Source organism: Acomys russatus, chromosome 19 (assembly GCF_903995435.1).
Source record: "Acomys russatus chromosome 19, mAcoRus1.1, whole genome shotgun sequence".
NCBI lineage: Eukaryota > Metazoa > Chordata > Mammalia > Rodentia > Muridae > Acomys > Acomys russatus.
Genome location: NC_067155.1, coordinates 4,497,957 through 4,608,204, shown reverse-complemented (window position 1 = coordinate 4,608,204; position 110,248 = coordinate 4,497,957). Strand labels below are relative to the sequence as shown.

The 110,248-nt window shown below is 46.7% G+C and overlaps 1 protein-coding gene across 7 annotated transcripts; it reads right to left on the bottom strand.

Annotated features, from left to right (window-relative positions):
• Nucleotides 1-8,922: 8,922 nt before the first annotated feature.
• On the bottom strand, nucleotides 8,923-86,452 carry Garre1 (granule associated Rac and RHOG effector 1). Of its 7 annotated transcripts, none has more exons than XM_051162207.1 (14): nucleotides 86,372-86,452; nucleotides 61,622-62,875; nucleotides 40,487-40,687; nucleotides 33,851-33,991; nucleotides 32,819-32,914; nucleotides 32,531-32,692; nucleotides 31,389-31,547; nucleotides 28,790-28,887; nucleotides 20,312-20,437; nucleotides 16,909-17,921; nucleotides 12,495-12,660; nucleotides 11,137-11,274; nucleotides 10,031-10,109; nucleotides 8,923-9,544 (listed from the first exon to the last, which is right to left on the bottom strand). In XM_051162207.1, the coding sequence occupies exons 2-14, from the start codon at nucleotides 62,114-62,116 to the stop codon at nucleotides 9,236-9,238; spliced, it is 3,183 nt and encodes a 1,060-aa protein (XP_051018164.1). In that variant the 5' UTR covers nucleotides 62,117-62,875; nucleotides 86,372-86,452; the 3' UTR covers nucleotides 8,923-9,235. The 7 variants fall into 7 exon arrangements, with proteins under 7 accessions (XP_051018164.1, XP_051018165.1, XP_051018163.1 ...); XM_051162208.1 differs by having other exon boundaries at nucleotides 86,367-86,433; XM_051162206.1 differs by lacking the exon at nucleotides 86,372-86,452 and adding an exon at nucleotides 79,885-80,444.
• Between the last annotated feature and the right edge of the window lie 23,796 nt (nucleotides 86,453-110,248).

Here is a 110,248-nt window from a genome sequence, read left to right as displayed (position 1 = left end):
TGGTCTACAAAGTGAGTCCAGGATGGCCAAGGCTACACAGAGAAACCCTGTCTTGAAAAACTAATAATAATAATAATAATAATAATAATAATAATAATAATAATAATAATAATAATAAAAAACTGGCCAGGCATGGTGGTGCACGCCTTTAATCCCAGCACTTGGGAGGCAGACGTAATGAGGATCGCTATGAGTTTGAGGCCAGCCTGGTCTACAAAGCGAGTCCGGGACAGCCAAGATAACATAGAGAGACCCTGTCTCAAAAAACCATTATATATATATATATATACATACATATATATATATATATATAACCAAAATCTGAGACAAGCTTACCCACAGATGTTCCAGAAACAGAAGGCATATGCGCCTGGAGTGGTTTAGAGAAGAGAAACCATTGAAGGCTCTAAACAGAGCAGGAACCTTATCTAACACAGTGTATTAAAGCACTAGCGTGACACAGGGTGTCAACGAAATGAAACAGGTCCAGAGGGTGGCAGCTTCAGTCAAGGCAGGAGGACTGATGGAATGAATGAAGAATCCACAATTTCCCGATGAGAAAGGTCAGGATACCCAGTTTGGGATACAACTTCGGGGGGGGGGGGGCAGGGGAAGGAGGGGCATGGAATTCTCATGCACAGTTCTGGGGAGGAACAAGAAAAACTTCTAATGAAGACTTGCAAGCACGTGTAGGGGGACTCCTGCGTCATTCCTCAAACTTGGCTAAGTTTTCAAAACAGAGCCGGATGTCTAGCGCTGGGGTGGTAGCATAACCCCAGCACGTGGGAAAGGAAAGCAGGAAGAGCAAGAGTTCAAGGCCACTATCAGCAACACAACATTCTGAAGCCATCATGTCTGAAAAACAAGCAAACAAACAAAACCAAAAACCAGGAGCTGAGTTTACTAGAGCAGTTGCCACAGAGGCATGAAGGCATGTGCACAGCAGCTCAGGGTGGCCTCTTGCAATCTCAGTTCCAGGGGAGACACAAACTGAAGCATTGTAGGGTTCAGTGGCCAGATTGGCCTCAATGGTGAGACCTGGGGCTCACCAACAGACCCTGCATCAAAAAAGAAGCTGAAAAGATTAATTAAATATATTATTAAAAAGGGAGTCGCTAGGCAGGCGTGGTGGCGCAACGCCTTTAATCCCAGCACTAGGGAGGCAGAGGCAGGTGGATTGCTGTGAGTTTGAGGCCAGCCTAGTCTACAAAGTGAGTCCAGGACAGCCAGGGCTACACAGAGAGACCCTGTCTTGAAAAACTAGAAAAAAAGGGGGGTGTGTGTGTAGCTAAACCAAGTGGTGGTAGCAGTGGCATGTGCTTTTAATCCTAGTGCTCAGGAGGCAAAGGAAGGTGGATCTCTGAGTTCCAGGCTGGTCTACACAGAGTGAGTTCCAGGACAGCCTGGTCTATACAGAGTGAGTTCCAGGACAGCCTGGCCTACATAGAATAAGTTCCAGGACAGCCTGGTCTACACAGAGTGAGTTCCAGAACAGCCTGGTCTACACAGTGAGTTCCAGGACAGCCAAGGCTACAAAAAGAAAGCCTGTCTAGTTACAGAGAATTTTGGGTGACTGTTCAGGCAGCAAACAGTCTGTCATTTTTTCAATTTGGAAGCCGCTAACCTGCACTTCCTGGCTACTCAGGTAATTACTTTCACTCCTTCTCAAGTCTCTGATGGGGATGAAGACAAAATTGGTTCATTTCACAATTAAGCTTAGTTGTTTAGGGGTTAAGATGTTTTTAGGTCTAGATAGATGTTTTAAGCTGATAGAGATGAGATAGGATAGATATTGATTTACATTCAGAATTTTAGACTCACCAAGATAGGAAAATGTTTTCTTCAAGGTTGCCAAATACAAATAGCCAAAACACTATGAATGTAACATTAATATAATTCCTGATTGTTTCGTGGTTCTTTTTGCTATAGTTTATTTTATATATGTATAATAATACAAATGTATAAGTAAAAAAATATTAATAAATAAAAAAACAAAAAACAAAACAAAGAAACCCTCTCTAGGAAAAAAAAAAGAGGGTGACTTGGGGTAGGGAGTAGCCAAAAATAAAATAAAAGCAAGGCAGTAGTGGTGCACAGCTTTAATCCCAGCACTCTGGGAGGCAGAAGCAGGCAGAGTTCCAGGCCAGCCTGGTCTACATAGTTCCAGGACATCCAGAGGTACATAGTGTAACCCTGCTTCCAAAAAAAAAAGGTGTGAAGGAAGATGGGGTGACAAGATAGCTTGCTGCCGAAGCTGATAATTTGTGTTTGACGCCTGGAATCCACATAACAGAAGGAAAGAATCGACTCCCATAAATTGTCCTTTGACCATAGGCATGCACGTTGTGGCACACCCGCCTCAAGTAAGTGTAATTAAATATGAAACGGTGGACAGCAGTCCTCAGGAATAGTACTCAAGCTTGTCCTCTGACCTCCATGTGAATCACACATGTATCTCTCTCTCTCTCTCTCTCTCACACACACACACACACACACACACACACACACACACACACACACACACACACACGAACAACAGAAATCACCCCTACCCTGAACCTCAACTAACTCTTGTTACGCCAGTCTCATAACGGGGTCCTCAGACTCTGGCCCAGCAGTGTCCACATACTCCTTGGTTGTTTGTGTTGTTGTTTTTCGTAGGAGGTGCTTTTGGTGGCAGTCACTAAGACTAACCTTCCACCCTTTCTTTCCCTGTGCCCAGGAATAATCAGATGAATGTTATCAGGACCGATCGACTTCCCTGCATCAGAGATAGGGACTCCCTTGGTTTTTTATGTTGTTTTCTCTTTTCTCATTTACAACCTTTGTTTAGTTGTTGTTGTTTTCTTTTTAAGATGTAGCCCAGCCGGGAGGTGGTGGTGCACACCTTTAATCCTAGTAGGGGCAGGTGGATTCCTGTGAGTTCGAGGCCAGCCTGGTATACAACGCGAGTCCAGGACAGTCAAGGCTACACAGAAAACCGGAAATCAGCCAAGGAGTGATAGCACACGCCTTTATTCCCAGCAGTTGGGAGGTGGTTCTCTAAATTCGATGCCAGCCTGGTTTACGAACCGAGTTCCAGTACAGCCAGGGCTACACGGAGAAATTCCATCTCAAAAAACAAAGCAGAAAGACGTAGCCTCAACTTCCAAAGCGCTGGAGTTTGCACTGCCACATGTGAGTACAACCACAAGTCTTTCCAAAACACCTTTCTGGGTGTTTCAACTACCTACCCATCTCCACTAAATCTTCTTAAAAGATTTAGTAGGAAGTGCACATGGCACCCTGAATTCAAGGGTAGTTTACATACATACATACATAGATACATACATACACAAGCACGCACGCACGCACACGCGCGAGCATATTCCCATCACAACAGCCAAGGCATTTTATGCAAAGCACTGCAGTTGGCGGGATTAAAGACTTCAGTCGGGAGCAACAGGTCCCTGGTCCAGGAAACCTTCTTGGGAGCATGCCCACAGCCCAGGAACTAAACACAATCTGTATTGAACCTGGCCCAGAATGCGCCTAAGCACCTGCTCAGGCCAGTTTCAAGTGCCTTCAGCAAGACGACCTAGCCCGCACACCGGATCTTAGGAGGATTAGACAGTGGATATAAAGTCCAGTCAAGGTCAACGTTCTCTACGACGCAGCCGCCGCCGTGAAGGCCCTGAGTTTTGTGAAGCTTGCACTTCCCAGCCTTTGGCGGATCCGTATCGAAGAAGAACAGCGTCCTCAAAAAGATGGGGAAGCTGAGGCAAGGGTACTTAGCCGGATCAGGCCTTGATCAGAGCTTGCTCGAAAAGGGTGACGGTGGAAAGTGCAGATTGCGGCAGGGGGCTGAGCGAAACGCGCCGGCGGGAAGCGGGGGGAGGGGGGCCCCCGGTGCGCACGCCCACAGGTTGCAGAAGGTTCCCCAGGTGGCTGCGCCCCGGAGATGCTGAGTCACTGGGCTCCGAAAGGCTGGGGAGCGCGCCTTGCTGTGCTGGGCGGAGCTCCAGGCGCGCGCGCGCGCACTCTGCGGGAGGCGGGCGCCAGGGCGCGCGCATGGAGGCCGCGAGCACGCGCGGCACCTAGGCGAGCTGCGTGTAGGCCGGCACGTTCTGGGAGGGGGCAGGGCGAGCACATGGGCGCATGTGCGGGCGTAGGGTCGGCGCTGGGTGAGAGATTTAGAGAACGCCTGCCTTTGCACGTCAGGGATGGTTGGAAATAGACTTGCAATGCGCATGCCCGGGGTGGAAGGGAGGATGTGCACACGCGCTCTCCAGGAATAAAGCGTAAAACAGGAAAAACAAACAACAACAACAAAAAACCCGTGAGGCTGGAGGGCGTGCCGTCCTACTCCTGCGGTCTCAAAGTCCGAGACAGAGGCCAGGTGTTCGATGCCAGCCTGGGCTATTTAGTGAGCATCTAGTCCAGTTTAGTCCAGTGTGAACCCTCTCATTAAAAGAAATATAAAGCGGTATGTACTTCTGACGAGAAGCTTCCAATGATAACTTCTTTTCAGTTCTGATAGAACTCTGATGAACAACTTTTTTTTTGGTTTTCCAGACAGGGTTTCTCTGTGTAAGAGCCCTGGCTGTAGACCGGGCTGGCCTCGGACTCAGAGATCCGCCTTCCTCTGCTTCCAGAGTGCTGGGATTAAAAACGTGCACAACCATGCCCGGCAGGTGAACAACTCTTTAGTGCAGTGTGAAGAGCCTTATCTCTGGTCTGACTTTTCTTTTTCTCTTTTTTATTTTATTTTATTTTTCGAGATAGGGTTTCTCTGTAGCCTTTGCTGTCCTGGGCTCGCTTTGTAGACCAGGCTGGCCTCGAACTCACAGCGATCCACCTGCCTCTGCCTCCCGAGTACTGGGATTAAAGGCGTGCGCCACCACGGCCGGCTTTTCACTCTACATTGGCATTAGCAAACTCTGGCATCAGCAACACCTTTCATCGCCACAAGTTGCCTGACAACGGTCTAGGAGGGGTGACCCTAACAGGGCTCAGTCTCCACTCTCCCGGGGCCTTCTACTGGGAGAAACAAATGCAAACACAGGGTTCCTGGGCAGCGCTGACTGCTGCAAAGGCAGAGAGAATTTACTGAGACTTAAGCACCCTTCAGAGCAGTGGTTCTCAACCATCCTAACGCTGCTGCGACCCTTTATTACAGCTCCTCATGTGGTGGGGACCCCAACCATAAAATCATCTCAGCTGCTGTTGTGAATCTTTATGTAAATATGTTTTCCAATGGTCTTAAGTGACCCATGTGAAAGGGGCTGAGACCCAGTTTGTAAAGCACTGCTTTAGAGTCACAGGGCAAGGCAGTGCGGGCACGTGGGCAGGGGTGGGTGCACAGGAAAGCCTGATGCGACACAGGATAAGGGCCTAATAGCCTGACTTAAAGGGATATAATGTGCTTGAGAATACTCTTCAAGGTGGTGTACTTACTGAAGTTTCTAGAATGCTTGTCCGTGTGTGTGGTGTGTGTGTGTGTGTGTGTGTGTGAGAGAGAGAGAGAGAGAGAGAGAGAGGAGAGAGAGAGAGAGAGAGAGAGAGAGAGAGAGAGAGAGAGAGAGAGAGAGAGAGAGAGAGAGAGAGAGAGAGAATTTTCTCTGTGTAGCCCTGGTCCTGGACTCACTTTGTAGACCAGGCTGGCCTTCAACCCAAGAGATCTACCTGCCTCTCCCTCCCGGAGTGCAGGAATCAATGTGGTGCACCACCATGCCCGGCTATGGTGGTCCGTCTTCTTACCAAGGAGTCCTCTGACTTGTAGGATAAGAGCAAGAACTGCACAAGTCTTTGCGTGCAATCTGGCCTTCTAGCAAGGGCTCATTACCCCAGGGGAATTGAACAAGAGACTGTCCTTCCTGTCCCCTAGGTCTATATCCCTAACTCCGCGACCAACACAAGAGCACACACACTGCCCCGGGAGCTGTGGTTGAGTTGTTAAGGCCAGCTGCCCGAGTCAGAGAGGCCTGTTCCCTGGACTCCTCAGTCATCTGCCCACCCACATGGCCTCTTGAGGATGGCAGGGGTGGCCTACATGGCACCACAGAGCAGGCCGACCCCATCTCAGGCTGACGAGATGTGGAATTCCCATGGAGGGCAAGGAAGGTCCCAAGCCTCCAGCTCCTCCATTTCTCTAGCTGGCAAGGCCTCCTAGCACACAAACTCCCTCTCCCACCTCCCCGCCCTCCCCCCGCCCCCCAGGAGCTCATGGAATAACATCTGTGCTTCCATCCCAACCCATCCAGGACATGATAGGTGTGCCACTGATGTTAAGGGAAGCACTGGGCCCTTATGTCAAGCAGGGAACATAGTAAGCCCTCTGTCTTCCTGATGGTTGTTTACTTACTGGCCCTGGGGACTCCAGGCCTTGGGCTTGGTAATTGTTTTCCTGCTACTGAACTATAACCCAATCACCTTTATTTTTGTTTGATACTGAGTCTTAGCTGGCCCAGGCTGGCCTTGAACTGCTCCTCTTGTGTCTGCTTCCAAGATGCTGAGATTACAGGCAAGATGCTCATGCCTGGCTTCCTGCCTCATCATCCTGAATGCTGGGATTACAGATAAATTTACTGAGGGGAACAGGGCAAAAAACAAACAAACCAAAACACACCACCACCACCACCACCACCCCAATTCCTGGGTTTGTTCCTTAGAAAGGATGCAGGGGCAGGTCACAGCACTCTGACAGGGTGAGAGTGCTAGCAGGACCAATTCCACAAGAGCCCACGTCCTTCCAGGGGACAGCCTTCACCAGGCCATGCAGAGAGGCCTCAGCACCTTAGAGAGGCCACACTGACTTCCCTGCCTGTTCCATGCCATCCCTTGAGTGATCTTCCCTGTTGACAGGTCAGAGACTCAGAGGACAAGCTGACCTAGAAACCAGCACTTGCCCAACTCTGCTAAATGTGACTGCGTCTGACATGCCTGCTGCAGTTCATCTTAAATACAATACAGAGTATTATTAAATGTATATTTTAATAAAGCCAATAGTTATTTTACTTATAGGAGCTTTAAGAGTAAGATACAAAACGTAGAGTTCCAGTTTGGAAGGTCACAACTATTCACATGATGTCCTGCTGATGCCGAGCAAGGCAGCCATGCTTGGCCGTGCTGAGGACACACTCACACGCACAGACATGCGCTTTGGCGAGACACCCCTGCCAAGCGCAGCACCTGGAATTACCAGTGCTCAGGGCAAGGCGGTGCTGCGAACAGCACCTACGCGGAGGCTACACAATCTGTTTCACACAGTCTCACAGCCACGGAGACAATGTCCTCCTTATTAGAATCGGACCAGAGATGACAATTAGCAGTGTCACCTGTACCGGGGCACCGAGGAGCGACCTTGGCCCAGGGTGAGGTCTTCGGGGAGGCACTATGAAAATGAGAGTACTGCAGTAGACTAGAACTTGAAACACAGGGCACCGTGGACACATTACTGAAGGAAATAGAAAGTTTTTACAAGGAAAACAGCCACGAGAACTTTGGACAGATTTGTGTGCACATTGTGACAGCTAACACAGACAGCAGCCACGCAGGGCTGGTGCAAAGGACGTGCCTGGAAAACTCTATGTACAAACTAGGTCTCTGTAAACACGGTGAGGTGAGTATTTTGAAGCCATGGCGAAAGATCGTTACTACAGGCAGAAATGGCACCCCCACACCGCACAAATTGACAACAGCTGAGGCCTCAAGCAGCCTGGAGACACAGTACTAAAAACACAGGTGGCTGGGCTCAGACACCCTACAGGTCCTCTACAAGTTTCTTGTGTGTGAATTCGTGTGTGCATGTGTGTGGTGTGTTTACATAGATTCTTTTTGGTATTTTTAAATATAAATTTATCTGTAGAAAATGAGAACATAAATGAGTTATTACAATCTTTGTTGGAAAAGCTTACATGGAGTTAGAAAGAATAAACCATTTATTAGTAGTTAACATATATTAAAATGGTTTAATGATTTAAGAAAATATAAAAAAATTAATACTGTCAAACTTTCATACCAGAAAATATCATGGATTTTTTTCTCAATTAGACATTTTCAAAGATGAAATATGAAAAATTTTAAATAAGTTTTATATAAAGAACTTTCTGCAATCTCAATTAATATATAGTGGGAATTGCCTACTCTATATAGATATATTTATTATTATTTCTCAATTTAAGCACCATTCAATTCTTCTGGATCCATTCTGGCTGGAAAATATCCCCAAATCCACAGAGTGTTATCTGTTTAATGGCACATGTTAACTAAAAGTGAGGTGGTTTTTTGTTGTTGATAAACAAAACTTTGAATTCCTGTCTACATCATAATCCCTTTGTCTTTGAGCCAGCTTGAGATGTCACCGAGGTTCTGAGTGGGGGGTGGGGTGGAGTGGGGGGTGGGGTGGGGTGGGGGTGGGGTCTTGCTGCAACCTCTGCCCACAGTTCCCTCCTTAGAGGAGCGTGGTGCTTGCTCCCTTAGTCAGGTGGAAGGAGAAGGCAGCAGGTACAGCTTTACTCTGCACTCGGTGTGGGCCAGTTGCACCCCCTGTGCTGACAGGATCATGCCTCTGACAGCGGCTCCCCAATCTTGCTCTTCTAAGTTACACAGGCCTGCACCCCTGGGTGCTTCTGAGCAGAGGAGCTACCAACTATGGGAAGCCAGGCGGCTGCTTCTGATCACAAGCATCTTGTATAAGCTTAAACGAAGACAGTGCTGAGCTAGCCTCCAGCCAGTGTACCAGGGACCATAAGATAGCTGATACGTTTTAGGCAGGAGACATTTTTAACTGAAAACCTACAGGAAAAATATCTATAAATCAGTGATGGGTGTGGGTCCCACTCAGTGTGTTAAAGAGAAGGAGAGAGTTTCAAAGAATGGTCAGTTTTGTTCTCAGCCTGCAGGCCTCATGCCTTTCCCACATGCAGGACTGACAACCTTCAGACTGTGTTTTCCTAAGCGTGGCCGCTGGCCACCCGCACCAGGGTTACCTGAGGTGCTTCTTAATAAGCACGCAGATTGCCAGCATTCCCCTGAGCGTCAGAAATCTCCATCTTCAGTGGGCTCCCAGGGGTGGGCTACCTTCAAAGTTTGAGAAACCAGGTCGTAAAGACTTGGAGCTGCCAATCACCTCTAACCCAAGGAACATTTCTGTCCCCGGGGCAGGGTGCACTGGTCCTTCTGAGGGCTAGTATCTGCTAGTCAGCCCTGGGGACAGCTGCCCCTACAGCTCTGATGGGCAGCAGGCTAGCTGTGGTCAGTACTGGGGCAAATAGGCTGGCCTGCGCTCAGCCTTCCCAGGGAAGGCCTTGAAGCCCTTGGGTGCCGCCTTATGTGCTGGTGGAGGTGGGGGCTGTGGTGGTGTCTGCACGTAGGTGAAGGAGGTTGTGTTGCAGTCACTGGTTGCAGCCCACACAGAAGACTGCAGCATCTGCATGGTGTCATTCCACTGGCTTCCAGGACTGGTGACTGCATAGAGTGGTGCAGCTGGGCTGGGCAGCGTGCTGGGCAGCGGCGAAGGGTGCTGCCATGGTGCTTTGGGTGGCCACGTTTTGGTTTTGTTATCCTGAGAAACAGAAGAGAGTTTTTAGTGACATATCTGGTAAGTTGTCATTCTGTCCCACCCCACCCAACCTCCAGAACTCCCACCCTTCTTTCTATCCAGTGGACAGGTGAGAGCACCGGCCTCCTAGAGCCTGCCTGGTACAGGGAAGTTCTTACAGTGCCATCAGCGCTCAGTGCCTGCACAGTCCATACAGCATTCTCATAGCCCAACTGCGGGGCTGAACTCATGTGTCTGCACAGACACACTTAGACACACTTAGAGTTTCACAGTGCTGGGGGACATACAGGGGCCCCATCACTCACACACCCACAGCCCTTCCTTTAACTGATCTGAACAGTATGGGTGTGGCTCTCATATTAGACAGCACAGTTGCAGAGCTTCCTAAACAACATGGCTGCATCAGCTAAGGCGATCAGATCTCATCACTTAGACAACCCCTTACAACTGTGAGGCCCAAGGTCTCTACCATGAGCAAGCTCACCATACCTGGTTCACGTCCTCCACAGTGGTCAGGAGAGGTGGTGAGGGCAGTGTGCTGGTCTCCTGCTCTCCACTGCTGTGTTTCCTGAAAGAATCAAGAGCTCAGGGCAATGACTACCTGGTTTCACTGGGTGGGACAAAGACTAAGTGCTTGGCTCTGGTCTCTAGGTCCCCAGCCTAGTTGAGGAGGCCTGGGGCCCACCAAGGTCAGTGTGACACAGGAGCCAGCATGCCTGTAAAACTCGTACAAGAAGGGAGTTACAGACAGAATGGAGACAGCACTGGCTGTTTTTACAGCTCCCTAAGTTAACCCCCATTGGCTTTTCATTAATTTATTCCATAGTTACTGAAAGCGTTTTACACACACTGGCTATGTTTGGGACTTTAAGAAAATACTTTGTGGTGGATCAATATACATTATGTACATGTATGAAACTGTCAGAATAAAATATTATAAAAAGGGGCTAGAGATGGCTCAGCGGTTAAGGGCACTGTCTACTCTTCCAGAGGTCCTGAGTTCAATATCCAGCAACCACATGGTGGCTTACAACCATCTATACTGGCATCTGATGCCCTCTTCTGGCCTGCAGGTATATATGCAGATAGAACACTCACATACATAAGAAAATCTTAAAAAAAAAAAAAAAAAAAAAAAGATTTTCAAGGTAGGGTTTCTGTGTGTAGCCTTGACTGTCCTGGACTTGCTCTTTAGACAAAGCTGGCCTCTGCCTTTCAAGTACTGGGATTAAAGGCATGTGCCATTGCTGTCCAGATATAATATATATATAAAATACTTTTTTAAAAAGCATTCCAGCTTTATTATGGCTGAATTAAAAGGGCAAAATACAGCAGATCTGAGGCAGAGCTCCTGTATTCAGGTGCAGACCCCAGAGAGGTGCCCTCCATCTCCAATACAGCCTCCTGCCAGTGTCCACCAGCCCGCCACAGACACGCCACCCAGGCCAAGCTCCTCCTTGTGGAAGATGCCTCCAAAAGCCTTTGTCTTCCACCCGTCACAGGGCAATCAGCAGGGCTTCTGGTTTCCCCAGAGGCAGAGCCGTGGCTCAGGTGTACGTCTCGCTCACCACTCCTTGGTTTAGCAGTCTCCTTACCTTCTCTGTTTGACAGCAGCCACAAGGTCAGGCCCTGAAAACATGGAGAACAGGCTGTCCCCATTGGCTGAAGAGGTCTCATCACTGGAGCTGGCCGAGTCTCCCTGAGCACCTGACCAGCCGCTGTGCAGACTGTCCCTGAGAGTGGGGAGAAATCGGTCACGGTCCTCCCACAGCCTCACCACAGCCCGTGGACACAGATTCCACTCTGCTGTCACTCCCTGTCAACACTTAACATTGTCCTCCTTTCTCCTCAGAAGTTAAGAGTCCTCACTTCCCTTCATTTCTCAGATGCCCTTCAGCAGCCACACTTATTAACCACGAAGTAATCTGAGGCACAGATTAATAATTTTTTTTTGGTTATTTGAGACAGGGTCTCTTTGTGTAGCCTTGGCTGTCCTGGACTCGATCTGTAGATCAGGCTAGCCTTGAACTCACAGTGATCCAACTGCCTCTGCCTCCTGAGTGCTGGGATTAAAGGCGTGTGCCACCACGCCCAGCCATAATTCTCTTTCTTAAAGACTTATTTTTTATTTATACATATATGTGTGTGTGCAGGTGCCTTCAGAGGCCAGAAGAAGGCTCAACTCCTTGATGAACTGGAGGTTTTTATTGTTGTTGTTTGAGACAGGGTTTCTCTGTGTAGCCCTGGCTGTCCTGCACTCACTCTGTAGACCAAGCTGGCCTCGAACTCAGAGATCCCACTGCCTCTGCCTCTGTCTCTAGAATGCTGGGATTAAAGGCGTATGCCAGGGCTGCCTGGCCTGAGCTGGAGTTATAAATGGTTGTGAGCCACCATGTGGCTCCTGTGGGTGCTGAGAACCATTTGGATTCTCTGCAAAAGCAATAAGTGCTCTTAAATCATTGAGCCCTCTCTCCAGCCTGGGGTTTTTGTTTTGTTTGTTTCCCTACGTAACTCAGGCTGGCCTCCACCTTGCTATGTTGCCCATGCTAACTTGAACTCATGACAGTCTTCTGCACCTGCCTCCTGCATGCTGACAGTGTAGGTGTGGACCACCACGCCCTGCTCACAGTCCTTTCAATACACCAGAGTTGAAGCCTTAGCTTTGCAGTGCTGGAGACTGAGCTCAGGGTTATATATTTATATCCTTTTATATTTTTTACCCCTCCATATTTATAATTTTTAAGAGATAGAATATTTTAATTCTTGTACTATAAGAAGCTGTCTTATATCATACCCCTTCACATCCTACATTAGGATGCGACCCCACCAAGATTTAGCCACATTACACTTTGACCATCCAGTAAACATGAATGGAGTGAGCCTCCCCTCTAACCAAGGCCCTATGCGGTATCCAGTTCCTAAATTTGGCATTCTTGTTGTAGACAGAACTCACCCTTCTGTGAAGAACTCTGGCAGAGGCCAGGTCCGATGAGCATCATCCATGGGCGGCCAGTTGCCCCGGGGGTTGCCTGGCCGGCGGCCATGCTGGGCTTGCCTCTTCTGCTGCATTGCCTGGCTCACTCCTGCCACATAGCGTGCAAACTCTGGGTCTGAGCCCACTGTGTTGAGACAAAGGAAAAAACAAGATTTAAGGCTAAGTTGACCTCCTTCTTGCTTCCCCTCTGAGGATGAACTGGTCATACACACAGTAAAATGGTCTAACTGTGGAAGGTAACTGCCCCAGGGTTGGCTGCAGGCTGTGGCCACTTCCTGTGGTGAGATGGGGCATAGAGTACACAGGTCTGAGACTGGGCTTGGCACAGGGAGGGCTGTCAGCCAATTATACCTAGGCTAGCTGTAAAGGGAAGACAAAGAATGAAAGTCTGAACGATCCACAACTACTTTTATTTTTGCTTTCTGAGAAAGTCTTGCTTTATGCCCACAAACCAGCTATATAGCAGACTGTCCTGGACTTCTCAGTGAACCCTCTAACTCGGTCTTCCAAGGATAAAATTTTAATGCAAATAGGGGGTTCTTTCTGGAAGGTTGGTTCAGCAGTTAAGAGTACTTGCTGCTCTTCTTCAGGCCTGGGTTCAATTCTCAGCACCCACATGATGGCTGACAACCACCCAAAACTCCCAGGCATTCATGTGGTGCACACTCACATACATAAAAATCCCGGCCAACCATGGTGGCACACGCCCTTCATCCCAGCAATCAGGAGGCAGAGGCAGGTGGATCTCCATGAGTACAAGGCCAGCCTGGTACACAGTGAGTTCTAAACCAGCCAAGGCTATATGGTAAGAGTCTTTAAACAAAACAGAAGAAAAATAAACATAAAAAATTAAAAAAATAAATAAATAAATAAACATAAAAATTATTTCTCAAAAATTTGTGTGTGTATGGGGTGGGAGAGAGCGCTTGTGGTTAACAGCATTTGCTGCTTCTGTAGAGCACTGGGGTTTGCTTCAAAGCACCTACATGGTGGCGCACAGCCGTCCATAACTCCAGCTCCAGGGAATCTGAAGCCTGTTCTGACTTTTGAAGGCACCACACATGCATGTGGTGCATACACATATTGAACAGACAAAACATTCATACATAAAAACTTTAAAGGTGTGTACATGCGCATGCTCTCATGAGTGTGTGTCTGGAAGCTAGCCAACAGCACTGGATGCTCAGGAGCTAGAGTTACAATGGTACGTGGACTGGCAGACCTGAGTTTTGGAAACTAAACGCAGGTCTTTTGGAAGAGCAGCAGGTTCTATTAACAGCTCAGCCATCTCTACAAACTAAATTACACTTTTTAAACGTCCTGCTACTGTGAATTTGCAATATTTAACAACTTTGAGAATCACATAATGATTTTTGTTTGTTTTTTTCGAGACAGGGTTTCTCTTGTAGTCCTAGCTGTCCTGGACTCACTTTGTAAACCACATTGGCCTCAAATTCACAGATCTGCCTGCCTCTGCCCTCCAATTACTGGGATTAAAGGCTCATATGATGATTTTTTAAAAAAAGATTTGTTTGTTTGTTTGTTTATCATGTATACAGTGCTCTGCCTGCATGTACACCTGCAGGCCAAAAGAGGGCATCACATCACATTATAGATGGTTGTGAGCCACAATGTGGTTGCTAGAAATTGAACTCAGGACCTCTGGAAGAATAGTCAGTCCTCTTAACCACTGAGCCATCTCTCTAGCCCCTCACATGATGATCTTTAACCAATTATATCATGGAATTTAGCAAAGCCAGTTGGAGGTTACATATCTCTGCCACTCAAGCCAAACTTGGAGCCAGTTATTTCTTGAGTACTGGGCACAGATTTGCTTGTTCAAAATTAAGACAGGAACTGTGATGGAGACCACACTTGAGAATGCATTACAATGTGGCTAAATGTATTTTGCACAAGGCTGAATAATGATGTGCAGATAGTAAGTGGGAGAGACAAAAGCAAAGGACAAGCAGAACAGAGGCATTTGGAGAAATTTCACAAGAAGGTGACAGGCAGGGCCAGGGTAAGTGCAGCTGTAAGGGTCTGTCTGACAAGCCTGAGGACCGAGGTTGCCTCTCCAGAACAGAAGAAAGAACCCAGAAGATGGCACTACTATATGAAATGTGAAACTGCCCTCAGAGTAACCAGATTACAGAAACAAGGGCATAACACTATTTTTTTTTCTTTTCTTTCTTTTCTTTTTTAAGATTTATTTACTTTATGTATATAAATACACTGTCTTCATGCACACCAGAAGAGGGTACCAGATGTATTACAGATGTTGTGAGCCACCATGTGGTTGCTGGGAGTTGAACTCAGGAGCTCCAGAAGAAGAGTCAGTGCTCTTAACCACTGAGCCATCTCTCCAGCCCCTTTCTTCTTTTTTGGTTTTTTGAGACAGGATTTCTTTGTATAGCCTTGGCTGCCCTGAGCTCACTTTGTAGACCAGGCTGGCCTCAAACGCACAGACATCTATCTGCCTGCCTCTGTCTCCTGAGTGCTGGGATTACAGGCATTGGCACATGATACTATTTCTGAGCTGCCATAGATGCCCATTTGGGAGAAGGAGAGGACCAGTGTGGGGAAGGGGCCAAAAAAAAAAAAAAAAGGATACACCTCTGAAAATGGAGTAATGAGCCAAGTGGATGTGGCACATGTCTTTAATCCCAGCACTGGGCAGGCAGAAGCAGGCAGGCAGATCTATGAGTTCAAAGCCAGCCTGGTTTAAAGAACAAGTTCTGGGACCGCCACAGCTACAGAGAGAGACCCTGTCTTGAAAAAGAAAATAAAGTAAACATTTTAAAAACTCTTCTATTGATTTTTTTTTTTTTTTTTTTTTTTTTTTTGGTTTTTCGAGACAGGGTTTCTCTGTGTAGCCTTGGCCATCATGGACTCGCTTTGTAGACCAGGCTGGCCTCGATCTCACAGCGATCCGCCTGCCTCTGCCTCCCGAGTGCTGGGATTAAAGGCGTGCGCCACCACGCCCGGCTTCTTCTATTGATATTTTATACTGAGTGTTTGTTTTAGGAAATGCTACTGTCTTCTGTCAATTTCTTTTTCTTTTTGAGACAGGTCTCATTGTGTGGCCTGGGCTGGTCTCTGTCTCTTGTGTGCAGTCTCACACCTGTATTAATTTATCTCCGTCTCTGTGTGTCTGTCTGTCTGTCTCTCTCTTGTTTTTTTCAAGACAGATTTCTCTGTTTTAGCCCTGGCTGGCTTCAAACTCACAAGGATCCACCAACCTCTGCCTCCTAAGTGCTGGGATTAAAGCCACCAGTTTCAATTTATGATCCCAAAAGAAACCTATCGAAGAACGTTATCCAAGTAATTTTAAGTATGCAAGTAACTTCTAACTAGAAAGCTCCCTGAATGTTTGGGAAAGGCAAAAGCCAAGGCTAATGAAGCGTAACTGTGTCTCTCAAAGGCAGTTTGCTCTCATTTACCTGAACAATAGCTGGGTCCTGAGGCAAAGAGCACTGTGGTTTCGGTGGCTCACAAACAGGTTTTAATTTCTCTTTTTAAAAAAAATTTTGAGAGCTAGAGAGATGGCTCAGAGGTTAAGGGCACTGTCTATTCTTCCAAAGGTCCTGAGTTCAGTTCCCAGCAACCACATGGTGGCTCACAGCCATCTGTAATGAGATCTGGTGGCCTCTTCTGGTGTGCTGACACACAGGCGGGCAGAATACTTTAGAATAATAAATAAATAAATTTTTTGAAAAAACTGTTTTTGTTTGTTTGTTTGTTTGTTTTGACTGTTTTAGCTGCATGCAGGTCTATGCAGCACATGCATGCAGCACCCAGCAAGCCAGGAGAGTGAAGTCACCCTGGGTCTGCCGCAAAAGCAGCTGATATTTTAAAAACTATTAAGCCACTCTTCCAGCCTCAAATCCCAAATTTAAAGCCTACCATCACTACAGAATAAGTTTAAGGTTATTTTGGCAAATTAGCAAAACTGTTTCAAATTCTAAAACAAGGAAAAGACAGACAGGCTGGGTATATATGGCTCAGAGGTGGAATGCTTGTTTACCAGAGGTCCTGGGTTCAATACACAGTACCACAAAAAGTAAAAAAAAAAAAAATAATAATAATTAAAAATAGAATTAAATAAGTGGGGCACCCTAGATGGACTGAGGCGCTACCTGACCTTCTCAGACACTCCCCATCTGCCTCTCATTCTGGCTACAGCTCCCTGCACTTGCCTCCTGACAGTGAGGCAGTCCAGCTAAGGGGTGGGCAGGTCTTACTAGAAGATCACACTAGTACACCCGTGCACTGTACCTTCATGAGGCTGTGGCAGACAGGCCTCTAAGAACTCCCCAGTGACTGTGCTGTTATTTTTAAATGGGGTGAGCAGTGGGAAGGCCTGACCTACCTGCAGGATCAAAAGGCAAAATCTCTCCCAGCATTCCAAAGACTCCATCACTTTGGTCACGGTTTGGCCAGGTGTTATTCCTAGGTCCCTGTGGCTTCTGTCCCAAAACTTCTGACATCATATTGTCCATATAGCTGCTCACTAAGCCCAGGCTGTACAAGTCAGAGCTGAGGTCAGATATGCCAGGCCACTGACCAAGAGGAGAGAGACCAGCCGCCATGGGCTGTGCTGGCTGCTGAGACGAGCCATGTCCCCATTTACCAGGTGCCCGAGGCTGGGGTGGAGTCTGCTGGCATCCGATGGGTTGCAGCAGGTGTTGGTAGTACTGGACCTGGGACTGCTGTTGCTTTGGGGACTGCTGCTGAGGAGCCAGACTTTGCTGGGGTGCCAGAGGGGTGTGTGCTCCAGCCTGAGGTGGCCGTAGTGGAGGGGCCAATGGCAGTGATGGCTGCTGTGGCTGCATGGTTCCTGTCTTCTGTTCAGTCACCATGGCAGTGGCAGTAGAGTTACGCCTTGTCACCAGTGGGGACCCCTGATGTGACTGGCCCATATTAAAGCCTGAGAGAAAATCTATCACTTCCTGCATTTCCTGGTCGGTGGGTAGGTTCATGCCCTTCTCATCCTTGCCATCGTCCCCGTGCAGGAAGGTCTCACGTCTCTCCAGGAGAAAGCCATTGACCACTGCATTACTGGAACTGTGAGACGACTGTGAAGGGTCTGTAGTCCTAGGGAAGTTACCAATGTTCAAAATGCTCTGTAACCGTGTGTCAATATTATTGCCTGGCATTTTGGTCTTCTCCTCTGAGCACCCAGCTGCGAAGACATTTTTGGAATAGTGTGTGCTGCTGGAGCTGGTGCAAGACACTTTCTTGGTGAAGCGCGATGTCAGTTTGGAGAAGGTCTTCTGTAGCCCTGAGGACTTGCTTCCGTTCCCAGAGGGCAGGTCCGCCTGATTCCCGAAATCACAGATCTCCCTTTGCAGCTGGATCTGTATACAGGGTAAAGCTTGCTCCCTATTTGAACAGAAAAAAAAAGGAAAACAAGACATACACAGACTTTTTCATGTTGCTCACTAGCATGATGACCATTACCACACACTGACTTCTAGCATGATGACCATTACCACACACTGACTTCCAGCATGATGACCATTACCACACACTGACTTCTAGCATGATGACCATTACCACACACTGACTTCTAGCATGATGACGATTACCACACACTGACTTCTAGCATGATGACCATTACAACACGCTGGCTTCCATCATGATGATGCTTTAAGCCCAGCACTGCAGATAAGCAAGTGAGCTACAGGGGGAGATGGGGAGGAAGGAGTGGAGAAGGAGCAAGAACTTGCCTAACTTTGAGAAAAAGACGTCTCTGGTAGTATCCGCATTAGTTTTTGTTTTATTTGCCGACTTGACAGAAGCTAATTATCTGGGCACTGGAGCCTCCATTGGGAGGCAATTCTAAGATAATACTGTGGGCATTTTCTTGATCAACGACTGATGAAGGAGGGCCCAGCCCACAGTGAGCAGTGCCACCCCTGCACAAGCGGTTCTAGGTTGTATGGAGAGCTGTTGCCTCCAGGCTCTTGTCTTGTCTTTCCTAGATGATGGATTGTACAACCTGTGAGCCAAATAAGCCCTGTTCTCACCCAGTTGCTTTTGGTCTTTATCCCAGCAACAGAAGGTAAACTAGGACAGGCGAGCCCTGGGATCATCTGCTTCATACACAGACACATGAACACTCAGTGTCTGACACAAGACTGTGGAACAGTGGCACCCAGAGCTGGAGTGAAGCCTAACTGTGGCACAGGACAGCAAAGTCTGGCCAGGGTGGAGGAGCAACTGGCAGACTCAGCAGAGAAACAATGGGCAAATGCAAACAGTACAGGCTCCAGTGGGGAGGAGGCTTAGGCCCACTATGCACTGCTGCTGTGGAATGCACAGCTGTTACTTCCAAGGATTTTACGTATTCTCGTTCTCCTCACCCTCACCTCCCCTCTCTTTTCCTCTCCCTCTCCAGTTTTCTGGAACTCACCATGGAGACCAGGCTGACCTTGAACTCAGAGATCTGCCTGTGTGAGTGCTGGAATTAAAGGCATGCACACCACCACACTGGGCCCTGAATTCTCATTCTATTACAGGAGAATACTACAGATAAACATGACATTAAGTCGGGACGAGGCAGCCGATGGCTGCTGTGACCCTGACAAGACATTACACTGAATTTGTGTGTTAAGAGGAAGACCTGGGCCAGGCGGTGGTGGCACACGCCTTTAATCCTAGAACTTGGAAGGCAGAGCCAGGAGGATCACTGTGAGTTTGAGGCCAGCCTGGTCTACAAAGCGAGTCCAGGACAGTCAAGGCTACACAGACAGGCCCTGTCTTAAAAAACAAAAACAAAAGAGGAGGAACTGGGCGTGGTAACCTGTTATTCCCAGGAGTCGAGGCAAGATGATTTTCAAAAGTTGAAGGCCAATTTGGACTACATAGTAAGTTTGAGGCTAGCCTGTGGTGCAAACAACAGTCTGACAGGAGAGGAGAAGGCATGGATAGGTGCTTATGGTCTCTACCAGAACTAAAACGAACAATTCAGAGAGGATCTTGTAACTCTCAGCTATTTCTAAGTACAAATAAGCTTCATAGAGGATACAAGTGCATTTTCTAAACATTTCTCTGCTTAGTTTATGAGAATGAAAACTGGAGTAAAAGTTTTCCCCATGGCCCTACTCTCTGATTAAAACAATGAAGGCCAAGTGTTAAAAGATTAAGAAATCATGGGCTCAAGGCCAGCCTGGTCTACAAAGAGAGTTCCAGGATAGTCAGGGCTATTGCACAGAGAAACCCTGTCTCAAAAAACCAAAAATGAGCCGGGCGTGATGGCGCACGCCTTTAATCCCAGCACTCGGGAGGCAGAGGCAGGCGGATCGCTGTGAGTTCGAAGCCAGCCTGGTCTACAAAGTGAGTCCAGGATGTCCAAGGCTACACAGAGAAACCCTGTCTCGAAAAACCCAAAAAAAAAAAAAAAAAAACCCAAAAATGAGGGAGGTGGAGAGATGGCTCAGAGGTTAAGAGCACTGACTGCTATTCCAGAGGTCCTGAGTTCAAGTCCCAGCAACCACATGGTGGCTCATAACCATCTGTAATGGAATCTGACACCTTCTTCTGGCCTGCAGGTGTACATGCAGGCAGAGTACTGTGTACATAATGAATAATGAATAAATCTTAAAAAAAAAAATAAAAAATGAAGAAATCTTGGTAATGGAGAAAAAAAGCAAGCCTTTGCTCCATTCTTCTCTGCACGTTTGACCATTCTTGAAATAAAGTTACCAAAAAGTTCTCTTTCTCGCAAACCATTTGTACAGCTAGTCCAAGTGAGCAGAGGGGACACCAACCTCCCTGCCCTCCAGCGGTTTAGGTCCAGAACAGCTGTATAGAGCACATCCACCAAACCCAGGGTCTTCTCAGGATCCAGACTTCTCTGCAGCAGGGACATGGTTGCGGGATCTTCCTTCAGGCACCTAGACACAAACCAGGTCCCGTTAGCCTTGACCATACGTCTCTGTAAAGCTATCCAGAGAAAGCATTATGGGAGCAACTACGACTTAGGTACTTCAGCATCCAAAAACAACCCAGCGAGTGCCGGCTGTTGTAGTACGTGCCTTTAGGTCCATAGGAGTTCTAGGACAGCCAAGGCAACAGGGAGAAACATGTCCCCTGACCCCTCCCGCCCAAAGAAGCCAAGCTAGGGAGTACAACACCAAGTCTGACAGAAGAACTCCTGTGTGAAAGGAGAGGAGAGCCTGGCACCATGGACCTCAGTGGGAGCATGCTGTGAGGCAGCATACTTAGACAAGATACGACACACGCAGGAAGGCATGGCTGGAGAAGAACATATCTAAAGTCAGTTAACTTTCCACTGTAAGAGGAAAACTCTGTATGACAAAAACGCACATGCATGCGCTAGCCTGTGCATACGTGTGAATGCAGTGCCTGCTGGACAAGCGGGAGGACCTGAGGTGGAATGCCCAGAAACCATGAAAAAAGCTGGGCATGAATCTAACTGCAGCTTCAGTGGAGGGCTGCTGGGGATCCAGACAGCTCATTAGTAAGTAGGTCAGCCTAGCTGAAGGGATAACCTTCAGGTTCAGTGAGACCCTGTCTCAAAAAGTGAGGATGGCTCGGGAAGCAGAGGCAGGCAGATCTCTGTGCGTTTGAGGCCAGCCCGGTCTACACAGTGAGTTTTAGGTTTGATACCTAGGGCTATGTAGGGACCATCTCAACAAACAAAGTAAGGATGGAATACAATTTAAAAATAAAACACTTGGGGGAGCATGCCTTTAATCCAGCACTCAGGAGGCAGAGGCTGTGAATTTGAGGCCAGCCTAGTCTATAGCTAGTCCAGGACAGCCAAGGCTATGCAGAGAAACCCTGGCTCAAACAACCAAAACCAACAACAACAACAACAAAACCATACCAAAAACAAAACAAAACAAAACAAAACAAACAAAACACCAAAACAAAAACAAAAAAAAACCCACTTGATATGCATCTATAATGAGATCTGGGGCCCTCTTCTGGTGTGCTGGCACACATGCAGGCAGAACACTCATAACAAAGAAATAAATCTTAAAAAAAAAAAAAAAAAAAAAAAAAGGAAAGAAAGCAGACTGAGCAGGCCAGTAAGCAGCACCCTCCATGGCCTCTGAGTCAGCTCCTGCCTCCAGGATCCTGCCCTGACTTCCTTCAGTGATGAGCAGCAATGTGGAAGTGTAAACTGGATAACCCTTTCCTCCCCAACTTGCTCTGTGGTCATGCTGCTTCACTGCAGCAACAGAGGCCCTAAGACATACATGGCAGAAATCACTGAGACTGGAGAATGAATGGAGCACTTCAGGTGCTAGTGGGGGATGTGCTTGGTGGGGATGGGGGCTTCCTGCCTTTCCTACACAGCTCTCCATGTACCCTTCCATTTGGATGTCCATATGTCTCTATTGTAGTAGCCTTTATAGTCAGCCCGTACTTGTATGTTTCCAAGTTCTAGGAGCCATTACAGCAAATCATCAAACTTGCGGAAGAAATTCCGAGAACTCCAACTTAACAGCTGGACGGTGAGGAGCAGCAGCTTGCTGCACCTGGGTATGAAGTAGAAAGCGGATTTACAGAACATTAACCTACTGGGCTGTGTTAACTCTGTGGTTTGCAGAATGTCTGCAGAAACCCAGAGAACTGCTTGGTGTGGGAAGGCCGGCATTCGCTCCGTGCTCTGTGGATGTGGGCCTCTGGGCCTCCGTGGATTTCTCTGTCTAGTCTGTCTAACAGGAAGAGGCTACTGTGATGGTTAGTTTTTGTGGGTTTTTCTTTTTCAGACATGTATTTTATGTGTATGATTGTTTTGTCTACATTTCTGTATGTCATGTGCATGCCTGGTGCCCATGGAGGTCAAGAGGGTGTTAGAGGCCCTAGAACTAGATTTACAGATGGTTGTGAAAAGATGTGGGTGACAGGTACTGAACCCAGGTCCTCTGCAAGAGCAGTCAGTGCTTTTAACTGCTGAGCCATCTCTCCAGCCCCTCCCTGCCCCAACCTGCATTGTAAACCTTTGAGGTAAGAGTCTTGCTATCTAACATAGGTTGTCTTCAAACTCAGTCTTTTACCTCAGCCTTCTGAGTGCAATGATAGAGGTGTGGTCTACAGCACCTGGCTTAAAACAGTTTCTAACCAAACACAGACACAGCCCAAGCCAAGGTCTTTATCTCTCTGCAAATTACTCTCCCCTCTCACTATGGCCCTCTAAGGCCTCCATCACCTTGCCCCAAGGTCTTCTGTTCTGACAAGGGCTCTCTATCACATCCAAGGCCCTCTGTTCTTGCCTTTGCCTGGACAGCTCTCAGCACACCCATTTTCACTTCCACCATAGTCTTCCTGCAGTTCTTGGGCATTCTGCAACCACTGAAAGGAGGCAGCAGCACTCCCAACATGACTAGGAAATAAACCTAAGTAAGGGAGCCTGCTTGCCCCAGCAGACCATGGTTTAGACACCCAATTCCCTCAGCTACCAGGACACACTGGCTCCAGGTTCCTCAGCCATTTCTGGCTGAACTTGGGCTTGCCACTGTGGCTTTACCAAGAGATCATTTACTGCTCAGATAAAAAGGAATGCTTTTGTTCCTGGTAATTTACTTTTCTTTCTGAGAAATTAACACATTAAGCTTTAGTTTATGCGTCAGTCTTGAAAGCTGACCAATACAACACCGTGAGACTGCCTGGAGGCCATATGACAAACCCTTGAGGCTTGTTTAAACCTTCTCTGTATTAAATCAAAAGCCCAGCTTCCTTGAGGCCCAGGAAGTCTTGGCAGTCGCAGCTCCCCACCACCATCTCTAACCATGTCAGTTTGTTCCCCAGACCTTTACAATGGCTGTTCCCTCAGTCTGGCTTTCCCATAATGCTCCCAGCGTGGCCTCTCATGCTTCTTGACTGACCTCCCTATCTAAAACAGTGAGCCTTCCTTGTCTGTGATGCATACCAGCCCACTTGTCCTTCCCAAGTCACCTTCTGTATATGCCTCCTTCTTCCTCCTCCCTTACAAAGAAGGCCCCTGTCTTACAATCAACTTCAAGAGGAATGTTTGGTACATATTAAGTAATCAATAAGTTATGTTCAAAGACAGAACAGCTTAAATAGAGAAAAAGTGGCAGTTTAAAAATGGAAGTATAGCCAGGCAATGGTGGCACACGCCTTTAATCCCAGCACTCGGGTGGCAGAGGCAGGTGGATCTCTGTGAGTTCGAGGCCAGCCTGGTCTACAAAGTGAGTCCAGGACAGCCAAGGCTACACAGAGAGACACACTCTCTCAAAAAAAACAAAACAAAACAAAACAAAAAAAACAAAAAAACAATAAGTAAGATGGAAGTATGGAGGAGAGGGGCTGGAGAGATGGCTCAGTGGTTACGGGCACTGACTGCTCTTCCGAGGACCCACATGGCAGCTGGCAACTGTCTATTACTTCAAGATCTGACACTCTACAGGTGCACATACAGGCAAAACACTAACGCACATGAAATAAAGGTAAATAAATCCTCCTGCTTCAGCCTTCTTGGCGCTGGGATTGTAAGTGTGAACCAGGATGCTTGGCTACAAGTGGATATTCCTTTAAAAGAAAAAATTACATGGCAATCAGACACTTAAAAAAAAAAATATATATATATACACATATACATATACATACATATATATATGCGCATTATATATATATAATGACTGCCCCCCTTTGATAAGATGCATCTCTTTGTGTTTGGTGTGTATGAGTTCCTGCATAAATCAATGTATGTGCACCGTGTACTTGCCTGCTGCTCACAAGGACAGAAGGGTATAGGATATCTGGAACTGGACATGTGCACAGCTGCGAGCTGCCACGAGGGTGCTAGGAAATGACCCCACATCCTCTGCAAGAGCTGCAAATGCTCTTCACGGCTGAGCAACGTCTCCAGCTCCTGCTCTGCAGTCCAGGTTAGCATCAAACTCATGGCCCTGCTGTTCCTGCTTCCTGAGTACTAGGTTAGCAGAATGAGCCTGACTCCTGGCCTGTACAGAGCAACAGCCCCTCCCGCCCCACCCCAAGACAGGTTCTCTGTGTAGCCCTGGCTGTCCTGCAACTCTAGACCAGGCTGACCTCGAACTCAAGAGACGTGCCTGCCTCTATATCCTACCCCACCCCACCCCGTGCTGGGATTAAGGCTATGCTGCATCACGCCTGAGTTAGAATAGGCTTTACATTTACAACACTCACTGTGTGTACGTGAAGGTGTGCATGCCCAACACAGAGCTGAGACAGCAGCTTGCAGAGCTGACGCTTTCCTTCCACCAGTGGGTCCCAGGGTCTGAACTGAGGCTGCCGGGGTTACAGGCAAGTTCCTTTATCCAATGAGCTAGCTTGCTGGCTCTAAGTTTTTTGTTTGTTTTATACATTTAGTGTGTGTGTGTGTGTGTGTGTGTGTGTGTGTGTGTGTGTACACACACACACAAGTGTAAAGGGGCATGTGAGGACAACTTGTAGGAGCTGGTTCTCTCCTTCCACCACACGGGTTCCAGGAATTAAAACTCAAGTTATTAGGCTTGGTGGCAAGTGCCTAGTTAGCCATCTGAAGGGCCTTATTTTATTTGTTTTGTCAGAAGCTCATGTAGCCTAGGGTAGCCTTAAAGTTGCTATACAGATGTCTTCAATTCCTGGTCCTCCTGCCTCCCAAGTACTGGGATTAACTTTTTAAAATCAATGTTCATACAAAATAATTTATTTCTTTTATGATTCATTTTATGTATGATTTACCATTATTATTTGAGATAAGATTTCAAACACAGTCCTGGCTGGCGTGAACTTGCTGACCTCAAACTCACAAGGTCTTCCCATCCTGTCTTCTAAGGGCTAAGATTAAAGGCTATACCACTACAGCTGGCTTTACGGTTTTTAATTATGAGTATGTGTGGGCCCCTGTCTAAGGAAGCAGAGGCACTGGCTGCCCTGGAATAGTTCGCTCACTCTACTTGCTTCTTTACTTCCCATTCTCATCATCCTAACAGCCCTCCTCCTGCAGTTACGTCATATCCAGGCTCGCGTGGAGAACTAAACAAAGCATTTGTGTGCGAGAACGAGACAGACACGGGGGAAAGGTATCTTCTTAACGTAGCCCATGATGGCTTAAATTTGGGGACTGTTCTGTCAGCCTAAGTGACAGGAAGACAGACATGTAGCACTTTGGCTGGCTGAATCTTCCAGGCAACTTTGCTGACACTTATCTTCCCAAGCATGCAGTAACAAGGTCCCGCTTCAGCCTTTACAATGGCACACACTTGTACAGGCCCAACATCTCTCACCTAAAATATTCAAAATCCAAAACATTTCTAATGTGATGTGACAACACAAATGGAAAATTTCACAACTGATCTCAAGTGAAAAATCATGGTGAAAATTCAGGGGCATTACAAACACGGTTTTGTAAAACCAGTGTTGGCCCAGGGCATGGCAGCTGTCTGAGGCACAAATGATTCTGTATTTAGATTTCAGTTTCATTCTCACGGTGCCTCATCATATCCATGTGTAAACACTTTAAAAACAAAACCACACCAAACAACAACTGGACTCTGAAATACTTCTGGTCCCCAACATTTTCCTATAAAGACACTTGATCTTAGCTTCCAAGAGAAAAAACAAAACACAATCTTTTACCATTACAAAATCCGACAGCAGAGGGAGCCTTTGCAGGAACTCACACTATACACAGCCTTTTCAGAAGTACAGTAAATGACAAAGGAAAGGAACCACACAGGGAGTGTTCCGGCAGAAAACTAACTAGTTTAGTAGAAGCTGTTTACAGTTACTCAATTATATAAAAGTTAATCTGTCTTTCTCAAAATGAGAATCCTTATAAAGCTTACTATTTTCAATGAGGTAGGCATGGTAACATGTGGAGATAAAAGGATTAGGAGCTGAAGATCACTCTTAGTGCGTTCCGGGCCATCTTGTGTTGCCTAAGACCCTGTCTCAACAAACTAACTTTTTGGTTTTGGTTTTTCAAGACAGAGTTTCTCTGTTTAACAAACCTAGCTCTCCTGGACTTGCTTTGCAGACCGGGCTATCCTCAAACTCAGAGATTCACCTGCCTCTGGGATTAAAATGTTGGGATAAAATGTATTGGGATTAGCGGTGAGCCACCATGCCTGACCAAAATAAAACATTTTTTTGTTTGTTGTTTTTTGATACAGGGTTTCTCTGTGTGATCCTGGCTGACCTAGTAATCACTTTGTAGACCAGGCTGTCCCAGAACTCAGAGATTAGCCTGCTTCTACTTCCTAAAAGCTGGTATTAAAGCTGTAAGCCACCACTGGCTGGCCAAAATAAAACTTTTTTTTCCTATTTTTGGTTTTTCGAGAAAGGGTTTCTCTGTGTAGCCTTGGTTGTCTTGGACTCGCTTTGTAGACCAGGCTAGCCTCAAACTCACAGCAATCTGCCTGCTTCTGCCTCCCAAGTACTGGAATTAAAGGCGTGCGCCACCACGGCTGGAAAACTTTTAAAATGAGAATTTGAATTGGAAAATTTAATTGGAAATTCAGGAACTGCAAAATCTGACAGAAAGGTGAGCCTTTTAAGTTATTATTCCATATGGATGGTGGTATAAACAGGGCTGGAAGACAGCTCAGTGGCTTACAACACTTGCTGTAGAGGAGCCAGGATGAATTCACAGCATCCACCTAGTAGCTCTACCTATGATTCAGTCCCAGGGACAGCAACACCCTCTTCTGACTCCTGAAGGCACAAGGCATGCACGAGGTGCACATACATACATACAGGTTCTCACAGATACATATAAAAGTAAATCAATCTTTAAAAAAAAATCCCCTATCAATAATCTACCTACCTACCTTGATTACCACTGATTTTGGGACACTGTACTACTTCAATCATGCTAATGTCTTTAAACTTCTGGGCTGGAATTACAGAAAGTTGTGAGCTGCCTGTTACGGGTGCTAGGAAGTGAACTCTGGTCCTCTGGAAGAATACAAAGTGTTCTTAGCCACTGAGCCATCTCTTTAGTCCCCCACACTAATTTTTTTAAACACCTATGTGGAGGTCAGTGGACAACCTGACGGGGAGTCCACTCTCTCCTCCCACCTGATTAGGTTCTGGGGACTGAACTCTGGTCATTAGGTTTGGTGGCAAGTGTCTTTACTGGCTGAGCCATCTCTCTAATCTAGCCCTCTAAATCTCCATCCATCCACCCATCCATCCATCTATTTTGAGATGGTGTCTCATGTATTCCAGGCTGGTTTGATCTTGCTTTGCAGTAGAGGACAACCTTGTAGCTAAGGTAAAAATGGCCTTGAACTTGTGATCCTCTTGAGTGCTGGGATTACAGCACTACCAAGCTCAGTTTTAAGTGATGCTGTGGACCAAACCCATGGTCATGCATTCTGGGCCAGTACTCTACAACCGAGCTACATCCCTGCGCAGCAATGCCCATCCTTACGCACACTTCAAGGACAAATTCCTGGAGGTACAACTATGAAATGAACGCCAAGGTCATGTCCCTCAGCTTCAGATACTCTATGACATTGTCTCCAAAAAGCTTTGTGTGATTGTTTCTCAATCCAACAACCTCCTGGCCTGTTTCTATAGCCTAGCTCAAAGCAGTACTTCCCTGATATTTCTTATTGTTATTCTGAGTCAGCCTGGAATTTCTGGGCAAACCGCATGTGCTCTCGCGCTCGCGCGCCGGGTCACCGCGTGAGGCCGCACACGGACGTGCTTTAGCCCCTTGTGCATCGTGTCGTCTTCTCGTTTACAGGTCAAATCCTGGCCCTTACTTCCTTCTAGGAGCGTGTTTTTCCCAAAAAACATAAACTAAGAATAACCCGTTATCTTCTGAAGTATTATAAAATATAGCCAACTAAACACGGCTGTTTGTAGCCAGAATTTCAGTGAGCCTGGGTGTATAATGATATAGGCTCAAGGTTATCAGGGCTGTGACTAGAACAGATAAGACTTAAGAAAGAATTCTACAGTCTCTACTCGGCTTTAGAAAAATAATGGGTGGCTTAATGGGAACAAAACACACTAAACCCTGTGGCTTCAATAATAAGACAGCGCTGCTCATTATGGTCTGTTACTTTTACTCTAGTTGCCTTCTGGTCAACGGGGCTCTTTCTCAGGGGTCTTAGATTCTCCATCATAGACCAGTAACCAAGTCGAACAGAGCCCCACACACCACTGCTACCTGCAAGGTACATGCACAGCAAACACTACTGTGTCGTGCTGCACAGCAGTGAAAGATACGCAGCCTTCAGAATTTAGGCTTCTGTTAAAAAGAGGCAAGTTACCACGTGGACGGGACTTGAACCACAATTCTGGAGCCTTCTAGACTGATCTGGGGTGCATAGGCTTCTTTATTTTCAATCTGTGCTGTGTCAACAACCACCTAGGAAAGAAACAATGACATTTAGCAGGGTCAGACAGTGTTCAGTGAGCAGACCTCCAATACATAAGCGTGTCAGACGCTCCGTGACTGGCAGAACTGCAGCACATCTGTACCAAGACCAGTGAGGCTCCCAGAGACAACAGCAAGTAATGATGACTGAGCACACCAAAGCCAAATTCTAACTGTGGGACCCATTCAAGTTTACAGGCATTTCCCACACTGTAGCTGTTATAACTACAAATCACTCAAGAAGAGTGTGGTTGTATATGCCTGTCATACCAACACCTGTGAGGCTAAGGCAGATAGGTGCATTGTGAGTTTGAGGTCTGTGATACGCGGTCTTGTCTCAAAATGAAGAGAAAAATGAGACTGGAGAGCAGGCTCAGATGTTGAGAATACACCACGCTCTTCCAGAGAACTCGAGTCCTAGCACCCACACAGGGCACTCACTACCTCTACCTCTAACACCAGTTCCAGGAGATCCAATGCCCTCTTTTGGTCTTCAAAGGCACTGCAGGCACAGGTGCGTGCGTGCGTGCGACCCCCCCCCCCCCCCCCCCCCCCCCCCCCCCCCGTTTCGTTTTTCAAGGTAAGGTTTCTCTGTGTAGTCTCGGCTGTCCTGTCCATCTGTCTCTGCCTCCTGAGTGCTGGGACTAAAGGCTTGTGCTACCACACCCGGCCACACATTCTTAATTTAAAATTAAGGTCCTAAAATGAAATTGTAAATGGAAGAGATAAAGGAAAGGACTGGGTAAAGAAAGAGAAGAAAGTGAAAAAGAAGGGAACGCGAATTTTCTGTTTTAGGACTCTTTGTCGTTGTTGTTGTGTTTTGTTCTTTTTGAGGCGGTCCTGGAACTGACTTCGTAGATAAAACGCCAGAGGCTGAACCACGCTGGGCTTGGTGATGCAGACCCTTATGTAAGCTCCTTGCAAGGGTGAGGCAGAGAGACTGCAAATTCAAAGGCTGAGAATAAGGCTTGCAAGTAGAAAAACACATCTCCATTTCAGAAGAGGTCAAGCTACTCATGGGTGCTTCTCATGACTGCAAACCCAGCTTCTAGTGTGCTGTTTTCCACTGCTATAAACAGGGCTCTCACAGCTGGACCTTTGGACATTTCCTGTGCAAGAACAGCTTTTGTTGGAGCTGACAGGTGCTTCCTCTCTCCTCCTCCTGTGACTGTGGTCCTGAAGGTTCTTTGCCAACTACACAAAGGGCCCTCCCATCAGTGGGCAGGGAAGTAAAACTCCTGGGTTCTGAGTATGACAGACTGCCCCTTAGTTTACAGTGTTTTCTCAAAACAGCACTCTCCTGATGCACACTGTGCTCTGGAGAACATAGTGGCACTGAGCCCAGCCTCAGCTAACAGGTCTCTAGGAAGCTGGCTCAGTCTCTCTTCTGGGTTAGCAGGGTGACTCCTGTTTCCTGCTTTTCTTTCTATTCAGATCTTCAAGGACACGGAGCCCAGCTCTGTGAAGAGGTCCCCACCTGCAGCCCTTCCCTGAACTAGGCTGTCTGCAATCTAATCTTCAGGAAACAGAGACGAGAACCATCCCAATTTCTCCTTTTGAGAATGGAGCAGAAAGCAGACCATAAAGAGTAAACTTTTTTGTTGTTTTTTTGGGAAAGAGTCTCACTCTGTAACCCTGCTTAGCCTGGAACTATAGCTGTAGACCAGACTGGCCTCAAACCGAGATTCTTCCTGCCTCTGCCTCCAGAGTGCTGTGTGCACCATCACTTCTGGCAAATTCTTTCAATTTTGAGCTCTCAGATTAGCTTCCTCTAACCTCTGGTTCAAATGCTCAGTCTTTCAAAAGGAGCCACGGCTAAAAGGTGGAATCAAGTAATACAAGCTACATGGGCCAACATGTCAGACAAAAGCTAACAGTGATGAGAGATGCTGAGCTCTGGACCCACCCGAAGGCTTTTGTTTTTATTTTTATTTTTCCTGTTTTCCTTTCCCTTTCCGCAGACAGGTAAAAAGAGTAAACCACTGTCCTGAAGTTCATAGTGTCGTTTTCTTGCAGAAAGAGATTTCAGTTTAGAAATGATTGGGTACCCTGCCTCACAGGTGGACTCTTGGAGAAGGTGAAACTGGGGCTGGTGGAAAGGTGAGGGGAATGAGCCACATGAAGGGCAGAGCGAACGAGCTGAGGAAAGAGGCATGAGATAGGAGGTCAGCAGCCTGGCTCACCTGAGCAACAGAAAACACCATTGTTGATGCACAACACTCAGGCCAGTCAAGGCCCACTCAGGCAGTGCCAATGCACTGTTTCCTTAAGATGAGGAAAGCCTACACCACCACTTTGCATGTAGATTCCCAGCAAGTACAGGTTATCCGTGTATTAAAACAAACAATAGCAAAGCTTTCAGTTCTGAGGGGAAAGCAGTGGACTCCTATGTATCTCAGGCTGGCCTCAAATGCCTCCCTTCGTATCTGAGCTCAGCGATTTTGCATATGTGCCACCCCATCGGCTTCTCTAGTCCTCTCAGTTTTACTCACCAGCCCTGCCTGGCCAAACAGCAGCTGCACCGCAGTCTTGCAGGCGCCCCGCCACGTAGATGGGCACACCTGGTTCAGTACTTCCGTCACAGGAAGATCATCCCTAGGTGTGATTCCATTGTAGCAGCCCGCGTCCTTGATGAGCTGTAACATGGTATGCTACAGATTGACAGAGAGAGGATAGGTCACATCTCGGCACTCAAAAGCTGACAAGGCTCCAAAGCTTACAGGAATGCATTCATAAAGTCATCCTCAGAGCACCCTGGACATGCCCATGTCATGACATTTGAAAACAAAAAGTTTCTGGGGCAGAATCACACTGTGTGTCCTAGGCTGGCCTTAAACTCAGAGTGCTAGGACTAAAGGTGTGTGCAGCCACCCTTGGTCCAACCTCAACTTTTTAAAAGATGACAACACAGTCAGTGTAGAGGCTCTGCAACACACTGAATGGGCCCCAGTTCTAGCTCTCCTAATTTCTAATGTTACTTTGGGCCTCAGCGCCGATTGGAACGGTGAAGGCGGGGGAATACCCATGCCTCAAAGAGACACTTAATTAAATAAAACAATGTATGTGAAACACTTTTGCTGTATTTCCTGCGCCCATGATACTTCACACTAAGATTTCTGTTACTTAATTCTCAAAATTCCACCAGCAAACAGTAAGCATCAACAGTAGTTCACAGTGTACTCTAAAACCTTTACCAACATTTGAACAAAATTACTAATAAAACATTCTTAGCAAATGTCTTACTATGTTCCCCAGAATGAGGTGTGACTTAGTGTTTCCTTTGCACGTGCCCTGAGTTCAACGCTTAGCACCATACACAGAAAAGGAGGAGCCATCACTTGGCCATCACTATATTCAGAAAAGTTAGAGCCTCGATAGCTACTTTGTTTTGGAAACAAGGTCTCTCTGTGTAGCCTTGGCTGTCCTGGACTCACCTTGTAGACCAGGCTGGCCTTGAACTCACAGCAATCTGTCTGCCTCTGCTTCCTCGAGTGCTGGGATCACAGGAGCCACCATGCCCAGCTTTACTTTGTTTTTTAATCTACATTCTTCAAAAGCCCTTAAGTTCCTAATATAGCTCTATTTCCAAGTTCATACTCAATTGCTGAAACCCAAGGAATGCACAGAAAGCTACCGTCTTAAGCTTCAGATTGTCAGCAGCCGACTCATTAAAGGAGACCCCCTTCAGGAAGTGCGATCCTATCTGCACAGGGACCGTGGGAAGCTCACACTGCATGGGCTGTGGGGGTGTCTGCCTTCGCCCTGTCTGCTGAGCTTCCGCCTCACTGCAGCAGCCCTGGAAAAGGTTTGGAGAGGAGAGTGGAGGTGAGCCACAGCTCACGTAACACAGCACCTAGTTCCCACAGAACTGAGTAAACAACTGCCACGCACTCCCAGAGGCACTAGCGAGAAGTGAGTGTACCTGCAAACTTGCTTCAATGGCCTTCGGGTTTAGGTGGAAGCCAGCTTTCATGGCATATTCACAGTGGCCTAAGCTTTCCAAAGCTATTTTATATGCCTGCAAGAATCAAGATTATGAAGCAGATTAGAATATGGCAAAGTCCAACAAAAATAGAAACAAAATCTACAGTCGCCAGGTGCAGTGGCTATAACCCCAGCACTCAGGAGGCAGAGGCAGGTGGATCGCTGTGAGTTTGAGGCCAGCCTGGTCTACAGAGTGAATCCAGGACAACCAAGGCTACACAGAGAAACCCTGTCTCAAAAAATCAAAACAAAAAAATAAAAAACTACATTTGTGGGGAGTGGGTCTGGAAGAAGTTAGGGAAGGAGAATGGGGTGAATATGACCAAAATACACTGCATACATACATGAAATTCTCAAAAAATAAACATATTAAGCTGGGAGTGGTGGCCTGTACCTTTACTCCCAGTACTTGGGAGGGAGACAGAGGAAGGTGCATCTCTATGAGTTCAAGACCAGCTTGGTCTACAAACAGAGTCCAGAACCGCCAGGGCTGTGTTATACAGAGAAACTCTGTCTTGAAAAACCAACAACCAACCAACCAAACATATTATGTTAAAATTCTTGATTCTTGTATAGTTATTGAGACTTGAGGACACATTATTATTTTGTTACCTTTTTAAGTGGTCCAACATTGTGACTCTAATCTTCCCGCTTGGTGAAATCATTTCTTTATGTATCTATCAGTATTGAAACACTTACAAGTCAGGTATGGTGGGACACACCTGTAATTCCAGCACTCAGGGAGGCAGAGGCAGGTGGATCACTGTGAGTTCGAGGCTAGCTGTTCTACAGAGCAAGTCTAGGACAGCCAGGGCCACACAGGGAGACCCTGTCTGAAAATACAAAAAAAAGAAGGAAGAAAGAGAAAAATGAGGAGGAAGAAGGGAAGGGGGAAGAGGAAGAAGAAGAGAAGGAAGAGGAGGAGGAAGAGAAGGAAGAGAAGGAAGAGGAGGAGGAGAGAGAGACTTACCTGCAAAGCACTGTCAATTTTTATGTTTAGCTCCTTTAGCTGGTGCTCAGGAATCGCTGCACTTTGAGAACAAAAAAGTTGTTGGACTTCGATTCCTGCCAGGCGCCCATCACAGCCCCTCTCTCTTAATCTAGATGTCGCCTATAACAGAAATAGTAACTAGTAGGTAAAGTAGGCAATTCTAGTTACTAGTGAAACTGAAACAGTACCAGCAGCAACAAACCCCACACCTAGAATGAACTATGTAAGCTGGATGGATACTAGGAGTTTTGGACTGGTCACTACAAAGCCATTGTCTGACACGCTGCAGGCTTATGTGCTTGGGCTTTTTGGAAATGGCCTTACCATGTACCGGCCTGCCTCAGCCTCCCGTGTACTGGGATTACAGGTCTGTACCACCACACCTGGCCAAGTAACACTGCTAGGAGTTAGTCCCTTCTTCTGCGTCATGACAGGAATGTTGATATTTACAAAACTCAGGGAACCGCAGGAGAGAAAACTAGCAGCTTCAAAGCTGTCAAGTTCAAGGCTTTCACTTTCACATTGGCCTACCTGTCTAGCCAAGCCCTGACACTGTCTGACTCTTTCTAAGAATCTTCCAGTGGAACGTTGGGCCCTCAGGAAGGAGCTGTGCTGGCTGCTGCCAGACACCACCCCAACCTGGTCCCTGCCTTCCTGGAGATGAGGCCTCACTAGCCAAAAAGCTACACAAAGAAAACAGCTAAGCCTGCAGTAGGAGTACAGCAGGCACTGAAAGTGGCTTTGAGGGGCCATCTTCAGTGGTCCACATCTATAATCCCCATACTCTAAGGCTGAAGTAAGGATGATGAGCTCCAGGCCAAACTGGGCTACAGAACAGGAGCCTGTCTCATAAAAAGACGGTCATGTTGAGATCTGGAACTGCATGGGCTCAGGGTGAGGGCATGTCACGGCACCAACAAGTCCTAATGCACACCAGGGATCCACAGCAAAGAAACAAGACACTCCAAGGAACACCATGAAGTCCACAGATAAGCAGGGAAATGGCCAGTGGCAAGACAAGAATCTCAATGTCACAGTGAGGGGTCCACATCTGCCCTGAACAAAATGAGAAGCAATGATCTCTGACTTTGAAATCAGAATGGTGAGGCAGAAACAGGAGGGACGGGTGGGGTGGGGTGGGGTGGGGGAATGTGGGGCAGACCTGAGAGCATCTGGAGACCTGCAGAGCTTTCCTAAGGATGCAAACGGTACAGACAGGATGGGAGGACTGAAAGGTCAGTCTCAGGGTTTGAAGGCACAGCCTAGCAGCAATGGCACCGCTGACGAGAACGGAGGTGGTATGTGGAGAAACAGGTATGTGAGACACCCAAACTGAGGCACCTGGGAACCTAAGATAGGCAGCCACTTAACTCGGGGCCCTGGAGCCCACGGACACTGGGTTGGCCACAAACATCTGAAGCATTCCTCTGCACAGGAGTGGTCTAAGTCCCAACACTGGGCGGAGATCCCCTAGGGAGAAGGGAACCCAACACCAAGCCAGGAGAAACTAACCGCAGAAGCTGTTCTGAGGAGAGGCAAGCAAAAGCAGATGAAGAAAGGATAGTTTGGAACAAAGAAGGCAACGTTTTCCTTACATTTAACTCTAAATGCTTATATGTATTTACTTAGTTATTGAGTCTGGGACTGGGTACACGTGTGCCACATTGTGCATGTAGAGATTGGAGAGCAGCTTTTTGGGAATCAGTTCTTTCTTTCGACCCTATTCCACAACAAAACTCATGTCATCAGGTGTCTATGTAAAGCCCTTTAACTGCTGCACCATCTTGCTAATACATAACATATTTTATATGCTCGCAGTACTTCGTAAAAGGTCAAAGATTTATGTGATTGAGGAAAAAAACAAAGAATATATGGGTTTCAGGATGAATAAAAACGGTGAGAAAAAGAATACTCCCACAAGTTGGCTGTCAAAAGAGCAGAGAAACAGCAGCGCAGGTCGGTTTTGTGTTGGAAGCACATTAGTGTTGAGAGAGAAAAGGCTAGGTACCATGGCAGACGCCAGTTCCTTGAGAATGGAAATAAGACCTGCCAAGGAGAGCGCTGGACCTGAGAACAGGAAAGTTCCTCTGTAAAGGGGAGGGGCAAGAAGGACGGAGAGGGAAGAAGAAAAGCTGCATCAGGGATTCCACTTTCACGGGCAGTGTGGGGGAGGGCACCTGAAAGAAGCAGCGGGCAGAGCGGCACATGGGAGCAGGCAAGGAAGATGATCAGCAAGGTGGCACAGGCTTCAGAATATAAAGGGAGAATTCAGGAGGCGGGAGCCAGAAGCTGTAAGGACAGAGGGCTGCGGAGCCAGAAGACAGACAGAGGTCTGACCCACATGAGCAGTGGGGAGCGACAGGAGCAGATCCCACACCCACACAAGCTCCAATTGCCACTGAGGGTCTTCCTGAGGAAAGCCTTTTACATGAAAGAGAAAACCCAACAAAAAACAGCAGGAAAAAGGACTGAATATTAGAAAATCAAAAACAGGACAGTGCTGACACCGCAGCAATCCCATGGAAAGGGAGGAGAGAGAAGGCTACAATTTCATTTATTTTTGTTTTGTTTTGAGACAGGGTAGCATGTATTCCCAGATAGCCTAGAACTCACTATGTAGGCAAAGCTGACCTTGAGCTCCTGATCCTCCTGCCTCACCTCCCAGTGCTGCGATACAAATGTTTGCTACCGTGCCTGGTATAGGTCCTGTTAGATCCTCTAACAAAAGGCAATATAGTGCAACTTAACTGTGGGTGAGTCAAATTAGACATCATATAAGAAGCCGACACCCATTCCTTAACCATAGATGATTCCGTCCTCTTGGTTAAGCCTCAACTCAGAGGTTTTCTTTTTCTTCCTCTCACTGGGAAAGGGCTGTGATCATGTTGCAAGAGGACCGCCGACGTGTGACAGAAACGGAGCGCACGGCGTCAGGGCTGTCTACGCTCCGCTGCTGGCCTTCAGGCCTGTGTGGTGCTCCTGCCTGCCCAGTGCAGCTTGTTGTGGGTCAGACCAAAGCTCACAGGACTGCGCTGCCCCTACAGTAATCACGACATTAGTCAGCGTGGCTTCTGTGAGCTGCTATGAGCTGCAAAACAACTCCTGTCTTAGGACCACAGTTGCCATCTTCCTGTCTCTCCCACTTCTCAAAGGCTGTGGTCATGGCTAAAGACGTTTAGATAAGGCACTATCACTTTAATAAAAAGCAGATACAGACTTACTCTAAAAAAGAAATGAAAACACCAAATTGGGGGGGGGGGGGCGGGAAGAAAACACCAAATGGCCTCAAGCCTAGATGGGATGCAAGATAGTTTTAAGTGCATCAGGGCTACTAGCAACACAGATTTAAGGAGCGTCGCCAACATGGTCAAGGGCTGAGCCCGAGCCCTGCTGTGTCAACATCACTGTGAGCTGTGGGCCTGATTTCAAGGTCTGAACAAAGCCTGGGATCTGGCTTCTGCAGTAACTGCAGCAGCTCTGGGTACTGCTCTTGTTGAGGAGCTGGAAACGGCCTGCGCCTCCTGCCTCACGCACAGCACTGATGAGGCTACCAAGTAGTCCAGGCTCCTCAGCCTCTTCACCTGCAGCAACATCACTCTCAGGTTCTTCAGGGTAATGGAATTTTGTTGTTGTTGTTGTTTGTTTGTTTTTCCAGACAGGGTTTCTCTGTATAACAGCTCTGGCTGTCCTGGAACTCACTCTATAGACCAGGCTGGCCTCGAACTCAGGGAGACCCACCTGCCTCTGCCGCCCAAGTGCTGGGATTAAAGGCCCGGCTTTGTAATGGAAATTTTAAGATAAAATGTTCATACACATTGGCATGCATATTTAAAATGTTTATAAGATACATGCTGCCACTGCTGAAGACCCTAACTCAAAAAGCAAACCAAGGCTGGAGAGACAGCTCAGAAGTTTAAGAGCACCCAAGTTCACCTCTCAGCATCCTCATGGCAGCTCACAACCATTTGTAACTTCAGTTCTAGGGGAACTGATGCTTTCTTTTGGTTGCCCTTCTCACAGACTGCACACACAGTGCACTAACATATGTGAAGGCAAAACACCTATACACATTAATAATAAATAAGTAAGTGCGGCATGGCGATAGACGCCTGTAACCCCAACCCTCGGGAGGCTGAGGCAGAAGCACTGTGAGTGTGAGGCCTGCCTGGGCTGGACAGCAAGAGCCTAGCTCAAAAGAATGAGAGAGAGAAGGCGTTGGGAGAAGGGAGGGAAGAGACAGATTGACTTTATAAAGAGCAATTTCTTTCTTTTCTTCTAATTTGTTTTACACGTGTGTGTCCAAGTGCTTGTGTTTCTGTGTTGAGTGTGTGCACACACTCATGGATGTTAGGACAATCAGACTTGATGGCAAACACCTTCACCAACTGAGCCACCTTGCCAGCCAGAAAACTGCTTCTGATTTGTTTACATCCAAGTTTAAGTTCTGGGTGTAGAGTGGTTCTCAACCTTCCTATTGCTGCTCAATCCTTTAATATAGTTCCTCAGGTTGTGGTGAGCCCAATCACAAAATTACTTCATCGCTACTTCATAACTGTAATTTTGCTACTGTTATGAGTTGTAATGTAAATATCTGTGTTTTTGGATGGTCTTTTGGTGCCCTGTGACAGTGTCTTTCAACCGAACCACTGGACTAGGAAATGCCATGCTAGAGGCCAGAGAAGAAACTGTACTGAAGGTAGGATATCCCAGGAAAAAGACTTGGAGATGGCCTGCAGCCCACCCCACAGCAGGTCCTCAGCCCTGAGGTTGTGTGGGAACTGCAAGTCCCCAGAGGGAAATGCTCAGTGTATACTGGCATGTCCCCTCCCCACAGCTCACTGTGTACTGGCATGTCCCCTCCCCACCGCTCACTGTGTACTGCCATGTCCCCTCCCCACCGCTCACTGTGTACTGGCATGTCCCCTCCCACTGCTCACTGTGTACTGGCACGTCTCCTCCCCACCGCTCACTGTGTACTGGCACGTCTCCTCCCCACCGCTCACTGTGTACTGGCATGTCCCCTCCCCACAGCTCACTGTGTACTGTTATGTCCCCTCCCCACAGCTCACTGTGTACTGGCATGTCCCCTCCCCACAGCTCACTGGATACTGGCACATCCCCTCTTCACCGCTCACTGTGTACTGCCATGTCCCCTCCGCACAGCTCACTGTGTACTGGCATGTCCCCTCCCCATATCCGACCACCATGCCATTCTATAGCTCTCGTGCTTCTCTACCCACGGGTGAAGCTGTGCTGGGATTACAGTGTTGTTGTAGTTGGCTATGCTGACAAACTCCAGTGACCTACCTCTCTCCACCCCAGCCAGAACTAGGGATCCAAACTCCAGCCCTCATTGTTGCAGAGCAAGAAGTACAAAGACTCCAGACACTTCTAAGAAGATGGCGGCTACAGAAACAGCTCAAACTTGTAATCCCAGCCATTGGAGGGAGAAGGAAGACCTGCCAGGAGTCAGAGGCCAGTCTAGGCAGTGGAGTGAGAATTTATCTCAAAAATAACAATGGGCTGGAGAGATAGTTCAGAGATTAAAGGTGTGTAGTGCCATCACAGAGGATCTGAATTTAGTTCCTAGCATCCACAGCACGCAGCCCTCAACCATGTCTAAATACAACTTCAGGGGGTATGATGCTTCCTTCTGGCTCCACAGGCACTTGCACTACATGCACACATACGGCCCCACCCCTCACCGCGCATGAGACACACATGCACACACACACGTTAAAATCAATGTAAAAAAAAAAAAAAAAACAATAGCTGGATGATGGTGGCACACCCCTTTAATGCCAGCACTTGAGAAACAGCGGTCATGGGATCTACAAAGTGAGCTCCAGGAGATCCAGGGCTACACAGAGAAACGCTGTCTTGAAAAACAAATATAAATAGGGCAAGGTGGTACTTGTCTGTAATCCCTGAAATCAGGAGGCAGAGGCAGGTGGATCTCTGTGAGTTTGGGGCCAGCCTGGTCTACAAAGTGAGTCCAGGACAGCCAGGAATACACACAGAGAAACTCTGTCTAAACAAGCAAACAAATAAAAACAACCACAACAAAACACCCCCAAAGAGGGCTTAGGATGTAGCTCAGTTTGTGGAGTGCTTCTGTAGCATGCATGATATCCCAGTCCAACCTCAGGACCATATAAACCAGCCATGGCAGCATATTCCTGAAACCCTAGTATTTGTGAGGTCCATCTTGCCAAACAAACCCTCCTGTTACCCAGCCTACCTGGCTGCCTACTGAGCGCTGACTGTCCTATTCAGCTCCACTGTGTCACTCCTGACTTAGGTTTGATCCTTCTCGCATGGCCGCCTCTTTTTCGCACCACTCCCATTCAGAAGCAGGGCTCTTCCTCTAGGTCTGAACAGCTCCTGTGCCCTCTATACCCTGTTCTTCTAAGTCTTTCTCTGCAGGTATCATCTTAGTGCCTGGCAAACGCCTGACTCAAAGCAGGAATTTTAAAAGACATTTGCTGTCACAAGATTATGCAAGTGCTGAGTTTACAACTTAATGTCTAAAGCAAGTGGCTCTTCTGGGAGCAGACAGACAAAACCCGGCAGCCTCTTCTGTTGGAACACAGCCAGCTCTCCCAGGTCAGTTACCTCAGCAGCCCCCCGCCAGGATCGCACAGCTTCCTCCAGTTCGGGTGTGTGGCCCACGCCAGACAGACTGCCGCTGTTCTTTTTTTCTGGCACAACTACCTCGGCAAAGCAAGAGTGAGCCACCGGCTGGACTTTCTGCAAGGCGTGAGTCAAAAACTGGAAATGGACTTGCACCACTGTCAAGAAACATCGCCCCAACACCTGTGAAAACAAGAGAGCCAGGGACTTTAGGCTTGGGGGTTGCTCGTGGATTAGTAGGAGAAATTCTCAAATGTCAACAGATTTGTAATCATAAAAGCATGCAATGCTAAAAAGTCCCCCTGCTTTAAGAGTGCCTGCCTCCCGGGCCTTGGTACTAGACATTTAGAAGTCAGAACATTTCTAAGCAAGCGGCAAGCCTCAGGCATGAATGGGTCTTCCGACTTCCCGCCAGCTGCCCTCACTTCCCTCTCGTCTAGACTGTCTTTGAGCTCCTGCTGGGCCAGAGCCATTCATAATCTCAATTATGGCCACAGAGTGTTCAGAATGCAAAGGGAAAGTCATGGCATGTGACTAAAAATCTGAAAGGTTAGTCTGACCGAGAAGAAAACATTCCATTGGAAATTAAACCCAAAGATACTGGTTGTTTCAGGGCTGTGCTAATATTGTTATGAATAGAGATGTCTGTCTTGTTCCTACTTTTGCAAAACAAAGCTGACAGACCAGTCTTCAAGGAGGCAATACAACATGGGAGACAATTCTATCAGCAGGGCAGAACCCACTAACCCCCCCCCCCCCACATACAAGCTGTTACTTTCATGATTAATAATTCAAATAGGGTCTCACTACAGAGCTGACTGTCCTGGAACTTATTCTATAGCCCAGGCTGGCCTGGAACTCACAGAGATCTGCCTGCCTCTGCCTCCCCAGTGCTGGAATTAAAAGTGTATGCCATCATACCCAGCTGGAAATTCACTTCTTTTTCAAACAATGAATATGCCAGATGTAGTGATGCATTCAGGTAATTCTAGTACTTGAGAGGCTTTGAGTTCAAAACCAGCCTGGCCTACAAAGAGAGTTAGAAGCCAGTCGTGGCCACAGAGTAAGCCCCTGCTTCAAAGCAATAATAATAGAAGTCAAACCCCTTCTGCTAATAGACAAGTGTTTCAAATTGTTAGCCCTACGGACATTTTTTGTTTGGTTGGTTGGTTTGGTTTTTCGAGACAAGGTCTTTCTGTGTAGCCTTGGCTGTCCCAGACTTACTAAGTAGACCAGGCTGGCCTCGAACTCACAGTGATCTACTTGCCTCTGCCTCCCGAGTGCTGGGATTAAAGGCATGAGCCAACCCTCTCGCCCTTCCTTTTCTTTATGTTTTTAGTGGTGCTCAGAGAATCAATCCCAGGGCCTGGAACAGAACAAGGAAGAGCTAACATCCTCAGCTCTTTTTATCTTTGTATTTTAAGACAGGAGGGTCTCACTAAATAGCTCAGGCTGGCTTTGAACTTGCAATCTTCCTGCCTCGGCTTCCTGAGTTTCTTGGATTTCAGGAGTGCACAACTCCTAGTCTGTTTTTTTGTTTTGTTTTGTTTTGTTGGGGTTTTTGAGACAGGGTTTCTCTGTGTAGCCCTAAACCAGGCTGGCCTTGAACTCACAGAATCCGCCTGCCTCTGCCTCCCTGAGCGCTGGGATTACAGGTGTGCACCATCACGCCCTGCAGTCAGTCTGGCTTTTTAAGTTGGGCAACCATAGATATGATGTTTCTCTATTTAAAGCAGAAAGAGAAATTGCTAGCTGCAAAGATACTGAGGTTAGAGAGCTGAAAGTTCAAAGCCAGCCTGGGCATTTGGTGAGACCCTATCTCAAAAAAAAAAAAAAAAGCTCCAACTATCTGCAAAGTTTTCTACAAAGATCTAACATCCATGCTCTAACCCCATCTCATCAGGAAGACTCGGCCACATCAGTCAGATGCTGCCCTTTACTACAAACCCAATCCAGCCTCACACATCAGAGCTATTTAGTAAAGAAACTATGACTGGTCAGCTCCCAAGGCCATACCTACTCCCTCTGATTGACTTTTCTCCTGTGGAAATCATCAGAGCAAACAAGCCAATGAACAGTTTCACCCAAAACCCAAGCAAACAAACAAAAAGCTCACATCAAAGTGTCCACCCTCTGTAGTGAGCAGCTAAATCCCAGCCAAACTCCACGCAACCCTCCTGGGTTTCCACTGTCCCTTGCCTCAAGAGCTCCTGCCCACCAAGGCTATGGCTATGAAGGGCAGCGTGAGGGACACAGAGGGGGCACACCTAAGGATGTAGCTGGAGGCACCTGACATGAATAAACACCATCTTCTAGTACCGAATACACCACCAGTCCACGTTAACTGAGCATTCAGCATGTGCCTGGTCTACACTACAGGCTTCATATGGGTTGCCTCACAATCCCAGAACACCCCTAAGAAGTAATCTCCATTTTCCAGAGAGGAAGGATGGAGGCTGACAACTTATGAAACTGAGCACAAAAGTTATGTCACAAAATGGATGGGCAGGGAGTCTCTTCACTCAGCGTTCAGTTTCTAAGCTTTTGGCCAGGGTGCCCCACTGCCTTCAATGGGCAGAGGCTGGCAGCACTGAGACCGGGCACACAACAGAAATTCAGTCTTGACTGGCACTGGCTGAGGGCACCAGGAAGCTCCCCACAGTGCAGACACAGAGGAGGAGGGCTGGCTCCTCCAGGACACACCCTCTCTCCTCTTCCTTGGCCTCTTGGCAAACTATGGGAGAAGGAAAACAAGGAGAAGTGAAGATGCCACGCTGGTCACAGTCTCACAGCTTCTGACCAATGAAAATGACTTACTCCTTCTAGTAATACATATGTAACATGTGAATGCCCAGTATGCACAAAGCTCGAGAACCCTGAGGGTATATAGGAAGGAAAATGGGAAAGTCCCTGTGCTCATGAGGGTTACATACTAACGGGGCTAGGAGGGACAACAAAGCCATAAATAGACACCCAAGGTCAGATGCAGCTGGACAAGGAAGCTGCCTGGCAGGTGGTGAGGAAAAGGCTCTCTGAGGACAGAACCAAGGGAGAAAGCTTCAGCTCCCACTCTGAGTGGCAGGGAAGCCTGGTGTCTGCGTCACAGAAGCATGGGACTGGGCCGTGTCTCCCTGCAGCACTGCTAGGCCGCAGGAGGAGAGGTGCCAGGAGTTTCATAAAGGGCTATCAGTCAGCTGTCGCTGGTGTTCATCCTGTGCTTGACCTCAGATGAGTCATTTATCTACAGCTCTTCTCTGTAAGAATGCCCTCTTCTTTCCCACGATGTGTAAAGCATCAACCCAGGCTATGATCATGACCAAATACACGTCGTAAATGATTAATTAAAGGCCAACCCAAGCAGTGGTTACCCAGGGCCTTGCAAATTGGTTTCAGTGACCACTTATTCTAAAATGCCACCTTGAGGAACAGACACATAAGCATCACCCTCTGAGAGGACAGAGCTCCTGTCTCTGCCTACGCTTTATCTCAGCTCAGCCCTCAACCCCCACGACAGCCCTCACCCTCCTTGACTCAGGGATGGCCAGTTCTTGAGGACTGTCCTCACACAGGTTGGGAAGAGTGTGCCCCAGGATCACAGACAAAGAGAAAGTTTAGCCTCGGGGCACACGAGGGTGAGCTGAAGAACAGACTGGGTAAGCTGAGAATGGGTGAGTAAACAGTCAAGGACAGGTACTTAAATTTAAAATAGCACTGGAGCTCCACCAACAGCCACCACCTTAACCCACAGCAGGAGCACCACGCGTGGTAGAGTAACCCTGTAGAAAATGTGAGCCATTTCCCCATTTTACAGATGACAAAAACAGGCTTAAAAAGATAAACTTGCTTAATGTCAAGTAGGTTTAAGTGAGGATTTGAAACCAGCTCTGTCTCACACGAAAAGCCATTTCTGAGCAGCCGGCTGCCCTGCTGGCCAGTGATGAGATCCAGGATGTAACAACAATAGTGTGTAGGTTCTAAAGAGAAGACATTCTGGAAAGCAGATAATCATCAGAGATCTACTGAGACAGACTCATTTACCGGGAATTTCTGATGGCCAAGAAGGATGTATCCTAAGCCTGGTGCCATGGTACATGCCTGTAATCCTCGCACTCGGGTCACTGAGACAAGAGGTCCACAGGGGCCACAGAGTAATACAGCGCAGCAGAGCACATGAGCCTCCTCTTCTCTCGTACTGTAGCACAGGGTCTACCAAGCATGCTGTAGTCCTGGGGGCAACCAGAGCGCCCTTTATTCTTGGTGTATTTGGTTGTTGTTGTTGTTGTTGTTAATATTTCATCTTAATGTGTGTGTTTGCCTACATATTTATATATATACCATGTGTACACCCAGTACCTGAAAAGGCCACAAGAGGTATTGGATCCCTTAGAACTGGAATTGCAAACAGTTTGAACTAACATATAGGTTGCTGGGAACTGAAACTCAGTTTTTTTCCAAGAGCAGCCATTTGTTTCTTTCTTTCTTTTCTTTTCTTTCTTTTTCTATTTTGGTTTTTCAAGACAGGGTTTCTTTGTGTAATAGCCCTGGCTATCCTGGACTCGCTTTGTAGACCAAGCTGGCCTCTCACAGCGATCCGCCTGCCTCTGCCTCCCAAGTGCTGGAATTAAAGGCGTGCGCCACCACGTCCGGCTTTGTTTGTTTCTTGAGGCAACTCATCTAGTCCAGACTGGGCATCACTACTGCAGCCAAGGATGACCACACACTGAGGTTACAGGCCTGGGCCACCACGTCCTGTGTCTTCTCAGTAAGTTTTTTTATCTTAAGCAGATCACAAAGGGTTCTAATGTAAGGCCATCCTGTTTAAGAACTGAAAGGTATCCTTTCTATAGCACCAAAGTTGTTGAGGGCCAACCTACATGTAAAAATCTACCTTCCTAGAGTGTTTTGAAATTCTGTACAGCTATTCCTTCCTCGGGCCCAGCCCAATTCAGCACTTAATACCTGCATGGAACCCTCAATGCCTAGGCCTGCCTCACCTCCCAAAACGGTTTACTTTTTTTCCCTCTTCTTCTTCTTCTTCTTTTAAGACAGGGTTTCTCTGTGTAGCCTTGGCTGTCCTGGACTTACTCTGTAGACCAGGCTGGCCTCGAACTCACAATGATCCGCCTCCTAGGTGCTGGAATTAAAAGTGTGCACCACCACTGCCTGGCTATCAGCCTACTTTTTTTTTTTTTAAACAAAGAAGATGAACCCAAACGTTCACTGCACTGCGTAACTCCACTTGACAACAGTTCATCTTTCTCAAATGCCTCGCATGACAAGAACTAAGCCACTCTATACTTTATGTCTGATCAGATGCAAAGTCTCCAGAGTGAAAGCAAGTTGCCAGATTGGCTGCGTCCACTGGAAATTCCAAAGCCATTTCATCACTTCCCTCTCTCCAGCACTCACATATACCTTATGCATTCCATTTGGCTTCCAGTGTCCACAATCTTATTTTGAATACAGCATCTTGTCTTTATGGTAATTCCAGAGTCATTACATAATGGCCTAACCCACACACCAGAACGTGATACTGAGATCTTAATATGTCTTGAGAGAAACAGACCATGCAACAGAGCACTGTCGACTACGGAAAGTGATTATGAAGAGTGTACTACAGGTTAAAAATGGAAAAAATAAGCTTACTGAAAATAGCATGCAAATCGCTGGCAGGAGACTGCTGGTGCTGTACTGTGGTGGAATGCTTGCTGATCATGCAAGACTCAGATTTCCAACCCCTGGGTATGATTCCTTCTGATTAACAAAAAGCCTGCAAACCTTTTTGCAGCCAGAATTTTCGATCACAGAGGGAATCCATACTGTACTTAAGGAAGAGGAACCAGTGAATGTAATAAAGTCAGCATAGGCCTACAACACCGGGTGCTACCAGGTCAGAGGAAACTACATTTTGACCTGGACAAGCTGCTGTGTTGCCAGTAAGGTGGTGTCTTAGTCCTGTCTGTCACATGGGCTAAGCACCACGACATGTAAAACTTTTAGTGGTGAGACATACTCTCTTTTAACTGGACTGAGACTGGCAAGGTAAGGGTGGGGTCTTTAAAAAATAAACAGTATTATTCGCAAATAAATATAACTAGTAACTGTAGCATTTAATGTATATCCCAGACTTGTACCTTGGGTATCTTAGTAAAACCTAGATAGTATTGTATGTTGCTTTGTTGTTCACTTTCCAAAATAAATTATTACCAAAAATATATTGCTGGCCTGGGGTTACAGGTCAATAGTGGGGTACCTGCCTTACCATGTATATGGCCCTAAATCTAATTTACTACCATGTAACATGTGCTAAATACATAAGAAGTCTTTCTTGATCTTATTTTGAGACAGGATCTCACTATGTAGCCCTGGCTACCCTAGAAATTCTTATGTAGACCAACTAGCCCCATACTCATACGTGCTCATACGTGATTAAAGGCTTGTTCCAGTGCACCCAGGCATTTTGTTGTTGTTGTTTTGTTTTTGAGACAGGGTTTCTCTGTGTAGCTATGGCTGTCCTGGAACTTGCTCTGTAGACCAAGCTGGCCTTGAACTCAGAGATCTGCCTACCTCTGCCTCCCAAGTGCTGGGACTAAATGCCTGTGCCACCAAGCCTGGCTTTCACAAAGCCTTTTTTTTTTTTCCCTTCCAACTATGTATATATGTTGTGTGTCCATGTAAGTACAGGTACCAGTAGAATCCAAAACTCGCCTGGAACCAGAGTTACAGGTGGCTGTGAACCACCTAACATGGATGCAGGCAGCCAAACTCAGGTTCCCTGCAAGAGCAGTGCTTGCTCTTAACATCCAAGCCATCTCTCCAGCCTCACAAGAAGTCTTGTGTGTTTCAGTTATGCTCCTATAAATCTTAATACAATTAATGACAATTATAAAAGCTCACCCAGGGAAGAGCCCACTGTGGTGGTGCATGCTTGTGACCCCAGCTTTGGGGAGGTAGAGGCAAGAGAATCAAGAGTACAGAGCCATCCTGGGCTATAAGAGAATCTATCTCAAAAAATAAAAAAATAGGTTATCCAGGGAAAGGCTACTACCAAAGGTAGGTAACTAAATCCGTATTAATTAGGGTAGATCAAAGACAACATTTGTCCTTAAGCACTTTTCCCACTCCAGCAGCAAATTTTCTCCATGAGCAAATTTACATTGTACGTTTATGTGGGGCAGAAATAAAAATATATTCAAGTCACCACACATCATATGGCCTAGAAGCCCATTAGAATTTAGGAAATTCTTTTTATTGAACTGAGTCATTTTTGCTGAAGGTTATCAATGCCCGCCCCGTTAAGAATATTTTAAAACTGGGCATGGTAGTGCACACTTGTAGTTTTGGCTTTTCAGGAGGCTGAGAGAGGATCACACAAACACCTGAGGCTGAAGGCAGCCTAGGCTCAACAACACAAAAATGAATAACTTGTACCAATGCTTCACAGGCTGCCCCCCTGAGGCTAGGAGTTCCCACCCCCTGTCAGGGACTCCCAGCCAATCCATCACCATGGTGTTCTACCTGGTGATTCTGTGCTAGGTCTTAGGATGGTTCTTAGAGGAAGCCTGGCCGGTCTTACCAATGCTGAGAGGGTGAGTCTCTCCTTCTGCCTTGACCCATTTGCTTTGCTTGGCATCCAACATCCAAGAGAAGATACTGGCTTCAATCCCTCCTGGTTTTCAACTGATGGAGTTTCAGACTCCCTGGCTGCTGCTCAGTTGTCTTCTGACCTCTACACGCTGGAGTCCCCTAAGGCTTGCTGCTTCTCCAGCAGCACTCACGTGATGGCTGCATCCAGTTTCTAGCTGAAATGCTACCTACTAAGAGAAAGTTCCCACACTGTAGCTGTGGCCCTCAGCTCTTCTCTCAGTGTATGACCACCTATCTACTGGAGGCCCCACCCTCACCCCTGCACCCTGGGTGTCTCACAGGTGTCCCAGACCCATTATTCTTGGTGTCTCCTTCTCACTACTCTTATCTCCCGCGTAAACAACAGTACCAGGAAGTGACCCAGGTATAGAAACACCCCCCAGGCATCTTTGATTCCCTTCTCCTTCTCTGTCTGTCTGTCTGTCTGTCTGTCTGTCTCTCTCTCTCTCTCTCTCTCTCTCACACACACACACACACACACACACACACACACCTGCATTACATATAATTCCAGCCCTTATGAAACCGAAACAGGCTAACCTTTGCAAATCCATGAGTCCAAGGCCAGCCTGGTCTACACAGCCAGGAGCTACACATCGAGAAACCCAATCCCAAAACAAACAAAAACACACACACACACACTATTAAAATACTCTCCTGGCTGGGAGATGACTTAGTGGCAAAAGCCCTAGTTGCCCAAGTATGAAAACCAGAGCCCATACTGAAAAGCCAGATGTGCTAACACCCGCTTGTAACTCCAGCACTCACTCCTAGGTGAGATAAGAGGGGAGACAGGGTTCCAAGGCAGCGAGGCTGGAGCATACAGGGCAGTAGCAGCAGAAACAAAGTGACCTTGCCTCAGCAAGGAGGAAGGTGAGAACCAGCACCCAAAAGCCGTTCTCTGTCTCCACGTGTGCACAGTGGCTTGTGCACACCCACAGTTACACTCATACACAAAACAGTAATTACATACAAACCACTCAACTCCCTGATTTTCAGAGTTCAGCAAGATAAGGAAAGTTCTAGAGACAGATGGTGGTGGTGAAAGCGGTACACCAGGAGAGGGTTCTTATTGTTACTGAACACCTGTAAACAGTTAAAACAGCAAACTCTATACCATATATATCTTACCTTATAAAAAAGACTAGTCCTAAATTAGGCATGGTGATCCACTCCTGTAATTGCTACCATGGGGGGTGGAAGCAGGCGGGAGTCAAGTTATGCTCAGGTATTCAGTGAGTTCAAAGCCAACCTGGGCTACACAAGACTCTGTCCCAAAAAAGAAAAAGAAAACAGTAACAACTGCCCAATTCTCCCCCCAAAAAACTATTAACGATACCTACTTGTCTCCTGTGCAATCATCCCATTCCAAACTACTACAATCTCTTGCTTGGATCACGGTGCTGGCCTCTGACTAACCTTCGCTCCCTCACCCTAGGTTCACCTCTATTAACAGCCCCTGCACTGCATGGGGCTTGACCCCAGCTGTTCTGCCTGCATCCAAATGAAGGAGCACCACTCCTTTCCTTGTAAGGAGACCTAGTTGAATCATCTGGTACTTCCTGTCACACCTTCATGACCAGAAGCTATCAAGTACCGCTGTTAGCTGTCAGGGAGACTGAGAGGTGATCCTTACCCCAGAAACAAAGAGCTTCTAGGAAGAGGGGAGAATGGGCACTAGTAAGCAAGTCACAGCCTCTCCTGCTCTCTCACTTCCTTTCCAGGTTAGACAAGGGGGAGGGGGGAGGAGAGAGAGAAAGGGAGAGAGAGAGGGAGAGGGAGGGGGAGGAAGGGGGAGAGGGAGAGGGAGGGAGGGGGAGAGGGAGAGGGGGAGAGACAAGCGCGCACGCATGTGTGTGCCTGGAGTCGGGTGGGGAATGGGATACAGGAAGTCTGAAAGTTAAACTAAAATAGTTAAGCCTGAAGCCATTTTCCATTCGCATTACAGCACTTTTCACACCTAGTGCCAGTCTTCTCATCTGTCTGATCTACCAGGCCTGGAGCACTTTCTGCCCTCACCCATCTCTGCAGCTGGCAGCTACTCCTGTGTTTATCAGGAGGGTGGCTGGTACAGAGAACAAAGAGCAGAGCAGGCCAGAAGGCTGGGACCTGCCAGGGACTCCTACAGTCAGGAGGCATTCACAGGGGGCACTCACAGGGGGCATTCACAGGGGCTCCCCCACATCCGACTACTTGCACTTTCTTGGTTCTGGACATTCTCCCATTAGCGTAGTGGCAGGAAGCCTGGTCTCAAGAAGAGATGTGCTCTGCATGAACACAGCAATGACCCGAGGCACTGGAGAGGGACCAGACACACAGGATGCTTAACTCCTGTGTGTTAAGACTGGTTGATATTTGTGATGCTAGATACAAACTCCAGGACTTTGTGCATGCCAAGCAAGCCTTCTACCACTGGGCTACACTACCAGCCCTGCCCAGAGGATTCCACACAACTATGTCACAGATGGCCCAGTTTTAAAGAAAAGAGGTTGCAAAAACTGACAGGCAGGCAGGCGTGGTGGCGCAGGCCTTTGATCCCAGCACTTGGGAGGCAGAGGCAGGGGGATTGCTGTGAGTTCAATGCCAGCCTAGCCTAGTCTACAAAGTGAGTCCAGGACAGCCAAGGCTACACAGAGAAATTCTGTCTTGAAAAAACAAAATAAAAAAGAACCAATAGACATCACTTAATCATATAAAATCTGAACTGACCAGCAGCCATAGCATTAATTCAGAAAAGCTAGCCCTACCTAAAATTATATTCCCTGAACTCTTTATTTCTGTATTCCTTATGATTCTCTCATGAAACCTAATTTTTTCTTGAGTTTTTCTTTCTTCCTTCTCTTCCTCTTTCAGCATCCTCCTCTTAAGTCTCCTGCTGGGATGCAGGGGGCAGTACCATGCTTGCCCTCTCTGGGTTTCCTAAACTATTTAATAAGTCTGGACTGTCAGAAGATTAACTCACAGGCACTAAGCCCTCCAAGAAACACAACCATTCACTAGGTCCTCTGTACTCCTATCATTTGCAACTTTCTCCATTTTTCACACTTAGAAAATGTCCAAGCGTATATAAAAGCAAAGCAGAGAATATTGCTGTGTGCCCATCAGCAGGTTCCCATCTTGCATTATGACATGTTATTTCCATTTGTTTCCTGCCTGCCCTCCGTCCCTTTTTGTTTTGAAGTAAAATCCAACCAATCAAGAACCAATACATGGAGGCCAGGCGTGGTGGCGCACACCTTTAATCCCAGCACTCGGGAGGCAGAGGCAGGTGGATCACTGTGAGTTCGAGGCCAGCCTGGTCTACAAAGCGAGTCTAGGACAGCCAGGGCTACACAGAGAAACCCTGTCTTGAAAAACCAAACAAATAAAAATAAAAAAGAACCAATACATGTTTAAACTGAACTCAAATTAACTGTTTGTTTGTTTTTGAGACAAGACTTCTCTGTGTAGCCCTGGTTGTCCAGGAACTTGTTTTGTAGACCAGGCTGGCCTCAAACTCACAGAGATCTGCTTGCCTCTGCCTCCCTAGCTCTGAGATTAAAGGCATGAGCTACCACTGCCCTGTGAGAGTCAAGTAATCTAATCAGTATCTGAGTCTTGACTCCCAAAAGGTCACTTTGTTTTGTTTCATCTCAATTAATTTCCCTCCCCTTGCCCTCATCTCAGATTTCATTTATTTTATGTATGAGTGCTCTAACCTGCACACCAGAAGAGGGCATCAGATTCTAGTATAGATGGCTTTGAGCCACCGTGTGGTTGCTGGGAATTGAACTCAGGACCTCTGGAAGAGCAGATAGTGCTCTTACCCGCTGAGCCATCTCTCCAGTCCAATTAATTCTTTTTAAATCTACTTTCAAGCTACCTATTTTCAAGCAACTGACTTGAAGAAATCTGGTCAACTAACTACAGAGTATTTCGCCTTCTGTCAGATTAGTTTCTTGGGGTGTTGTGTAATGCAATGCACTCTACCCCATATTTCCTATGGACTCGAAGTTCATTTTAGAAGCTTGATTAGATTATTTCAGGGTTTTTCCTGGTCTTTGTATGTTTTTTCACAAGAGGAAGAAGTACAAGACTATATCAGAAGGAGACTAGAAGTATAACTCAGCAGTAAAGCACACACCTGTTCCTGGGTTTGATTCCAGCACAAGAAAAGAAAAGAAAGTAAGGAAAATTAATTTTAGATTCAACAAGATAAGAATGATGTTTACTTCATGTTTGCCAAATACAAATAGCCAAATCACTATGAATGTAACACTTATATAATTCCTGATTGTTTTGTGGTTCTTGCTGGTGTGTGTAGTTCATTTTATTTATGTGTAATAATATAAATGCATATGTTAAAAAAGAAATATAATAAAAAAGATAAATTGTGTATATGCACGACATTTTCAAGGAATATATTGAAAGAAAGAAAGAAAGAAAGAAAGAAAGACGAAAGAAAAAGAAGCTTACACGGAGCTGTACTGTGTAGCTTTTCCTGTGTTGACTGGGAGACATCATCTGCCTTGATTCTGGTGACACTGAGCAATGAGACTGAGCACTGGGATTTGGGTACAGAAGGCCTAATCCCCCCTTTATGTAATTCCCCAGCAACCTTTCACCAATTGGCTTTATTCTCTATTAGTGGCCACTGTTGGGAGTAACCGAATTCCTCATGGGCAACAAAATGACTTTTCTAACTGCATCATCCCTTCCACACAAGAGTGCTGAGGTTCTTTTACAGAGAAGTTTCTTTAACCCAACCAGGCTGCTCAGTTACTAGTTAAATAACATACCAGAAAAGCAAAAAATCTGCTTAATTCCTTTCTTTCTCTTTTTATTTATTATTGTTACTGGTGTCCTGTTTTGTTGAGACAGGCCTTGGTTTGACCTGGACTTACTATGCAGATCAGGCTGGACTAGAACTCACAGCAATCCTCCTGCCTCTGCTTCCTTAGTGTTGAGGTTAAGGACATAAACTACCATGACTGGCCTCTTTTCCTCTTTTATCTAGCAATCTCCAAAGTTAGTTTGGATAAACTGTAGATACTAGGGAAGTAAAGGGTCCATTGTGGTAGTGGGGACAGGAGCAGTGCCGAGGAAGCAGCAGGGTGCAGGTGATCCAAAGGGAGAAATGGGGTGGGTGGGGCTTTAGTTAGGGATGGAGGAGGGAAGAAGGTAAGCACAGGAGGGAGCAGGCCAATGTAACATCTGAAAAAGCCATAAGAAACCATACTATGAACTATCTAACCATTTCTATAGCACATGTAAGTTGGTGGGTTACATTATAAACATAGTTTAAATGAAATGTTCCAAATTGGGCTAACAATGTTCCCCACAAGAGCCATAGACTATCTAACAAAACCCCAAGACCAGACATGAGAAGCTCTCTTTTGAGTGGTCAGGAATGCCTAAGATTCTCCAAACACTATAGGTGTGCTATGCATCCTAAGAGTGGAAGGCAAGCTGGGTATGGTAGTGCACATTTTTAATCCCAGCACTTGGGTGGTAGAGGCAGGTGGATTGCTGTGAGTTCAAGGGCCAGCCTGGACTACAAAGTGAGTCCAGGACAGCCAAGGCTACACAGAGAAACCCTGTCTCAAAAAAACAAAAGCAAAAAAAAAAAAAAAAAAAAAAAAAAAAAAGTGGAAGGCAAGTCTCTACTGCTGACAATACCATGACCTTTGGACACAGAGCCCAGAAGACATGATCTCACCTGGATCTGGCCTGAATGCCTCCTACCTGAGGACTAGCTTTCAAGGCACCAAAAGGTTCCATGCAAGTTTCCAAAGGAGAGAAATTAACCAATAGTCCTTCCTAGCTATGATCCCTATGAACTGAGATGACCAGCACAGCACAACAGCCCTACCTGTACAAGAGTGCCAAGCATATCTTGACAGTGACCAACAGTTCTCTAATTAAACGTAAGGCCCATTCAACAAAAGGGAAATCATGCCTGGTACTGGAAACTGAGCAAACTATCCAGAGCTGGAAAAGTCATATCCTGGAGGAGAACCTACAACCACCATTTAACTACACCAGCATAAAACTCCTAACTATGTTCTAAATAGTTGTTCTTATGCCCACGGCTAAGTATAGTCCTCATCCCTCAGCAAGGAAACTTTTCTTTGCAATAGATGGAGATCAATACAGAAAACCATAACCTATTAAAATGCAGAGCTGTGGAGCCAATCCCAAGGGACACATCTACAACACAGTTCCTGCACCTAAGGCAGATGGCGGGGCAGAAAGCCAAGAAGCTACACCATGAAGCCTCACCAACACGGCTGCCTAAACAAGATCTGAACAAAGACAATACCAACAGGCATCCAAGGCCTCAAGTGAAGAGAGTACTCACCCATTATCCAATACCAAATGAACAGCCCTGTAAATGTACACATGCATACACATAACAACAAGTTAAGAAAAAGAGGCTACAAAGCTGAAAGAGAGCAGAAAGGGTGTGTGTACATGGGAGGGTCGGGAAGGAGAAAAGGGAAGAGGGATGTGTGGTTTTTTTTTTTTGTTTTGTTTTGTTTTGTTTTTTTGAGACAAGGTTTCTCTGTGTAGCCCCGGCTGTCCTGGAACTTGCTCTGTAGACCAGGCTGGCTTTGAACTCACAGAGATCCACCTGCCTCTAACTCCTGAGTGCTGGGATTATAGGCACCAGGTAAGAAAATTTATTTTTAAAAACTGAGATGGAGGGGCTGGAAAGATGGCTCAGAGGTTGGGAGCACTGCCTGTTTTTTCAAAGGTCCTGAGTTCAATTCCCAGCAACCACATGGTGGCTCACAACCATCTATAATGAGATCTGGTGCCCTCATCTGATGTGCAAGTGTACATGCAGGCAAAAACATTGTATACATAAATAAATAAATCTTTAAAAAAAAATTGAGTTGGAGCTGGGCCAGACAAGATTATGTAGAAAAACCTTACCTCTAAAACAAAACAAAACAAAAACAAATCTACTTAATTCTATAAGGTTACTGGAAATCATATTTTTAAATAACTTCTAACATTTTCCATTACTATTGCTGTATAGCACTTTTGTACAGCATTTATCTATCCAAAACGAATGGTTACATAACTGAACTAAGGCTTAAGAGTGAGTCAGTGGGTCAGGCGTGGTGGCACACAGCTTTAATCTCAGCACTCGGGAGGCAGAGGCAGGCGAATCCCTGTGAGTTTGAGGCCAGCCTGGTCTACAAAGTGAGTCCAAGACAGTCAAGGCTAACACAGAGACCCTGTCTCGAAAAACAAAACAAAAAACAAAAAAAGAAGAGTGAGTCAGTGCAGAGGTTCCTTCACACACATTCATTGGCAATCACCGGGCTCTGATGACACCATCAGTGTGTCAAACTAAGAGGCAGGGTTCAATGAGGTAAAGATGTGGTTTCATGTCTGCTTGTGAGACTTGAGAAGGCAGCCCCCTCAAAGCCTATGAACCCTGAGAGCCCAGAGCCATCCTGAGTTTCTGGACTGCTACATAGCACCTGCCCTCACACAAATAAATAAAATATAACAAAAGTAATAGATAATGCTAATATTCTCCCTTCTGCCTGTCTCCACGGATCTGTCCCAGCTGCTCCCTCCACCTCGCTGTCTCGGGTTTGTGTCCTCAGCACTTCCTACTGTTCCCACAGTGATCCTCCCTCTAGCCCCCTCCTGCAGGCACACCACCCTCTAGGGCAGGAGAGTCCTGGCTTCTCACTGCCACATCCTCTGTGACTGCAGCAGCGTTGGACATCAACAACATACACAACTAGTACATGCATAATTGCCACATAAATCATAAGCAAATGTAATTAACTGATACTACATTATGTGACTTTATAATAAATACACAAAGATGCAGGACTCTCTATAATTCCTTATTATGAACTACAGGTTTGACTGTAAATAATTTAAAACTGAATCAAAATGAAACAAGTATCAGCCAGGTTGGCACTTTTTAAAGAACACTGAAATTAACACAATTATACAAACCCCTCCAGTGGACTTTCCTAGAACCCAAGAGGTCCAGTGTAGTCCACACTTAAAAAAAATGTCCAGGTGGGATGTCAGAACTTTGGACAACTAACAAGTTCAATATGGGAAAATCTATTTTTCCTAAATTCACATTCGTATTATACTGACAGCTTTGAGACTCTGTGGGGAAGGGTCCTGCTAAATTTCTCAGTGGGCTTAGCCAGTGCTTCTTGGCTACTTACAGGAGTGTTCAATGGACACGCTGCTGCATCTTCTTTTTCCGTGCCCCATTCAAAGTGCAAGGCAAACAGAATGATGATACTAATTAAAAAGTTGTTTTGAGCTTTGATATAAAAAGGTCCTGGTTAAGAGCCTAACCTGGTGGCACTCACCTGTAATCCCTGAGACAAAGGGTCACTTGTGCCATACAGACCCTGCCTCAAAAAACAAACGTCAAAGTCTGAGCAGTCCCTGCACCAGGAAGATGCCCTTAGACCACAAGAGGAAAAGTGGCCTAAGACAAAAAGGGGAAAGGAAGCATTGCATTGGGAGCCAGGTGAGAACTGGAGACGTGAGTGTTCCCGGCAGAACTGGCTCCACCGCCAAGTGTTTCAATTAAAGGACATCTTGCCGGCACCTCTACCTAGTTTTCACACACAATGGTGCTCCTCGCTTCAGAAGGCCTACCAGCACCTGCTAAGCCACGTCAGAAGCAGCCACACTGAAGAGACCATTCACTGGGTATAGTTTTCCACAAGTACTAAGTGCTCCAGTCTTCAGAAGAACACCGGGAGGTGGGTGGTAAGTCCACTGTACAGACAGGCAAACCGAGGCTTAGGCTGCATAGGCCCTGAGAAGCAGAGGCATCTTCTCAACTCCATGTTCACAGTGACTTCCTGCAGTGGCTTGTCAGGGTCAGGCACTAGTCAGTCAGGAGTCATCACAGTCACAACTCATGCTCTCACAGCAGCACTCGGGGTAAGGAGTCAGCAGCTGGAAGGCACACACAGGACATGACCTGTGGAAAAGTCAGCAGCAGAGCACGCAGGCAGCACCGTTTGTGTACTAAGAACGCACGCGGGGGTGGGACACAGCACACCAGCACGGCACACTTTGTGAGAGCGTTCCAGTGCTGCTCCAGGACTTGCTTTGTACACAGCCCTGCTCCTGCCTTAGTCCACGTTCTGCTGCTGTGCCGGAATGCCCGACTGGGAAAGGAGAGCCGAGCTGGCAGGCCTGGGGACTCGAAACCCAGCAGCACAGGATCACCAAGGGCAACATACGGCTGCATCTCCTGGCAGGAAGCAGGACAAGCAGAGAGGAAAGGTGAGGCACACGCCCTTGCCCTTCTGTAACAACCGGCCTAGTCCTAGAGCTGCAGCTCACGCAAGAAGAGCTCTCGCACTTGCAGCTTACCGCCTCCAGAGGGCCCGTGTTCCTCCCCACTGTTACACAAGAAATAAATTTTGCTGGGGACAAAGTACACCAAACAACAGCAAATTATGTTATACAATGCCAGCATCAGACTCCTTTCCCCAGAATACACATTACAGAACCGCTCAGAGCTTCGCTTATGGGGAGGGAAAAAAGGGCAGGGGGCAGCAGAGAACAATAAAAAACCAACAGGAGAAAAAAATCCAATTGCTGAGCTTGTTTGTCTGAGCCTGGTTAGCAGTAGAGGGGACCCCACTGGCCTGACTACCTTAGCAGTACAGGAATTCTAGAAACAGCAAGTACTGCAGGAGGGGATAAGGACAACGCTGAGCTGCTGAGCTGCACAGTGGGTAACACCATGTCCTGCCACACCTAGTGGCCTAAGCTCTGTTTCCAGGTCCCCCGTAGCAGAAGGAGAGAGCACTCTCCTCTGACTTCACACATGGGTGCACACATGTGCAAATACACATGCACAAAATTAAATACGTGCAATAAAATTCAGGTATTAAGTTTCATCTATAGGTTTGCTTGACAGATACATTTTAAAACTAAACTCATAAGTCAGCTGTTCCACATAGAACAGACCCACAGATTCCAAAAGCCATCAACAGCCAAGTAGTTTATAGATTACCATTGGAAACAGAAAGCCTGTCTGTTATGTACAAAAGGCGTGGTAATAGTCCAACTATCTTATTCAGAAGTTCAATGAAGATGTAAGCTGCAACAATCAGAAGCACTTCCTAGTGCAGTGTGGTAGATCCACACTAGCAATCCCAACACTTGGGAGGGTAAGGCAAGAGGACTGCGAGTTCAAGGCCAGCCTGGGTTAGTAATATACCCTGTTACCAAATCAGAAACAGAAAACAAGGCATGCCTGGTAGCACGTGCCTACCAGCCCAGCACTCTGGAGCTAGAGACAGGAACAAAGACTGCTCCACACAGCAAGTTCTAGAACAAGGAGGCCTATATACTGAGACCATGTCTCAAAGCAGCTAACAAACCCTCAGTGTAGGAAATAACAGATGCTCCAGAGCTTCACTCGGCTCCTGTGTCTCTTAGTTCCCTAACTGCCCTAACTGGGCAACAAAGGCACCTGTCCTCCACACCAGAGTGTGACCTGTAGAAGCAATAAACAGGCAGCATAAGACGTAAGGCTCACACAAACCACTCCCACATGGGCTCCTACATAAGCCTACAAGTAAGTGCTCCACCATCTTAAAATGGCAGCCCTAACAGTGTGTGCTTAATACTGTACTGCATTTCCTGTGGGGAGAAGGCAAACACAACCATCTGCCTGTAAAGTGTCATATCTCTGTCAAGAAATAATCAAGTACACTGTAGCTGAAAACACAGTTCTCATAAAAACAAAAAACAAACAAAACCCAACAATAGTAAGCATGATGGCCATCAATCGCTTTGAGCTCCAGGCCAGCCTCGTCTACATGATGAGTCCAGCCCAGCCTCGTCTACATGGTGAGTCCAGCCCAGCCTCGTCTAGATGATGAGTCCAGCCCAGCCTCGTCTAGATGATGAGTCCATCCCAGCCTCGTCTACATGGTGAGTCCAGCCCAGCATCGTCTACATGGTGAGTCCAGCCCAGCCTCGTCTACCTGGTGAGTCCATCCCAACCACAGTGAGAACTTGTTTCAAGCAAACAAACAACAACAACAACAAAAAAAAAAAAAACCCAGGGGTGCGTCTGTATGTGCTCCGTTATGTATTAGTGCACAGACAGTCTGGAACAGCATTTACCAGGTACACAGGCATGTGGGGGTTGTAAACAGAATAGGATAGGGGGAAAAAAAGCAGAAAGCTCTATTTGCTGTGGAGCGATAGAAAAAGCACCATGGTCACTGGCCAGTGTTCTTCCATCCAGCTGCATCTCCAGCCTGTGCTACTTTTTGCGACAGGGAATGCACAGCCCAGACTGGTCTTAAACTCACAACCCTTCTGCCTCTTTATCATTACCACTGTAGGCATGCACGACCACACCTAGCTGAGCTTTACATTTCATTGTTCAATTTCTTTGGACAATTACATATATTTTTAATGAATACTTTATTTATTTACCCAAGGCCAATGTACACACATGCAAGGCAAGTATTCTACCACTGAGCTACATTCTCAGCCTGTAAGTATAATTCTTAAAATACTTTTACTCTGATGAGCCATTTTATGAAATCACAGAAATAACCAAAAATTACAAATAAACCTGAATGAAGAAATTCAATGTAGAATGAACTACGGTGTGTGTAGCTCGGTGATAAAGTGTAGGCCTGATGTGTGCAAGGACTTGGGTTTAAGACCTAACATTGATACCAGGCACAGTGGTGGCGCACGTCTGTAATCCCAGCACTCGGGATGTGGGGGCAGGCGGAACTCTGAGCTCAAGGCCAGCCTGGTCTACAAAGTGAGTCCAGGACAACCAGGACTGCGCAGTGAAACCCTGTCTCAAAAAAGAAAAAGACCTAACATTGAACAAACAAACAGGGGAATAGGGTGGAAGAGGGAGGGGGAGGGGGAACAGGAAGATACAAGTGAGGGGATAACAACTGAGAAGTAATCTGAATAAATTATTTAAATTTAAAAAAAGAAAGTTACAAAAATACACACACACACAAACTGGGATAATACAGAAAGGACTGCAATGGCTCAACAAGAGTAATACACAAATTCATAAATTGTCTCCTATTTAAACAACAAGAATGACCCAATATTATATATTGTAGCAGCAAACTATGGCTCCTGGACCAAAACCAGCGCATTGAACACATACTCCCGTGGATTAAATATGTTTTCTTTTTCAAAGATTTATTTTAAATTACATGTATGTGTATGTGCACATGTGCGTGGACGCCCACAAAGAACAGATAAAGGCCTCAGATTCTTTGGAGCTGCATGGAGGAGTGCATGAGTGCTAGGAGCCAACCCTGAACTCAGGTCCTTACAAACAGCAGTATACATTTTTAACCTCTCAGGCACCTCTCTAGACTCCAGGTTTTCATATTTTTAAATAACTGGAGCTGGGCGTGGTGGCACGAGGCTTTAGCCCCAGGACTCAGGAGGCAAAGGCACTCTGTGAGTTCAAGACAAGCCTTGCTTACACATAGAGTTCCAGATCAGCCACGGCTACATAGTGAGGCTGTATAAAAAACAGACAGCACTTGCTGCTCTCGCAGGCCTGATTCCCACCACCTACATGGCATCTGTCACCCTCTGTAACCCAGTCCCTAGACGACGGCTCCTGGGCCTCTGCAGGCACCACACGTACACGTAGGCAAAAATACTCACAAAAAAATAAAAACAAATGCACTAAAGAACTAATGAAACAGAGTCAAAGTTTAAAAACAAAACAAAACCCTCATTGTATGTAGCTCAGTAGCACAGCATTCACCAAGAATGCAAAAAGTTCTGGGTTCCATCGCCACCAGTGAATAAAAAAGAACAGTAAAAAAAAAATTATTTCCTCAATGAAGTCAAGGAAAAAAGTCATTTTATCTTGAATAAAACTTGATTCTAATCTAGACTCCTAAAGAAAAAGCCCTCTTATTTTCTATATAACCTCCCCAAGAAACAGAGTAATATTCAAATGCATTTGAATAAAAACAGCTTTGAATTTAGAACTGAAAAACTCATTTATTCTATAAACACATAGGACTTTCTTAGAAACCAGTGATTCTATAGATTAAAAGCTGAAAAATACAACTCGCCATCATACTTAGAATTCTATGCACGTCTAGGGCCTCACACATTAGGCAAGGGCACTGAAATGTCTCTCCAGCCCCTCACTAAACACTTTCATTGTATATTATTTGGATTAGTTTCCAACTTGGAAAAATTAAGAACAAACTGAGTTTAACTTGTTCTTTTGTGTTTGTGTTGGACTAGACCTGAGACCCCGCACCCTTGACCGCTGACTACTGCACTGAGCCCGGTTCCGCATCTTGCTCAGTGATCTTTTAATCCATTTAAAACGAAAGCATCAGTATGTGCAGGAAGAGGACAAGGCTACTGTGGCTGCAGCACGGGGCAGCTGAGGTCCTCACTGACCTCTGCATACACTTTTCTATGGGGACAGTACTCTACCTCAATATCCTGGAGACTGAATTCCTTCTGGTCCGTGAAGTTAGCAGCCCCAGCACTGAGTTCCATGAGCATCTTGGCAATCTCGGGCTTTATGGCTGAGGTCAGTCGGCTGGCTGCTTCCATCACGTGCTCCTGCACATCTTTGAGCTGCATGGCTGCCTTCGAGTAGTGTGAGTTCCTGAACACGGTGCTGAAGAGATCTGTGAGGAACGTACTAGCACGGCAGAAGACATTGAGGGCATCCAGGTACTTGGAGATGCCCTGCTGGATGTCAGCAATGGGAGTGGAGTGGGGCATGGCATGGTGGCAGCTGCCCGCAGCAGTCAGACTGCCCAGGGGGGCAGAAGGGACCGTGGATGCCAGGGGGGCGCTCAGTGCTCGGCCCAGCTCAGGCATCGGGTACTGCTGGTGCTGCTGCACCTTCTGCTTGGACCCGCCAAGCAGGAAGCGTCGCTTGTAGTCCATCTTGCTGTCCTGGGCACTGCAGCAATACATGCGGGTGGGGAACTGTCCCAGGGACCGCTGGCAGGTCGGGGTTCAGAGTCCTTTTTTCCCAAAACTGTAGCTAGGTATAAAAATAGTGGAGTTCTGCAAATCTAAGTTTTAAAAAAGGCATTTCCATGAGGCAGGTGACCATGTGATCCAACATAAAGGTGAAAAAAAAATTAACAGGCTTATATAATTAATATTTTCAGTGTAGGTAGGAACTCTGACAAAAAATAAAAGTGTGTCCAAAATGCTGTGCAACTGTTCAGCATCCTACTCTCAATGAAGATATGCTTGCTAAGGAAAATGTTTACTTATAATTGCTTTGCAAGAATATTTCGATACTTAAATTTACAATGGCAGAAAAATAACTTAACTTTTAAAATGTAATATAGTGTATCTTCTATATACCAAACAGGAACCCAGCTGGTCAACAGCATTTAGGCAGAAGGGTTACTTTCCGAGAAGTCCTTAAGCAAGAAGAGCACGCCTCTGCAGAATCCCGACAGAGCCTGCCTGTCAACTCCATTTACCTGGAAAGCTGCTTCTCAGTGCTAAAAACTTACAACTCTTCTGTAACGGTTTCTGGAAACAAGTTTTCTTTAAACATGGCATTTGTTATTGTATGTCTTCTCCTTTCTTTTGTTTGCTGAGGTAGCGGTTTCCTTGTAACATTAGTAAGAAGTGCGTCCAGGCTGGGTTGGCCTGCAGTTGTAAACTCTGAAGCAAGAAAGCGCAGATGTATTCATAAGGCCTCTAAGTCACTTCCTGTAAGAGGAAAGAAAGCAAAGAAGTCAGGGAGGCTGTAGGACAAAGAGCCATTCTGAACACTGCTACAATGCTGAGTCCTCCACTCTGGTGAGCGTCCCCTCAAGACATCGGAAGTTTCATGAAAGGAGGACAGGGTGAAGGCCAGCTATGAAAAGCTCCTTGTGGGACGGGCCACGGTCTCTGGGAGTTTGAGGCCAGCCTGGTCTACAAAGCAAGTTCCAGGACAGCCAGGGCTACAAAGAGAAACCCTGTTTTGCAAGGAGGAGGAGAAGGAAGAAGAGGAAGAAAAACAGAAGAAAAGAAAAAGAAAAAGGAAGCAAGCTCGCTCCTTGGGCTGAAGGCTAGAGACATGACTCAACATGCATGAAGCCCTGAGTTTGGCCCTAGCACTACATAAACCAGCTGTGGTGCCTCATACCTCTGATCCCAACATCCAGATGGTGGAGGCAGAAGGTCATGGCTAGAGAGATGGCTCAGTGGTTAAGGACACTCTTAACCACTCTTCCAGAGGACCCAGGTTCAAATCCTAGCACCCACATGGCAGCTCACAACTGTCTGTAACTCCAAGATCTGACATTTTCATATAACACATGCAAGCAAAACACAATGCACATAAAATAAAGAAAAATAAAATTAAAAAAAAAAGTTGTTTAAGGTCAAGCCAGGCATGGTGGAGCACACGTGTAATCCCAGCACTCGGGGAGGCAGAAGCCAGCAGATATTTGTGAGTTCGAGGCCATCCTGGTCTTCAAAGTGAGCCCAGGACAGCCAAGGCTACACAAAGAAACCCTGTCTTGAAAAAACAAAAGAGGGGGGAAGGAGGAGGAGGAAGAGGAAGAAGAAGAAGAGAAGGAGAGGAGGAGTTGGAGGAGGAGGAATGAAGTCTGATTTCAGACCAACTGATCAATCTAAAGCTGGTGAAATGACACGGTGAACAGGGCCTGCTCTGTTCAGTTAGCATTCCTTTGCCTGCTATCTGCAGAGGCCGGAAGAAGGCCTAAGATCCCCCTGGAACTGGAGTTACAAATGGTTGTGAGTGGCCATGGAGGTGATAGGACTCAAACCCAGGTCCTCTGGAAGAGCAGCCAGTGCTCTTAACTGTTGATCCGTCTCACCATGACCAGAAACTCCTTTTACCAAATACAGGGGGCGGGAAAAGGATATGATTTAAAAAAAAGAAAAAAGGAAAACGTTTATTATTATTATTTTTTAAGCAGCAACAATGAAAGAAAGAAAAAAAAAGAAATAGAAATCCAAGTACAGCCTTTAGGCTGAGGCAGGAGGAGTACCATGAGGCTGAGACCAGCCCAGGCTACAGGTTGAGTTTCAGGACAGCCTGGGCTAAAGGAAAGACCTTGTCTCAACAACAAATAAACAAACAAAAATAGATTTTTTAAACATTTTGCAATTGAGAAAGGTGAAGTGGCTTATGCCTGTACTCCCAGCACTTGGGAAGCGGAGGCAGAAGGAATGCCCAAGCTTGAGGTTGCCTAGGTATGGGTACGCAGTTCAGTCCAGCTTAAACTACAGAGTAAGAAGACCCTGCCAAAGGGAACAGGGCAGAATTCTGAAGTAGGAAAAACACAAAAACTAAGCTGGGCATGGCAGCACACATCTTTAATCCGACCACTAGGGAGGCAGAGGCGGGCAGATCTTAGCCTCTCTGCCTTGGTGTCATCATTTATAAGCAGAGATAATAACAGTAACTACTGTTACTGAGTCACATGAGTCCACACATATCAAAAACAGAATAATGTCTGGCACATACTAGGCATTAATGTTTGATGATGTCACACAAAACAAGAGAAGGTAAGCAGGCCTCATTATCTTTGCTTGTCTGGAAAAACACTACTGACAAACAAGAAAGGTTTTGTTGAGTCACCCAATGTTTAAACCAAACAGAAACCTGCCTGCCTTAGAATGGGAGTCATTGCATGCTTCATGGACCCTAATTTCTACTTTTAATACGGTAAGCAAAGAGAAATGAATTCCTGAATGAATGAATTCATTAAAAGTTCCTGTTTGACTAAATTTTAATTGTCATGATTTATGAATACTGTGTGTGTGTGTGTGTGTGTGTGTGTGTGTGTGTGTGTTACTAGGGATCAAATCCAGGACCTCCCCACAGTGCGCAAGTGTTCTCCCACTGATCTACACACTACATCCTCAGCCTCAGCCAGAAAATGCAGTCATTTGGGCAACAGAGAACACAGCAACAAACAGCTCTGCTGTCAGCAACAAAAAGGGTACAAATCACTACAGGACCGCAGGCTCAGAAGCATATGCACCTCCCTCAGAATTCTCCCCAATCCACTGAGCTACTGGTAAAGCTCTTCGTAAGAGAATCACAGCCTAACAGGAAGGTCTGAGCCACCGTCTATTTCAATGTAAGCTGCTCCTGAGAAGACAGAGAGCTCAGGAAACGTGCTGTATTCTAAGATACAGCGCAGCAGAGCTGGCCACTTCCTAGATCCCACGGAGCCAGGGGGGCACAATGAGGTGAGCAATGCTTCCTGGAGGAGCTGGCTAAGTGCCCAGCTCTAAATGGATCAAGAGTGGGAAACAGTCTAATCAGCTTCATCTCTTCCATACTTTCCATTTGGTCACCAAGTAGGCAGCTCCCACAAAGGCGAGAGGAGCCTCCTCCCAATTATCTACATGCACCCAGGTTTGGCTAGTCGGCTGGTTGTTTAGGGGGCACCAAGGGCTTGGCTTACGATAGGACTAGGCAAATGCTCCAAACAAACAGGCTCATTTTAAAAATTACGTTTATTACATTTTGTGTGTGTGTGTGTGTGTGCGTGTGTGTGTGAGACACACATGCCACAATGTGTGTGTGGAAGTAAGAAGGCAACCTGGAGGAGTTGTTTCTCTCCTTCCACCTTAGCCTGCTAAGTCATCTTGCTGGCCTGGAATTCTTCACTAATAATCACCCAATAATGAAGACAAACCAGAATGACTTCAAAGGACACTAAACTGGGTGTGTCGCAGGCCTCTAACCCCACCACGCAGGAGGGCAGAGGCAATCACAGAGGATCTCTGTGAATTCGAGGCTAGACTGGGCTTCATAGCCAGTTCAATAGCAGCCAGAGCTACATAGTGAGACCATATCAAAAAAAAAAAAAAGCTAGGATCACGTCTCTCAACATAAGCTTCATTTCATTTTACAGACAAGGCTGGCTTCAAGCTCACTGTACAGCCAAGGATTACCTTGACTTCTGCTCCTCCTGCATCCACCTCTCAAGTGCTGGGATCAGAGGCTGCATTATAAGCCTATGACACTATGCCTGGTTTTATGTGGTCTTAAGGCTTGAACCTAGAGCTTCCAGCATGATAGGCAAGCATTCCACCCACTAGCTCAACTCCCCAGTCAAGAAACACGCATTCTAGATCCTGCAAAAATACCTGTAAGAGCCAGGCTTGGCAAAGCGCACTTGCAAAGTCTAGAACTTAGGTGGCCAAGGCAGGATGATCCTGAGCACAAGCAAGGCCTCAGCTCTGTAGTGAGTTTGAGGCTAGAGTGAGCTACACAAGACACTGAGACTCAAATAACAGCAATAAGCAGATAAAGATAGATGGATAAGCAAGCAAACAAACAAATGAAAAGAGAGAGAGAAGAGGAAAAACACCTGAAATTTTCTGAATGGTATCTAATGTGAAAGCTGAGAACCAGGAAATAAGAACTGAGATCACTAGGCTGAAAGACAGAGGGAACTGACCCAAGGGTGAGGGGCAGCTGGGCGGCAGTGGTGGTGGCAGTGGCGGTGATGGCAGCGGTGCACACCTTTAATCCCAGAAGACAACGATGGAGTAAGGTGCAGAAACAAACAATATACACGTGTGTTGACAGTGCCGTATGTATGTCCTGCTCTAGCACGCTCTGCCTTATTCCTCTGAAACACGGTCTCACTGAACCTGGAGCTAGGCCGGCAGCCAACAAGCTGCAACATCTTCCTGTCTCTGGCCTCACAGTGCTGGGGTTCCGGGCACACATGCATCCACGCCCAGCTTTTTACATATATTCTGGGATATGAACTCAAGGCCCTTATGCAGTAATACTGCCCACTGAGCCATCTCTCTATATGTAATATATACACCTTTTTTAAAGTGTTGAGGCTGGGCATATAGCCAAAAACAAAACAAAACAAACAAACAAACAAACAAAAAAAAAAAAAAAACAAAGAAACAAATAAAAAACCCAAAACCAATGAAAATACTGTATGTGTAAGTACACAGAATGCAAGCCACATTTCTTTCCATCTAGAATGTGTTTTAGCCTTACCTCTACAGAAAGATGTGACTTGTCACTGACTCAACCAGACTAGCTGGCCAGCAAGCCCCAGGGATCACCTGTCTCTGCTCCCGCAGTTAGTTCCAGGTACACACCACCTTGCCTTGCCTGGCTTTTATGTGGGTCCTGGAGCAAGTGCACTAAGCTATCTCCCCAGCTCCGTAATTTAAAACTAGCTAATGTGTTTGAACCCCTAAAATATAAACAGACAAATGACTAAGTTAAATATACCATGCTTTCTTTTTTTTGTCCTTGAGACAGGGTCTCACTATGTAGCCTTGGCTGACTTCCAATTTATAGTGATCCTCCTGCCTTGGCCTCCTAAATGCTGCGACTGAAACCACCATGCCCAGCTGTTTTTGCTGTTGTTTATTTGTTTTTGAGACAGGCTCTCACTCTATAGACCTAGAACTCACTATGTAGCCCAGGCTGGTCTCAAACTCATGATCCCCATCCTCCCAAGTAGGTAGGTAGGATTGCATGTGTGGACCACTACAGTCACCGTTAGTTATCCTATCTATGTTTGATCTTTCTAGTGTACTATTGATAAATATAAAATAAAAATCCTTTCATCCATTTGTTAAGCTAAGTGTGGCACAGGCCTTTGATCTCAGCACTCAGGAGGAGAAGGAGGAGGAACTTTGTGAGTTTGAAGCCAGCCTGGTCTATCAATTGAGTTCCTGGACAGCCAGGGCTACACAGAGAAAACAAAAAACTCAGAATATAAAAAGATCAGTCTGAGCTGGGCGTGGTGGCACATGCTTTTAATCCCAGCACTCGGGAGGCAGAGGCAGGCGGATCGCTGTAAGTTCGAGGCCAGCCTGGTCTACAAAGCAAGTCCAGGACAGCCAAGATAACATAGAGAAACCCTGTCTCGAAAAAAACAAAACAAAACAAAACCAAACAAACAAACAAACAAACAAAAAGATCAGTCTGAAAATATGATTTATCATTTCCTTTGCCAAAAATGTGTATTGCCTAGCTCTCCTTTTTTAAAACAAAGAATTTTCAACTCAGTTGCAATGGATGCCCTAATACCACTTCCCACCAAAATGAGTCAGAGCTTGTAAGAATGGCAGATTCTAGGGTTGGGGATGGCTCAATTGGCAAAAATATCTGCCTTGCTAGTATGAGGACCTGAGTTCACTCCCCAGAGCCAGTGTAAAAGTTCCCAGCACAGTAGCTCAAGCTTGTCAGAAGGATCCTTAGTTAAGGCTTGCTGGTCTAGAAATTCTACACTAACTATATGGTTAGCTCCAGCCCAAAGGCATACACATCCACATAGGCACACACATATACACATTTAAAAGAAGGAGGCCAGGCACATGCTCAGTACTCAGAGATGCAGAGGCAGGAGGATCTCTTTGAGTTCGAGTTCAAGTTCAAGACCAGCCTGGTCTACAAAGTGAGTTACAGAACAGCCAGGGCTACATAGAGAGCCCTGTCTCAAACAAACAAAATGGATGCAAGAAGAAAACCGACTCTCCAAAACTGTTCTCTGAGCCCCCCCACACACACACACTTTTAAATTTAAAAAAAAAAAAGGTTCTTACAACTCAAAAAAAATGCAGTATTTGAATAGAAAAAGCACTCACACATTCTTAGTGACATGTAGCAGTTATACACATTAACCCCACTCAGTGTGACACTTCAATGCACACATACAATGTGTGCTGATTAAATCCAATCCTTCCTCCATTTTTCTCCTAGAAATATTTTTGTCTTGAGAAACGCATAAATAGACAGGTGAGATGACTCGGTGAATAAAGCCAATGCTGTGCGAGCCTGATGACCTGAGTTTGATCCCTGAAATCCACAGTGGAAGAGAACTGACTCCCCAAGATTGTCCCCTGACTTCCATATGAGCTGTATGTAGCATTTACATGCACAGAGTCACCGTATATGCACACACAGTAATTTTTTTTTTTCAGATAGGGTTTCTCTGTGTAGCCTTGGCTGTCCTGGAACTCACTCTGTAGACCAGGCTGGCCTCAAACTCACAAGGATTAAAGGGGTGCGCCACCGACGCTTAAGTGTACTGGCTGCTCTTATAGTTTGGTTCCCAGCACCCACATGGCAGATTACAACCACTTGTAACTCCAGTTTCAGGATTGGACACTCTCTTCTGGGGACTGCAGGCACCAGGCATGCACATGGTACAAAAACATACATGTAGGCAAAATATTCATATACATAAAATAAAACAAATCTCAAAAAATTTAAGTGGAAAATGCTTATAATAAAACAAAATACGCACTAGGTGTGCGTCTGACGCACACCTTTAATCCCAGCACTCGGGAGGCAGAGGCAGGTGGATCGCTGTGCATTTGAGGCCAGCCTGGTCTACAAAGCAAGTCCAGGACAGCCAAGGCTTCCCAGAGAAAACCTGTCCCGAAATAAAAAAAAAAAAATTTAATTAAAACAAAATACACAGTGTCAGCCATGAAGTGTTTCTGTCTGAAATATTCAAATCAAAATCTAATTAAGCCTATCTATTTAGCAAGAAAGCATGAAAGATAAACTATAAGCTAATTCATTTCTATGGTCTTTTCAACCTTATTTTTTATTAGCAATCACTAACAGCAGTATCAGAGCAATTTTTACCAAGTTAGTCCTCAAGTTTCATTTTTATTTTTTTCTACCAATTTTTAAAAATCTCTTTCCTGTAATTTTCATAATATTCACAAGCACTCATGTCCACTGACACATATAGTAAACTAAACTCCACACAAGACCTGTACGCAGCGGCCACTCTCCAGCCTCAGGAACCTACACCTTCACTCAGCACTCTCTAGCCACATGCTCAGTTCTTTCAGAGCACCAAGTACTGCACAGTTGGTGCCATCTCTGAGAAGCTGTTGCCTCTCTGACCTCCTACTCTACACACACACAGTTGCCAAAATGAGTGCCACTCCCTCACCAGTCAACCTGTAGAAACCAGGGTCACCTTGACCACAAGGTCTTTTCTTATTGACATCTTGCAATTATCTTGCCATTTCACTTGCTTTCACACACCTCAGCAGCTGGCACAGAAGGACAGCGCTGCTTTGTGACTGTCAGGTCTCAAAAGCCAACAAGTTTGTTGGCAGACTATCTGGAAACCTGACATCAGTGAGTCACTGAGTGTTTCCCAGTGTTAGTTTTGCAAATCCAAGAAACTGACTCCTCTATCAAGTTAGCTCTATCTACCTGGAATGTGGCAGGTCTGAAAACCAGGCACTGGATGTGTACCTGTGACTTTAAGATGGGGGAATGCAGCCGGCGTGGTGCATGGAGGCGCGTGCATTTAATCTCAGCACTCAGGAGGCAGAGGCAGGCGGATCCCTGTGAGTTCGAGGCCAGCCTGGTCTACAAGTGAGTCAAGGACAGCCCTGGCTATCACACAGAGAAACCCTATCTCAAAAAACAAAAACAAAAACAAAAAAAGATGGGGATGCACACTGCAGAAACACTTGCCTGGCTTCTGCACGGCCCTCGGAGCCATCGTCAAAGACAGATATCAGTGTTTCCATTTCCAGTCATGGCCAGATTTCAGGACCATAGGGACGCATGCATGCACGCACACACGCATGCACGCCCAGGCTTAATGTGGCTAGGAAATGCTGGGTGGATAAAACAAGTCTGTGTATGGCATCTCTCTGTTTACACACACATATACGTAGGCACACTCATACTTTCCCCCTTGTTTCCTCTAGTCAATATAAAATCCTGTTTCTTTACAGTTCCCACACTGATGCTCAAACATAAATGAAGTCTCCAGAATTGTGCATAAAGCATATGGAAAGATGCTCAGAATCATTCACTACAAGGAAAACACAAATCAAAGCCACAAGGTACCACTTCATAACCACTGGCTGGCAATAGTGAAAATGACAGACAGTAGCAAATGTTGTGAAGGATGTTCGGAGACTGTAATCTTCATACATTTCTCACAGGAAAGGAAAATGGTGCAGATGCTTTGGAAAACCAGCTGACACTTCCTTATAAGGTTAAGCATAGAACTGCCACATGGCCAAGCCACTCTATTCCCGCGTACATACCAAGAGAAACAAAAAGCATGTTTACACCAAGAACAGCTCATAAATGTTCCAAGTATTATTTCTAACAACCAAATATTGCAAACTCAACCACCTTATCAACTGACAAACAGATAAGCAAATATGGCACAACCAAACACCGAACAGTAGAAAATTATTTAGCCTTTAAAAAAAGAGAAAGAAAGAAAGAAAAAGGACTAAAGGGGAGCTGAAGAGCTAGCTCAGTAGTTAAGAGCATCTGCTGCACTTGCAAAGAGCTCAGGTCTGATGCCAGCACCTGCGGTGGCTCACAAGCATCTGAAACAGTAGACTGCCAAGTGTGTGACAAGGGAAGGATGAGAGGACCACAGCAGGAGGATAAGGAGTAACTTTTCGTAGACTGATGAGAAAACCTTCTTAGAGACAGTGTCTTGCTGTGCAGTCCAGACTGGCTGTAGATTCATGATCCTCCCCTCTCAGTCTCCCAGATACTAGGAATACAGGTATTTTCCTCCGTGCCTGGCTTAAAAAATACTCTAAAATCATTATAGTTAATGGCTACATGACTAGTAAGTAATCTTGAAATCACTGAATCATAAATGAGTGAACTATATGGTCTGAGAATTGTATTTCAGTAAAGTTCTAAGTGCTAAGATAATGAGGCCACTGAGCAGTGGTTCTCCACCCTCCCAATGCTGCAACCCTTTAATACAGTCCCTCGTGCTACAGTGACAACTATAAAACCATTTTGTTGCTATGTCATTACTGTTATATTGCTATTGTTATGAATCGTAATATAAATATCTGGTATGTAGGATATCTAATTTAATGTGTATCCCAAAGGGCTTGCCACCAACAAACTGAGAACCACTGCCAGAGACAATTGTTTCTTCCCAAAGAGAGAAAACAACTTGTAAGGACACCACAATGTTCTCTCCTGCTGGCTTCCAAGAGCAAACCCCAAACATCTCCCCTGGATAATATGGAGATACTGCAGGAAATTCTTTCGGCAGATTAGTGAAGTCATTGTCTATGAAGTTCAAAGCCCAACCATTTCCATGTTTTTAGTTCAGACTGACACAAACCATATTTAGAAATGAGCCCCAGAAAAATGCTTTGAAGAATTTTACTCTCAACAGTCATAAATTTAAAATATTCATCTAGGCCAGAGGAAATGCCTTGGAAGATTCCGTTCTTCGTCTGTCCTTCCTTAGAGCCCAGCTCTTTTGCCTCCTCTTATTTCTGACCGTATCTAAAAGCGAAGCTCTTCAGCTCTCCCCTACTCCCTGGCTGTCCTTTGTGGCCCTTCCAGCCATCCTCCAGTGCTGTGACTTCTCAGAGCCTGTGCTGCACCTGTTGTTTCTGACACCACCATATCCTCCCTGGGAAGATTGTGTTCCACTCCCCTTCCCAGGCACCCACACCCTCCTCCCTCACCCTAATACCACCTACTTCTTTCATGACCCATCTTTCCAGTCACAACCAGTCTACAGGTTCCCTCCAGCATCTGGAAGGCTCTCTGGGCCTCTTGGGATGTCTCAGAGCAGTTTTGATAAAAGACTGAGTTAAGGGCCATGTTGTGCTTTGTCCCACCCTGCCTCTACATTAGCATTACTGTCCTAAAACACAGTTTACCAGAACTACCCACTACCCAGTGGGTCCCTGCCATCTCCAAGGCACAGGATCACTGCTCATTCAACACATTCAAGAATCAAGAGCTGAGGCCATAGCTCAGTAGGTAAAGTGCTTGCCATGAAAGCAAAGATCAGAGCTTGACTTCCCAGTCTCCATGTGAAAAGGCTGAGTATGGCGTGCATGTGTACAATTCCAGTGCATACTGGCCAATCATCAAGTATCAGGTCCCAGCGAGAGACCCTGGATCAAAAAACAAAACAGGCCCAGGGTAAATGACTCTTGAAGAGAAATACTCAAGGGTTGATCTTTGGTCCCCATACACATATACACAATGTATAGACAACTGCACAGGCCCATGGCCAATACACACTCATACCCACCCACCCATAAACACACAGGCATACAGAAGATGTTCTCCAATCACTTGGGAGATACCAGCAGAAGGATGGTGAATTTGAGGGCAACCTGGGCTATACAGCAAGAACAAGGAGACTGGGAGGGAGGGAGAAAAAGAGGAGGGAAGGTCAGAGAGAAGGAGGGAGGACCTCATGCATGCTGTCTCTGGGCTGTCCCAATGCAAGGCAGATCTACTGAGAGAAAGCCTGCTGTGAGCCTCAGAAGCAGGACACTAGCTCTCAGGCTCCACTGCGCCCATGAAAGCAAACAGGAAAGGGTACCCGAATGCTGGCTGATGGAGAAACGGAAAACCCAAGCAGCAACGTAATGTACAAAAAGGCCAGGTGTGGGCCAGGCATGATGGTGCACGCCTGTAATCCCAGCACTCAGAGGCAAAGGCAGGCGGATCTCTGTGAGTTCCAGGCCAGCCTAGTCTACAAAGTAAGCCTAGGAGAGCCAGGGCTACACAGAGAAACCCTGTCTTGAAAAACCAAAAAGAAAAAAAAAAAAAAAGGAAAAAAAAAAAAAAAAATGAAAGCCAAGCATGATGGCGCATGCTGTGCCACCAGTCTAGAGCAGAGGTAGGAGGATCTCTTTGAATTTGAAGCCATCCTGGCCTAAATAGAGTTCAAGGCCACCAAGAGCTACACTGTGAGATTCTGTCTCAAAAAAAACAAACAAAAGAGATGAGGTCACAGAACCAAGCATTCTACTTTACCATACAAAATTAGTAACTCAGTATTCGATCCTTTAACATAGTGCTTCTCGCCGGGCATAGTAGCGCACACCTTTAGAGGCAGGTGGATCACTGTGAGTTCGAGGCCAGCCTGGTCTACAAAGTGAGTCTAGGATAGTCAAGGCTACACAGAGAAACCCTGTCTCAAAACAACAATAACAACAAACATAGTTCTCACCGTGGCTAACCTACCCAGGAGGCATTAGGTGGGAAAAATGCTAGTGGCATCTAGTGGGTAGAAGCCAGAGACTCAGCTTAAACATCCTTGAAAATGCGCAGCAGCCCTCACAGCAGGGAGCTTCCTCACCGCCCCCCCCCCCGCCCCCCGCCCAGCATGACAAGGTGCTGGTACCGAAAAATTCCAATCAGCAAATGCTCTGAGCACTCTCAAGTCACCTAATGTACTACTGAATTATCTCTCAGTTCCATGTATATAACATCTGCTAGCTCAACACTTAGAAAGCTGAGGCAGGAGAGCCATGAGACATCAAGTACAGCCTGAGTTACAAAGCAGTCTTGTCTCAAAGGAAGACCAATAAAACTACTTTTTCTGGCCATGTGGTGGTGGCATACTCGGGAGACAGAGGCAGGTGGATCTCTGTGAGTTTGAGGCCAGCCTGGTCTACAGAGTGAGTTCCCGGACAGCCAGGGCTACACAGAGACCCAGTCTCAAAAAACAAACAAGTAAGCAAACAAACAAAACTTACTTTTTCTGAAGAGATGCTACAAGCTTCTCCTGTGAACTAAGCCGCAAGCTCCTAAGACACCAAAAGGTATCACTAGAAAAGAGATGGTGGGTAAATGCTAATTTAGTAGCTTAGAAAACAACTCTGAGAATTCCAAATAGGGAAGCCCCAGCGTCCTACTTCCTACCTCACAACAAGGCTACTTCAGGAACCCAGAATCCACATTCCCAGATTTGCATTTGTGTGTGCTGTGCTTGTGGAGGCCAGAGGTCAGCCCTGGGTGTCTTCCTGAACTGCTCTCCACCTCTCTTTTAGGACAGTCTCACTGAGCCCTGCACTCACTCACTCAGCTAACCTGGCTGGGGAGCACCAGAGATCTGTCTGTACACTCCCTGCCCCCCAGATGCTTTTCCCCACAGGTGCCAGGGATCCTAACCCAGGACTTCATGCTTGTGCTACCAGTGTTTTACCCATTCCTACTCTTACCTGCAACAGACCCATCCTTTCAACTGACTCTGTTGCTCCAAGGCAGGCCACCCACCCATGCTGTTGAGGCTGAATAAAACAGAGTTTTGAGTAGCAATCTTCCCTAAGCCTGAGGAGGACATGACGTCATCTCAATCCTATCACCAAATGTTCCTGTGTTTCCCAGAGGAAGAAGGCACAAAGGTGGAAAGCGCTGCATATCTCAGACCCTCAGGCCTTATCCTCTGCCAGCTCAAATCAGTGCTCAGCAGCAGCCAGGCAGGAGCCGCCTCATATCCTGTGCAAAGCCAGTAAAAATAGGAAGCGGGGGAGGAAGTTCACAAAGCAGAAACAAAAGCAATCACAGGCCAGCTTCCTGAACACAAATCACCGAGCAAGGAGGGGCGCATCATTAAACGGAAAGGCAGGCAGGGAGAGCCAAGGCCAGAGGAAAGGAAATGACTCTTTCGCGTCCACCCAGCCCGTAGCATTTTCTGTGCATGAGAGGCTGGCTGTCTTAAGAGAAAAACTGGGCAAAGCCAGCCGCCAGGTATTACATGGAAATGAATGCTAAAGCATGTTAATTCAAAAACTCAAGCACAGACTGCTGAATGTTGGATCCTATCAGCACACACACAATCCATGATATAGTCTAGGGAGGTCAAGATTAAGGGTTGTTGTTGTTGCTGCTGCTGCTGTTTCTAGTCAGGGAATGACACAAGGGCTGGAGAAACGGCTCAGCAATCATAAGTACTTGACGCTCTTCCAGAGGACTTCTGTTCCCAGCATCCATGTCAGGCAGCTTCACAATCTCCTGTAATTCCAGGGGATTTAATATCTTTCTCTGGCCTCAGAGTCCTCACGCAGGTGGCATATACACACTCATAAATAAAAACAAAGTAAATATTTTAAAAGTAGCAGTAGCAGCAGCAATGGTAATAGCAGCAGAAGTGGGGCCCATAACTTGGTGGTAGGGCTCTTGCCCAGCACAGGTGCGGCCTCGGGTTCCATACCTTCCACTGTCCAGCAGGTAGATGAATAATAGGCTTCTGCACCTACAGAACCTGCCCAGTCACCCAGACATCAAAGGGAGACACAGCTCCTACTTCCAAGTAGCTATCAGCCTACAGTAGGAGGGGACACGGGATGGGGACTGCTCCTAAGCTGACATGTGCTCTATAAGGCTTTACCACAAAACAGGGCATTTCTCCACAACACCAAAGCAGGTTATCATTAGTGGTTCTAAGGCATTTTATATCTGGTGATCTACAAACAACTGATCATTTCATTTAAGAAGAAAAACTGTCCTGACCACAAAGTCAACATAGTTGAATTTACTCTAAAATAACAGAGGTTTGAGGGGAAAAAAATAAGCCAAATGTGTTAAATGGTAGTTTTGAGGCACAGTCTTAATTTTGTTTAAATTGAGGGTTAGTGGGGCTGGACAGATGGATGGGTGGTTAAGAGTGATTGGTCTCACAAAGGACCCAGGTTTGGTGCACCAGCATCTAAACCAGGCAGCTCTAGTTTAAAAGGATCTAACACCCTCTGGCTTTAAGAGCACCTGCATATACATGGTACACATAAACATACATAGGCAAACACACACACACACACACACACACACACACACATACATACATACATTTATACAAACATACATACATGAATAAAACATTTAAAAAGTAAATAAACTGAAGGTTCATTGTGTTTTAGTTTTGTTTGTGCTTTTTAAGGTGGGATGGAAATCAAAGGCTGGTTTGTAAGGGGGGACAGGTGGTGGTGGTGGCAGTGGCGCACACCTTTAATCCCAGCACTCGGGAGGCAGAGGCAGGCGGATCACTGTGAGTTCGAGACCAGCCTGGACTACAAAGTAAGACCAGGACAGCCAAGGCTACACAGAGACCCTGTTGGAGGGAGGGAGGGAGGGAGGGAGGGAGGGCGGGCGGGCTGGGGTTTTGCTTTGTTTTTTAAAGATGTATTTATTTTTTACAAATACAGTGCTCTTCCTACATGCATGACAGAAGAGGGTATTAAATCACATTATAGATGGCTGTGAGCCACCATGTGGTTGCTGGAATTGAACTCAGGACCTCTGAAGAGCAGTCAGTGCTCTTAACCTCTGAGCCATTTCTCAGCCCCACTGGTTTGCTTTTTAAACAGTTACTACATCAATAGTAAAAAGTAAATGAGGTACATGATAATCAGCACATAATCTCACAGAGACTGTCTTATTTAATAACAATAACAAAAAAGAGCATTGCTGGGTCCTGCTGGGTCATCTCTCTCATTTCCTAATGACTAAAGGCCTCACATTACTTTGTATTTAAATTTTAGAGTATATACTTTTTACAAAGTTATAAACCCTCAGAACTTACCATTATTGGGCTAAGTGCTGGAACTTACAAAGTAACTTTACCAGAGAAACACTGCAACCCAAACAACAAAACAAATCTGTCAAGAGATCTTCAAAAGGAGACCTGGGCATGATGGCACAAGCCTGACGTTGCATCACTTGGGAAGCAGAAGCCCTAGGACCATGAGTTCGAGGCTACCCTGGGACACAATGAGACTCTGTCTTAGATTCTTGAGGGGAGTGTTGTCTCCAGGCACCTCACCGTAACCTCAGCAAGGACTGGCAGTGTTGGGTTGGGGGAGGAGCGGTCTCACTACTAGCCTAGGCTGACCTTACGCCCATGATTCTCCTGCCTTGAACTCCTGCGTGCAGGATCACGGGAGCACTGTGCACCTGAAAACTGGCTCTTACACTTCTGAAGAACCTGCTCAGGTGAAATAAAGTTTTCATTTATAACTAAGAATGTCCTGACTGGGGCTAGAGAGATGCTCTAGTTACGTATCTGGAGGGATGGATCCCATAGGAAGGTTCTGTCCCAAGAGACTGGGTCTTCTATCTTGAAGTCACGCTCGTCCTCCTTCATGTGCCATCACACCTGGGGTTTGTGGCGATGTCTCCAACCCCTTCCTTGAGTTCAGTTAGATTACTAGCGTACGCACAGAACTTATGGAAATGATTTACTCACGTGTACTAGTTTGCTGGAAAGGATTTTGCCAAGGCCACAGATGAAGAGGTGCACACAGCAGAGCATGTGGGAAGGGGTGAACGCATCCAAGCCCTCTCCAGGTACACCACTCTCTGAGCCCCGCTCCTTGACATCTATGGAGGCCTCATTCCTCAGGCGGGACACGAAAGCCCAGTTACTGATGACCAGTTCACTCAGTCCCTCTCTGTCGCAATCCTCAAATGTCACCTAAGTTTTTTCAGATGACCAGCACCCAGCCTGAAGCTCTCCAGGGGCTGCCAGCCACCAGTGATCTCATTAGTACACGAAAACGTATTTATTAGTTCAGAGGTAGCACAAATTTCAGTGCTTGTACGCCAAGATGGAAAAATCAAATAGGTATTTCACAACATCGTATGAAAACATTTTTCAAGTGAGGCCTGGAGGCATACACGTGTAAGCCAGCATTCAGAAGACTTAGGCCCGAACACAGAGAGTGTTAGGGCAACCTGAGCACAGGAAGACACTGTCTGAGAAAGATTAAAAAAAAAAAAAAAAGTTTGAAACTTTGCAAAACAAGTTGAACTGGTACAAACTTATTTTTGTATCCTTTAGAGAACTATTTAAGAGACTAGAGAGATGGTCCAGGGACTAAGAGAACGAGCTGTCCCTCCAGAGGACTTGGGGTCCATTTCCAGCACCAACATGACAGTTCATCTATAATTCTAGTTTCAGGGGATCCAATACCTTTTTTGGGGGGGTGGCTGGGGGGCGGTTGAGACAGGGTTTCCCTGTGTAGCCCCGACTGTCCTAGAACTCCCTTTGTAGACCAGGCTGGCCTCAAACTCAAAAAGATCTACCTGCCTCTGCCTCCCGAGTGCTGGGATTAAAGACGTGCGCCACCACACCCGGCAATACTCTTAAAATTTTAAGATAATTTCTGACAGACTTGGTATCACAAGTCTCTAACACCAGCATTTGGGGAGGACAATAAAGTTTAAGCTGGGCACAGTAGCACACTCCTTTAATCTGAGTACTCTGTGAGTTTGAGGCCAGCCTTGTCTACATATTGAGTTCCAGGACAGCCAGGGCTACATAGAAAAACCCTGCCTCAAAAAATCAGAGAGAGGAGAGGGGAATTCAAGAGTAGCCTGGGCTACATAGTAAAGCTGTAGTCTCAAAAACAAAAAACAAACAAAAATATAAGGCACCCATGATCGATTTTACTAATGGCTACTTATGGTATCTCTCCTCTCCAAGCTGGGAACACCGACTTTAATTTTATATACCCTGCAATTCCTGTCATCTGTCAAGAAGACCAGCAAGTCAGAGATAAAACTAGCAGCCTGTTTTCCCCTAGCAAGTCATACAATCAGAAATGTGGGAGGGAGGGAGAGAGGGAGGGAGGGAGGGAAGGAGGGAAGAGAGGGAGAGAGAGAGAGACAGAGAGAGAGAGACAGAGAGAGAGAGAGAGAGAGAGTGTGAGAGAGAGAGTGTGTATGTGTGATGGGTATCCAACTCAGGGCTCTGCTCATGCTAAGCAAACATTCTTGCACTGAGCTATACCAAGGCCAGAAATGTGGCATCTCCTCCCCATGAGCTCCGTAGGCAGCAGAGGCTCATGCTGGCTTGCACTCTGCTCCTTCCCCACACCATGAGCCTTCACATACTCAATTACTAAGGTCCTAATGTATGCACAATCCTCCTGACATCAGGGACACTCAAGTGCTGCTTAGTTCAGTAGGCTAGAAAGGTCCTTACCTGCTGCTAGATAAAAGATGCTCCAGTACAAAGAAACTTCATGGGAGCCAACTACTACTGCTATGGCTTGGGCAGTCTGATTCATGTAGATGTGAATTCTTGCTCTCAGTAAATATGAGCCAAGTGAAAGGCACTTAGTAACTCTATGACCTTAGCAAGTCAGCTGCAATCTTGTGCGTCAGTTTCCTTAGTAGAATGGCGTGGCTAAACTCTGTAGAGCACAGGACTTGGCACATCTCCAGTCTCAGGAAATGGAAATGGCCATTCTTCAAGAGGCCTTGGGCTAGTATAGGGTATCTTTGGCAACTCCTCATGTTGGTCTCTTAGACAAATCTGCCCCAATCTCACACTGCAATTGAACAATTCACAGAGACAGAGCCTACCTTTCTACAGCTGTGCCCCCAACTCCCAAAATCCAGGAAACTAAACCACCTGGTGTGTACCAGCGCAAAAGAAGGTCATGGCTCTTCCTGTTTCTCTGCCCACCACTCCCTTCTACTTTAGCCCCAAGCTAGAAGGAAGTGGTGGACATAGCTGAGGAAGGGGCCCTATCACCTCAAATTACAAAGCACAGAACAAAGTTACTTAAGCACAGCCTCCCCCCCCTCTTGGGACTCAGGGGCGGCACAAGTCGTTAGTAGCTGCTAGAGGACCCACTTTCACCTCAGAAGCCTGGGGCACCCTAGTATGGGAGCCAAGCCAGCTTTCCTCTGCCTCTGGGACAGGGTGACAGGGTGAGGAAGACTGAGCTCTTCCCAGGTTCCTTAACCGTAACTGAATCTTATTAGTATCTAATTCCCAAGTCATTTTTAGTAAGAAAATGCAATCGTTTCTTCCTGTGTACAAAAAAAAAAAAAAAAAAAAAAAAGAAAGAAAGAAAGAATAGATAGGAAAAAAGTATGCCATATAAAATGGTACCCAAGACAGTGAAATCAGATAGGGTATGGTGGCCATACACACCAGTAATCCCAGGACTTGAGGAGACTAAGGCAGGAGAATATTGAATTTGAGGGTAGCTTGGGCTACTCAGCAATCACTGTCTCAAAAATAATTATATTTTTTAAAAGTTTATTAAAAATGTACTGTTTGCATTAAAACATGCTCTAAGAAAATGAAAAGTCCTATGCTGCTATTTATTCTTTTTCTTTTTTTTTGTTTTTGTTTTTTTTGGGGGGGGTTGTTTTGTTTTCTTTTGTTTTAAAGACAGGGTTTCTCTGTGTAGCCTTGGCTGTCCTGGAACTCATTTTGTAGACCAGGCTGGCCTCAAACTCACAGTGATCCACCTGTCTCTGCTTCTGAGTGCTGGGATTAAAGGCGTGCACCACCACACCTGGCTCACTTACTATTAAGTTCGTACAACAGAACCTGTTGAAAATTAACTCCAGAGTAGAAAAATAAAAATAAAAAGCACATAGCCAAGTAGTTAAGGCAAACTTATCCACTGAGAAAAGAGACATAGATCCATTTCAGATTTGAGACCGTTTCTGGCCCAGTCTGGTGGCACACACTTGTAGGAGAAGCACTCAGGAGGCGGGGGCAGAAGCCTGGACTGCTTAGTAACCTGAGGGTTCTTTCTGGAGCCTCATCCCAAAAGCAATCAGTTGTTTTCCTATCACCTATGCCAGGCCTTTTTTCCTGCACTCAGAAATGTATTTTTCTCTGGCTCAAATAGGCACTTAAGTACACTGTCCTGCACCTTGCTCTTACCGAGTGATTTAATTCTTCATTTGAGGAGACCAGGAATCACCGTCAAGCAGGGACCCCAAATGCTGTGCAGTGAGCTAACCCCCTTCTAAGTCATACCTGTTTTCCATCTTAACATAAGAAGGTCTGGTGAAACTAAGGATTTGGGAGGGGTGTAGACTCTACTGGGAACAGCATACACGAAAAGCTCGTAAACGCACACGTAACATTTAGAACGTGAAGCAGTGTGTAGGCTAACTGGAGGGGACAGACACTGCACATGTCAGTTCTGTGTGTGTCACAGGGCTACACAAAGGAACAGATACACAACACTGAGCACCAAGCCTGACTAGCCCAGTGAGCGCACAGGGATGCAGATATCACTATTAACCATACACCTCAGGCTTGCTTACCTCTGCAGGCCACCATTCTGCCTAAGCATCTTCTGTTCTTACAGGGAGCTGGAGTCACTAACTCTCCCTCCCCACATATTAGGCTAAGCTCAACCTTCTTCAGAAAGCTGCCCTTGACACGTTCAGGTTGGCTTTCCTGCCTGAGCAGTTTGGGAAGAGCCTGTCTGCCATCACTTCCCACTGCCTGCTTATCAGCTTTGTCAGTGAGCCCAGGAGTAATTAGGCTCAAAGATGCCTGATGCGTTAACCAGAAGGCCAATTGCTAAGTGTACACCAGAGGAGCTGCAACTTCACCAGGTTCAAAGTCCTCGTGGCAACTAAAAGAACGTGCAACAGTGTCCCCATTCTACAGCTGGATTAGACAGCACAGAGACCAGAATCTACTATAACGATCTGACCACCTCTTTGGCAGAAATTTCCAGATGAAACTATGAAAGATATCCAGGTGGTGGTGGTGCACGCCTTTAATCCCAGCACTCTGGATGCAGAGGCAGGTGGATTGCTCTGAGTTCAAGGCCAGCCTGGTCTACAAAGGGAGTCCAGGACAAGTCAAGGCTACACAGAGAAACCCTGTCTTGAAAAACAAAAAAACTATGAAAAATGTAAGGAAGGTAGTCTGCCTTTGATACTGCAAGGCCTACATGCCACTCCTGGTCAGGACTCCAGACAGAAACCCTCATCCCTCCTAAGCTAACTCTCCTGCACCCACTACCACAACGTCCACAGACATCCCAAACCTCTCCTAGAAACACAAGTCTTTCTTGGGAGATACAAAATTCAGTTTAAGCTTTCTGGCCACAAACACATTCCAAACATGCCTTCTTTGGGGTTATAGCTGGGTCAGTTTGGGTTGAATTTAAAGTTTTCTCTGAAATTTGTCAAACTCTATAAGATGTCTCTTGGCTTATGCTTGCATTTTTTCTATAGACAGCAAATTTGTAGTTTTTCATTTTATTTTATTCTCTGATGGTCATGTATTTAACAAATTCTCAGTTGTTTCCAGAACAGTATGTTCTAGACTCTGGTGATAAATGCAGTGAATAAAACATGCAAGATTCCTGAAAGCTGGCACAAGTTGTTTGGTGTCTCCCTCTAGGTACTTTAGACACTGAAGAGTCCTGTCTTCTCCAGACTGTGTCTCTTAGCGCTGTATCCTGATATTCCAATAAATAATGGCTCGTACTGTAGGTGGCTGTGAGCTAGCTAATGTAAACTGGGTTACATTCTTACTAAGCATAGTAGGACTAGAACAGGCCTTGGGGAAAAGGTACAAAAATCTAAATCCAGATGTAGAGGAGGGTCAGGCATGGTGGCGCACGCCCTTAATCCCAGCACTTGGGAGGCAGAGGCAAGGGGATCTCTGTGAGTTCGAGACCACCCTGGTCTACAAAATGAGTCTAGGACAGCCAGGCCTAGACAGAGAAACCTTGTCTCAAAAAATAATGATAACAATAAAAACAACAAAGGTGGATGGGCAGTGGTGGTGCACGCCTTTAATCCCAGCACTTGGGAGGAAGAGGCGAGTGGATCGCTGTAAGTTCGAGGCCAGCCTGGTCTACAAAGTGAGTCCAGGACAGGCAAGGCAAACACAGAGAGACCATGTCTCGGAAAAAAAAAAAAAAAAAAAAAAACCGAAAAGGAGAAAAGAAAAAGCAAGCAATGACCACTGGGCCAGCCAACCAGGGCCCTCCCATGGACAGTATCAGTAGGGAAAACATTTAGAGTACAACTCTTGACACTACCGGCTCTTTTTTTGAATTAATGCTGAGAGAACCCAGCAATGTGCTCTTCTCACTGCAAACAAAGCAATTCCTTGTTCTAACCAGCATTCTTTGTCCATCTAGGAAGGTCATTATTTTCCACTGAGAACAAAGCCTCATGGGAGAAGGGAGAGAGTGGACATACAACCCAAGGGATGTTCTAGCCTGCTCGCTCAATAGTGACTTCCCTGGGACGTACAAGACCTAGGAGTCATGTAGCTCCTGGTGTAGGTAGGCTTCAAGTTCTCAACAGGGTAAGTGTTTAGTATTTTGTTTTTGTTTTTGTTTTTTAAAGGATGCTTAAAACATGCTGTCTTCCAAAAATCCAGAGATAATTTTAGATTGAAAAAAAAAAAAATCTAGGCTTGCCAAGGGAATCTGAGAACTTTTCTATCTTGGTCTCCAATGCTAACCTACGTATTCGTGTGCAAAAATAGAGGAAGATTAGAATCTCAAATGCCAGATTGAAAAGTTGCCACAACAAACTTGCACTCTTTCGTATGGAGTCTGTTATCTTGTCAGCAAGAAAGCAAATGAAACAGCAACAGAACCTTTTGTTTTAATATATTTTTCATATGCCTAAGTACCATGCACACGTATTTGTCAAATATAAAGTACTCCCTGAACTTGCAAAAAAAAAAAAACGAGTTTTTTGGTTTTTGGTTTTTCAAGACAGGGTCTCTCTGTATAGCCTTAGCTGTCCTGGACTCACTTTGTAGACGAGGCTGGCCTCAAACTCACATCAATCCCACCTGCTTCTGCCTCCCGGGTGCTGGGATTAAAGGCATGTGTCACCAACCCATGCTAAGAAAACAACGTTTTAAAGATTGTTAAAAAAAAAAAAAAAAAAAAAAAGCACTTTTTTTTAAGGCATATAAAAAACATCCAAACAGCCAGGCATGGTGGTGCATGCCTTTAATCCCAGCACTTGGGAGGCAGAGGCAGACGGATCTTTATGAGTTCGAAGTCGGCCTGGTCTACATGGTGAGTCCAGGACAACCAAGGCTACACAGAGAAACCCTGTCTCGAAAAACAAAAAAACAGAACCACCACCTCCAAACATATGCCAAATCAAATTTGTAATTAGCCTTTTGCAAATACATTCTTAGAACTTTAAGCCTAAAATAAGATAGTAAGACAATACTGTTACTGGGATGACTATCCTGCCACTTGGGAAATATATCTTTGTTGTTGTTTTGTTTTTCAAGACAAGGTTTCTCTGTGTAGCCTTGGCTGTCCTGGACACTCTTTGTAGTCCAGGCTGGCCTCGAACTCACAAAGATCCACCTGCCTCTTCCTCCCGAGTGCTGGGATTAAAGGCATTCGCCACCACACCCGGCTTGGGAAATATATCTTAAAATAAAAATAAAAACAAAAACAAAGACAGGGCCTCTTGGCCCATGCCTTTAATTCCAGCACTTGTGAACATAAGTAGAGCGATCCCTGTGAATTTAAGGCCAGCCTAGTCTACAGTGACATCCTGTCTCAAAATAAGTAAATGAATAAATAAAAACAACAACAAAAGGTTTAAAATTTTTAAACAATTATGAGATGAAAGCACAGATGGAATTTTCTACAATACTGGGCTTGAGATTTCCAAACAGTATCAACAAAAAGAAAAATAGAATGTTACCTTTGACCCCCCCATTTGTGAATTTACCCTAAGAAGACAATAATCAAATAAATCCTTTTTGCCACAAGTGTTTTATCTTGTGACCTAGAGGAAAACAACCAAATACTCATCAGGGCTTGGATAAATTATGGTACCCGATGTCTACTACAAAGCCTCAAAAAGTGACAGTACCTGTATCTGCACTTAACTGATGTCACCAAAATGTTAGCAGTGGCTGTCGCCGAGTTGTAGGTGGTGGGACCGTGGTCATTTTTCCCCTGACACTTGTGTACTTGTGTTTTTACAAGGACAGGAGAACGAATGGCTTTTATAATGGCAGTGGGTGGGGAAGGACACGGAGGAGCTATTTTCAAATTGGGGGGCTCCCAGGGCTGAGCGTTTCCCAGGCAAATTTGGTTAAAGTATAAACAAAATTCTTATCATGCCAAGCAGGCATGCTCTTTTTTTTTTTTTTCCTCCCTGTTCCACGCGGGGCAAGAAGACACACCCCTGACCCCCCTGGGCTCGCCCCACGGGCTTGGGTCCTCCCGTAGCCCTTAGCTCAGCATTAGCCCTCCCCAGACCCCCGCCGCGCCCACGGGCTCTGCGAGAGCCAGGAAGGGGCGCACGGCCCTCCAGGGTCAGCGGCGCCCGCTCGTGCCCGTGGAACCCAGGTCGCCCACAGGCCGCCAGCCCTTCGCGCACCGGCGTCGCGGGCTTCCGGGAGCGGATTCCCCGCGGTGGCCCAAGGCAGCGGCGTCCTCCAGCGCCGACGCCCCCCTCGGGAGGGTCTCGGTCCCCGGCGCGCGCCGAGAGGCCCCTCCGGGCTTCCGTCCGCCCGGCCAGCGCCCGCCGAGCCCGGCGTCCTCCACAGCAGGCGGGCGAGGGACGGCGGCGGGGAAAGCGGCACCCCGGGAGCTCGCCTCGAAGCCGGTCGCTGTTGCTACCCACCGCCCGCCGTCCGCGCCCCCACACAGCCAGCCCTCGCCGACCCGCGCCCGCGGACGCCCGTACCTCACCTGCGACGCGCCCCGGTTCCCGGCGCACCGCCCGGACCGGCTGTGTACACCGGAAGTGACGTGCGCGGCCGGCCCCGCCCCCGCCCTAGGCGACCGCTGCGGTTTTTCCCCCGGCCGGAGCCCACCCTCCCCTCGTGCTAGCAAGGGCGGTGTCGCAGCTCCGCGTCTTCCTCGGGCTCACAAACCCGGCCCGTACGCTGCTGCAGGAGGTCTCGGCTGCCTCCTCCTCCAACTCCTCCTCCTCACGTATTTATCTTTAAAATTAATGACTGGAACACTGATTCCCTAGACACCGGTACCTGGTGGGCGGTGTAGAAGCGGCATAGTACCAGCACACTCAGGGACTGCTTCGCGCGTGGTGGCAACAGAAGACTACAGTCACAAATCCCGTGTGATGATGTAGTGCCAGTTTTTAGGCACATGGTAGGAAGGGAAAGTGGAAGAGGGAAGGAGAGAGTACCCTGACCTGGTGGAAGAGGGTGACCAGGTAATTACCCGCAGGGAAATGTCAGGAGCTGAGATCCTAAAAAAAAAAAAAAAAAAAAAAAAAAAAGGAATAAACACCTGGAAGAGGACCACATGACAAAAATACAGATGAAAGGGACCCTGGGTGTAGCTCGGCGGCGACAGAGTACTATTCAACGTGTCCCAGACACCTATTAAAGCCCCAGGGTTTGCAAAGAGAGTTTAGGAGATTAAGAAACGTGTTTTAGGCTAAGAGTGGTGGTGCTTGTCCTTAATCCCCGCAGTCAGATCTCTTATGAATTTGAGCCCTGCCTGGTCTCCGAAGCAAACTCAGGGCTACAAACTGAGACTCTTGTCCCAAAAAAGAAAGGGGTGTTATCAAATGTTTCATCTTCAGCCAACGAGGGACGTTAAGATTTATCTGAGAACATTGCAAAACCCTTGTTTTAAGCAAGGAATGATTTGACCACACTTGGGAAGCTCTCCGGATTGCTCTGTTTGTAGCGTGAAAGTCTCAAAAGGGGAAGTAAAGAATGGATGTGTGGGGCAGAGGTTCAATTTAGCACAGGAGAGGCCTTGGGTTCATCCTCAGCGTTGGGTAAAAGAATGGATATAGATTTTAGTTCAGTTTTTTTGAAAGCAACAAGACCCTTCAGGACTGAGTTTTTATCTTTTTTTTTTTTTTTTTCCCAGAGCTGAGGACCGAACCCAGGGCCTTGTGCTTGCTAGGCAAGCGCTCTACCACTGAGCTAAATCCCCAACCCCAAGGATTGAGTTTTTAGCTTGGCCCAAAATCCTAGGGTGCTAGACCCTCAGTGGTCACCAAACATCTACCTGGGACAATGGGTACAACGTTGGTTGTCTCACACCAAAGGAAATTAAAGACACAAACACTTGTGGGAGTATCTGAAGCGGAGGCAAACTTTATTAATGAGAAACAAAAGTTAAAAATGGGTAGTGGTGGTGCACACAGGAAAAAAAAAAAAAAGGTACCATATTCTGAGGACTGGGTAGTGAATGGCTCAGTGATTAAGAGCGCTGGCACTCTGGCAAAGACCCTTGATTTGTTTCCAGTACCACATGGTGGTTGACCGCCATCCATAACTTCATTTCCAGGCGATTTGAGAGCCTTTTCTGACCTCCTCAGGCATCCATACATGCAGGCAAAGCCCTCTCCTGGTGTGCAGGCACACATGCAGGCAGAACAGTGTATACATAGTAAATAAATAAATCTTTTTCAAAAAGAAAAGAAGAAAAGGAAATTATGGACCATGCTACAAATAGACGAAACTTGAGGAATTACTGTCTTCTTTAAATTTTATGTGTTTTGCCTGCATGTATAGCGCATGTGTGCCTGGTACCTCCAGAGGCCAGAAAGAGTATCAGGTCTTACAGAGAGTTTTGAGCTGCCATCTAGGTTCTAGGAATCAATTCCGGGTCCTCAGGAGGAACAGCCAGTGTTCTTAACTGCTGAGCCATCTCTCCAGCCTCCCACCCAAAATAAGGGTGTGGCCTAGTCATAGGACACAGCTCTAGGCACAAAGGGGGAGGGCAACAGGCTTTGGTGGGCTGCTCTTGGTCCCTACAGTCTCAGAATTACTCTGTGTCTGTCTGCATCTGTCTATCACTTTCTCTTCTCTCTTCTCTCTCTCTCTCTTCTCTCTCTCTCTCTCTCTCTCTCTCTCTCTCTCTCTCTCTCTCTCGTTCTCTTTCTCTGTCATACTGGGGCCTTTTCCCATACATTAGGAAAGCCTGTACCACTGAGCGATTTCTCCAGTCCTCTTTTCCTCTGCTTTTTATTTTGAGATAGTCTCACTAAGTCATCCCGGAAGGCCTGGAGCTTGTAATTCTCCTGCCTCAGCTTCTTGAATAGTTGAGATTATAGGCTGGCGTCTCCAGGCCTGGTTAAAGCCATCTCTTACTCAGAGGCTCTCTTAGCTATTGTGATTGTCCCCAAGGGCTATTCGACCTTGCCACAGAATCCTCCAGGGACCGCACTTGATAAACACCAGCTAGAACTTCTACTTTTTTCCCCCCCAACGACTGGAGATTGAACCCAGGACCTCATGCAGGCCAGTCAAGCTCTCTACCACCAGGCTGTAACCCCCAGTGGCTTATTTTAATTTTTAGTGCTGAGGATGGGACCTGTGGCCAGACACACAGAGTCGGCACACTTTCTCACTGAGCCATCCTCCATGACCCTGGTTGAAAAGTAGCCCTTTTGGGGGCAGGAGAGATGACTCAGAGGTTAAGAGCACTGGCTTCTCTTCCACAGGTCCTGAGTTCAATTCCCAGCAACCACATGGTGGCTTATGACCATCTATAATGTAACCTGATGCCCTCTGCTGGGCCTGAAGATGGTACATGTAGACCAGTATATAAATAATAAATAAATAAATCTTAAAAGAAAGAAAGAAAGAAAAGTAGCCCTTTGAGCTGTCTTTGAAAGCACCACCGCTTAACTTTACTCCAAGCAATAGTCACAGAGAAATGTGCTGGGAACTGCTTCAGTCCAGGGCCTGGAAACCAACTTAGAGCCACGTATGCCAATGTTTTTGTTTTGTTTTCTGAGACATTGTCTTGCCCTGTAGGCTAGGCTAGCCCTGAACTACTCCGGGTCCTCCTGTCTAGGTAAGTATCACTACCAACTGCTTCACTCACCCTTCACCTCTTTATTCACTTATTCCAAGTTCCACTGCACCAAGGGACTAAGAAGAAGAAGAAGAAAAAAAAAAAGATCGAAACTCATAACTTTGACCCTCCAGCTCTGCATATGTGTGTTCCCATGCACAAGCACACGTGTGTAATGGGAGTTTTGGCTCCTTTGTAAACTCAGTTGTGTTGTGTAAATATGTTTTTGTTCTTATTCCTCCAAGTGGGGGATTTTAGTTTGAGCTTTAGTTTGTCCACACCTGTTCATTGTCTCTGAGGGGCGTGGCTTTTGCCAGCTGGTACAGCACAGAGAGGGGTCTGGTCTAGGGCTCTGGGGATATAAATAGGAGCCCAGAAAGAGTGTGGTAGGCTGAGTGGTGTTGGTGTGTGGCTTGTGGCCTGTGGCCTGTGGCCTGTGGCCTGTGGCTGGTGGCTGTAGTAGTTTGAAGAGATCAGAGATGGACAGATGGAGAGAAACATTTCAGGGAGCAGCAGCTTGGAGGAGACCGCTGGCTGGTGCTGTTGGCAAAAATGGGTATAGCCCAAAAGAACCCAATTGGCCCTAAACAGCCAGAAGAAATAAAGGAGCCTCCTCTCCCCACTAACTTTCTCTCTACTATGTAGAATTGGGAGGTTGGAAGGGAGATTGAGGCCTAAACACCCCAAATAAAGTAGAGTTTAAAAGAAAAAGTATGAGGCTGGAGAGATGGTTCAGTGGTTAAGAGCACTGCCTGCTTTTCCAAAGGACCCAGGTTCGATTCCCAGCTCACAAGTGTTTGTAACTCCAAAATCTGACACCCTCACACCAGCGCACATAAATTGAATAAAATATAAAAGAAAAAAGAAAAACTGCTACACGTGCACACATATGTGTGTGTAATGTGTGTACACATACAAATATACCCACACAGGAATGAGCCTCATAGACTGCCATCCTAATAGCCTCACTTTACCATTTAGACATTTTATTTATTTGTTTGTTTATTTTGGTTTTTTGAGACAGAGTTTTTCTGTGTACCCTTGACTGTCCTGGACTCATTTGTAGACCAGGCTGGCCTCGGACGCACAGCGATCCACTTGCCTCTGCCTCCCGAGTGCTGGGATTAAAGGCGTGCGCCACCATGCCCGGCCATTCAGACACTTTAAAGCAAAGTTATTACCATGCATCTTAGAGACACTGTGTGTACACATACATACAACATACATACATACATACATACATACTCATATTGGTTTCTTGACATATGATCTCTTTTTTTTTTTTTTTTTTTTTTACTAATTCAATTTGATTTTATGTGCATTGGTGTGAGGATGTCAGAGCCACTGGAACTGGAGTTAGAGACAGTTGTGAGCTGCCCTGTGGTTGCTGGGAATTGAACCCGGGTCCTTTGGAAGAACAGACAGTGCTCTTAACCACTGAGCCATCTCTTCAGCCCTGACATATGATCTCAATGAAGTCTAGGCTGACCTCAATTGCTACAGAGCCAAGAATGACCTTGAATTTATCGCCCTGCATATAGCATCCCCTCTGGCCTTAGGGGAAAAAAAATAACTAGTCGATTTTTTTTTTTCAAGATAGGGTTTCTCAGTGTAGGCTTGGCTGGGCTGGATTCACTTTGTAGGCCAGGCTGGCCTCGAACTCACAGTGATCCACCTGCCTCTGCCTCCCAAGTGCTGGGATTACAGGTGTGCGCCACCACACCCGGCTAATCGATGAATTTTTATTGTCTTCCTATCCAAGCTGCCCTCTGTGTGACTAGATGACTGCTCGAGCCAGAGGTGGTGACAGGGCCGACAGTCCCTGAAGTTGTTGTCGCCTATGAAAAGTGAACAGGACTCAGAAGTGCTTCTACAACCGAGCGGGTCAGACAGGACCACGAACTGCCTCAGTGAGACCTTGGCTGCTGCTGGCCCTCCTTGCTGAGAGAAAAAGCAGGTTTGCTGGCTTCTATGAGGGCGTCAGATTCCTCCGAAAAACCCCAGAATGAGAACACCCCACGTCCAGGGGCTCCTGGGAGAGATCACAGAGCTGATTTTTCCTAAGCAGCCGTGGTTATTGCTCTTGGCTGTGCTTGTCCGAGACAGCAGGAGCCAGGCTTCTAGGCCAGCCTCTTCCATGTTAGCTTTAGTAGGAACATCTGAAAGAGGAGCCTTCAGGGAAGGGGTTTTTCACAGCCAAGTCTTCTTGGTGGGGCTGAGGAGGAGGGGAGTGACTATGGAGAGAGAGACACATTTTGGGGGGGGGGGCTCCCACGGGCAGGATGTAAATGTTGCAGGACTGGCTGGGAGCTCCCTCCCCAGGAGGTAGTTTGGGAGCTGGTCTGGAGGGAGCTTGCCAGACATTCCGCGGACAGAGCAATGGGCTGCATCTGCTGGGTATGGACGGAGGCTGGGGGTCAGGCCAATAGCTCAGGCAACTTAACAGGCAGGAATGGAGTTGACTGTGAAGATGGGTAAACCCTCTCCCCTAAGCCTCAGATCGGCCCCCCTCCCCTTAAGGAAGGCTGTCCTTTGCTTCCTTCCCTTTGCATAAATAACTACCCGAGTGGCCAGCCGATCCTCTCCGATGCCCGCCACCACCTCAGGCTGGAAACAAGAGGGTCTAGGCGAGCAGCTCTTGTTGATCTTCGTGGCCGTAGGGATCGAACTCAGAGCCTGATGGGTGCCGCGCTGTGCCCTCCCACAACTTGGCTTCCTTAAAATGAAGATTCAGGGCTGGAGAGATGGCTCAGTGGTTGGGAGCACTGACTGTTCTTCCGGAGTACCCGAGTTCAATTCCCAGCATCCACACGGCAGCTCACAACTGTCTGTAACTCCAAAATCTGACACCCATGGACATACAATGCACATAAAATAAAAATAAATTATTAAAAAAAAAAAAAAAAAAGTGAGCCGCGCGTGGTGGCGCACGCCTTTAATCCAGCACTCCGGAGGCAGAGGCAGGCGGATCGCTGTGGGTTCGAGGCCAGCCTGGTCTACAAAGTGAGTCCAGGATGGCCAAGGCTACACAGAGAAACCCTGTCTCGAAAAACCAAAAAAAAAAAAAAAAATTAAATTAAAATTAAATTAAATTAAATGTAAAAAGTAGCAGGGTGTAGTGGCCCACGCCTATAATCCCAGCACTCAGGAGGCAGAGGCAGGTGGATCGCTGTGAGTTCGAGGCCAGCCTGGTCTACAAAGCAGATCCAGGACAGCCAAGGGTACACAGAGAAACCCTGTCTCGAAAAACCAAATAAATAAATAAATAGTAAAATGAAGATTCACTTATTTAATGTGTATAAGGTGTTTTGCCTACATGTATGTGTGTGTATGTATGTATGTGTACTTTGTGCATGCCCAGTGGCTGCAGAAGAGGCCACCAAACCCTCTAGAACTGGAGTTACAGATGGTTGTGAGCCACCATGTGGGTGCTGGGAACCGAGCCTGGGTCCTCTGCAAGAGCAGACAGAGCTCCTAACCACTGATCCATCCCTCCAGCCTCAGATCTCAGCTTTTGTTTTTTTGTTTTTTGTTTTTTGTTTTTTTTTTTAGGCACCCTCACTGTGTAGGTCAAGCTGCCCTTGAACCCCACATTCTTTTGCGTCAGCCTCCTGAGTGTTGGGACCATATGCATCTCGCCACATCCAGTCAAATGACCTGCTCCTGCCTCTTCTGGGATCCCGGGTGGCTTTGTTGTCCTGAGGAGCTGGGCTGGCCAAGAGCTGGAACTTCCCAATGTCTGGGCTGGCCTCCCGGATTCCAAGCTCCTTTGGCTGAAGCCACGTCAGGAGGCCTAGTCTAACGGAAAATCTGATCTGAGGGTGCTGCTCTGTGTCTATGACCCACTTACCTGGGATGCTGAGCCAGAAGGGCCATAAGTTCAAAGCCAACCTAGACTACAGAGTCGGCCCAAACAGCTTAGTAAGACCCATCTTCAGATAAAAGGGAAAAGAGAGTTGGGGGGAGCTGGGGGAGCCAGGGGAGCCAGGGGTGTAGTTCAGGAATAGCATGCTTGTTTAGCACATTCCAGGCTGTAGGCTGGAGACCAGGTCTCACAAGAAAAAGAAAAAGCACTGGCTCTTCTTCCAAAGGTCCTGGTTCAATTCCCAGCAAACACGTGGTGGCTCACAACCATCTATAATAAGATCTGGTGCCCTCTTCTGGCCTTCTGGGTCACATGCAGGCAGAATACTGTGTACTTAATAAATTAATAAATAAATCTTTTTTTTTTTTTTTTTTTTTTTTTTTTTTTAAGTACGTTCCAAAACAGCCAAGGGGACACAGCTTGAGAAGGAAAAAGAAAAAAAGGAAAAAAAAGTGGGGACCTACACCCATCTAATTTATCTGCCATGAAGGATGCATAGTGGGTAAGGAGACCTTTTACAGACCCTACAAACTGCCAGGAGTCCAGGAAAAGGAATGAAGGATGAAGGGTGTTTGGGGCTCTGGCCTTGGGTGCAGCTATCCTGAAAGCAAAGAATGACTCCAGTTTGTCTGTGTCACAGCCAACAGAGCCCAGGTCCTGTATATGTGGACCTGGCCTGTGACACCACCAAAAACTCGAAAGGGTACTCTGTGCCTTTGGCGCTAGGAGATACAGCCTTGAAAGAGTTGAGGATGGAGCCGTATAGTGGTGCACACCTTTAATCCCAGCACTCAGGAGGCAGAAGCAGGTGGATCTCTGTGAGTTCCAGGACAGCCAGGGCTACACAGAGAAACCCTGTCTCAAAAACAGAAAGAAAGGAAGAGGGAGGGAGGGAAGGAGGGAGAGAGAGAGAGAGAGAGAGAGAGAGAGAGAGAGAGAGAGAGAGAGAATGTGTTTAGGATGGAAATTGAGAGTGGAGGTACTCACAGTTCTAGAATCACAGTTCTAGAATTTGGGAAGTGGAGACAAGAAGATCTCAAGTTCAAGGCCAGCCCTAGCCACAAAGGGAGACCTTATCTCAAACAAAAGAGAGCATAAATGAATTCTTGGTCAAACACTTTCTGGAGCTTCCTACACAGGGGCCGAGAATGAGGGGTACAGGATCCATCTTGTTGTATAGATAGAACACCCACCACCACCACCCCATCCCCCTCACCCCCTATAACCCCTAAGGGCTTCCCTGAGTGTGGGTGGACTTTCTTTTTGGTGATCAAAATGTATTAACCCCACGTCCTTGTCACTGGAACAAGAGGGGATTCATTAGCTTGAACAAAAAGGCACTGTGGCCACCGGAACAACTGTCCTTGGCAGCAGTGCTGATGCCTGGGGTAACACACACACACACACACACACACAGACACACACAAACATATACAGACACACACACACAGACAGACAGACACACAGATACACACACAGACACAGAGACACAAACACAGACACACACACACAAACATAGACAGACACACACACACATAGACACACACAGACACAAACATATACACACACACACACACACACACACACACACCCGTCGCCCAATCCCATCAGTTTCCTCTGGGCAGAGCAGGAAGAAGGCCTCAAGGGTCCTTCATCCCTTCCACATGTAAACATGCAAAGGAACTCTGAGGTTACTGTATGGCTTCAGGTGTGTGTGTGTGTGTGTGTGTGTGTGTGTGTGTGTGTGTGTGTGTTGTTAAGAATGGAACCGAGAGCCTTGGGTGTGCTACGAAAATGTTTTACCTCTGGTCTACCCACCCCAGGTCCATGCGTTAGCTCTTGGCATAGCCAGTCTGCACGTATCAGTTGAAGCTTCAATCACCAGCAGATGAGGCACAGAAAACTTGTCACTGACTGACTTTCTGGGACTAGCTGTGACCTAGGCACTGGCTACAAAGTTTGCACCTGAACCTTGGACCCCTTCTCAAGGAGGCCTGGGGCATCCAAACCAAGCCCTGCCCCCTCTTTTGAGAGAGGGTATCACTGTCACACAGCCCAGGCTGACCAGGCTGAGGATAGCCTTGAACTCCCGACTCTCCTGCATTCACCTTGGGAGGACTGGAGTGACAGGTGGCCACATGCCCTTCCTGAATCTAGGGCTTCACGTAAGTTAGGCAAGCGCTTCGCCAACTGAGCCACATCCCCAGTTCTGTCCAGCTCAGCTCAGCCTTGAGGTTGGTACTAGAAGGCAGGCGTGTGCAGAGCAGATCCCCTGCACTAGACTGCTGGCTGCCTCCACGCAGTGTAGCAGGCAGCTCCGGTAGCCTTCACCACAGAGCTCTCTCTGAGATCCACTCAGGGCCTGAACTTCCAGCTTCTCTCACTGCCTGGCAAGGCTGGACCTAACCTTAACTCTAACCTACATGGCTGTCAGGGCATCGTGCACGCTCCGGATTAGGGGCAAAGCTGAGCACAGCGCAATATTTGCAGCCAAGTTATGAGAAATATCTGGGGGAAAGGCTAAGTTTGTAAACAGAAAATTGACTCTTAGCCTGCAACGGTTTAATTTGGCTGTCAGGGTACAAAATAATTAGCTACAGCCAGTCTCTACACTGTAAGACATGAGTCTGTGTGATAAGCGCTTGGCTTGACAAAGGGCTCACAGTGACCTAGTAAAGCCTAACCCCGCCACCTTAGAATCTCGGGCTGCTCTGAGCTTCCTGGCGACTAATATTTACAAAAAGGAGAGCCAGTGAAATGGCACACTGAGTTAAAAGGCACTTGCCACCAAGCCTGACGACTAAGTCTGATCCCCGGAACCCACATGTGGGGAGAGCTTAGATTGAGAGAGAGAGAGAGAGACAGAGACAGAGACAGAGACAGAGACAGAGACAGAGACAGAGACAGAGAGAGACCCAAGTCTACAAAGTTTTCATAATTCGCCTGCCCCGACAAGCAGTCTAGCCATGGGTTTCTTTGAAAGCATGCTCTCTTGGGGGCTCCCCCCTTTACAAAAGCTTCCCCAAACACCCCACTCTAAGTTCTCAATCATAGCATTTATCTCACAGAGCTCTAGTGGCGTGCCCCTTGTGACCCGAGAGACAAGGTGACTTCCATCCCACACTCCACTGGGTCTCTAGTATCTGGTGCTGCACCCAGCAAGTCACAGGGCTTCACCAAATGACCATTCAGCACATTTCTGAGCAGCACCGGGGCCACTGCCTTAGGTATTGGGGGGGGAAGGGAGGGAGAAAGGCAAGGGCTGAGGAGATGACTCAGTAGGTAAGGCATTTGCCGCACAAGCCTGGTGACCTGGGTTTGATTCCCGGAAGCCAGGTAAATGTAAACGGAGAGGACAGACTCCGTGAGTTTGTTCACAAATGCGCTCCGGTGGGAGCACGCCTGCCTGCACTTCCACACGCACTCAGGCAACAGCCGTAAAGTTGGTGGTGGTGATTGTTTGTAAGGAACAAGGTTGTCTTTTTGGTGTTTCGTTTCATTTTGAGACAGGCTTTCATTATGTAGTCCTGGCTGTCCTGGAACTCACTATATAAACCAAGCTGGCCTCGAACTCACAGAGATCTGACACCTGCCTCTGCCTCCCCCAAGAACTGGGATTAATTAAAGGCATGTGCCACTATGCCTGGCAAAGGTTTTCCTTTGTTTGTTTGTTCCTGTGTAGTCATGACTGTCCTAGACTCACTTTGTAGACCAGGTTGGCCTCGAACTCACAGCGATCCGCCTGCCTCTGCCTCGCAAGTGCTGGGATTAAAGGTGTGCACCACCACACCCAGTTGTGCTTTTTCGTCTTTTCTTTTTTTTTTTTTTTTTTTTTTTTTTTTTTTTTTTTTTTGGTGTTTCGAGACAGGGTCTCTCTGTGTAGCCTTGGCCATCCTGGACTCACTTTGTAGACCAGGCTGGCCTCGAACTCACAGCGATTCGCCTGCCTCTGCCTCCCGAGTGCTGGGATTAAAGGTGTGCGCCACCACGCCCGGCTGCCGTCTTTTCTTTTTTTGAGGCAAGGTCTTGTTCAGCGACAAGCCTCTCTATTTAGTCCTAGCTGGCTTAGAACTTGCTTTGTAGACCAAAATGACTTCTAACTGCTCCCTGAGTGCTGGGATCAAAGGCATACTCTGGTAGTCTCTTGCTTTCAGCTCAAGGTAGCCTTGAACTATTAATTCTCCTGCATCAGCCTCCTGAGTGCCAAGGATTCGGGTGCCTGCTGTCATGCCCAGCAAAGTTGGCATTGACACTTAACATGGTGAAGAAAACAGACTTGAACACAAATAAATTTGTAAGTACAATTAGGTCATGGTGCCATAAAGCAAAAGAACTGTGCGCTGGAAGTCTATTACAAGGAAGCCATAAAGCATTCTGGAAGGTTCTGAAAGCATGCTGGAGTGTAATATTTAAATTGACATTGGAAAAATGAGAAGAAATTGGCTGAGGAAGAGGCCTCAAGGCGGAAGGGGCTGCCTGCATGGAGCATCCGAACCAAGGAATTTGGCTGCTGGTAGGATGTGAGGAGAGCCCTGGGAAGTTCTCCTGGGACCAGGACGTCCTTGGCAGGCTGGGAAGAACAGCTTGGAGAGAAACAACTACTCCACGGAGAGTTAGATGGAGCAGAGCGCATGAGGGCCTGGGGAGCTAGCCAGGCATTCGGCATTCAGTGATGTCAGAAGGGCAGAGCAATGGAGAGAGTGCAAGGCCACGGAACTCGCGCCCAATAATTACTCTTTCTTTCTTTTAAAATTTTGTCTGCTTTTGTTTATTTTAAATATTTACTTCATGTGTATGGGTGTGTGCCTGAATGCGTGTATGTATGCATGCATGCACACATGCACACACGCACGCACACACACACGGGTGTGTGAGTGGGTGCACAGGCCAGAAGAGGGCATCAGATCCCCTGAAACTGAAGCTGCAGGCAGTTTGTTAGTTGTCATGTGAGTGCCGGGAACTGAATCTGGGTCCCCTGGAAGACCTGGTGTTTTTTGTTTTTTGTTTGTTTGTTTTTTGTTTGCTTGTTTGTTTGTTTAAGCTTTTAAGCACTGAGCCCCCTCTCCAGCACCAGTTTGTTTATTTTTTGTGTGCACCTGTAGAGGTCAGAGAGAACTTGTAACTGTTAGTCCTCTGCGTTCGCCATGTGCATCCCAGGATTGAACGTTGGGCATCAGGGTGGTGAGCACCTATCTTAGCCTGCTGAGCCATCTCACAGGCTCAGCGACTGGCATTTCGATCTCTTTCACTATACAGGAGCTTTTCTTGTATTGAGTTTCAAGTAAATGGAACCATAAAGCATGGTGTGTGTCTGTGTCTGTATCTGTGTGTCTGTGTGTCAGTGTATGTGGGTGTGTGTGTTTGTTTGCTTGTTTTTTAAAATTAATTATTTATTTATTACATAATTTATTACATAATGTTCTGCCTGATGTGTGCCCTCACACAAGAAGAGGGCACCAGATCTTGTTTTAGATGGTCATGAGCCACCATGTGGTTGCTGGGAATTGAACTCAAGGCCTCGGAAGAGTAGTCTGTGCTCCTAACCACTGAGCCATCTTTCCAGCCCGTTTGCTTGTTTTTAAGATTCATTTATTATTTATACAGTATTCTGCCTTCATGTGAGCCAGCAGGCCAGAAGAGGGCACCAGATCTCATTATAGATGGTGGTGAGTCACCATATGGTTGCTGGGAATTGAACTCAAGTCTTTTGGAAGAACAGACAGTGTTCTTAACCTCTGAGCCATCTCTCCAGCCCCCTGTTTGTTTGTTTTTGAAACAGGGTTTCTCTGTGTAGCCCTGGCTGTCTTGTAATTCACTCTAAAGAACAGGCTAGCTTCAAACTCGCAGAGATCCACCTGGGTTAAAGGTATGCTCCACTTCTGCCTGGCCAGGATGTGGTTTTGTTTACGTGTGTGTGTGTATGTGTGTGTGCGCGCGCGCACATGCGTGCGTACACAAATCAGAGGGCAGCTTGTGACAATTGACTTCTTTCCTTCCATTTCATGGACTCCAGGGACCCAGCTGAAGTCCTCAGGCTTGTGAGCAGCCAATGTAACTCATTGGTCCAGCTCATGTATCCTTTCTTACTTAACGTTTATTGTTTTTCTTATTTTTTAACCTTGTATATGTGTCTTTGCCTGCAGAAACCCGAGGCATCAGATTCCCCCTTAACCAGGAATTACGCATTGTTATAAATCTCTGGATGTGGGGTGCTGGAAACAGAACACAGGTCCCTGGAAAGAGCACCAAGTGCTCTTAAGGGCTGATCTCTCCATGCCCCATTTTGTATATTTTCATAATTCACTTAAGTTGTACTGGTTGGAAATAGGTCTGGGTTTGTTTAAGGATGTATTTTTATGTCTGTGCATTTGCTTATCTGTGTGAGCATACATGCACGCAGGCACCTCTGGAAGCCAGGAGAGGGTATCAGGTCCCCCACAGCTGGAGTCACAGGTAGCTTAGCAGCTAGAGAAGCAAACTTTTTTTGTTTTGTTTTTGTTTTTTTGAAACAGGGTTTCTCTGTGTAGCTTTGGCCAACAAACTCTTAGTAACAGTAAATTATCTCTTCGGCACCAGGTTTGGGTTTTCTGTTGTTGTTTGTCTTTGTCTTATCAAGACAGGGTTTCTCTGTGTAGCCTTGGCTGTCCTGAAACTCACCTTGTAGACCAGGTTGGCCTTGAACTCATAGAGATTCTCCTAACTCTGCCTCCCAAGTGCTGCGATGAAAGGCGTGCGCCACTACCACGTGACTTCCAGGTTTTGGTTTTATACTAAGTCGTTCTATCCCAAATTTTGCATTAAAGAAAAAAAAAAAAAAAAGACAGGGTCTCATGTACCCCAGGATAGCCCAGAATTCACTAATAGCCCAGACTGGCCTTGATCCTCCTCCCTCTCCATCTGAAGTGCTAGGACTACAGACACCACGTCCACTTTCCCGGCCCCTTTCTATCTTTTTCTGTTGTGCTAAAGATTGTAAGATGGTCTGTTTTCTGAAGGAGAGATAAACCTGTTCTTGTTATGATCCCAAGTGTGAGATGGGGACTGGTCTTGTGAGAGAACAGGTGAGGTTAATCCACTGGAAGACAAACCACCTCGTGCGGGAGCTTGACTGTTGCCAGCTGAAAAGATCCGTGAACGGACTCTGAGAGGAGATAGATAAGTGAGTCAGAAACAAGAGCGGGGGGCGGGGGGCTTTTGGAGACTTGGGATAGTTTTGGCTGTTCATCGCTCCACTTGGAGATGCTCCAACGGACACCACTCAAGGGAAGGCTTCGGGGCTTCGGGCTCGTGCTGTGGTTCCGGGTTCTGGTTACTCCAGGTTCCAGCAGAAGAAATCCTGCTGACTACGCCAGGAAAACCGTTCCTCGGAACTGATATCCTTACGGTTTTGTTATTTATTGTATTCTTTAATCCTCTTCTACTGTTTCAGTTAGTCGGGTTATAAGTGATGCAGTGCTCGGTTAATAAGTATTATTTGTTAAGAAAATTTAGCCTACAGTTTTCATGCCCAGCCACAGTAGGCAGCATGAAATGAAAGCCATGATAGTTGATATGCATGGCTTGTTTCCAGTGTCAAGGTCAAACAAGTCCAGGTATCACACAAAATGTTCTAATGGCGCACGCCTTTAATCCCAGCACTCGGGAGGCAGAGGCAGGTGGATCGCTGTGAGTTCGAGGCCAGCCTGGTCTACAAAGTGAGTCCAGGACAGCCAAGGCTACACAGAGAAACCCTGTCTCGAAAAACAAAAACAAAACAAAACAAAAAATGTTCTAAGGTTTCTGTTTGCTTGCTTATGAGACAAGGTCTTTCTTTGTGGCCCAGGTTAGCCTTTAGACTGGAAGTCTTCTTGCCTGACCCTCCCAAGTGCTAGGACTACACACTTGGCCACCTTAAAAGTTCTTTTTGTTTTCTTTCTTTCTTTCTTTTTTAGAGAACATCTTGTTGGGGGCTTCTAACAGTTTCAGAGGACGAGTCCATGACCATTGTGGCAGGGAGCAGGTCATGGCAGCAAGGAGGCAGGCGGGCATAGCTCTGGAGCAGTGGCTGAGAGCTCACATCTTATCCACAGGGACCAGGCAGAGAGAGAGAGGAGAGGGAGGAGCTCCGAGGGTCTGCGGGCTGTCCTCATCTGCCCAGCTTGCCGTGAGGAGAATTCCATGAGAAGCTGTTAGCCTCCTTCAGGCTCACGCCCACCACTGCTAGTGTCCCGCCAGCCTTACCCCCAGCAGCCTGCCCAGTTCTGCCAGGTCTCTACTTCCAGCTGTCTCTCCCAGCAGTTGGCTGTGGCAGATGCTGGTTGTGTTCATCAATATTTGCTCCTAAATTTCCACCTTCCCCTGAGTTAAGTGAACATGAGGCAAGTTCAAGTTGGGCTAGGTCAACAGCGGATGTGTTTGGGAGGTACTTTTCTTCCTCCCGGCAAGAGCAAGAAGGACAGCAGCCTTCTGACTGTGCTAGAGACAGACAACACGGGGCTGGTGGCCCAGCTCAGCTGAGCTTTCTTTCTTTCTTTTTTCTTTTCTTTTCTTCTTCTTCTCTTCTTCTTTTTTTTTTTTTTTTTTTTTGAGACAGGGTCTCTCTGTGTAACCTTGGCTGTCATGGATTCGCTTTGTAGACCAGACTGGCCTCGAACTCACAGCGATCTGCCTGCCTCTGCCTCCCGAGTGCTGGGATTAAAGGCATGCGCCACCACCGCCTGGCTGAAAAGTCCACTTTCTAGGTTGAAAGCAGGTCAGAGTTGGAAGAGGAAGTTAATTGATCTAGACACTGGGGATGGCTTGGGTGATTCATTTGTTTTGGTCTACAACAGATTCTTTATTTTATATACTTACATATCTTTTATATATTTAATTTGAGACGAAGTCTCTCTACATAGCTCTGGGTGTCCTGGAGTATTGCTACCAGACTGTCCTTGAACTCATGGAGATCCAGCTACCTCTGCCTCCCACACACTGGGATTAAAGGTGTGCATCACCATACGTGGCCCAAGCCACCATCAAGTTTGAGACTGGCTTCAAACTTGCAGTCTTCCTGTCTCAGCCTCCTGGGCTATGGAACCGTAGGATTATACAGTAGGATATACATGTACCACTTTTCCCAGCGCTGGGCATATCTTCAGCACAAGTCATCGGCTGGGTTGAGAAAAGTTGCAGAGCAGGTCCTGTGACAATCTGGGAGACCAACTGAGAGGCATCTGACCCAAGGAGAGGTTGGCTTAAGTGCAGGCTGCTCTCATTGCTTGTGTTGTCTCTCAGGAAGGCACTGAGACCAGGTGTGGCACACCTGTAATCCCCAACAGTTAGGAAGGATGCTAAGTTCTAGACCAGCCTGGCCTACACAGTGAGAGTTGTTCCAATACGGGACAATTGAATGAAAAAGCTGCGTTTGGTAATGCGTGCCTACAAATGTCCCAAATCCAGAGGGTGAGGCAGGAGGATTCTGAGTCTTGATTTCATAGAGAGTTGTAAGCCACCTGGGCCACAGGGTGAAAAGGGGCTGTAGAGATGGCTGAGGGGCTAAGATCACTGGGGACCTTCTGTAAGACCTGCGTGTGACTCCCGGTAGCCACATCTCCAGTTCCAGGGGGTTTGATGTTCTTTTCTGCCCTCCACAGGCACCAGGCAAACATGTATATACATGCAGGCAAAACACCCATACACATAAAATAAAAAATAAATTAATTAAGGAAAATAAATAATCCCAGCACTTGGGAGGCAGAGGCAGGTGGATCTTTGTGGGTTCGAGGCCAGCCTGGTCTACAAAGCGAGTTTAGGACAGCCAAGGCTACACAGTGAAACCCTGTCTTGGGGAAAAAAAAAAAGAATGAAAGATAAGATATCTTTAGAGCAAGAGGCAGCAGTACTGCTGGTGTTGGAATCCTACTACTGACCACACGCTAGTCACAGAACCAGAGGAGTGCCGGGGTGCAACCACAAAGCCAGAGGAGCGCAGCAATGCAGCCACAGAGCCAGAGGAGTGCAGAAGAGCATCCACAGAGCCAGAGGAGTGCAGCAATGCAGCCACAGAGTCAGAGGAGTGCAGGGGTGCATCCACAGAGCCAGAGGAATGCAGAAGTGTAGTCACAGAGCCAGAGAAGTGCAGAGGTGCAGCCACAGAGCCAGAGGAGTACAGAGGTGTAGCTACAAAGTCAGCAAAGTGCAACAATACAGCTTTGGTCACTGTTCGACGGTGTATATTTAGGTTTGTCTGTGACTCAGCAGCACAGACCAGCACAGAGAAATCCATGCCTGACAACTGGTTTTGTTTGTTTCCCTGTTTGTTTTCTTTGTTTTAAGAAAGGGTTTCAGAAGGGAGGGAGAAATGGGAAGATACAAGGGGTGGGATTAATAAAATATATTTTAAAAAAAAAAGAAAAGAAAGGGGTTCAGCCTGGCGTGGTGGCGCATGCCTTTAATCCCAGCACTCAGGAGGCAGAGGCAGGTGGATCACTGTGAGTTCAGGCCAGCCTGGTCTACAAAGGGAGTCCAGAACGGCCAAGGCTACACAGAGAGACCCTGTCTCAAAAAAAAAAAAAAAAAAAAAAAAAAAAGAAAGAAAGAAAGAAAAGAAAAAGAAAAAGAAAAAAGAAAGAAAGAAAGGAAAGGAAAGAAAGGAAAAAGAAAAGGTTTCACCATGTAGCCCTGGCTTTCCTGGAACTTGCTCTGTGACCAGGCTGGCCATAGACTCACAGAAGTCCACCTGCCTCTGCCTCCCAAACATTGGGATTACAGTCTTGCCTAGCTAAGAACCAGCTCTCATGGGAAGCACCGACTTTCACACAGCAGTCACATTCATAGGACCAAGAGGCAGTTGCAGAAACAGAACCTTCTCTTTCTTTTTGAGACAGTCTCACTGTGTAGCTCAGACTGGCTTGGAACTCGCTAGGTAGCTGAGGCTGGCCTTGAGATTCTTCTGTTATATTCCCTCAAGTACATGTGCACCAGCACACGTGCACACACGCGCGCGCACACACACACACACACACACACTTGCATACACAAAACACACTAAAACACACATAAAACATCACTACTACCATGAAGAAGTGGCATATCAGAGTAGACTCAAGCAGGGAGAATCTGGAAAGGGCCTTTTTTTGCTTTGTTTTGCTTTTCCGAGACAGGGTTTCTCTGTTTAGCTTTGGCTATTGTGGACTCACTATGTAGACCAGGCTGGCCTCGAACTCACAACGATCCACCTGCCTCTGCCTCCCGAGTGCTGGGATTAAAGGCGTGCGCCACCACGCTCAGCCCCATTTGGTTTTTCAAGACAGGGTTTCTCTGTGTATCCTGAAACTTACTCTGTAGACTAGGCTGGCCTCAAACTTAGAGAGAGACAGAGACAGAGACACACACACACACACACAGAGAGAGAGAGAGAGAGAGAGAGAGAGAGAGAGAGAGAGAGAGAGAGAGAGAGAGAGAGAGAGAGAGAGAGGGTGAGTTCCAGGCCAGTCAGGGCTGTACAAAGAAAATCTATCTCAAAAAAGAAAAATCTTTCAAAATGTTTTAACAGAACTAAGTTTCTTTTGTTTTTTGTTTTGTTTCCCAAGTAGCCTTGGCTATTCTGGACTTGCTTTATAGACCAGGCTGGCCTCGAACCCACAGTGATCCACCTGCCTCTGGGGTTACAGGTATGTGTCCCCACACTTAGCTTCAGAACTAAGTTTCTGCAGGGGAAAATCCAGGTCATCTATTATGCAAAAGAAACAGAGGGGCCTTAGGCTTTTCATCACTGTGTGCCAGACCTCACTGTGAGTCAGCCTCAAGGAAGACTGCTTTTACATACTATTTATAAGGCAAATAAAGGTACCACAGAGACCAGGCATAGATTTCGATGGCTGCAATAGCATGCAAGCCATGGTGCTCATGTGTGGAGGTCACTGGCCAGCTCTGCCATGAGCTCTCCTCTTCTACTGTGTAGATTTGGACTTGGATTCCAGTTGTCAGGCCTTGGTGGCCAGAGTCTTTACTGGCTCAGCCGTCTCACTAACACTGCTTTGTTTTATACAGGGTCTCACCCTATAACCCAGGTTGCCCCAAAGCCATTGTGTGGTGCAGGCTGACCTCAAAGTCATGGCAATCGTTTTGTCTCAGACTTTCTTTCTTTCTTTCCTTTGTGTGTGTGTGTGTGTGTGTGTGTGTGTGTGTGTGTGTGTGTGTGTGTGTTTATATTTTGAGACAGGGTTTCTCTGTGTAATAGCCTTGGCTGTCCTGGATACACTTTGTAGAGCAGGCTGGCCTCAAATTCACAGCCTGCCTCTGCTTCCTGAGTGCTGGGATTAAAGGTGTGCACCACTACACCTGGCTACTTTCTCTGTCTCTCTGTCTCTGTCTCTCTGTCTCTGTCTCTCTCTCTCTCTCTGTCTCTGTCTCTGTCTCTCTCTCTCTCTGTTTTTTGAGGTAGGGTTTCTCTGTGTAATAGCCCTGGCTGTCCTGGATTCACTTTGTAGACCAGGAGGCTGGACTCAAAAATCACAGAGATCCACCTGCCTCTGCCTCTGCCTCTGCCTCTGCCTCCCAGAATGCTGGGATTACAGGTATGGGCTTGCATGCTCTGCTGTTTTGGTTTTTTTGAGAGAGGGTCTCTATGTAGTTTTGAGTCCTGGAACTCAAAACTCACAGAGATCCACCAGCTCTGCTTCCAGAGCCCTGGGATTAAAGCCCAGCACTGACTTTCCAAAGCTGGTTGATGCCATACTGATAACTGTGTGATGTGACGCATTCCCACCCTAACTGAGGCATAAACTGCTACAACCCCCTCCTGAGGGTGACCAAACAAGGGTTTATTACAATTACAAAGCTGACGTGTGGGCACTGTGGCGTGCACACAAGGAATCCCAGCACTCAGGCGGTACAGGCAGGTGGATCTCTGTGAGTTTGAGGCCGGTCTGGTGTAAAGAGCGAGTCCAGGACAGCCAGGGCTACACAGAAACCCTGTCTCCAACCAAACCAAACCAAACCAAACCAAACCACGCTGCTTCCAAGAATCCCCAGTTCTTAGAATTTCTCTTCCAGATAAATGTGAAATAAGAATGAAGGTCTTTCACTACAGTGTTGCTCAGGCTCCAGAAAAACTGGGAAACAACTTAGCTTCCTGTAACCATGGGTCTGGCACAGGAACGGGTCTGATTCTGAGCCCTGATGCCTTAGTGCACCTGAGTGAATACACACATTGAAGACAGAGGGACAGTTTGCTAAGGGTGTCACACAGGCCTCCACTCGAGGGACTCTGTGACAAAGGCCACTGCAACACAGACTCAAGATCCAAGCCGTGTGGTCTAGCTACCAGGGAGCAGGGCCACCTGGGCTCACTATCGGGGCCTCTTCCTTCTTGGCCTGCTAGCTTATTCTTTTTTTTTTTTTTTTTTTCCGAGACAGGGTTTCCTTGTGTAGCGTTGTCTGTCCTGGACTCACTTTGTAGACCAGGCTGGCCTTGAACTCACAGAGATCTGCCTGCCTCTGCCTCCCGAGTGCTGGGATTAAAGGCATGCGCCACCACACTCGGCTGCTAGTTTATTCTCGACAGAGTTCAGCCTACATGCCAGCCATGGGCTGGAGTGCCCTGCTCCCTTCCAGATCCCTCCCCACTGTTCCACTCCCACTTTCCTGCCTCCTCACTCTATAGCAACTGTTCCGGGTCACCCCTGCCAACAGAGGGCTTTGCTGCTGCTCTTGTTTCTGTTTGAGTATCTTCCACCCTTAAACATTTAAAAAAACGATTTATAGCCTGGTGGTGGCGGCGGCACACGCCTTTAATCCCAGCACTCGGGAGGCAGAGGCAGGTGGATCTCTGTGAGTTATGAGGCCAGCCTGGTCTACAAAGCGAGTCCAGGACAGCCAAGGCTACACAGAGAGACCCTGTCTCGAAAAAACCAAAAAAAAAAAAAAAAAAAAAAAAAAAGAAAGAAAGAAAGACAAAACAAAATTGATCTAGAGCAGCCAAGGCTACACAGAGAAACCCTTTCTCAATAAACCAAAATAAATAAATATTAAATTAAAAAAAAAAGTCTTTGCCTGGCACGGTGGCTCCAGCACTCTGGAGCCAGTATCAGGTGAATCTCTGTTGAGTTTGAGGCCCACCTGGTCAGCATAGTGAGGGAGTTCCAGGACAGCCGGGGCTACATAGTAACATTCTTTAGAGAGGGAGGTGGAGGTTGACCTCAAGGGCTAGAGAGATGGCTCATCAGTTAATGCACTAGCTCCTCTTCTAGAGGACCCGGGTTAGATTCCCAACACCCACAAGGCAAGCTAACTCTTGTTCCGGGGGACCTAAGGGCCTCTTTTGTACCCTACATACATTGCACACACATAGAACACAGACATACATGCACATAAAACATGCATACACATGAATCATTTTTTTGTTTGTTTGCTTTTGTTTTTGTTTTGCTGGGATTAAAGGTATGTGCCACCATGCCTGCAAGGCCACTTTTTAAATGCACATATCCCTCCCTCACTTATTTAAAACTGGTAGCAACTCCTTCCTGATACACACCCTCTTTCTTGCCACCTCCCCCTTTCTCCATCTCTCTCTCTCTCTCTCTCTCTCTCTCTCTCTCTCTCTCTTTTAAGATTTATTATTGTAAAAAAAAAAAAAAAAAAAAAAGATTTATTATGTATACAGTGCTCTGCTGCTTGTACCCCTGCTGGCCAGAAGAGGGCATCATATTGCATTATAGATGGCTGTGAGCCACCATGTGGTTGCTGGGAATTGAACTCAGGACCTTCGGAAGAACAGACAGTGTTCTTAACCTCTGAGCCGTTGTCTTACCCAGTAAGTGCTCATTTAGACCCCTCCTCGCAGAACGCAAGGGCCAGGTTGGTCCCGTTTGTATCCGCTTCCTCCGCAAGGAGAACTAGAGCTGCTCTACGGCAAGAGCTTACTGTCTGCTGAATGAAAAGGTTTTCCTCTTTCATAGAAAATCAAGAACAGAAGCAGAAGGCAGGGGCAGGGTAAGACGGCCAGGCCAGTGCCGCTCCTCTTCCCTTTCCCAGTGCCCTGCTTGACCGATGTTTAATAGAGGTCTTTTTATGTAGCCCAGGCTAGTCTTTTTACGTAGCCCAGGGTAGTCTCAAGCTCATTAGTCCCTTGCTTTAGTCTCCAAATGGTAGTCCAAGGCCTTGTAAGGACACAAGTTAACACAGGCAAACCCACCTTTCCTATCAAAATAGCTTAAAAGCCTCTCTCTTGGTTTTTTTGTTTTTGTTTTTGTTTTTGAGACAGGTTGTCACTACGTACCTGTGGCTGGCCTGGAACTTCCTAGGTAGAACAAGCTGGCTTCCAGCTCACAGTTATCCACCTGCCTCTGCCTCCTAATTAAAAGCATGCACCACCATGCCCAGTTTTTAAACAAAATTTTTTTTTTTTTGTTTTGTTAAGAGCACTTCCAGAGAAGCCAGGTGTGATACCCAGAAACCCACGTGGCAGCTCACAACCATCTGGAACTCCAGTTCCAGGAGTTCCAGCACCCACCAGGCACGAATGTGGTGCACATACCTACATGCAGACAAGACATTATCATACACAAAATAAATCTTAAAAGAATTTTCAGCTGGGGAGATGGCTCAGGGGTTAAAAGCACTGACTGCTCTTCCAGAGGTCCTGAGTTCAGTTCCTAGCAACCACATGGTGGATCACAACCATCTAATAATGTGATCTGGTGCCCTCTTCTGGCCTGCAGGGAGACATGCAGACAGAACATTGTATACATACTAAATAAAATAAATTCTGAAGCACATTAAGAACAAAGAATAATTTTTATTTGTGTGTGTGTGTGTGTGTGTGTGTGTGAGAGAGAGAGAGAGACTGTCTGTTTGTCTGTCTGTCTGTGTCTCTACGTGTGCCACATGCCTGAATGCATGCAGAGGCCAGATGAGAACACTGACTCCCCTGCAGCTGTAGTTCCAGGAGTTGTAAGTCACCCCACGTGACTTTAATCTTCTGGAGGAGCAGTAAGCACGCCTAGCTGCCAAGCCATTTCTCCAGCCTCTCAGAGGACTCTTTGAGGCCAGGTATGGGGGACACACACAGTAATCCTGGCACCCACAATAGGAGTGAGGAACTCAAGTCTATCCAGGTCTACAAAACAAGTTTGAGGATAGCCTGGACTATATGAGACCCTGTTTGGGGAAAAAAATAAATAAATAAAATAAAAAAGGAAATCCCAGCAGTAAATCTGGAGGCAGAGGCAGGCAGGCAGATCTTTGAGTTTAAAGCCAGCTATGGCTTCATAGCGAGACCTTTCCTAAAACAGGCTGGGAGTAAGCCAGGCATGGTGGGGCACACCTTTAATCCCAGCACTCAGGAGGCAGAGGCACTGTGCCTTGGAGTTGGAGGCTAGCCTGGTCTACAAAGCGACTCCAAGACAGGCAAAGCTACACAGAGAAACCCTGTCTTGAAAAAAAAAAAAAACAAACAAACAATAGGGGCTGGAGAGACGGCTCAGTGGTTAAGAGCACTGACTGCTCTTCCAAAGGACCAGGGTTCAATTCCCAGCACCCACATGGCAGCTCACAACTGTCTGTAACACCATGATCTGACACCCTCACACCAATGCACATAAGTTAAAATTAAGTAAAAAAAAAAAAAAAGAAAAGAAAAAAACAATAACAAAACAAACAAACAAACAAACAAACAACAACAAAAACAGTCTCGGGGTGAAGCTCAGTGGTAGAAGTCCTGCCTGCTAAGTACAAGGCTGAGTTCAATCCCCAGCGCCCACAAAAAAGTTTAGCAAAATGTGCCGCCATGTATCGACTAAAGTATAAACGTAATTATGCACACATAAAACTGTATACTAGCACAGTAATTGAACAAGAATGGAAAAGACTTCTCACGGAAGCAGCTGAGTAAGTCTGTAATTTAAGGCTGGGAGGTAGGAATGAGGATGCCAGGGCACAGCCAAACCTGTTGA

Bases quoted from the DNA above. Each gene is read 5' to 3' on its own strand.
- Garre1 (XM_051162207.1), bottom strand. From the start codon at position 62,116: ATGTATTGCTGCAGTGCCCAGGACAGCAAGATGGACTACAAGCGACGC. The intron at 11,275-12,494 runs GTGAGTTCTGTC...CCCCACTCTCAG, and splicing joins CCAGAGTTCTTCACAGAAGG to GGACAGTCTGCACAGCGGCT. The intron at 10,110-11,136 runs GTAAGGAGACTG...TGATTCTTTCAG, and splicing joins GCTGCTGTCAAACAGAGAAG to GAAACACAGCAGTGGAGAGC.